The 137,849-nt window shown below is 40.3% G+C and overlaps 8 protein-coding genes across 15 annotated transcripts; 4 read left to right on the top strand and 4 right to left on the bottom strand.

Annotated features, from left to right (window-relative positions):
- Positions 1–10,276: 10,276 nt before the first annotated feature.
- On the bottom strand, positions 10,277–14,800 carry LOC142399131 (spindlin-Z-like). The gene is made up of 5 exons (XM_075483616.1): positions 14,720–14,800; positions 14,020–14,061; positions 12,561–12,820; positions 11,787–12,020; positions 10,277–11,336 (listed from the first exon to the last, which is right to left on the bottom strand). The coding sequence occupies exons 2-5, from the start codon at positions 14,037–14,039 to the stop codon at positions 11,131–11,133; spliced, it is 720 nt and encodes a 239-aa protein (XP_075339731.1). The 5' UTR covers positions 14,040–14,061; positions 14,720–14,800; the 3' UTR covers positions 10,277–11,130.
- A 23,241-nt stretch (positions 14,801–38,041) lies between these two features.
- Positions 38,042–70,433, bottom strand: LOC142399129 (potassium/sodium hyperpolarization-activated cyclic nucleotide-gated channel 2). The gene is made up of 8 exons (XM_075483615.1): positions 69,244–70,433; positions 66,592–67,015; positions 64,390–64,551; positions 52,573–52,791; positions 41,584–41,730; positions 41,119–41,359; positions 40,866–41,030; positions 38,042–40,411 (listed from the first exon to the last, which is right to left on the bottom strand). The coding sequence occupies exons 1-8, from the start codon at positions 70,425–70,427 to the stop codon at positions 39,462–39,464; spliced, it is 3,492 nt and encodes a 1,163-aa protein (XP_075339730.1). The 5' UTR covers positions 70,428–70,433; the 3' UTR covers positions 38,042–39,461.
- Positions 70,434–73,630: 3,197 nt separating this feature from the next.
- On the bottom strand, positions 73,631–79,118 carry rnf126 (ring finger protein 126). 3 transcript variants are annotated; one of them, XM_075483612.1, is made up of 9 exons: positions 79,011–79,118; positions 78,069–78,127; positions 77,922–77,982; positions 77,586–77,824; positions 76,800–76,868; positions 76,629–76,698; positions 76,272–76,365; positions 75,941–76,056; positions 73,631–74,704 (listed from the first exon to the last, which is right to left on the bottom strand). In XM_075483612.1, the coding sequence occupies exons 1-9, from the start codon at positions 79,083–79,085 to the stop codon at positions 74,552–74,554; spliced, it is 936 nt and encodes a 311-aa protein (XP_075339727.1). In that variant the 5' UTR covers positions 79,086–79,118; the 3' UTR covers positions 73,631–74,551. The 3 variants fall into 3 exon arrangements, with proteins under 3 accessions (XP_075339727.1, XP_075339729.1, XP_075339728.1); XM_075483614.1 differs by having other exon boundaries at positions 74,578–74,681; XM_075483613.1 differs by having other exon boundaries at positions 74,612–75,107.
- Positions 79,119–79,463: 345 nt separating this feature from the next.
- On the top strand, positions 79,464–86,797 carry sugp1 (SURP and G patch domain containing 1). Its single transcript, XM_075483610.1, has 14 exons — positions 79,464–79,591; positions 79,909–80,077; positions 80,243–80,337; positions 80,613–80,861; positions 81,019–81,142; positions 81,240–81,340; positions 82,186–82,309; positions 82,449–82,777; positions 83,942–84,048; positions 84,265–84,442; positions 84,572–84,678; positions 85,519–85,664; positions 85,871–86,000; positions 86,261–86,797. The coding sequence occupies exons 1-14, from the start codon at positions 79,573–79,575 to the stop codon at positions 86,285–86,287; spliced, it is 1,905 nt and encodes a 634-aa protein (XP_075339725.1). The 5' UTR covers positions 79,464–79,572; the 3' UTR covers positions 86,288–86,797.
- A 1,414-nt stretch (positions 86,798–88,211) lies between these two features.
- Positions 88,212–101,691, top strand: stk11 (serine/threonine kinase 11). Its single transcript, XM_075483609.1, has 11 exons — positions 88,212–88,413; positions 89,365–90,362; positions 94,346–94,429; positions 94,587–94,676; positions 95,031–95,163; positions 95,527–95,663; positions 95,747–95,874; positions 97,842–97,899; positions 98,012–98,205; positions 99,817–100,067; positions 100,910–101,691. The coding sequence occupies exons 2-10, from the start codon at positions 90,079–90,081 to the stop codon at positions 100,023–100,025; spliced, it is 1,317 nt and encodes a 438-aa protein (XP_075339724.1). The 5' UTR covers positions 88,212–88,413; positions 89,365–90,078; the 3' UTR covers positions 100,026–100,067; positions 100,910–101,691.
- Positions 101,692–102,182: 491 nt separating this feature from the next.
- cbarpa (CACN subunit beta associated regulatory protein a) lies at positions 102,183–117,955 on the bottom strand. Its single transcript, XM_075483608.1, has 11 exons — positions 117,865–117,955; positions 117,436–117,619; positions 114,912–114,983; positions 110,841–110,986; positions 110,615–110,676; positions 110,345–110,507; positions 110,074–110,254; positions 109,830–109,973; positions 106,533–106,731; positions 106,230–106,422; positions 102,183–106,150 (listed from the first exon to the last, which is right to left on the bottom strand). Exons 3-11 carry the CDS (start codon positions 114,957–114,959, stop codon positions 104,281–104,283), a joined length of 3,006 nt encoding a protein of 1,001 aa, XP_075339723.1. The 5' UTR covers positions 114,960–114,983; positions 117,436–117,619; positions 117,865–117,955; the 3' UTR covers positions 102,183–104,280.
- Positions 117,956–122,848: 4,893 nt separating this feature from the next.
- Positions 122,849–129,574, top strand: LOC142399124 (midnolin-A). 3 transcript variants are annotated; one of them, XM_075483607.1, is made up of 8 exons: positions 122,850–123,300; positions 123,423–123,510; positions 123,606–123,665; positions 125,703–125,767; positions 126,122–126,371; positions 126,506–126,599; positions 126,875–127,114; positions 128,218–129,574. In XM_075483607.1, exons 1-8 carry the CDS (start codon positions 123,071–123,073, stop codon positions 128,388–128,390), a joined length of 1,200 nt encoding a protein of 399 aa, XP_075339722.1. In that variant the 5' UTR covers positions 122,850–123,070; the 3' UTR covers positions 128,391–129,574. The 3 variants fall into 3 exon arrangements, with proteins under 3 accessions (XP_075339721.1, XP_075339720.1, XP_075339722.1); XM_075483606.1 differs by having other exon boundaries at positions 122,849–123,300; positions 125,703–126,350; XM_075483605.1 differs by having other exon boundaries at positions 122,849–123,300; positions 125,703–126,371.
- A 2,835-nt stretch (positions 129,575–132,409) lies between these two features.
- On the top strand, positions 132,410–137,025 carry cirbpa (cold inducible RNA binding protein a). Of its 4 annotated transcripts, none has more exons than XR_012772852.1 (8): positions 132,410–132,582; positions 133,283–133,391; positions 133,490–133,596; positions 133,692–133,827; positions 133,911–134,046; positions 134,160–134,218; positions 136,625–136,712; positions 136,803–137,025. XR_012772852.1 is itself a non-coding variant. In XM_075483604.1 (7 exons), exons 1-7 carry the CDS (start codon positions 132,436–132,438, stop codon positions 134,774–134,776), a joined length of 681 nt encoding a protein of 226 aa, XP_075339719.1. In that variant the 5' UTR covers positions 132,410–132,435; the 3' UTR covers positions 134,777–135,632. The 4 variants fall into 4 exon arrangements, 2 of the variants coding, with proteins under 2 accessions (XP_075339719.1, XP_075339717.1); XR_012772851.1 differs by having other exon boundaries at positions 136,790–137,025; XM_075483604.1 differs by lacking the exons at positions 136,625–136,712; positions 136,803–137,025 and adding an exon at positions 134,763–135,632 and having other exon boundaries at positions 133,692–133,800.
- Positions 137,026–137,849: the final 824 nt, after the last annotated feature.

The following is a 137,849-nucleotide window of genomic DNA, read 5'->3' as shown; positions in this document are numbered from 1 at the left end:
AAAATTGCAATCAAAAGCATAATTTAGGCATGGTACTGAATCATGCCATGAAAGCTGCTTAGGGAAATACTGTAATTATGTCATAAAGTGCCTTGTACAAAACAGACTCAGAGAGACTACTGTTGTTTTCTATGTAGGTATACTACATATTGTTCCTCAAAATTTGTATTAATCATTAATCAATCTGTATTGGAGTGTGTGCTGTTATTTATTGTACAATAAAAAGATAAACCTCTTATGTGTATTTCCGCATGTTTCCCAAATCAGCTGCATCATCACAACAGGGTTGAAACACTGAGGTTAGAGGATATCCCACAAAAAAATAAAACCATTTTAAAGTCCTGCTTTGCATTTAGACATCTACGATATGCCTAAATTCCAAAAAAGTGTTACCCTGAAGCTTTATTAAACAAACCCTTATAGGACAAACCAAAAATCTTCAGTCGGTAAGGAGGGTCTTAATCCTATTGTTAGCTTAATACACAGCCTCAGTCACTTGCTTCTACAGTCTATATTAGTGTTCTAAGTGGTCACTTTACCCAAAATTTGGCAATCAGAGGTGCAACCACCCGGAGCGACCATGAGCAAGCCAACAGTACAGTCAGTTATATTTAAAGTATCAAAAGAGGTCTTAAGAGGTTAACCATATTGATTAATCGTGTTTTATAGTCAAGGGTATTCCCCCTTTAGAATCGGAAATAGTTTTGTGATGAATCTAAAGTCCATCTCCATCCATCCATTTTCTATACCCGCTTTATCCGTCGGTCGGGTTGCAGGGGAGCTGGAGCCTATGTACACCCTGGACAGGTCAAAGTCCATCTCTTTTTGTCATTTTTTTTTTTTTACCCTGTAATGTATTCCACAGGCAGTATTTGGTATGCATTTAAGGTGGACGCAGAGTTGGGCCTTTTCTAAGCTTTGCCTACTATCAATAAACACAACTGAAAAAACATAAATGATCTACTGTCACCAAGAAGACTGAGAAGCAGGCTGACACCCCAGGGAGACACAATTTCTGCTCCCTGCTACGCTGCACACGTGGTTGTCTGTGTTCTTTTGTCATGTTCATCATCGTGAGAAAATGTAATCATTAAAAAGAGCAAAATATCGTAGGGGATATTACTAAAATAAATAATGTAAAATTCTATAATGCAGCTACAGTTGATAAAAAGAAAGCAGTGGTAGGGGAGCACAAATGCATTCAGATGTGAGAAATCACAATATATACCAAGGCTTGATGGCGCTGAAATTTAATTGAAAAAAAAAAGCACATATGTACCTTTGTTCTCGTTACCGGGATACGTGCATGATTTACCTGACTGTTTCCACATCTTTGTTATGCATGACAAACATGGCGCCAAGCCCAACCTAATGACAGAAGATCATTTATTTGGACCAATCACTACTAAGTAAGATTTATATTGACTGAAATCCAAATATTAAATGAAACCAACATTCTTGAACGATGAATGCTTTAATCTTCACAGTCCACTTTAATTAGAAATGCATCGTGGCTGCATCTCCTTCACACTGCACCCTGTAAGTCTCAAGATTGGCAGCGTCCTGGTTTTTCATATATAAAAACCAAGGAATGGGTTGTGTTGCTAAGCAACACAAAAGAGTCAAGTGCATTTGTTTATTGGCCAATAAGAATGCAGACAAAGTTTCAAGGTTTTTGAGGAAGGTCCTGTAATACTGATAACATGAAAAAGAAGAGGAGAATTCTCTCATGAGCACCTTTCATATACAGCAATGTCAAGGAGAAATTACACTCTCTGTCAACTAAAGGTTTCATATCATTTTTTAAAAAAGGTAACATGGTCTTAAAGTGAGGTAAAAACAAGCTCAGATGAACAAACAAACATATGACATATTAGATAATGTCATTATTCATTTAACAGAAAGTAAGAATAAGACTAAAAACTAAGTACACCCCATGATTTCATAGCTTGTAAAACCACCTTTAGCAGCAATAACTCAAAGGAATTTTGTGTATGAAATGATCAGTTCCTCACATTACTGCTTCAGTTCACTGAGGTATTTGTTTTTGCACCGCTCTATTAAGGTCCCACCACATCATTTCAGCTAGGTTAAGGTCTAAACTTTGACTGGGCCATTGCAACACCTTGATTCTTTTGTTTTTCAGCCTTTCTGTTGTAGATTTGCTGCTGTGTTTGGGATCATTGTTGTGCTCCATGACACAATTTCAGCCAAGCTTTAGCTGTCAAACAAATCGTCACACATTAGACTCTAGAACACTATGTTATACAGAGGAGTTCATGGCCAACCTGGTGATCTTCACCCCTGTGCATTATGACCAAACATCTACACTTTTGTCTCGTCTGTCTAAGGGACATTCTTCCAGAGGTCAAGTGGTTTGTTCAGATGTAACTTTATCAACTTCAGCTGTGCTGCCATGTTCTTTATAAGGAGAAATGGATTTATCCGGCAACCCTTCCAAACATTTCATGCACCTTCATGAAATTTCCTGTCAGCTGAGGCCTGTTGAGTCTGAGATGTTGCTCATATTTTTTTTTTTACAGTTTTTCTGATGGTCATTGTATGGTCTGAACTCGAGGTAAACTTGCTGGACCATTCAGTCCGGGGAAGATTGCCAGCTGTTTTGAATGTTTTCAGTTTCTGAACAATCTTTCTTACTTGACTCCGAGACGTTTGAAAAAAGCTTTATAATCTTTCCAAGACTGATGGGCAATAGCAATTGCTTCTCTAAGAAGATTGCTGATGTCTTTCCTCCTTGCAATTGTGTTAACACACCCCTGGATGCTCCAGACCAGCTAACTGACACAACTTCTGATTTTATAGAAAGACTCACACCTGCTGATAATCAGTTAATCAAGTACATTTGATTGGCAGCACCTGGCAGCTACTTATCATTTCTATTCCCTTGAAAGAAGTCGTCAGTTTTTCACACGCTGTTTCTGCATTGTGGCTTGGTTTTTGCATTTTAAAAAATGATACAGTATAATGGCTCATGTGTTGTTGTTCATCTAACTTTCAGAACATGTAAAGACAAGAAGACTTTTTAATATTCCTTTTATGTCATTTTTATGCAGGTATGTCCTCATACATGAAATCTTAGAATTGGAAGAATTTAATTGAAATTGTTTCCATTACTGTATTTTCAGTGAATGGATAGAAATTGTGGACGGATTTGCATTAAGAGTTCTAGCTTTTGCACCCTCATTAAAGGCGGGGTAGGGGATCTTTTTCTGGAACATTTTTTTACGTATTGCTTGAAATACTCTTCACACCCTCATTGCAACCAATTAATTAAAAGTTTTGACACAAATATGAAAAGTTTTAGTGGCCTCTAGAACGTACAATCTAGGAAAAACAGTATCCAATCATTGTGAACGGACCGTTCACAATGATTGGATACTGATGCTGTCTATCAAACTGCAATCTGCTCCTCCCTCCCCCTCCCCCTCCTTCCCCCTGTGCGCGTACCCTGCTCCGTGAACGAAGCTTGGCAGGAAGCTAAACTAGAGCCAGCTTGGCTAGCACCTAGCATTATTAAACGTATAGTTAGCATAAACTAAATAGGCTACTAAATACTAAATACGACAACAATCGATGCTTGCTGTCAGAACAGCGCTCGTGCACCTTCGTGCTCGTGCGCGTTCATGTACTCTAGAGGCGTGCCTTCGGGGGGAAAGTGAAGAAAAGGGTTGGGACTTTTTACCTGTGTATTTTCAAAATGCTGTTTCGCTGGACTCAAAATCCAGGATCTCCTACCCTACCTTTAAAGGTAGGGTAGGAGATCTCTAGAGTACATGAGTACATGAACGCGCACGAGCACGAAGGTGCACGAGCGATGTTCTGACAGCAAGCATCGATCGTTGCCGTATTTAGTATTTAGTATTTAGTATATGCTAACTATACGTTTAATAATGCTTGGTGCTAGCCAAGCTGGCTCTAGTTTAGCTTCCTGCCAAACTTCTGGACGCGTAATTCGTTCACGGAGCAGGGTACGCGCACAGAGGAGAGGGGGGGGGGAGGAGCAGATTGCAGTTTGATAGACGGCATCAGAATCCAATCATTGTGAACGGACCGTTCACAATGATTGGATTCTGTTTTTCCTAGATTGTACGTTCTAGAGGCCACTAAAACTTTTCATATTTGTGTCAAAACTTTTAATTAATTGGTTGCAATGGGGGTGTGACGAGTATTTCAAGCAACATGTAAAAAAATGTTCCAGAAAAAGATCCCCTACCCCGCCTTTAAGTAGTCAAACTAAAATAGTACTGATTTACTGTTGGTTTTTAACTTGATACAAATCAAATCAAATCAAATCAAATTTATTTGTATAGCACATTTCATGTACAAACAGTTCAAAGTGCTTTACATAAAATAAAAGCATTGCAGCAGGGAGTGCAAGAAGCATTAAAAATACAAAAAATAATATAAAGAGAAACAAATAAAATCATTTAAATGAATTTAAAATCAGGCAACAGTCTAGATAAGTTAAAAGATATTTCATGCATAGACACATGAGAAAATAAATGTTTTTAACCTGGATTTAAAAATGTCTACATTTGGTGAAAGTTTAATCTCCAGTGGCAGTTTGTTCCACTTATTTGCAGCATAACAGCTAAATGCTGCTTCTCCATGTTTAGTCTGGACTCTGGACTGGACCAGCTGGCCTGAGTCCTTGGATCTAAGAGCTCTGCTGGGTTTATATTCTCTGAACATATCACAGATGTATTTTGGGCCTAAACCGTTCTGGGATTTGTAAACCATCAGCAGGCTTTTAAAATCTATTCTGTGACTGACTGGAAGCCAGAGTAAAGATTTTAAAACTTGTGTGATGTGTTCAGATCTCTTAGTCCGGGTTAAAACTCTAGCAACAGCGTTCTGGATGAGCTGCAGATGTTTAATGCTCTTTTTGGGAAGTCCAGTTAAAAGAGTGTTACAGTAATCGAGTCTACTGGAGATGAATGCATGGATGAGTTTCTCCTGGTCTTTTTGGGAGAGGAAACCTTTAATTCTGTTGATATTTCTGAGGTGGTAAAAAGCTGCCTTGGTGACAGCTTTGATGTGGCTGCTGAAAGTCAGATCTGAGTCTATCAACACTCCGAGGTTACGAACTTGGTCAGTGATTGTAAGGTCCCGAGTCTCAAGATATTTACCAACGCTGACCCTCTTCTCTTTGCTACCAAACAGAATGATCTCAGTTTTGTCTTCATTTAATTGTAGAAAATTCTCTCTCATCCAGGTGTTTACTTCCTCCAGACACTGACACAGTACGTCTGCTGGGCTGCAGTCGTCCGGTGACAGAGACACATAAAGTTGTGTATCGTCTGCATAACTGTGATAATTGATGTTAAAATTCTGCAATATCTGACCCAAAGGGAGCATATACAAGTTAAACAGAAGAGGTCCAAGAATTGACCCCTGGGGCACTCCACAAGTCATGGCCACTCGCTCAGATTCATAGCTGCCAATTGTAACAAAATAACTCCGGCCTTCTAAGTAGGACCTGAACCAGTTAAGGACCGCTCCAGAAAGTCCAACCCAGTTTTCCAGCCTGTGCAACAGGATTCTGTGATCTACAGTATCAAACGCAGCGCTGAGGTCCAACAGAACCAGGACTGAAACATTACCAGAATCAGTATTCAACCTGATGTCGTTTAACACTTTGACCAGAGCTGTTTCAGTGCTGTGATGACGTCTGAAGCCTGATTGAAACTTATCAAGACTTCCACTTTCATTCAGAAAGTCATTGAGCTGGTTAAATACAACTTTCTCAATAATCTTGGATATAAAAGAGAGATTAGAGACAGGTCTGTAGTTGTTCATCATAGAGGCATCTAGAGTTCTCTTCTTTAGGAGTGGCTTAATGGCAGCTGTCTTTAGTGACTTGGGAAAAATACCTGATGCCAGTGAGCTGTTAACTATTTGTAGGAGATCACTTTCTACTGAGGTAAAAACAGTTTTTAAAAAGTCAGATGGTATTATGTCCAGAGAACAAGTTGTTGATTTCAGCTGCCGAACTGTTTCCTCTAGGAAACTTTTAAATTAACAATATTAAATTGTGACATAACGTCAGAGTTATTTCTAGGTTTTAGACACAGATTAGTTTTCTTGTTTGTCTGTGTTGCGTTAATGTTTTGTCTAATTGTTTTGATTTTTTGGCTAAAAAAGTTGGCAAATTCATTGCATTTCTCAGTGGAGAGGAGGTCTGGGTTTGACTGTTTAGGAGGATTTGTGAGTTTTTCAACCATAGCAAACAGAGTTCGAGACTTGTTGACATTCTTATTAATCATTTTGGATAAATGCAGCTGTCTGGCCTTGCACAGCTCACTGTTATAACTATGCAGGCTTTCTTTGTATAGCTCATAGTGAATCTGAAGCTTTGTTTTCCTCCACTTATGTTCAGCTTTCCTGCATTCTCTTTTCAGATTTTTGACCGTAGTGGTGTTTCTCCATGGGGTTTTCTGTTTGATCAAGGTGCTCTTGATTCTTATCGGTGCAACAGCTTCCATTACATTAAAAATTTTCAAGTTAAAATGATCCAGCATTCCTTCAACCGACTCTGCGCTCATTGTTGGTAACATAACTATGGCCTCCCTAAACTGAGCACTTGTTTTCTCATTGATGTACCTCTTCTTAACTGAGAAGCTGGTTGTTTGAACATTCTGAGTAATATGTAAATCAAATAAAATACAAAAATGGTCAGACAAGGCCAAATCAGTAACAACAACAGAAGAAATATCAACACCTTTAGAAATGACCAGGTCCAGAATGTGACCTCAAAGGTGGGTAGGTTCTGTTACATGCTGCCACAAACCAAACATGTCCAGCACAGAAGAAAATTCTTTGGCAGTACCATCCGTCATATTATCTATGTGAATGTTAAAATCCCCGGTCAAGATAAAATGGTTAAAATCAGTCGAAATAACAGACAATAATTCAGAAAAATCATCAATAAAACTTGCACAGTATCCTGGAGATCTGTAAATGATTAAGAACAGGATTTTAGGAACACCCTTTAAAATAAAAGCAGAGCATTAAAACTATACTTTACTGTACAGTATTTTTTGTTTGTTCATAGGACATTATTAGTTTCAATGTACTTCTTAAGAAAAGCTGAAAAGAGTCTGAAAGCTCTTTTACACCCAAAGAATAAGACGCATTAGCTTTTTCAAGACTCTGTTAGTGTGGAGCCTCATGATCTACCAACTAGCTACATATGGTTCTGTCTTTATCCTGCTTAGCTTTCATTTTAAAAGAGAGAGAAGAGCCACGGTCAATGATACTCTAGTGAGTAATTTTGTCGTCTGAACAATAAAAGCTGTTGCCAAAAGCTCAGGCAGATGGTTTCCTGAAGGGAGGCAATGATGGAAAATAGTGATGAATGTGTAAAAGAAAGTGCACAACAGGTGACAAAATTTCATCAGACACAATCTCAAGAGGGTAGACCTTCTATAATGCATGCACTATCGTCTCGTTGTTATTACTATCTGGGCGCCCAGCCTGGTGTGATGGTATGCCAACTGTTCCCTGATGTCTGTACTGGCACCCGACACCTCATCCCTGGCACCTTGGAGAGGCTCCGGGGGTGGGAGAGACAGTCAGTAGTCAGCATGTGGCTACATGTGTGATCAGAAAGATCAGGAATCAGGCGATAACATGTCGACATTAAAGCTGGCATTTGATCAACAGTCACAGAAAAACACCAACATCAAACAGGAGCTTCACAAATTGGCTGATTGTGCACAGGATTAGATTGTTTTTGGGCTGATAAACATTATATGAAATTTATTCACAGATGTCCAAGGGTCCTGACTATTCATATTGTCTTATTATCATTTCCATTTATCAGATACACCCGAAACAAACGGGAGGATGAAGAGCTGCTTCCACTGGGACAATCCACTTTGTGGTTTACAACAGACAATCACAGAGTAATGAGAATTTAAAGCTAAATTCTTACTGGCTAAATTCATCTTACAGCTCTGTAAGATGAATAGAAGTTCATCTAGTTTCACTAATCCAAAGTTAGGTACTGGGTGAGTTGATTTCATTGGTCTGCAGAAGCAGAAGCTCTCCAGGTGTTTGATGAAAATAAGTTTAAGAAATGTAAAGCTACAGCACTATGGAAAAACTCAAAAGTGAGACACACTGTGGTGTTAAGCTTTTCTTTTATTGTCTTACAGCCTGTTTTGGTTGTGCTTTGCCCCAGCTGATAAAATACAACCTACTGAGTCAAATGTATTTTGGACAGGTATTCACTTTTGTCCGATTAATGATTCTCAGTTTTTAAGTGTTCTTGCTTTGATTTGGCAAATTAGACACTTCACTGGCAGTGCTTTTCTTAAAAAAAACTATAAGCTGGTCCACTGACACGAGCAGTCTTTTGTTCTAGAGTTTGTGTTACTCCAGCACCATATTTTTTGGTAGAGATTGTTCGTTGACTGTCAAATTGCAAAGTTAAACACTGGCTTTGAATCAGCACGGGAACTGCCTCTGTAAAAAAAAAAAAAGTGATCAGCTACGTTTCCTCAACAGCTACACCTGCAGCTCACAATTATCACTCAACCTGTGAAATATAACAATTCGGGTTTCAGATTACCACAGTTTGGTGAGGACATTCATCTTTTCCAGAAAATAAATGCACGTGACTCAGGTTTCGCTCAGAATTAGTCTTGGGTGAATTCTGGTGGGGTGCTTGGATTTCAACAAGAAATCGAATGCTCCCCTTGAGATGGCAGCAAGAGCTCTAATTCATTTTATCAAGTGCCATGATAAATAATCTCAATCATACACTGGGATATAAGACAGATTGCCTGGAACACTAATGTTAGGCATTAAATAGATTCTTAATTAAAAGTTACAGCACTACAGTGTAAAATTTCAAAGAACATCAACATCAGTATATGCATGCAGTGCCTAAAGTAAGAATATTCATTGTGTATTGATGACACAAATATATGATATATACCATGCCATTTTATTTCTAAAGCATGTATAATGACATATTGTATATGTATCCTAACTGATTTGTTGTGTACGACACGGTAATGCTGCAGCAAGAACTAATTCTAAAAACTACAGAGAATGTTGTAGAATGACTGAAATCAAATTATTTCTAGATGTATACACTCAACTTGTCTAAAACTAGCCTCGGTGCTCTGCTCATAATCCACAGCTCTCCTTGAATACACAGAAGAAAAAGAAGATGCCAGAAAAAAAAAACCACAAGGTGCAGCGTGCATCTTTTTGTAAAAACATTAAAGCACACGTGTAAATCAATACAGGCAGATTCATACAGTCAAACTATGGCCAAACCATAGATCATCCCAACTGTGCACGAGTAGATTCATACAGTTTAACTTAGGATCCGATTAATATTTTTTAGGTCACATACCTCCCTCTTGTTTAAACAACCAGTCTTCACATTAACTTGTGTACGCAGGTTGACAAAGTCGCTTGTCAGCGGTTGGATATTCTTGCACTTTCCCAGCCCTGCAGTCTGACCTCCTGCGTTCTGAGCGTTTGATAAGAGTAAGCTACAGTGTTGAAAGATGTATATTTGTGAGACATTTCTTCACAATCATAAAAGTTCTTTTAAATAAACGGTTTTCTTTTCTGTATTTTATATGAAACCGGAAAATATTTGGGGGGGATTGGACGCAACATCTAATAATTTCCTAAAATTGATGCCTTCCGAAGGAGTAGAAATGGTTTAACCACGGCAGAGGTAAAAATGAAAAGGGTGTTTTTCAATAAACAGCTCAGAACTGAAGCAACATTCCTGATTAAACGTGCATAGCATCTGAGGTCATTCACTGTCTTTTAGTATTCGGTGAATTCCACAAGTCAAAGAGAGCCGTCTTCCAGCTCATCGAACTGTGGAAAGAGAGGCATGTCAAATTTGCATTAGTTGTGAACATGTTGAAATTCTCACGTTATGCTTTGTTCTACTTTCACTCTCAGTAACGCTCGGCTGAAGACGTGAAACCAAAGACTGGAGGATCACAAACAGCTCTCAATTCTCATTAGGCGAAGAACAGGTGTCAATTTTGACTATTTTCATTGATCAAAGCGTTTTATCAGAATGCATTCGCCATCTATAACGGAACACGCATACATGGAACAACAAGACATCCACTACCACACAAAGACGAGAAAACACTTTTCAAGTAGCTTTGTTTTATGTTCATAAAAATGTCTCATTATATTTACAGAACAAAACATATTTAGGGTCACAATGAACAATATTTCATTCATTTTTTTTTTTTTGGGGGGGGGGGGGGGGGGCAAATAATAAAGACATCAGTCCAAAATACCAAACAATGTTGTTAGCCGATTTCAACTACATAAATAGTGCGTAGCACAAACACAGTTTGAAACAACTTGACGTGAACACCAGTATTTCTGAAACATTATCATAATGTAGAAAACTTACAGCTTACATGGAACAGAACAGAGAAATGATACAAGGTTATTCTCTGTTTGTTTGGTTTTTTTTTTCTATCCACAATGTGAGACGCGGTAATGCCTTTTACACTTCAACGGAAACCGCGTGCACTGTGATGGGAAAAATCAGCACGAGTCAAATGAATATCACTTCTGTATTCAACTAACCGAGGCCTTCCCAGAGAGATATAAAGCACAGCAGACAAGTTCTTGTTTTGTTACTCCTGATGAAATAAATAAATTAAATGAAATTGGAGTAAAACGTAGATGTGAAGGCAACGAAGAAGAAGAGAAAAAAAATAAAATAAAAAATTCTCTTGAATTTGATGAGTTGTTTTAAATAAGAGTGGCTTTTGGAGTTTGAGAGTTGCACTGTCCATCTGCGATTCAACCAAAGCAAACTAGCTCCATTTCATCTGCCGGGCCCTGCTTTATCTAAAAATAAATGGGACTTAAAAGTCATATGGTAAGGAAAATCAAAAATGGAGATGTCTTATAATGCGAGAGTGACGGAGGCCCTTAAGGGAAAGAAAATAAAATAAACCGAAGCGATCAGAAATAAAAGCCGGGGCTCTTGATGGTGGGCACATTTTCCCCCACTGGAGGAAATCTTGAACACTTTAACGGGTAACGACTGGTTGGAGCAAATATGAGCCATCAGCTGAAGTTTAAAGTGGACAGTCAGTACTAGGTGGTCTTCACCAGATCATAGACATGGATGTGGACATCGTCGTCATACTTTATGTAGTATACGGTGGGCTTTGCAGGGACCTGGTAGATGACTAAGCCCGTCCTCTTCAGGCCGTTATCTGTGACGTACTCAACCTGTTTGCCCACAAGACTTTCTGGCTCCTCACCCGGCTTCCTGTCTGCTGGCAGCAGATGTTTGTTCTCTGGATGACCAACAGAAACCATATAACAAGGTAAGATCGGTGTGACTGAGGGACAAAAGTTTTCGAGCGGCTCCATCTTAATATTTGCAACAAATTTCATATTCAAGATAAATTGTGAGCAGTTCCGAGGTGAACCTTAATCACCTCGAAACATGCTTGCTCTGCTTCATACATGTGCCGTGCCTTTCCCTTCTCCGGTTCCTTGGAGACAGCATAGTCTCTTCATTATAGGACACATGCGCCACATTAGAATATACTCTCTGACTGCTCATCCAAGCAGAAGTTCTGGACAAAATGTTCCAAGTGAAAAGGACCAAAGCACTGGAGTGTTTTGCAATGCAGACTATGTAAATTTGTCCTGTTCTCTTCCTCCCACTTCTCTGGGAGCATCTGAAATATAAAACATTGGCGGTTTTATGCTTATTGACACTAAAGCTCTCATTACTGTACCTGACTCAGGCAGGACACGTAGGTCTCCGTCCTTGTAGTCGTCCCACAGCTGGTACATATACAGCACCGGGTCCTTCTCGTAGGTGATGTAATACCAGTGGGTCATGATGGGGGCTCGGGACAGCACCATGCCTCGCCACTCGTTTTTCTCCCCGTCCTCCTTCTCAAACAGATGCTCCACCGCGCGACCCACCAGCTCCTCAGCCCCAGGGGGCACCTTGATTTTATTGTTTACTGCAGGAGAGAAGACACTTGATGAGGCAGTATACTATACTCTCCATTACTGAACACATTAAAATAAATTATGAATCTATTTCAGCCAATGTCAACTTTAAGTCAGCTTGACATGAAAACACCTTTATTTTTCTACTAAATCAGAAATGTATCTTATTAATTTCTTATAAAAAGCCTTCGGAAATAATCTTTGTCGTTATTCGATTATGCTTCCCAGGATTTGATGACAATGCATGCGGTTTGCTCTTCTGGCAAAAAAACAGCAGTTTGTTTCTTAGGTCTGTCAGCAACAACAAAGATGTGTTTGTTCAAATCAGAAAAAAAAAATAAAAGTAGAACGCCAACTCATGGGGGAAGCCAATGAAAACAGAGACAAAGGACTGCGTGATGTCAACCTGAAGTGCAGGGAAACACAATGTGGACATGATAACATCTGTCCAAAGTTAGAGTAAACACTTCAACACTTTACTGTTTACACAACATGCACATCCAGATGGCTTAATTATTTCCATGATCAGAAGCTTATCTGGTCACACTCACAGACTTTCTCTGACAAAATCTGCAGGTTGGACACCCGGTTATCTTTGAAGAGCTCAATGCCGTAGACGCAATCGAAGCCGTCATATTTGACCATGTAGAGGGAGCTGTTCACAATAAGGCGCTCCAGAACGGTGCCTTTCCACTTGGTTACGTTACCCTTCTCCCTCCAGGTGTGTTGAATCCTGCGGCCCAAGAGGTTGTCAGGGTCTGGGCTCAGGGTTGACGCTGAGCTGTCACTCAGCTCTCCACTGCTACGCTTCCTGCAATAACAGTCAGAGGAAATTTATTGTATTAGAACATCTGTAGGAGCAGGATGAACTTTTTTAAAAGCAGACCTTTACACCATCCACAGCTTCTATACTTTCAGGAATCCTCCGAGGTGCAGAGCTTCTACTATTTCCACCGCACAGCGAGGACTACTAAAAGGTCACATAAACACATAAGACCGTAAAACCACCAACAACTGAGTGAGGAACACCCAGGGGATATGTGCACCTCAAAGCCTATTATGTATCACATTTCTTTCATTTGATTTCCTTCCTCACTAATGATGTCTTGCTTAAATGCCTCTAAATGTGTTATTACTATCAAAAAAGTGGCAGGGAATCTCAAAAATATGATCCGCAAATGCGCATAAAGGGGGGGTGGCAAACAATTACTGCAAAGCTTTGTCTAATTTAGCAGTAAAGTAAAATGACAGCATCCATAAAAAAGACCAATATGTCAAGAGTATTGGGGTCTCATTTACAAGCCAGACTTTCAAAGTTTATCTTAAGTACGACTTCAGCAGACTAAAACACACCAAGATGCATATATATATGTATAAAAAAAGTGTAGTTTTATGCGTCTGGTCTTGACATTTACATGAGCTTTAACAGTAGTTTGTGGGAATCAGTTAAAGATGTGAGGAAGGCCAGATCATTTCATTCTCACATCACCCATAGCTGAGACTTTCTGCACCACCTCACTCACTCAAGCAGAGACACAGTCCAAGTCATTGTGCTTGACTTTGTTTGACAATGCACTATTTAGTCCACAAAATAATATGTGTTTTCTGGCTTCAGTCCCCTGTCTCTGCGATGCTGTTTGCCAAAAGGTTTGCTTTTCTTCTAAGGTCCATGACTATTCCTTTGCCGCCGAGACAAGAGGATATCACAGTTAAGTTCATTTCTTCGGTAAGTAGATCCATCGCTAAAACATTAAGTGAAATAATGAATCTATTTAGAAACATGGCTGTGTTTTTTAAATTTTTCCTTTAAAAAAAAAAAAACCCACCAAAACAATACAGTGTAATCCATTTAAAATAAATATCATACAGTTTGGTTAGGCTTATGATGAATATTAGAAATGGTAAATGTTTTTTTTTCCAAGTTCTTTAGCTAAATCTGGAACATTGCATTTTACAAGTCAGACACTAGCTGAGGAGAAAATGAGCTTAATTAAGTTATTTTGGGCCTACCTGCCACGTTTCTTTGACATGTTTCCATAAATTCACACAACCCTGCAAGACACGAGACAGATCGGTTAGTGCATACAGAGGAAAGATAACAGTGTCACTAACGAGACCCCTTAAATCAGAGTAATGAAGTCAAGTCACCAAGTCAAGTCAGCATGTTACCCAGCACATCTGCTGCCCTCAGTAAAATGAACCAAAGCTATGCAAACTAGCCAACAAACTCGTTTACCGGATGTAAACAACAAGCTCGTTCTAATAAGCGACAGTGCTAACTAAGTTAGCTCAAGTGCTAGCACGACTACAGGTTACATATATTTACACAGCTAACTATATGGCTAATAAATGTGTAACTTCACCGAAGAAAGCTGAAAAACACCGGCGTGTCCACTGTCGTCGAAAAAAAATACGAAGCCAAAAAATGAACAAAGTAGGTGTCTTACGTCTAGAAACCACCCCCCAGTCCCTGTTTACAGTAAAATGAGAAACATTTCAGAAGAACTGCCTTCTGCATTTCTACACATAAGCTAGTCGAACAAAAGGAAATGCATCGCCATGTAAGCGCTGATTTTTTTTTCTCACCCTATCTGCGGCTGTTAGAAAAACAGGAAAAAATGAATAATGGACAAAACAAATTAATTAATATTAATCATGTGCTCAACAAGTTCAATAGCTGACAATCAGCAACAAAAGCTGTTTTCCCTACCTGATCAATAATTTCACGTGTTTGTCTTCACAGAGCAGATTCCTCCACCTAACGCAGGCTACACGGAAGCGAACCTGGTTGTAGAACTACAACTACCACGAGGCGCTGACAGCTCGCAAAGCCTTCTGGGACTTAATTACGTTTGTCTCTTAATGATTTAGCTCAAAGCAGAGCCTTGCTCAAAAGCTTTGGCGATGACGCCTGAGCTACACAGTACTTGGTTTTAAGCTCAAGCGGTTTGAAGGGTAGAACATTCTTTATTCTTGCCATTTAGTTCCTATTAAAGTTTATAGAACAAGGGGACGTTGTCCTTCTATAAAGTTTCTTATCATTAACCTAAATTACATCTTCCTTGAGGCTTCAGCACATCTGAACACCAACCAAGCATTACTATGAAATGAAATGAAATGAAATTTATATATATAGCACATTTCATGTACAAACAGTTCAAAGTGCTTTACATAAAATAAAAGCATTGCAGCAGGGAGTGGAAGAAGCATTAAAATACAAAAAAGAATATAAAGAGAAACAAATAAAATCATTTAAATGAATTTAAAACAAGCAACAGTCAAGATAAGTTAAAAGATACCGTGCAGATTTCATGCATAGACACATGAGAAAAGAAATGTTTTTAACCTGGATTTAAAAATGTCTACATTTGGTGAAAGTTTAATCTCCACTGGCAGTTTGTTCCACTTGTTTGCAGCATAACAGCTAAATGCTGCTTCTCCATGTTTAAGAAATCGCAGAGAAAGTTACATCTTGAAAGCTTCTTTTTTTAGAGCATTATCGGCCTTTGTTTTACTATGGAAACAAATGTCTGTCAAAGAAGAAAGGTTATTAAACTAATTTTTTAGTTTAATAACCTTTCTTCTTTGACAGACATTTGTTTCCATAGTAAATGGATTCGTAAAATGTCAAATTTTCTGGAGTTGATATACATTTATTTAATTTAGATTTTGAGATAATTTGTGTTTGATGGAAGCTTGTACTCTGACCTACCTGCTGTGAGTGAAATGTATGATAGAACTTGAATGCATCTAAAACTAAAACTTACAACTTACAACTATAAAATAAAATTTGATTAATTTAACGAAAATGGCTTTGTTATTCATGTTTCCTCTATTCTGACTATTTGCTTCTGTAAAATATGTAAGGATGATTATTCTTTTTTGGTTACTGAAATGCTTGAATTAACCACAAGATGTCATACTAAACACAAAATGTTTACCATTTGCTCTACCAACAGACTGATGAGAAGTGTGGAGACTAACTGATGGAATACCCCTGGTTTCTATCTGAAAGCTTTTGGTTTCATCTCATGCCAGACAACCTGTATGTCTGTGGCACATCTGTGATGTTGAAGTGGATCAAAAACAGAGCACAAACTTTCTTCTGCTGTTGGTTTTCATCCCAAATCAATCAAATCCGATGCACATAATAATGGGTTGTGGCTCAATTCATAAAAGCAAATGATAGTATTGTATTTCCTTTGGCCCAATATTGATGAATTGTTCTAACCTATTTATTTTTTAATTAAGATACTAAAATAGGAATGCTAGATGATGTGTTGATGATTTAAATCATCATGTGTATATTTTCTAGCAATTTTGGAAAAATTACTTTTTAAATTAGGATACTTTCAATAGTAATATTAGTAACCTGCATTAATAATTGGAGCTTTGAAATGAAATAAAATATTCCACTCCCCAAATATATACTACTGGCAGTTTGACATTTTTGGATGTTGATTGAATGGATGTCTGCCTTAAAAGTTGATTCACATATTTCAAAAACAGTTTAATCTGTTTAGATACACTTAAACTCAAATAAACTCCCGAACTTCTCCTCAGTCAAAAGCTGTTTAGCATCCAAACTCCCCCGTGGCATTTAGCTCTCAACCTAGATCTTTTCATTTTTGGCCACAGACTTTCTAGCTGCAGTGGTGGTCTGAGAGGTCACAGACAATCTAGAAATTAAATTCAGTTCTCTGGTTTACAACTGTGTGGTTGAACGCACAACAGTACTCTGGAAAAATTGGAAAGACGTGTGAGTCAGTGTTGGTGCTCTGTAAAGCTTACAGCATTTGTGAGTATTGACACGAAGCTGTCTGCCGTTCAAGGTTGCCTCCTCTTGTCCTTGCTGTTGTCACAGCAACAGAAAAGGCCTGGATGTTGGAGAAATGGTCCTAATTATTTTTTTTCTTTTTTTCTCCCCCCTTCAAAGTGGCTCAACAAGGCATCCAGTTCACCAGTGGAGGTCACTCAGTTTAAAACGAAGTACAGAGTGCAACTGCTCACAGCACCTTTGCCAATCTAGTTGCTACAGTACGTCTCTGCTTTTTTAATTTGTTGATACACAATGAGTGTTTTGCATCTGCAAAGCCCCAAAATGCAAGTCCCTGTGTACTTCTGATCAGGCTGACTGACATCCTCTGTTGCTGGCAGGTTTCTCTGTAGTGCTCCTGTCGGAAGAGGGGAGCCCACAGCGGGCCTCTCTTCTGGGATACCATGAGAACGCCAACTCCAAAAATAGAAGAAGGCTCCTGTCCTTGCATCCCCTCCACTCCTCTACATACTATATCAAAGTGTCTACATACTATATCAAAGTTACTGGAAAGAGGACACGTAGATGCACACTTACACACCGATATGAGTCAAGTATTACATGGAGATTGGACGGCAGAGTCATCAGATGAACACATTGTTAGTATGTGTGTTGGTGTGCGTTCACTGATTAGATATCTCTATTATTAGCACTATCTCTCCAGGAACCGAAGAATGGTAAGGGCACGGTGCATCAAATTAATCTACAGCTGAACTGAATTTCACTCTATTATGTGTGTGTGAGGCAGAGTGTTGGAGGTAAAAAAAAAAGAGTCATGCTGCTGATCACTGTTTTCTACCAGTTCTGCTCCTGTCTGGATCACAGCACGCTCTATCTCTCTGAGGATGAAATGGCAAGCATGAACATGTTGGAGCACGACCATCCAGACCAAATCAAAACACAACGCGATGACACTCGATCATAAGTGTTTTGACTTTGATTTCAATGAGTTTGAAGAAACTGCAAGATCCAGAGATGTAGAACAACACATGTTCATGTGCCTTCAACTGTTTATCTGTTTACACACATCTGATAAAGTTTGCGGTACTTTTGCTTACACGTATGTGAAATGTGTGTATGTGAAAAAAAAAACGTAAAACTTAACAAATGCCTAGATCTTAAAGTCGAGTAGAAACTGTAATATCATAAGTAACTTGTGTTTCAGTCAAAAAACCGCTGATGCTTCTAGGATGTGCTGCTAAGAAGAAACTCAAGGAAAAGTCAGCGAGTAGGATATAGATTTAATTTGGAGGAAGTATTGAGAGAAAGACACAAAAGGGCAGGACTAATGTTTGCAAAAACTTTAATCTAAAAGCCACAGTGCTTCTGGGATAGTGTCCTTCGGACAGAGGAAACCAAAATAGAGTCCTTTGGGAATGCAGTGCATGACTGTGTTTATCACAGATAATACGAAGCCCAAATGGAAAAGAGAAGGCCACTAACAGAAAAACTAGGTGGGGGTTTTATCATGATACAGACCTGCTTTGTTGTCTTTAACAATCGAAGGAATGATGAAATCCAAAGGTCACAAAGGAAAAATGTAGACTGGAAAGTGTGATGCAGTATAAAAAAAATCTGTTTGAGTCGGACTGTTTTAAACTTGCCATACATGAGCTCTGAACTAGTGGAGAAGTGGCAGAAACTAACAGCAGACAGTTTAAATGTTCTGCCAATAAATATGAACAGCTTTACAGAGTTACAGGTATTATAGTTGGGCTTTCTAAGAGAGAAATAATGGTGCCTGGGGTACATTTAGTTTTTTACAAAGATTTTTCACCATTCAGTAATAACGTCATTGCAGTGGTTCCTTTGCATCTACTTCTGAAGATATTCTGACTCTTGTACTTAGGAATCATGGGTCCCAGTGACCAAATTCAAATCCCAAAAGTCAAAATTTGCTGTTTCCAATGAAAGAATAAATCGCCTTTCGATTTCATGTGTATGATTTAATCTCTTGGGCCATGCAATGATGAAGTGCTGAATCGTCAAGCTGACAGTTTTGGTCTCCCTGAGCTGTCATCCACAGCTAATGTGAGCCAACAAGATTTATTGAGCGCTATACATATCCTGGATAGAGTAAAGATTTGTCTTTCTCAGCTTGTGGTGAGGTCCCTCTTATCAGTTTTGGATTTCCTGAAAGCATTGGATATCTGTTTGACTAAAACAGGTTGATGCAGATGTTTATCTAACAAGTATTTCCAAGGGACTAAATAGATCAATAAAGTGCCTCAGATTTATACATACGATTTATAATTGTCCACTCTAAGAGCGAAAGGTAACATCTGCCATCCAGCAGTTAACCATGACACCGAATGATTTGATGTAATTACATCCATTCAGTGTGATAACAAGTAAATCCTCCCATTAATTGGGTCTTAGGAATGTGTAGCTTTTACCGTCACAGCTAATTGACCTTAAGAATGGGGTGGAGTGCATCTGCCTTCATTTAAGCGCAACTCTAATTAACACCACTACAGCCAGAGCAGGATACAAAAGTGTGTGTGTGTGCGTGCGTGCGTGCGTGCGTGGGTGGGTTGGGGGGGTTTATGTGAGTGTGACATGAGATCTTTTGACCACAGTCAAGCAGTCAGACCATATGACCATTTCAATCAATCAGCTTCATTCATGCGGCTCTTTTTCAAAGACGAGCGATACCCAAACAGCTTCAAGGTTTTTCACAGGAACCAAATTGGATGTCATTCAAAGTAAAGAAATGGTTAGAATGGGACCCTTTCAGAAACAAGGATTCATTTGAGATGTTGCTGATTAGAGCTGTTTTAAGATCAACGACCCGGCAGTTTGTGATTGTAGATCAGAAATTATTCAACACTTATATACCGTTTTACTCATCTAACCCACCATGCAATCCTTCTAGATACCTGTTATCGTTATCACAGAAAAAAATTGATATGACATACAGTAAGATCTAAAATACCATTCAGATGTTTTATACTTAATTGCTAATCATGTTGCAATTTTTTGTGGTGTAATATGCATCTTTAAAATAATCTTAATTCACATTTTGATGTTACACTTGGACAAGTTGCAGTGTTATTGATGAACAGTAGCTGCTGTATTGAAGATTCAAACTGACACTATCTGCTGACGGGACAGACTCATTCACTGTGTGGCTGTCACCTCGGAAGACACAGACCTCTGTGCATTTGTTCCTCTGCAGTAGCTGTGATCCAGGCTTTATACCGCCCCTTCCAGAGGTACTTTTGCATATTAAGTTGACTAGATGATATTTTGATGAGTAACTGTTTAGTGTTATACCCTTTAGTCTCTCCTGCAAGATTCGGAACTCTTATAGACTGTCTGTCTGCCCACATTTTCCCTGCCTTGTTCGCCAATCCTTTAATCTCTTCATAAACCCACTCTGACTTCATAGCCCTGAGTCATACTGTATCACATCTGGCTCCTCTCCTCCCCTCTCTCCTCTGTGCTCTTACTGTCACTGTTACACAGACAATAGAGGTTGCTTGTCCATCAATCGATTCCGGATGTTGCTTGCTGATGCCATGGCAGCTCAACTGATAACCAAGCCTTATCTTTGTAGATGTGCATTTTTGAAAAATGTTATTTTCTTTTCTTAGTTTACTTGTTAAGTCATCTGAAACAGGGCCAGCAGTGATCAATCGTAACATTTACAGCCGAATGTTCAAACATTGTAAATGTTTAAAATGTGATGAAATTCATTCAGTGAGAGCAGCTGTTTGGAGCTGATTCCAAGCGTAGGATAGCAGCATATGTTTTCCCAACTCAGTACAGCCTTTAAGTACATATAGAAGGAACAAATCTCAGGAGCAGAGACAATAACTTCCAGTACTTTCTGATGAGGTAATGTGTAGGTAATAATGACATTAGATAACAATTAGGCAGACGGATAGAAACAATCCCATTTGCAAAATTTGAAGTTGATAAAAGCTTTCACTCATATTATCACCTTGTCATCTGTGACATAATACAAGGTATAACTAATACACAAATATAGAGGTTTTGGTGCAACATATATATCATCAAGATGTGATCTTTTTCAATGAAGGTCTTGCTTATTTCAGAATAACAAAGCCAAACTACGTTCTGCATGTAAAACAACAGGATGGCTTCGTATTGAAAAAAGGTCCAGATGTTGCCTGTAGTCCAGTACCATTAGCTCTTGAAAACACTGATCATGTAATAGAAGAAGACATTTGTGACGAAGGAGGCCATGAAATCTTGAGCTTTTGAAATTCTATGGTAAGCAATAATGGAAAAACATTTTGTCTCAAAACTACCACAGCTGGTCTCCTACGTTGCCTACGGAAGGACATGCCTCTGTTCCAAATTTTACAAAACGAGTTGCTGGCATTGATATAAAATATCGATTTTTTTAAAAAAAACACAATATGATGAATAAATATCTGTGAAATTTTCAGTCTATTTTTATTCACATTTCACAGACCATCACAGCTCTTTGGAAACTGTTGCATATTCGCTATTGGCACGTACAATTATTCATCCTGACCAAACAAATTAAAGCACTCTGCCTAATTAGCAGTCTAATGTAATCTAATGTAAAATGGGATAATTAAGCTTTGCTCATTGACGATTCGTACATGGTGATTTCTACTCCGAAGGGCTGTAACTTTCCAGTAAGCAGACCATCTGATGGATTTTATGTGCTGTTGGGAGGTTTGTAAGAACAGCATAATATACTGGAAGACATGAAGATCAGGGGAAGTGTTAAAACATCCTGCTCACAATCCAGAGCCAAAATACTGGCACATGTTGCAAAAGCCATAAGATGCCATCTGTGACCAAAAGCTGCGACCATTAAAATGACGTTTAAAACTAGTCTTTAATTTATTTTACTTTATTTTATTACTCAATGTGTTCAGGATTCATGCCAAATGTACATGTCATCTGACCAAAAGGCTTTTAAAATGTTGCCTTAGCTTTGTATAAATGGATGTTTCATTCATTTTTCTGTGATTTGGTTTGGCGTAATAGATCCATATGACGTCAGCACAGTCGGTACAACAGGGAAGCTGTGAACTAACATGTCTCATCCTCTTTCCTTTTGGGCTCTGTTTTTCTGCGTAAGTGTGCGTTTTGCTGTGGGGTGGGGACAAGCTGTGTGTCTTAGCGTGGGGCTTGTGGGTGAGGAAGAGACAGAAGGAGAAAGAAAGCTGGTGTGCAACTTTTCCCAATCCAGTGACTCAGCAATTTTAGAGATGATATTTGGTAAATAATCTCACTCTTTTCATTTCTGCTCTCTTCATCCCATATCCCCTTTGCCCTTTTCACACTCTTACATCCTCTCTTTCCTCCTCGATTCCAATCATGATTTATGTTTCATTACTTAATTGCTTTTGTACATAAAAATAGCGTCTAATCGTGATAATGACTGTCTGTAACAGCAAAGAGGGACACATCTGAAAGCTCACTTCACACACCCATTGTTCTATTATCACTCCTCTTCCAGAAAAGTGATTGTGGTGGGAAACATGATCTAATAAAATGTAAAGAAAAGGAGTGAGGCGTCATTTTAATTGTTTGCCTCGTGGTGCGATCCTCAGCTGAATACCCATCCCTGACAGCCTTCATCTGTTTAGTGCAGAGAGACGTCAGAGGCACTTCGCTGAGAGCAGAGATGCAAGGACAGAAATAGAACATACTGGGATATTTGAGGAGAGGGGGAGAGGGGAGAGGCCCTGGGTATTCTGCCATCCTAGATAACACCGACTGTCCAGCCTGGTGGGGTGGAGGATAAACACCAGCAGAGACAATGGTGATCCCAAGCGTGCTGTTGTCATGCACTTAACTCTTGCGCATATGTTTCGAGCCATGGGGTGGTTGTAGCAGTGGTGGTCTGATAGAAGACAAAGGAAGGAGAAAGGAAATGAGCCTCCAAGTAAACCTTATTAGATTAGAAACAGAGTCTGCAAAGATCCCGAGGACACTGGAGAACATCTGTAATTTAAGAGCACAAACGTGTCAAGGGCGTAAAATTCAAAGTCAACAGTGGTAGTTTCCCTTGACTGCCTGAGATGTATCAGTTAGCAGCACATTTTGGTCTGAGGTTTAATGTTTGCCTGGTGATCAGCTTTGATCACTTTTATTTAATTTGATCATTAACGTTATGTTGTGCTCATGTAATCGATTTTCTGTCTTAGAGTGATGTAACATCAAATGCAATCGTGGAAATACGGTAATTCTGTAATTTGACTTCTAACAAGACAAATTGTCCACAGCCATTAAAACTGCTGAGTGATGCTTGACATAATTAGGATAACCACGTCATGCAAATCGTAAATAGCAACTACTAATTGCAGTGCATGACAATTTTTGGCTTTTCCAGATGAAAGCTGAAGAAAGTGAAAGAATCGTAACGATTGTGCCTAAAATGGTAGTGCATCAGACCGTGAGAGATTTCAAAGCACCATTGCAGCAGTCTCAGAATGAATGAAAGACAGGGACAATTTTCTGACAGTGTCAGAAATTAGGATGATTGTCCTGTTGAGTGACTACTGCTACAACTTATGTCAGCCTTGTGCATATGATGTATCTTTTATTTTACACCATGACTGCACCAAGAAGGATGCAGTATGGAAGGAAATAAGGGAAACATTGCATTTCCTAGGTGAGTATCGAACAGGTTAAAAAAAATTAACACCCACCATAGCAAAGAGTGCAGTCATTTTTCAGTCTGTCAGCTCCTAGAACTTAATTTACATGAATGTGACCCTTGAAATCTGTACTGCTCTTCACAGTTTCATCTTGCTACAATTCAGCAGGTACCATAATTGTACGGTCTGCAAACATGAAAAAAATATATATATCATGGCCAAGTTTATTAGATATCTGTTGCACAATGTATTTTGCAGTGAACTTACTAGATGTTTTTAAGAATAGGTTCACAACCCATGCCTAATTTTAAAGTATTTTCATTTTGTATATCTGTCAAAAATCCACATATGTAAATGTAATGGTGGCTGTAACACGGTAACAGTCGTACTGTGTGTTTATTGAACACACTGAGCATTCGTTGTGTGTGAATGGCTTCATTAAACTTTTCTCCAAAAGCTACTTGGAGTCAGGTGTTTCAATTTAGGAGATGAAAATGGAAGTGTGGGTTGTGGAGGTGTCTCTTCTTATAAATATATGCATACGAAGCCTGGCGACTGACAGTTTGCCCCTCTCAAGAGAGATTGGTTGGCATTAGCAATTCCTCCATAACAATTCTCACCTTTTGTACCCTTTCCAAGTTTTTTGAAAAGGGTACAAAAGGTGAAACAACACTAAATAAGAGTGTTATTAATGGAGGCACATCATGAAGAAAACTATTACTTAATGGTAGAGAAGATGATTTAACTCTTCGAAACTTTTGGCAAGTCCATACAGTTATCGTGCTTTGAAATTGGCTATCTTGTCAGAGTTGGGAATTTTTGTACATGCACAAATAAGTGAATAAGTAAAGGAAAAACAGAAAAAGCGAAAAATCCAAAAAGCATGATAGGAACTCTTTAAATGAAGCAGAAATTAGATATAAATGGAACATAAAATCATACTGATATATTTACCCGATAATGTGACTTCTTTGTAGGTCAACAGTGAAATACTCAAATAGACTGAACACAATCTTATCAAAACATTTACAAACTTATCAAACACAACCCCAAAATTGTAATGTGGTAGATTGCAGAGGCTCACAGAAATACAGCTGTGTGGCTGTAGGCACTCTTAAAATAGCACTTTTTTTTTTTATGAATAAAGACAGATAGAGTATTTTATTATGTGAAACAAAGTAACCACCCAATATGGGGCACAGCTCAGCCTCATTAAAGCTGAACTCAGAGCCTTGGGTGCATTTTTTGTTGTATTTGTCTTAGGACTTACCCAAGGTCTGTTTGTTCTCAGAGGAAATAGAGAGATGAGGGTGCTGGTAGGACCCAGGGGTGCTCTGTGTGAAGATGATGGATGCTGAAGGGTTTCTCTATCCTCCTGACAATTAGACCCTCACTGCTGTTCTTACCCTCACCCAGAAACAATGTCCTGCTCGGGATGCCTCAGCACACAGTCATCAATCTTTTCTAAGGCCATTTAAAGTCACCACAAAACATTGTGTTTCTGCACAGAGAGCTGGATTCCACAACAAAATGCAAGACCTTACAGCAGTGTATAAGTGATTATGGTCACAAAGCAAAACACAATGACAGGGCAGAAAGTCCCGGCCCCTGGGCTAATGCTCAACAAAAAGCTCAACACAGCCAGAATTAAACCGCTCTGTTAAAGGGTCACAACTACAAATTGTTTATCTTGGTTATAGTTTTCGCTGTTTTCTCTCGCTGCTCCATTCATCCCTATCATCGGAGCTTGAGATTTTAACAGAAGGGAAAACGCAGCAGTGCAGAAGCACGAACAATGACCTTGATGAAGCAGTTTTTGCATTGTGATTTATTTTCCCTCACAAGCTGCATGGAGATTAAAGCTTTTTTGTGTGTGTGTTTGAGGGGGACAGTTTATGTATGCGCTAAAGTATTGATTAATTTATTGATTGATTTATATGAATTGTACCAGTTTGTTCAAAGTTTTTGTTTTCAAAATGAAAAGGACAAGACAAAAAGTAGTACATCACATAGACTATATCAGTATTAAGTATTGTTCAAACAAATAATATAATGAATGTTTCTACACAAAAATAAAGCTTGCAAATTAGCTCATAGATGCATTTTTCCATTAAACATTGAAAGCTTTTGTTTTCTTCAATAAACATGCATTGTTAATAAAATTTATTTCCTTTATTTATTTATTTATTTATTTATTTATTGGCACTTGGTCACCACCTGTATTGAACTTGTTGACATTAACATATTAACATCAGTCCATATGTGCAGAAACTTCTATCACCAGTGACCCATTCGAATGAAAAAACTACAACCCTAAACTGCTTTTTGACCATAAGCTGTACTGACAGCTGCATTAGACTGTTAGAAGTGACTGGCTGAGTGAACAGTGGGTGCTCTAGTATCAAGTTGACCGAATAATACATGCCCTATGACCTCTAAGTAAATTCAGTTACTATTGTGTTAGCCATGTTGCTATAAAAATAAAAAAAAACGTAGCGAGCAAAGCTGTCCTAAGTGGACAATCCTCAACACCAAATCTTTGAGAAGCGGATTTTACAATAGCAAATCTGTGGACTTATGCAAGCTTGCCACCCAAGTGGGGTAGCTAAATACAACAAACGCTCGGAAAAAGAAAACTGCTTCAGTTGGTAACAAGAAAATTCATCAAGTTGATCCAAAATGACGAAGTGTCATTTTCAAGATGAATGCACAAAAGTACCATCACCAAACCAGAGAATGAAATGAGATTTATATGAAGTAGTTCTTTGAATCATCTGAGGCTCATAACTCTTTTTACTGATTATATGTAAGTCAGCGTTCGCTGTTCAAAACTGATACATGACTGTTTTTCAACAGTCAGCTATAGCAGAAAATCTGCACGTAAGAATATCATCTCCAACCAAATTTCAAGATTTATATGCAAAGAAATACTTTCCAAAATTATATGGACCCAAAGCTGCTTCATTTACGCAAAATTCACAGATTCACAACATTTAACCTCGGTATTGAAAGTCGATTTCAAAGACTTGGGATGGATCCTCACAGCAATGAAAACTGAGGGTTGAAAGCATCACAAGAGAATTTGGTAATTTTTTTGCTCTAATGCACCTCCTGTAGTTGTGCAATGTAACGCTACTGTTGTACAATAAGCCTCCATCTGATCCCTGTCCATGCACAGCTACGCTTGGTAATTTGTTGACAAGCTTTAGTGGCTGACAAAAACCATTTCGAGGAGCCTCAGTAATAAAGTCTATGGACTATGATATATGTGATGAACAAACATGCTCACAAAAAACAAAATCAAAAAGGTTCTAGTTTATCCATAACACAGTTTGCTTTTGCTGATTTACATTTTTGAATGGACTGAATGTGGTGGATTTGTATTTTTGGTGTTAAATTTACAAAAGATGATAAGAATTTCTTTACATGAGAAGAACTTATTTTAGAGCAAATCTGGAACAGAACTGAGGTGGCTAACTGAAGCTTCATCTCTGAGACATAGACGATAACTATAACATTATAATTTACGTTTCAACCTCTGATATTGTAACACGGACAAACGTGCAGCTGTTGTAATGTTGTGTATTTCCTGTTAGTCGTGTTACGGAGCACTAAAGTAAATTTCTTAAGTAGAAAAATATGTTTCATTAGTTTAACCACAGGAAATATCCACATCTTCAATCTCCTCTAATTTACAGACCAGACAGAGCAGAGGGTAAAATTAGCATGATCGCATTAATTTCATGAATTTAAGGCTGCACATCAATAGCTGCAGTCAAGCAGAGCAAACGTGACAAAAACAAGGAAGCTGCTTAGTTTTTACTTACCGTTTGCAGCAATGAAGCTTACGCTGCCTCACACAATAACAGCACTCTTATTATGATCGCCTTTCTCTATTTGGGAAAGGGAAAGAAAAATAAAACACAACAATTTTGCGATAATACCATGAGGAAGCAAGATAAAGAAAGAGAGAGACCAGACGAGAGTGAATATTTGATTTTTCGTAATCTCAGAGAGAGCTGAGAGATAAAAAAATAAATAAAAAAATAAGATGCAAGACAGGTGTTATGTTATAGTAATCATGTCACTTGTTGCTAGGAAATAACAGATTAGCTTGTTTGTTCTGTGTCGTGTTGCATTTGCTTTGCTTGGTTCTTTCAGTAAAGCAGTCAACATGTTGGTTTATTTTTATGAGAAGTTAACCATTTCTTTTGGAGGTTATATGGTATAATATGATAAACTTGACACCTAAGATGCAGGAGCTGAACTAGTGTGCCACACTGACTTCAATTGTTCTCTGGGGAATATATCCTTATATATTTTTATGTTTTTGTGAGATGTTTATCAGCATATTGGGTCTGTATCACTTCCTACATCAGCATGTTACTATTCTGCCTAGGTTGTGAATCAGCAAAAGTTGAAGCAGTGGTTGATTCCTGTATTAGAGAAATGAAAACGCAGTGATTTTTTTCCCCCTTATCAGCCATTATAAGCTTTCTTTATGTACTGTGATTGCTGCTGCAGCAAATGATCTCCTGTATTCGTCTGTGTTACATCGTAGCTGTAGAGGCCTCACTGATCACACGCTGTTAACACAATGGTATGTAGAGGGTAGTCAGTTTTGTTCTTTACGTCCATTACCTTAACATAACATTATTTCTATGTAAATGATTCATTGTAGCATGTTTACAAACTCCAGATATTTACTTTAGTGCTATTTAGTGCTTTGTTTTCTTCATTATAGTATGAAAATATACACCCTTGGGTCCTGTAACAATACCCTACCCTGTATATTGGCATATTTGATATTGTCTTTGCCGGCCTCTTTTAACATGATAGCAGTTTCATGTGTTGAGCATGTGCAGTGGTGTTACATCGCAAAACTGTAGGGGGAGCCATAGAGCACAAAACTGCCAGACTCTCTGGTGCTACTTTAATTGACAAATTGTGTGCAATGGCATACCAACACAAAGAGATTGGGTGGAAACTTCACGCTGATTAGTTAATGAAAGCTTTGCAATCACATGATGGATATTTTTGTCTTTCACTGTGAGTGTGTGACAGCGTATGATTGTGTGAGTGTGTCTCCTCGGATGAATAGCCACAGTGTCACTGAGTGCAGACCTTGACAGAGCAGAACAGATGAGATGATTCAGAAGCAAGGCATTGTCCTGGCTCTCATCACTTCAGTTGGCAGCCGAGAGCAAATATTATCGGTGGAAGTGGATGATGGAGCAAAATTACTGAGTAGGATCCTCCGTTTCCTGCCTCAAAACAATCACCACAGAAAGAGCCTAAAGAGTTGAGGAGATTAAATCTTTTGTTAAACAAGACAAAGTGCTTGTGGGGAAAAAAGGCTAACAATATCTGCCGGAGATTGTGTCTTTTCTTTTATATCTTCATGAATCATATTTCCTAGTCTCACTATTTCTACAATATTACTGATATCCTCTTAATGTTTTCCACTTTTTGAGCCTCACCCTCTGTATTGCTTCCGTCTCTTTTGGCCGAGAGGGGGGGGGGGGTTCGTAGACATTTCTGTGTCACATGTAATGGGAAGTGTTTAGCGGGGCAGATACACGGAGAGCTGCTCAGCCCAGCTACTAACAGAGAGCCCAATAGACACACTTTTACCTCCTACTTTCGCCTCTGTCTCCTTTCACTGAATATGTTTATTCATGCAGCAATATTGCAACTATCAACCTTATTCTGAATATGATTATTTGCTGATTATTGTGTTTACATGAGTTGCATATAGTATATTCTGCACTGACTCTGCTTTCAAAAAGCAGAATTATTTGTTAATTGATGCTGTGAAACTCCTGCGGGAGTTGCAACAGTGCAATTCAGGTGTACGTGTACATAATGCGGCTGACGCCTTGCCCACACTAACACTGGTATTTTGACAAACAGAGGTTTTCCCTTTTTACTTGTAAAATAAGAAAACATCAAGACTACACACTACAATTTACAAAAAACAAAAATCCATCCAAACAGAAACACAAAATGTCAATGGATAAGTGATTTTAAAAAATGATCTTATTATTTTCCAAATTACTTTTGTATTCACCAAACAAAAATATTTGCTGTCACATGTGATCTCCCTCAGTTGAATGTGCAACTTTTCTGTCAGCACTGACAGGTGATCTTATTGCAGCTGCCCCCCCTCAATGTGCAGGTGAAAAAGCTCACTCAAAGACAGGTGGGGAAATTCTGTCGCCATTCTGCAGCATTAACCACTTCATTCTCAAAGACTCAGCAAATTAAGGTCTGATTTGGTTTAGTCCAAAAACTGCAACTTTGTTCGCTGGCTCATTTTTGGATTATGCAGCACCTAACATGGCACCGAACCACATATCGCATTCTGGCGCTTCCGCTCTTTAATATAGTCGGGAATTAACCGTACAATTATGTGAAAACAAGTAAAAAATCCTTCTAATGTTATCTTGCTGGTGTCTCAGATTGCCATGTCAACATGAAGATTGGTGCAAATTCTGACATCAAGTCGAGGAGAGAAAGGTGTACAATCTGTGTGGCAATCACTTAATCGGACTAATACTGGAATATAATTTCCATGTAAATTAACCCATTGTTATGACAAATGTTTTTAGTACTCTGTGCCTGAGTACTGGGTCAGTTTGTGTCTCTTGTTGGATAAAACCTCTTGTTAATGTTTAAAAAAATCTGCCACCTGATAATTATTTCACTGAAAGTACAGTTTGATTATTTATGCAAGACATTATATAAAATATTACATAAAATACTGTATCTATGTATTGACTTCTTACTAGAGATGGCCTTGCCTTGTCTTACCAAAGAGGCATGATGCTTATTGCATCATTTGTTGTTGTAAGCAAATATGCAGTAAGAAATACCTTTAGATGCTAACAATAAGACAACGGTAAAATCTAAAGTACTCTTGTCCTATGTACAGTACCCAGCTACATGTGCAATGAAATTCTCACTTGAATGTCTTTTTACAGACTTTAACAGGCAACAGACAATCAACATATAGTTCTGAGAGTATCCGTGCAGACAGTTGTCCACACATGTGAAGGACAATTTTTCTTAAAATGTCTGCATCACAAGAATAACTTCCCCCTTTCTATTAAAAAGATATGCAGGATGTAATTGTAGGATGTTGCATTTTACAACTTGTTAAGCAAAAGAACAAACCCCAAAAGATTACAGGACAAACTATCCCATCGACCTGTCAAATTATTGTAGCTTTTTTAAATCGAATGACACAGCTTCTCAAAGATCCTGTGACCCTTCCCTCCTGTCTCTAGCTACGTGTTTTTCTCCATCATCTCAGCTTGACGCACTTCACGCTTCCTCCTCAGCCCACTGTCCAGAAAACTGTGATGCCACTGAGGCTGCCTGCAGCTAAAAGATGATTTTCTGTATCTTCTCGCTGTCCCGCCCACTGACTCATTCATGGACTTGGAGCTTGGACCAAATGCAAATCCTGGTATTCAGAGTTGAGCCATGTTCTCTCGATGCTCCCCAGAGCAGAGAGTCATGGCTGAAGCAGCTTCAGCAGAGACACAATGTTGAGGCAGGGGACAGAAACTTTGTTGTCATACATACACAAACACAGACTAGGCATGCTCACAAAATTGGCTGTAGATATCACAGGAAAACACACAAACCCCCTCAGGCAGAAAGCCCTGATGGTATTTTCACTGCCTTGCACAGTGCAATTGTTGTTTGTTGTTTCACAGAGCAAAGTGCATCTGCACTACGGAGCTTGGCAAGCTCACTATGTGACCATAGTTGAACTTTGACTCCAGAGCTCTGTGAGAAATACTTGAGCAACCAATAGACATGAGGCATCCATCAATACACAGAGATCAAAATAAAAGAAAAACTAATATAGTGTGTGTGTGAATTCAGAAAACTGTGTTAGACACAACTTTGCAGTGATCAGTGTGCTGAGCACAGCGGCAAATGCAACGCATGTCAAGTTCTGTCTGAAAGGGCCATTGGGAGTTTCTTTTTTTTTTCTAGAAACCAAGATGTCATGTGAAAGTTTCTTTGTTTAAGAGACCGATGTCTCTCCCATCTCATCACATTAAAAGGGGCTATTTAATCTACAGGGAACCAGTTTGGTTTTCAGCAGCAAGGAATTATTTAGATATTTTGACAAAAATAGATCTATTAAGAACCTAAACAATGCAGTCACAACCAAACAGGAATGACGATGACATTACCAGCATGTGTGATCATCTACTAAATTTGTGAAACAAACAAATAGATAATTGAATAAATGTGACTGGGGGAAGAAACGGCTCGTGCATTTACTGGGTGTTTGGCTCCTGAAAAGAAATAGTATACGACTTAGGCCAGGAATATACTTGCTTTTAATTATGGATATGCAGGTTTATCGTGGCTGCCTCACATAAACTGGATTTGTTTAGAATGTCTTTTGTGCATGTCCTCAGAAATTAATGCCACACCGCAATGTGTATTCAATGAATAGTTGACATTTCACAGTGACAAATGTGTTTTTAAAATGGCTGCCGAGAGATCGGTATCATCTTTGCAAGGCGGAAAAGGTTGGACAAACGTAGAGGGGACGGTGCCATTGTTGAGATTTTTCCGCTCTGAATCATCTGGTGTGCCCCCTCGTGGAATAACCCTGTAACTATAACTAATTAGGCCAATTATGGAGCAAGTCACTTACATGAAAAGGTGATAAAAAAATTTTTTTTAAAAAGTACATTCCTGGTCTACGAATCAAATCAATTCTCAAAAAGACCCATTGTGATGCTTTATTAGGAAAGTTTTGAACAGCTCTATGCATCCTTTCCAAAGCTTAACCATGTAATTTTGCTGCCCAATTCTGACAAATGAATAAAAATAAAAGTTTAAAAAAAAAAAAAGTCTCACATACTCAAAAGAAACTGAAACCCAGTGGAGCGACTACTCCTCACTAAAATCATGGCCAAGGATCATTTTGCGCATGCAGGCATGTGCAACCTTTAATTACATTCAAAGAATATGTGACCTCTGGCATCCATGGAAGCAACTGCATGCAAAGTATTAAAAAGCTGTCCGGAGAGCGAGGATTGTGTTGTGAAGAGTGTATTTTAGCCTTAACCATGATCATTTTCTTACACTAACCAAGTAATGTTATAGACTAAACCCAACCAGGAAGGGAGAATATTGTTATTGTAAATTGTTGTTGTGTTATTGACAGAACATAACTCAGAGGTTAAAAACAAACCTTTGGCATGTGTTGGCCTCGTCGGACTTTGTGGCTTCTTGAATGACAGACTTGGGAATGCTGTCTGCTCTGATATAGAAACACTTGAAGGCATGGTACGTTACAGAATGCTGTTATAGACTATATTTAAAGGCATGAACAGTCAACCTATATGCTTGTTATGATTAGAGGACTTGTTGCTTACAGATGTAGGCCCAGCTGTTTATGTAACCATCACCCCTCCAACCTCCTAATTCAGGCTTGTTTACTGATTGATTAAACACAAGCTTGTGTTTGTTGCTGTAATATGTTGTAGCCTAGGTATTCACGGTTTCTAGACCGTGTAAAATGGCATCATTTCATTCTGGTAACTGATCTGCAATCTGCACCTTGGAAGAGTTGACTCACAATTGCTGAAAATGCAGATTTGGCTTTCAGGGAAAATCCAGGGAGACTAATGTTTTTATGTTGAAGAAATGGACGGAATAGGAAGCTGTCAAAGAGCAGGTGTCCCGAGAAGCACGGGCAAAGAGACAGAAACAGACGAGGATACCAGTAAGGAGCTAAATAAGTGAATTGCCCTCTGGAGGTAAACAGCCAGGGGGGTAGTGCGGGTGATGCTGATATGATTAATTGAAGTAGGACAGCCAGGGACAAAGTAGAGGACCAGCACTGCAGAGGAAACGAGGTAGAGGACGATCCTCTGCCATATACAGGATGAAACTATATACTCAGACCCTTATAGCTTCACAACTTGGTGTAGTATCTGCCTGCAGCCACTATCAGTACATTGCTTCCTCATTGAATTACAATGAAATTGAAAGAGAGAGAGGGGGAGTATATGTGTGTGTGTCAATAGAGCGGAAGAGAGAGGACATTATGTCACATCAAGGTAAAAGTACGGACACGCACTGCGGATGGCCTCACCCACATTTGTACCAGCTGCATGTAGACCTGAGGAGGCAACAGGAACAGTGTAAAGCTCAGTGTCGAAATCTCACCTTGCATGTAATTTTAATCTTTTTATCTCAGTGTGCCATGCATAATCAGTGAGGATCCAGACAGCTGTGTATGTGTGTGTGTGTGTGCGCGTGTGGAAGGAAGAAGTAGACAGAGAGGGAATGGGTGGATGTTGCTCCCAGGCTGCCAGAGGAATGTGTCCTTGGACTGCCCTCATCTCTGACGCACACACCCACCCACCCTTATCACACAAAAACACAAACCAAGCACACACATTCCTGCCACCGGTTCATTTACTCTCTCTCTCTTTCAGACAAATACAAACCTCTGACTTGCATGTGCACTCACATCCTCTTAGGTACTGAACAAATTTCACTTCCTGCTGCGCAGTGCTGTGTGTGTTCACACGCACACAAACAGACGAGCAGAAATCTCTTAGTCTGAGCTCAGACATCTCATCAGGGATGCAGTGGAGCCCCTGTCTGCGGAGCGAGATCTCATCTTATGTGGGGTAGGCTGAGGGTGTATGGGGCGGGGGGGATTATTAGCAAGGTTGAAGTCTGTGAGTGCACATCTGTTTGCAGTTGCAAATGCAACTCCAGGAGGCATGTTTAAGGTTTGCACAGACAGACACACTTATGTATTCAAACAACAGAAAACTCAGCTGCCGAACAAAGATATACCGGCAAATAAAGGTCCACACAGAGAGATAAGTATGCCAATGCGCTCATCTTTTTATTGCACAACAATGTATCGTCTGTTTACGAACGCTTGAACAACATTGCCACTGACTGACAGACCAGCTTATTGAGATAGACCAGGGTGTGGCTCTGTGTTCTCGGCCAGCAGAGGTGGTGGACAAGACAGCCTTTTGGACTACGGTTCAAATCAGTCCCATGCCCCCGCTAACAGCTGTGCATCACAGTCTGCAAGGACTGGACACGAACAACGATCACCCTCCTGATCCTTTGAGACTGATTTGGTTGTGCTGTGGCTTGGGCTGGGAGCTGAATTGTCCCTGGATTGTAGACATCAACTTAAGACAGAGCTGGAGTTCTGTGATACTTGAACCCTTTCTTTTTTTTCAAGAGCAGAAGCCGAGCACAGCCTGAGATGGTTGCAGACTGGCCTCCAGAGAGGGAGAACACGTGCTGTGCCAGATATCTGTGCTGTTGTCTACATGGTGCTGGTAAAGTGTGTCTCGATGCCCACACAGAGCAGATCGTGCAGGCTGTGGAATGCCACTAAGTCTAGGGGTGTGCTAGAATCATTTCTATAAAGCATTTCAGTGTTGTTGTTTTCTTCTTTTTTGTTTGTTTTTTCTTTGTCTAACAAATGTAGTTGTGACCGTTTAACACTCTACAGCTTGTGCTGGCATCTTTCTTAGCTTCATGTGGGTTTCAAACCCCTAAATGGCATCATATTCTCAAGTGGGACCAACATTGTAGAAGGAAAGGCACAGGAACACACACGCACACACAAACTCAAGCACACAGAGTCCTGAAGCAGAGAGAAGGCTTAGGTAAGTTAAGCAGGCTACAGTAGCTACGACACAAAAGTTTAACTGTTAGACTAAATAAAATCATTGTACAGGAGTTGGTACACAACAATGACTAGATCTGAAGGTCCCACAAAGAATCATACACAGAACTCTGCTTAGATAATAAAAATACAAACATGCACTCTGTTTTATCTGTCACGTAACTCAACTGAGAGTCGTGCTCGAGACTGCCGAGGCTCAAGAGTCAGATTCTCCACAAGACAGAATGTTATTTTTTTTCTTTAATAGCAAACATCAGATCAGTGTGCAACCAGCATCAGTGTGAAGAACTGTGCAACAGCACAGTTTGACATTTATTTTCCAGCATTTGCACAGCCTATGTTTTGATATTGTGCAAGCATCTCCACAGTTTTAATTATTATTTTCTATCATTTTTGGCTCTTTGCAGCAAGCAGGTCATTTAAGCTAATGTCTAGACTGCCGATATCCACCAGAAGCCAGTCAGAGCTCACCCTCTCACTGTAGAAAATGTTTCTTATACAGCAGGTTGTGGTAAAAACACAACAATGTGCCCCACATTTCTGTGTATACCATATGTACAGAACATGAAAGTACAGAGTACAGCGCGCATGGTGTTGGAAGGCTCAAACCAACAAAAATGTGCAATTTTGTGTTTCCCATATCAGGGAAAATTATATACTGACATTGTCATTGTAATTCAGCAATACTAGTCTTCATCTAATGGTTTTTACATATATTGCAAGTTGAAAAAAAACAAAACACATATTTGCATTTTTACAGGCACATACATACCACAAAAATAGACTATGTGGAAACTAAATGTACCAGGCACAAGGTATGTACAGTCCATTTGCACAGGGCACATTGTAAAAACAAACTGTATAACAACAACCAAATGAAATAGACTGAGAAAATCAAAGATCATTTTACAAACAAAAACAATACCCTGATTTGCTAACATGTTAACACCAAGGCATTCAGTACCTTTAATATCTGGTGCAGCAAGAATGAGAGGTTGGAAATTTTGTTAATCGCAGTAATTGCCATCAGTGTTGCAACAGGTATGAGGGATATCAATCCCTCTTCACAGCAAGGTCCAGAAGACAAATCAAGCAATCACACTTTGAACCCCCCGATCATCAGGCGAATACGTGCCCCACACTCGTGTCATTAGTGGCTTGAAGCCAATGGACTGAACTCATTTGTGACAGACATAAAACAGATAAACTGACAGAAGTATGTGCTTGTCCAGAGCTGTATCTGCCTTATGGCTGAGGGTTCAAACAGAGTGGTACTGATCAAAGTGTCAGGGATGCCATCCTTTGAGTGGGAGTGAATTACAAACTACACGTCTTACCAGATATGGATACAAAGAAACACAGACGGTGCCTGATATCGCCTGAAACATTAGCTCTTTTACTCTTCTTCCATTTTGCTCTTACTTTAGGTGGATTCATTCATCGAATATCAGCACAGTCTTGATAGCAGCTTTATAGGGCAAACTCTGGTATTAGCACAAAGGAATAAGGGAGAGGACCAATTGATTGCACTGTAACTGCACTCTATCGCACAACAGCCATTGATTCAAGTTGACTTCATTCACAATCGTATTGGAATTTTGGCGTGTATCTTTCCCATAGGAAAAAAAACAATACAAAGTTCTCATGCTGTTGACTAAGCGGGGTCACAGCACTGTAACCCAGATATGACAAAGAAAAATGTTTAGTGCATGTTATGATCAAACAGAAAAGGAACACGTGGCCGCTCCACAGTAACAATGAGCCAGAGTTTACAAGCCATACGATGAAGCCCTTGGATGAAAATAATTGCCTTTAACTCATTTTAAGATTTAAACAACTCTCAGAATAAGTGATCAGAACCACTCACGATAGTTAAGCTAATTATAGTCTTAGGGTTGAGACTTCACTTAGTCCTCCATCTTTTTCACGAGCCAATCAGAATTCAATGGGAATCTTTCAGTATGGTGAAATCAAGAACTTCAGAATGGGAGGAAAGATTACTCTACATAAATCAATGGAAAGCCACATTATGGCAATCAATACATCTCTCTGAAAGGTAGCAAACCTGAGTGAAATGTCCATCTCATTGATTTTACAGTTTGGCTCTGGATTGATGTTCAGAGCTGAAAAAGTTGGTCGCTGTGTTTGTTTAACACAACAAATCAGCTGCCTATCTTCTTTCCAAATTGGTTCCCCTTTTTTTGTCCTTAGAGTTTAACCAGATAATGGGTCCAGGAGAAGTACGCAACCATTTTAGGAGAATAGAGCATCGATTTTCTTTTTGATTACAAGGTTGTAGTGCGACACAAGGTGCTTAACTAAATGTCCTCAATGCTCGCTTTGGACAGAAGAGTTCAAAGTGGTCACAACTCGCTCTCATTCACGCCTATTTCAACAGATAAACTCTTAAAAAATGTATCCTCTCATGTTAGATCTGGGTATGGTTGTAGCATAAAGGTTAAATACAGCAACATTCAATCCATAAAAGCATCACCAAATCCCCCCCCCCCCCCCAAAAAAAAAAAAATACAGCTCATACAGCAAAGCCCACACCCCTTGCATCATAAAAGCCTCTTTAAATCTTTGTCCCTTTATTTACATGGCAGTTTGTATCTGATTAGCTGTCTTCCTTCTTATATGGCATACATTCAGCAAGAGAAGGACTTTAGGTTCAATGTTATCAGAATGTTTGGAGTAAAAATAACCAAAGCCTCAAACCAGCCCCAGAATTTGAACTGTAAGATTGTTGTGGATTAAAATTTGAGACATTCACTGGAGTTTTGAGTGATCTGGGCACGTAGAGACTTTTTTTAAAAGTGAGGCATTTGTGCCCCATGTTGCCCACCCACCCCCCACCCCCCGCACCCACCCCATTCATCTAACAATTACAAATTTTAAATGGGCTTTAAAGTGACGTTTTTGAGGATCTGCTGAGCTCCGACACGCATTTTTCCTGTGACTCCAAACCAGTTTCAAGCAGTTTTCCCAGTCTGTTTTTAACAAAAATGACACTGCAACACACCTTTCATTCCCTCAAACATTTTTGGTTAAGGTAACAACATGGTCACTGGATTACAATACCTCAAGTGAAGCCACAATAGCTGCTGGATTCTTTAAGATTTCACATTAAAAAGAAAACATAAAGAAGTTCACTTTTCTGTACAGCATATGTATAGATATTTATATTCATAGATATTTATATATAGGCGGGGTAGAGTATTGCAGAATTATATTGCATGTGTTAATCAATGAACCTAGACAGAAACAAGCAAGTATACAGTATGGATTGTTCACAAATGTCTCCTTTCAGTAAAGCTCAGATTATTCAGTCGTCTTTGCCTACAGTGTTACAATCAGTACACTGAGCAAACAGCCGACCACTTCCCAGATGATTCATGAAAACGGGGCAGTGCCACCGTCAGCATGTCGAACCATGTCATGCTTGACGATGCATTGTAGAGTGTGAGTCCCTTCTCCAAAAATGGAACCAAAACGTGTCAACAAACTCGCGCGCACAAACTTACACCCACATATATACATACACACAAACCAAATATATGGCTTCTAACGTCGAATCAAGGCAGTTAAATAAATGGCATTTTCTTCTATGTTTCTTTTTTAGTTGATACAGACACGACCAGACTTGGTGTTCAAGCTCAACTTTGGTTTGGGTAGATACAATGAATATAATATCCTTCCATCCTTTTTTTTCATCAACTATTTACACATCGATGTAAGATCGACCAGCGGTCTAATACACTAAATCCACGACTATTTTAAACAATATGAAGATGTGTGTTGTTTTGCTACGACAGCTTATACAGAAAAATTTACACTCAAAACACTTTTGAACGCTTAAAATGTCATTGTCATTTGACCTCATGTCCCTGATTTTCATTTTTAAGTCCAGCTCCTGCTAGATTGCATTGCATGGATTCTACACAGTATGCAATAGGTACGTTAATCATACTTTTCTTGATATCTTTACAGTAAAGACAGCGATATACAGTAGGTGTTTGGAAGCAGAGTGAAAGGGGTGATACTAAGACTACAGGTGCTGGCACAGTAAACTACACCAGTTCAACCTTAAGTTATTCTAGTTTAATTGTATAGACTCCTCTTAGTCAAAGTGTCTCTAGACATTTAGTAGCTCTTTTCTTTCTGCTGACACCAGCACACAGTGCATCCAGGTCGAATGACTGGTGGCGCTTGCAGTAGCTGATTGGTCATTTAGCAAGCTGAGAGAACAGCTGGACTGAGCTTAACCAAACAGATTCTCCTACAAAAAAGGCCTCTTTACTGAACTCTACCAGGGTCACAAGTTGGAAGACAGCCGGGATCTGGCAGAGTCTAGCTCTGGAAGGCTGACAATTGAATCTTTCTTGGGAACTCCAGAGTTTGGAGGTCCTGATCCAGCAGCTGCAGCTACTGCCCCCATTCCAGCAGGTCCACCGGGAGGAGGTGTGGAGGCAAAGACCACCCGTTGCGGGCCTACCGCCGATCTCCCCACCCCTGAGGGCCCTGGCAAGCTGTGGTGAGGGGGCTGCGGAGGGCCAATGGAAGAGTTGGAGGTGCGGGTGGAGGGTGGAGGGCTGGGGGCTGCAGAGGCAGCTTGTGGTATTCCCTCCTGAGGGAGTGAAGGCTGGGAGGCAGACAGAGCCCGGGTGTCCTGGCTCAAACTGCCTGTATGAAGGGAGTGGGTGCTCTTGTGTGAGGCAGGCCTCTGCTGGGTCTGTGTGGGGCTGGGTGCATGGTGCTGCACAAGGGACAACTGGGACCCAGAAGGTCCTACACTAGCCATGCACTGGAAAGTCCGACCTGAAGCAGCAAGTGGGCTTTGAACAGGTGGGCTGGAAATTGCAGATCCAAATGCCCCTCCAAGAGTCTGGGGGGGTTGAGACTGAAGAGGAGACATGGAGACTGGACTGGCCAAGTTCTGCATAACCTGGAACCTTCGCACCATTCGTGGAGACTGCAAACTCCCTGGACCCACCAAAGGACTCGCCATCTGAGGGCAGAAGCTCATGGCCACAGCTTGCTGAAGTGTGGCAATTGCAGAGCCAGACTGAGGCTGACCTGGAGGAGCAAAGATCCCACCAATAGAGGGAGTCATAGACATGGCCCGTGGTCGCTGCAGGTCCACCAGTTTCACCATTTCACGGTCGTACTTGACAATCTCCTGGATCATCTCATTCTCTCGGTTGTTGAAAACACCGGAGTTCAGATCATGCTGAACCTTGTGCATCAGGATGGAATTCTTTTTGCCTAAAGAAAGCAATGAAATGATGGAATAATCAAATTCATGGACAAGGTTATAATGCAAAGACAGGAAAGAGAGAGGACAGGAAATGGAAGAGACTGGGGTTCAGAAAGAGAGAATTATTGAAGACAGATATCGCATGATGTCCTTCACACCAGGTGCATCCTCTAAAAGAACAAGTTGTGAGGAAAATTGTGGTGTCACCCTGCACTCTCATCTATTGTTACAGTGTTCTATGTCATTTTGAGAGAACAGACCATCTCATTTTACAGATTATTTCTTCATTTATATACTGGATATGTTCCCTTTTTTTTGCATGGTTTATTTTTTTAATAAATCATCTTTTAATTGTATAAAAACTCAGCTGTTTGTGCTCTGAAAATGTTATTTAACATGTTAAACAGTATAAATGCACCCATATGGACCTATCTTTGGATTTTTTTCTCTCTTCTTTTTTACCTATACGATCCAGACGGTCAATGGCGACAGTCTCGAAGGCTCGTCTCATCATGGGATACTCCTCTAGCACCTCATTGAAGTGGTCAACAGACAGAGAGTAGAGTCGACAGTAAGTCTCTGCTCGCACACTGGCTGTTCGCCGACCCCTCGTCAATAAACAGATCTCTGAAACAAGGAAAGAAGAAGGTTGGAAAAAATATTCAAACACACTATCACCTGGAAAATCATGTGCAAGCTGGAAAACATAACCCACCTCCAAAATAAGAGCCGTCGGACAGTTTCATTGCAAGGGTGCCCTTGGTGATGACGCTGCACACCCCATGCTGGATGAAGTACATTTTCTTTCCAATAGTGCCCTCCCTTATGATGTAGTCGTGTGGTTGAAATACCTCAAAGCGTAGCTTTGTCAACATGGCGGTCACAAAATTTGGCTCTGCGTTGGCAAACAGTGGCATTGATGCCACCAGCTTACGACAGTTGAAGTTTACAATTTCCTGGGAAAAGGCACATTGTTCGGTGCGAACAAGAACGATGAAATATACATAAAACAATGCATGTCTGCATGAATTCAGCAAATTCAGGTTAAAAGATCATCTTGTAAGCACATATTACATATACACAAACACACAGCACTGAACACAGATATATGAAAGACAAATAAACATGGCATTTTCCAACTTTTTTTGGAAAAGTGCCTCACTGTTTACATATGTCTCACCTCTCTGAGAGGCTCGCTGAGTTCTCCCAGGATGCTTTCCTCGTCAAACATCTTGCCCTGGTATCTGTGCTCATAATAGTCATGGATTTTCTGTCTGAAGTCAGCAGGCAGCTTGTGGAAGGACATATACTGCTCCACTTGTTTATACTAAGAGAGTAATGGACAGAGATTATGTTCTGTTAATGCAGTGTATAGAGTATGCAGTAAAAGCAGTTTTTATTGACCAACTCTCAACATTGCATTACAAAAAAAGCTAACCAGCAATAAAGACTGGACATTTGTTTGAGGAAATACATTACATGTCTTGGGAAACAACATATCGTGGAAATATTTCAACATTTTCCTCCGGCCAGAAAAAGAACAAAGGTAGCAATAACTGAATCCTATTAGAAAGTATTACCCATACGCTCAGTCTCCCAAACTCTCTAAAGCGTAAAAAAATATCTTGTACAGCACATTTAGTTTGAGTGAATCCCACATACATTGTCTTGTTGTTGGAAATTCTCACTTACTACAAAATACTACAAAATACTTCCACTCGTAGGATCTTTCCAGAATCTATATATATATTCTTGTTTGCCTTCTAAAAACTGAGCTGTCTAGTTGTTTTTGGACAAGAAAAAAGATCAGCTGTTCATTGCTGATTCTACTCTCCAAGAAATGACATGACTCCCTAAAGCCCTGGCTAAGTTCTCACTTTCCAAAAATGAACCATTTCACAGAACTCAACTAAAAGGAAGGAAAAATGCTTTTTAAATTTGATGTTTTTTGCTGTATTTTCTGAAACTCTGAGATGCTTTGTTTTATGGTCTTGCATGTTTTCAGATATTGTTTTTCCATTTTTTTAATTTTCGATTTCGTTGTTGTGTTTTGTGCCTCAGGGCCACTGTCTTTTGAAAGTGGCAAAAACATGGAGCAAAAATTAACGATATTGCCCCCATGGCCAGGAGAAACTTGGACAAATTTCAAGATACTGTAAGTTCCCTTTCCTTATCACCAACTTGATCTTCGTGTTCAGTCCAATCAAAATTATTTGCCACAGTGTAAAATAGCCAATAAACGTTTTTTAATGGTTTTCAAACAGTTGGTTTTTAACTGCCTGGTTGACACATTTGAATAATTTTTTTTTATTTTGGCATTTACCCAACTCAAAATCCCATTTAGATTGTTGTATTACTTCTGTAATTTTTTCGGTGCTCATTCAGGAAGAAAGAGAGTTACACAGTAAAATGATGCAACAGTATATCATCCATGTCTCTTCTGCGATGGAAATCTCCCCTCGTGCCAGAGGCATGTTCAGGAAACTCAGATGTCTTACAGCAGAAGCATTTATCAAAGCTCAGCATTGACAAGAACAGTATATACAAAACACATTATGCAATGCAAACTCACCCTAAGCCTGAAACCGTTCAGCCCGTCGGGCATATACATACACCAACAAGCCACATATGTGTAGTACACAGTAGTACACATCGCTCTCTGTACATCACTCTGAGAGGATAAGACGTTATGTATGTTTTAGGACTGTCCTTGCCCCGAGACTTGGGACAACTTATCATCACAAGACCGCTTCACAGAGACAGACAATCACTCTGCTGACATCTCATGAGTCAGATGACTGCATTCAACCAAGACCCCTACACACTTCTACTGTAAGTGAATTCCATCACTCCCTCCAGTACATTATAAAACATAGTAAAAACAGCCACAGAACTGAAATAAACACTGGTTCTTTTATTAGTGCTACCTAGAAGCTAATCAATACTAGATCAATTGAAAGTGAGAATCTATTCAAAGCATGAGACAAAAAAAAAAGAGACAAAAGACTACATGGCAGGGCTTCAGAGAAGGGGTGACTGGGCAGTCAATTATTGAGAGGAAAATGTTTCTCCTTGTGCTATGCTGTCAGACTGTGAGCTCTTCAGCCCAGCTCAAATGGAAAGCCCCATAAGACCAGCCCAACCCTGAACCCATAAAGCTGTCCGAAACATAATTTTGAGAGGCCTGCGGCCTGGTACATACTGTGTACTCACAACTTTCGGGGTCTAAGGAAGACATCATCCAATCAACTTCTATCTACTTCTTCCACAATCTGCAGCAGGTATCAAGAAACATCCTCTGACAGTGACTTCAATAGGTCTGCTTCAAAACAACAAGACTGTCCCCATAAATGTAAGGTCCCAGGCTGACCTCTGCTGCAGACATCACTGTGTCAGCAGACGTGTCTTGCTAGAGGCTCCGAGCAAAACAGTGTGGCCCACCTGCTCAAACACAGTTACAAGCTCTGAGCCCTCAAAAGGAACACATAAAGTCTTACAGAGAGAATGACTTAATATGAGCAACAAGACGGTCTCGTTGCTTCTTAAAATAAATAAAAAGAGCCCATTTGGCAAACAAACATTTCAAGTTGTACACAGCTGAATGCATTTGTACACAGAGAGAATCACCGTTTCAAATCCTTTCTCCACAGGGCAGTTAAATGTTCAATTTTTATCCCTTGACTTAATGGCAGCAGCACAACAAGCCATATTCAATATTGAGCAGAAAATGGATTTTTGCACTTTTGAGCCTTTATGGAATAGGGAGACATAGTAAAGTTATTTCTAAAGGTTCTCATATATTTATCATTCATGTCCTCCTCAGGATGATGTGTTGTAAATGTAGAATAATTCTCTATTCAGAACAACTCTTTGTGGTTCTTGAAGACATGTAATCTCTCATCCAAGAGGCTTCTTCAGTTTTAAAGGGCTCCTTTTTTTTCAGAGGAGATTCTCATGATGCTAATGGGCCCTCAAGAATTTAACATTCCGAAACTGGAACAAAAACTATTTAAACGAGTCTTGATTTGAAGACTTGAATAGAAAAACTAAGAGCAAGATCCAGAGAAAGTTATTTTTCTTGCTGTCTTACAAATAGCTGACATGATACTTGCATACCACTGAGGAACAGAAGATACTGATAGCTTAGTCTCAAAAAATATGTGTACATTATTGTGTTAATCTTTAGTAGAGATATGATTACAAAATGAGGCTGTAAATGTACTGAATGAAACTGTACTTAATCAAATTTCATAGCAGTCAGACCAACATGCTAAAGTAAAATAGTTTAGAATCAAATCACTCCTGCATGTCTACCCCCAAGCTGGCCTGGGAGCTCTGCTCCACAGTTCCTTTCTTTAGTAACAAAAGAAGAGGCTGATACACAGAGGAAGAAGCCAGTAATAACAGATAATAAGGGAAGGATTTGATCACCATAAATAAGTCCAGCATACAGCATTCAGGAAACAGAAAGCTCCACCACTCCGTGCTAATACGCAACCAGTTGATTGTTAATTGTTTTATTCCATTATCTAAGTGGTCGCCTGGAAAAAAAATTTAAAAAATAACATGCTGAAATGGTGCATATTGCCAAGCATCACAGATGACTTGGACACACTTTGTTCAATACATCAATTCCCCTTCCTGGTTTGTAAACTGGAACAAGGACAGTAGTCTTATAAAAGAGCATGTTTAGCTATATCCATAGTTTAACTTAACTGTGCTTGTGAACCTACTGACAGTTCTACGTATTTTTCAAATCTACCTAACTGGACTGCAGAGCCACAATGATAAAAATGTGTTTTTATCACCTTTCTAAAGTTGCAGTACATACACATTTTTGCAGCGGAGAAGTTGGTGTACCATGACTGTAGATTTGTTCTGCAGTGGAGGTGGGGAAATATATCGTCACCTTGCCCAGAAAAATTACTGCATATTTCAATGAGAGAGCTTCCTTCATTAACATATCATAAAAAAAAAAGCCAAACATTGCAACATCCGTTTGAATCAAGGACCCATGTGAGGATAACTCTCTTGTGAACGGCTCCTTTGATGGAGCTGCCAAATAGAGAGTCTCACCTGCATGAGTGACTCTGCTTCATGACATCTGCAGATGGAGAGCAGCCTGAAGAAATGACCCGGTGTCACAACTCTTTACCCGATATGTCAACTCTAACTACAGCTCTAAGAGAGTAAAGAGGCTGATTGTGAGAAAAGCATGGCTGTTCGGGAATCTGTACATCAGAGAAAATCTCACGCAGATAGAGACGCAGTGACCACGCAGCTGTGGTCAGACATGAAGCTAATTCCAGCAGCCTGTGACTCAGCTAAGTCTGAACTAATGAGCCAGCTAAAGCCTGATTGGACTTTGATGGTGACATTTAATGACTCGACTTTCAGTGTCATGTCACAGTACAAAGTATCGATCATCACCAGCCGACCCTGAAACCTTTCCAGAATTACAGCGGGGAAAGAGCACACGTTTGGTCTGTGCGTCACAGCATTCAGGGGGGACTGACAAACACCCAAATCCCAGTGAAAGTGGCATCCATTTTCTGGGCCATTTTGACGCAGTATTTGCTGCGTCAAAAGGCTCCACTGATATTTTGTCATTCCAAGCTGCTGTTTGGGATTTCTCATTCAAAAAAAAATTAAGGACAGTTAGTTTGTAACTTTGATTACATTTTTCTACTTTGATGTTTTATGCTCGTTTTCCCAACACAGCCATCAGCCTTTTACTATTCCCTGCTCTGCTCTCCGCTTGCTCATTCCCTCCATAACTTCTCTCCACAGGAGATTCTAATTCGGGTTCACCCCAAATGACCGTGTGGATGTATAATTCATTCACTTCTTTCCCCTGTCAAATTGCCTTGTTACAAATTGAAGCACGTTCACCGGAAGAAAAGAAAATCAGATAGCCGTTAATCAGAGCTTGTCCTGTCTGTCTACCAGTCAGGGATGTGTACAGAGAGAGTAACAACACACTACAAGGTTTCTCACTGCACAGTCTCATTAAATGAAATGAAGCTTCCAAAGAAATACAGGAAATCCTATAGCTCATTCAAAGGGAGCGACGACCAGCGGAGACTGAATGATAAGGGTTTGTTCATTGGACACTTAAAAAAAAAAAACTAGAATAGTGAATATCATCTGGCAGAACTGAAGAGATGCAGGTATTGGCTGCTATCTTTGCAAAGTCAGCCTGCTTCTGGGTAATTGGAGTGATCAGTGACAAGCAGTGCGAATAAATAAAAGGCTGTTGTTGATGGTAGCCGAACAAAGCAGAGGGAGGAGAAAACAGCGTTGAATGCCTTCCTGTGGCATTTCATCACAGAGAGCTTCCAGACAACTGTCTGTTCTCTGTCTTGCCGACAGAGCCCTGTGTCTACAAGAGCAGCTGTGGAGAGCTGATTCAGTGTAAAACCCTGAGGCCATTAGGAGGTGATTATCAATGCAACAGGTGAACCTGTGGAGTTGACTAATCTACTTTATGTCCTGCGCGTCTAAAAAGGCTGAATCCACGAATCTGAATGGGAATTAAAGTGAACTTCAACCAAAAATGCAAAAATGTGAACTGCTGTTTTTTTTCTAATGTCGTCAAGTCTCTCAGCATATTTACAAAACAGATTGAACTTTCTGATTTTCAAATTTTTCTCTTTTACTGTGTATTGTCAAAGATAGTGGAAGTAGTCCAATTATAAATGTTTCTCTCCCTACACATGCTGACACATCACAGTTAAGTGCTAAATGCTATCAATAGCTTGCTCTTCCCTAAATGGTAAGTGAACATGTCTGACTTGAAATGAAGACGTTTGAAAAGCGTTCGAAATGTTCCCGACAAATAATAGTTGCAAAGCAAACTGGAAGTAATGTCTCATCTTCTGAAGCAGCAGCTACAGATCACACACTATGAGCTAAATGTAACTACCACATTTATCAAACAAGAACACTGGTGCAATGCATGAACCAGCTATCCATATCATGAGGTGCATGTCTTTGGGACATGATAGAGATGAGCAAATTATGTAGACTGTAGACCACAGACCCCTTTTGAGAGCTATAACAAATGAACAAATCTGCTGCACTCCAACAGAAGTTGATCCTTCATCTTTCGCACTGGGTCTTTCTTTGCAGTCTATGTTCGATGGTTACATACACTCATGTTGGACATCATGGTTTTCAGTTATTACTTTGAACTGTTCTTTTTCTTATAGTATGAGATACATATTTGATAGGAAAAATCAGGCATTTGATGCACAAGTTTTAATTTATTTTGGGTTTTCTGACACAACACGTGACCAAACAGCTTAAAGTTCACGGTATAGCTGTACCTTGATGGTTCCTTGCTTATTCTTGACCCAAGAGAACCAAGTTTCTCTCAGCTTATGATGATATTTTAGGTCTTTTTCAAGACTTTTCAGACTTTTTTTTAACATGCATGTTAGAACTAATGATCTTGGAACATGGCACCGAATAGAAATAGTTCCAGCAGAAATGGCTTTTTCTTCTAGAGCTGTATTGATAAAAGAAAACCTTGAAATATATGAAACTTGTGCACCATTTAAAAAAAAAATGTACGTTGGACAATGATAGCACCCCGTACATTTACATTTAAAGATTGTCAAAAACAAAAGAGGTTAGCAAATTATGCCTATTAGTTGTGCTGACTCATCTGTCATAGTATGAAAAAAGAAAGGTTGATCTTCAGGATGATAACTGTATTTACATTCAGAATACCAGCAAGTTTTATTTCAGGACATTCCACTATACTTTGAATTCTCTCCTGGCGCTTGGCCCCCATAGTAAAAAAAAAAAGCCTACACCTAAAATTTGGCATGTCTGACTCACATCTGACTCAGAGCTTTTAGCAACTAAAAGGACGACAGAAGTGAAAAAATGGTGTTAATATATGTAATTACATTGTACCTTGAAACTTGTGATATGAATTTAGCCGCTTAAAAAATGCAGAGATAGTTTATGGAATCACAAAATCACAGATTGATGAAGCAAAATGGCAATAATGATGATGAGAAAATATATGCATGTTGTTGTACTTGAGTGTCGGGGACACAGCAGGATTCAAACCATGGATGATAGAATTATGATGTTTTTAACAACTAACTCAACCACTAAGTCATTTTCAGCAGGTTCATAAGCATTTCACTTAGTGCACACATTTAAATGCGTCGCCCTAAGATTGTGTCTCAAAAGTAAAGTTAAAGTTACTTACTTACTGGATTTGAATGAAATTCGGTTCCTATGATCTGGGGTCGTCACTAAGTTGATCCAAAAATCTTTTTGATGATTGCATAAATTCTGTATGGCTTATTTAAAAGAAAAATACATTTCTGAACATTACACTGTCTATAATTGAAAAAATTAGTAACTAAAAATACATCAATTAAATAGATAATGTATGAAATAAAATTATGAAGCTGCAGTGACACCCATTGTCAAACTGTAATCAGTACAGTTTGCACATTTTCAATAATACTAGTAATTTGACCCCAACCTCACCAAGATATTTGCAAATACATGCAAAATCATCAGTATGATGTCATTTATTCTTTTGTGAATTTTTTCACCAATATCTCTCTTGTTAGGCATTTTAAGCATGTCTGACAAACAGTAGGGACAGTAAGGCATCTTTACTCTGAATATAAAGGTCCAGGATTAAAATACCCGACTGAGGTCAAAGAATGTTAATTATTCAAACACTTGCAATTTACTTGTTCCTTGATAATTTCTGCTCTATTTTTGCATTATTTACTTTACTTCATTCACTTTGAATCTGCATTTTGTCAGACTGCTTCCTTCTCTGTAGGTTTGCCTGCCCTTTGTTTTGTGTCACTGCTAGCATGTATAAATTACACATGAGTCCCTGTACCAAAGCCATGTTGCCATGTTTTCCTTTAAATTCAACCTGACATTGCTTGTGGACTGAAATGGAAACCTCCACACAATGCTAGCTCCATTCACACTGGAACTATAGCAGACTGCCAGCAGCCCTGTTTTGCTAACACCCTCCAAAGGATAAAAATGTCACTTGCAGTCCTATCTGTAGGCATGGCAAATCCACCCAGCAGCATCAGCCTCAGTGACATGCCTGGCACTTTTCTGCTCTCTGCAGTTTTTATTTTTTCATTTTTATTTTTTGTAATTCACACATATTTTGCTGTAATACTAATCCTCAAATGAAAAGAAAATCTGACAACTGGCCAGAAAAAGAGCTCTGGGGAAATGCACTTTACAGGCCTCAGCAAAAAAAACTACATTTTCTGCAATGAGAGGAGGTCACATTAAAAGCTGTTTGAATGCATGAGAATACACATAAAGGACAGTGAACATATTCCTCATGTCAGTGCATGAATTGCTTCTCAGTTTATCCTTGAACTGAATAAAAACACAGGCCAATTGGGGATTAAAACACGCTTGTACAACTCATCGCATATCTTAAATATTTCAGGCTTCAGTTTATTGTCACTTCTCAGACTGTAGAATGTCACAAGATATTTGAACCTGACACCAGAACTTAAACTTTCAAGCAATAGAGTAACTGTTCCTCTCTGGGGCAGATTGTCCATTAAAGCAACCACCAATGGGGGATAAAAGACAATAGACTTCTTTTTAGCCTCTTAACTCTCATCATCCAGGACAAACAATAAAAAAAACAAGACTAGTTATCACTCCTCGTGCTGAATTTTTGTCCTCTAAACCATTTGTTAGTCATTATTTACTGTATACTGCAGGAGCTCCGCTCAATGATAGCCCAGACAAAAAACTGAGAAAAACACTAAACTCTCATTTGAAATACACAGTGTTCAAATATCCAGGGCTCTGTCTCCCACAGGTTTCCCCTCCCCCTCGTTTTGCTCCCTGTAGCAGTCGAGTTGCAGTATCGCTGCACCTTTCAAGGGCACTACCACCAGGAAGGATAGAGAGCCCAAAAGAGAGGAAAAACGAGAGAAATTTAGATCAGGAGGTGAGAAGAGAGTGAGATTGAAAAGGCGATAAAACAGAAAAAAAAACAGCTGGAGATACAGAGGAGGTGGAGGTGAAGAAAATGGGGGATGACATCATGTCAAATGGGGATGGTTAAAGATAGGTAGTGCAGGTGGAGTGAGAACCAGTGAGTGAATTATCGGAAAGAGACAGAAGAAAAGGCAGCCATAGTTGCTTACGTCACCTTCAGGATGACATTGGCAGGACACGCTGGTCTGCTGCCTCATCAATTCTATTGCTGCCCTAGGGGACATCGTATCTTACGCACGCGCACACACCGGCCCACACATATGCCCAGCCCCTGGCAACGTGGCTCTACCTGGCCGAACACACCCGCAGTGTCTGATTGGCTGCTGACAGCCAGCAGCACTCCCCCTGCTCCCCAGCCAGCAAGACTCTGCTTGGAAACAGAGTGGCTGAGCAGCTAACACCACAGACCTCTGCTGCAGCTCTGATAGGTACTGCTCTGATCCCCATCTTTGTTTCAAGAGACAAACAACTGTCCACAAAAAATACTTACACAACGCGATATATGTAAATGAGTGGTTTAGAGTGTTAGAGTGACGTTAAGGTCAAAGTCTAAACATATTCTTCTGGGGTCAAAAGACGTTACACTGTGATGTTGCATCAGCTTATTACAAGTTTCCATCATTTATATTCATTATATGAAAATTTTGAATTGTCAAAGAACAAATAAATAGGGCTGGATTAAAACATTTAATAAGCCGCAAATATCTTAAGATGTCAAATAAGAACAGTGTAAAGGCAAACTTTACACCTGCTACAAGCCAAATATGGGTGCATTTTGGGTTTGGCAGATTAGTAAATTGGGGTCAGCAGCCAGGTGGCCAGTAAATAATTGCAAATTGCAGAGCTATGTGAATCAAATCAAATTGAAGCTGTTTGCGACTATTTCATTTTTCCTACTCAACAATACCTCATTGAGTTTTAGGAGAGGAACAGTAGTGAAATACTGAACTAAAAAAAAAAAAAGGTACCAGGTATTGATACTTTTACATACACTGTCAGCATCTTTCTAGGCTTGCATTCATAGGATATCATATCAGTCTCTCTCATTCAGCAAGCTTTGCTAATAAAGAAATTAATTTCATCCAAGTCATTATTTAAAAGATTTTAATCTAAAATCAGATGGGGTTAATCCTTGGAAAAACTTGTAAACCATGAATGTCACAATCAGTACTTTCAGTTTCTCATTTCATAACTCGTGATTGGACCACAACATAAAACTCTCTAAAAACAAAGTCAACACTAAATATGAGTCCGTTGTAGTTTGTTTGTTTCATCTGTAAAAATTGTGGTGTCAAATGATAGAATCCTGACTACTAATTTATTGGGTTTGGTTGCTTGACAGCCCGTGCAAACCCCTGCAACTACTGCTCTTGCCCAAGACATGGCGCAGCACAGAATAACCTATAAATTTTAATACTTCAGTTTTATTTTTTTACACATCAAACAATAGATCTTATTGCATATGTCTAAGGACTTTTCTCTTTTTTTTTTTTTTATTTCTTGTTCATGTCTGTTGTTACGTTTCCTGCTGTGTTGCTGCTGTGGCAAGTGAATTTCCCCATTGTGGGATAAATAAAGTATAATCTAATCTAATCTAATCTTATGTGTAAATTATGAGTTGATGAAGTGATTGATTTAATAACCTTTGAACAAAGTCATTTGTGCTTTCTCACATTGTGTCCAGTTTTCATATTGAGCTACCAGCTATATGTTTCATCTCTGACAATATGTTGGCTATTTTCCTTTATTTTGGCAAAAAAAAATGTAAAGATGTGGTATACTTTTGACTTTAAATGAGTCATTGACAAAACCTTAAGACAGTTTTGGGGTTGTATCTAAGCACTGTGTCACTTTACTGTTGATATGTCTTGATAAAGGTCTTTGGAATAAAAAGGTCTACCCCTTTTGAGTAAATCAATGAAAGGGTGAGAAGTGTTTGAGAGTATACACCAGGTAGCTCGATCTTTACCATATCTAATCTTCTCATCTAATTCTTGGATGCTAAGTAAATAAGCGCATTTCCCAAATGTCAAACCTCTGCTTTAAAGGGGATATCAGAGGGGACACTGGATCATAAGTGTTATTATTAGCGACAGTAAACAGACAGCATTGACAACAGGGGACGGGGTTGTTTCCTCACCTTTTCTTGATACTGCCGTCTGGAGGAGTCCAGGGACTGGATCAGAGCTGTTGCGTGGCCAATAAAAACAGCATAGCAGGTAGCTCCTACAATCATACTCAGCATAGTCAGCCAGATATCTGAAAGACTCTCCGGAGCCTGTCTGCCATAACCGATGCACAGCATGTGGCTCATTGCCTTGAAAACAGCAAAGGAGTACAGCTCTGACCAGGTATCATTCTGTTGAAAGAGAAGAAGGGGAATAAACAATCAGTTATAGAAATCAATGTTAGATGTGAAAATACAAGCATCAGGAGAGAGTGGTGGCAGAGAGTAAGCAACTAGAATAAAGCTTTTTGGGACAGTGGGGTCATAAAATAACACTCAAACAAATAAGAACTTGAGTGACCCTGTCGCATTAGGAGGAAAGAGGGAGGAAGTGGAAACAACATTGTCCTTTGAGGTCTAATCAGTGAGGAAGAGATGGTTTGTAAATTATTTCCTCAGAGAGAAATGATAGTGAGAGGTCATTAACTATGCCCTTTCAAAGCTGAAGGAGAAGAAATCTTCTAGAGGCAGCGACAAACTGCTTCAGTGGAGACACACGAATGGGAAAGACCTACCTCTGTTACCTACAAAGAGGAATCAATGACCTTGTTCAATGACAGTGAGAGCATGTGATGAACACAGTATTCTTTACTAAATGTAAATAAAAGGTCAGTGTCATCCCATTGTATTTCTGTGCCAAAACATACGTATTTATTAAGATGCATGACGACCGAAAAGCTCAACAGAGTTTAAGAAATTAAACAGATTTTTTTAATGTTATTATTTGCTACTTCTTTGCTTGCGTGTTTTAAGAAGAGAAACTTGTCGTCTGCCTGTGTAACAGAAGTTAAAGTTAGAAATAGCTTTCTGAAATCTCCTTAAAGCCTATTTGAGCAAAAGATGAATAAAATAGAAAAATAAAACATTTACATGCACACCTCACTAAAATTTGTATAAGGTCACATAGAGGTCACAGGCTGATTGTGAAGGAAATCAACATCTATTTCTATACATCGCTGCAGTTTATCAATGCATTCAGTGATATAACATCATGAAACATACACACCTTTTCCTTGTTATTTCAAATCATGAAATCCATCCCACTCTAGAGGCTTTACATTTCCAAAAAAAAAATCTCTGTAGTAAACTTTGTGAATGCGAACTTTCTAATATTATCATGCTTTGTCAAATGCTTTACATAAGCCACTGATCAAAGATCACAAGAACCACAAATATGGTTAAACATGGTCTTCCCGGGAAAATTACAAAATATTGAAATGCTAACAGCAATCAATAGCGGAACATGTAGTCAGATTAGTAAAGGACTGTAAGAAGAGTAACTATGAGAATTATAAGGATCCCTAAGAAGTGATGATAAATACACTGTGATATATTACCATGTATAAAATCATTACATTATTGATATTGATGCATAAGTGCAAATTTAGGATGTTACTGTTAAGTTGTACTTTATCACCATTCTTTAAACAGGTGTCATGTATCTATTCTTTGATTATTGGTGACATGTTGGATCATATGAAGATTTAATGAAATGTTTTCTGCTGTTTTAGCCTCTAAGGGTAAAAGTCAATGTTTCCAAGGAACTGGTCAATACTATTTGGACAACAACCCAAAAACAGAATTCCAGAAACATATTATTGTCTCTTACACACATGTCCAAAAACTCCTATATGAATTCAAACTAAATTAAAGTATTTGGGAACATTTAGGAGAGAATATTTGTTGCTTGAGTCCCTGCCATATGATTGTAAGTAAATCTGGAAGCTATAAAGATTTGAAAGGACAATACAAGACATTTGTAGATGTCACCTCTTAATCTGGAAACTTGAGAAAGAAATCTAGTGATTTCTCCTTGGTGTTTATAATCAGAGCTATGACAGAGGGATTAATAATTAGATGTGAAAGGAAAGAATCACAGGTCCGACAGAGAAGTATGTGTCTTCTGCACAAAGGTCTACTATCATCCAAGTAAGCCAACATAACAGGGCCATTAAAGAGCCTCCACAAATGAGTGGAGAAGAACGAAGTCTCCCAAAATAAATGTAGCTCCACCAAGTGGGCTGACACTAAGTAGTGCATGTGAAAACAGAAAGAAAAACAGTGGAGTGAAACAGATTGAATAATAGATGATTGATGATGAGCACTTTGATTCTGAAATAGCACAGGAAAGAGAGCAGCAGAGACTCAATGTCTTCCTTAGTCTCAATCGTTCTCAGAGATTTCAGTTTCATAACTAGCCTTTGCTCTGTTAGCAACCAACATTTCTATTAGCTGAGAGCCTGTTTGAACCGGACATATAACACACGGGCTTTACATTTATCTTGCAACATCTTAAAGTCCATCTTTCTATGCCCTGCTGTAACGTTTCTCTGCATGGGTCCATACAGAAATGCTGTGTTTATCTGTCAAATAGAATGTTGCTGTTAAGTAGGACAAAATGCAGCTTACGTATATGAGAACTCATCAATTAGTCTTCAAGATATTCAGTTCTCAACCACAAATTTCAAGCTGCCATTAGGGGTAAAGGAAAACTTAAATAATGATTGAAATCCTTGGAATACACCCCCTGGGAACCATGAATGTCTGTGTGTAATTTAAATGTCCTTTTGAGTCATTGATTAAAACTTTTTTTTAAATTACAAATTTGTAAGGGTTTTTCCTTAAGTTTATATGTATTTTTTAGATAATCTATAAACTAATCATGTCCTAAAATGGCTTTGGTGTACACAAACTCTTTACCTAGACATAATTTATGCATGGATCTATGAATATGCAAATATATTCCAGCCTTTATCTCCACCAGCTGCTCACCTTTTATTCTGCTTTAACACTGTAACATTACTCCATGTTTAAGGTAAGCCAACAATAGGAGGATTCAACCATAAATGTTTAAAGCTTAAACAAAACCAGAAGAAGAACAACAAATTGTGCAGAATGGAAATATACTTCATATAATGCTCCCTACAACAATAGAAACAAAATAGTAATGAGCAACACAAGGTTTGGACTTAACTACTTTATCAAACAGCTAATAATGTGTTGCAAATGACTGATTAACCTTGTTCCAGATACAACTATGCAAGCTGACTTGTTGGGTTCAGTTGGTTTGTTACATCATCATGTTTTTAGGAGACTTTTGTTGCTGCTCTGCAGTTCTGAGGCAGAGATGAAAAATGTTCATCTGTAGTGTTAACAGTTTGTTTCACTCAAGATATGCCTTCTAGTATATGTAAAGGTGTTCAACCTTGTTAAGTCAAACACTGATAAAGGATGATAACCTTCATGATAACCAATACAATAGTTGTCAGTTGTGAATAAAGGAACTGATGTTTTCCAATCACACCGCCACCACTGCTGAAACTGAGAAAAAAGAGCAGAGATGTAAAAGACAGAGGATTTACAAGAGTGATCAGTACAGGAATAGAATGAATGACAACGAGGTTTGAAGCAGACAAGGGAAAGCAGAGTCACTCATACGAAACAGCATCCTGATAAACTGAACAAATATCAAAAGATAATGGATGTATGTAACAAAGCTTCTGTCCTGGCAAGGTCACACACCCACCAATTCAGTTGACAAAGACTTATCTGAGCAGCCTGCTCTGCTCGCGCCTTCTTTCTGCTCGTCTACCTCAGTGTGTGTGTGGAGTCTTTACAACATGCATCGTGGACAGGGAAATGTCTTTATTCTGATTGTGGAGAAGAACATAACATCTTTATTGTAAGTTTGAGCATTCCATGCAGCACGGACAACATTATAGCTGCCTGGTCTGGTGTACCATCACGTGAGAATTGGTATTTTTGTGACAGTTTCAGAATCCAAGTTACTTTTAGATCACTGTGGTGACTAGCTTTAATGTGGTTGGCAGCAGTTTTTTTTGAGTAGGTGAAAACCACAGACTATAGTTGGTAATGTGTGCCATAAAGAGTTACACATTTGTTCCTAGATACCAGCTCTCCCAGGTTATATTAAAAGTGATATTTACAAAATATAACACTGAATTTTGTCATACATTGTGTTTTATGTTGGTTACACTATACAAATATAATTATATTCAAAGAAATTGCTAAATTAAGGGGGTTGCTAAATAAAGTGTCTTCATTAACATCTTTATTATTTTTTCAGATGCGTCAAAGATTCTACAGACCAACAAAAGACATCATAGAAAAGAATACCAGGAATGAGTAGTCTTCACTCTGCTTTAAATAGACTTTGGATGATGGCGAGAATAAGAATAAGATCTTCACATGTTTTTTCAACACTGTCAGGAAGATATCCCATAAAATTAGCTTTGTATTATATTGTGATCTTTGAGACAATGTTTTTCTTAAATGATGTGATGATGAAGCGTCACTGAATTAGATATAATATGCTGTGTGATCAGGAAACTGTTACAGTCAGGGTGTCTTCACTGGTCCTTTTACTGTGACCATATGTGGCAAAGCAGTTGTCACTTACTGTCTGAGTAATGTTAAAGTTCCCTACAGCCCCCTTTTTTACGTAGGATATCAAAGCATTCAGCTTTTTGAAATTCATTCAGAACAAAAACAGCTGAGTTATCACGGGACACACATGATCACATCTCCTCACAGTCTCTCCTCACCCAGGAAACAAATACCACATTTCCTTCCATTTGCAGACCATTTGCAGGGCTCAGACAGCAGATTTCACTTCACAGGTCTGTAGGCTGTTCTTGGCCCGGCAAGTATGATAAATCAAATCTGCAATGTCCTACAGCAGACCTGTAATGCTGTGCGGTCAAACTAATTGCTGTGAGTAAATAAAGTTATTTAATACCACAGACACATAGTGATTACTGGCTTATCTTCTCCATGCAAGCAGACCACTGTGGTTCAAAGACCCCTCCTGCTGATGGCAGCGGGGGAATAATGGGAAAGAGACATCTCTGTGATGTGGATACAGAAAGGGATGGGTGCACGCACAGTTGTAATTACACTGTTGAGTCTAAACACCCTCTGTCTGTCAGTTAGCGCTGCCGTCACTATTATTACCACGTTGCCTCTGTAATGCAGCAAGGCTCTCTCAGCACTCTATTGTGGAAATTAACTTTGAGGCTGATAAGGCTGTGTAAAGCAGATTCTAGATGTAAGCAAAATTATATGTAAGGATGGAAGTTTGGGTGCACTGCTAAAACAATCCATGTTCCCCGAGGTAGTAAGTTTGACAGAATCCAATTACGTGTTGGTGGATGTCATTCAGAGTTAGAGTGTTTTCAACATCCTCCACGGGTTCTGCCTGTGGGACCCACACCTCCAGAGCCACTGTAGGGTGCTTGATGGATGGCCTGGCCGCAACACAATGGCTAATGTTACAAGTTGTCAGCCACTCAATAGGGGGGTGGTCTCAGGTGGCTGTATACAGGCTGTACCGTGCCAGAGTGGCTCTTTCATTCGAGAGTGACGGCTCTCTGGAGGCTGACTGTCTTTGATTTTCCAGTGAGGAGAGCGCTAGAGGAGTCAGTGACCTGTCAGCCCCAAAATTCATCATACTGGACTTCAAACTCACACAGCAAATGGTTGTATCTTGTGCACCATTTCTAAAAGCAGAAATATTAAACTTTAGTTGAAACTGTTGTTGCATTTATGCATTTTACATTCTTAGACTCTGACATTTTAGTAAATTCCTATTCTACTAATATTTATTTTAATCATATATTTTAATTGTTTGCATGGTGTCCCCGTGTATGCGTGGGTTCTCTCCGGATAATGCGGGTTCCTCCCACTGTCCAAAAACATGCATGCCAGGTTAATCGGTGATTCTAAATTGTGAGCGTGCATGAATGTGTCTCATTTGTCTCTGTGTGGCCCTGTGATGGACTGCCGACCTGTCCAGGGTGTCCAATGACAGCTGGGATAGGCTCCAGCCCTCCCACGACCCAAACTTGGATTAAACGGGTCTAGATAATGGATGGATGGATGGATTTTAATCGTTCGTTGATATTTTCTTTAAATGTGTTGTTACTGTAAGAGCTGTATGATGGACAGTTGAACAATGCATTTAAAGCATGATTTTTAAAGTTTTTAAAGACTTTGAGGTTTTGATAGAGAGGTAGCCTCAGGGTACAATGGCCATGCCTCCACTTATTATAATATTCATATATGTGCATATCTGGTTAAGGTTATATAAACTTAAAATATTATCTTTTATTATTTTATAGGTGTCATTGCCATGACTGCTTTCCAGGCTTTAGCAGCTATTCTAATTGGGTCTGGGTAAGTTTCGCCCAGTTTGAGTAGACTCTTGCTGTGACCAGCAGGAGGGTGGAGTTGGACCATCCAAATCACTTATCATGTTACTTTAAAAGCCACTGTCACAAACTCCTGGGGTCTGAGTCATTTTCGCCACCACAAAACACATCTAATCCTCTTTTTTCTTTTATGATCTTCAGTTAATATTGATCACATAATAGACATCATACCCAGAGGGGGTCCAATTTATCAATTCTGTGATCCCTGGTGAATCTAAAAAAAAAAAAAATTCTCCAGAAATAACGGCCGATGTGAAACAATCATTGATTACCTGTTTATAATCAAACAAAGTTATTGTAGACACATTCCTGTTAAATTCACTTGGATTCAGCAACATTGTGTCACATTTGCTTTGTGGTTGCCCTGCTCTCTGGAAAATCTGCAAACTTGAGTTAATTGTCCACTAAAAATAATCAACAATCAAACTAAAGTATGTAACAGTCTGGCTCATCACACTTAAAGAAATCCATTTTCTTCTCGCCAACATGACAAATAGAAAAGGTCTTGACCAAAATTGCTTTTGTACAAACATATAAATCAGTGGTCTCATCCAAAAATACATCAAATCTGAAATTTACAAGGAGTCATGCCCGAACCAGACAATGTCTGAGGGCAGGACTCAATCTGTTTAAAACCCAATTTGGACTTCTGCCTTGTGTTTTTAGTTGGTGTGCTTTTCCCTCGCTTAGTAAAAGGCTGGGCTCACAGACAAACCTATAAACAACCAGCTTTTATCTCTCTGAGAGAGACATGGCAACAAAGAGCCCAGCTGCCTGGTCATATTCCCCCCATCTCTCTGTTTCCCCCTTTTATCTTTTCTGTCATCATCCCACTGTGCTTAAGAGGAGGCACAGGAGGATCTAGAGGTGTTCTTAAATGTCTTTTTTTCCCCACTGCTTCTTCAATAGAAACCTGTGAATGTTTTCTGTCTGGCACAAAGGCTGAAATCTGGGTATTAGAGGATGGGTATTAGAGTGATTTATTTTACTTAGATTGAGAGAAATGCTTCAGTGAAAGCATATCTGCAATATTGCACTAAATAGTACAGTGCCAGTATACTGCTACAGTTTCTGTCTGTCATGTTTTCTGTGATGAAGACACTTATTCATAATGGCTTACACTTTTAAAAAAATAGTCGCTGTACTCCTACAATATAACATTGTAAAGTTTACAATGAAGAATATAAAAAGCTTCCCCTTTAGTCTATATTACTCAAACTGCAAACAACCATTTGTTTGGAGATTAATGTGTGTTATGCTGACATTGAGCTGTTAGACTCAAGCAGAGCTGAGGAGCAGGCAGCCAATATCTGGTAACTTCAAGTGGCATCACTTGACATTTATCAGAGTTCATACAGCTTCCTCTGTAATGACAAAAGACCTTTTATAACTATCTTTTCCATACACACAAGGATCTATAAACAGACTCTGATTTGTAAATTTGGTGAATTCCCCCTTTAGAATGGAAAAATAATGTCACGCACAAACATCTCATAATCTGAGTATTTTCTTCTTCAAACAACCTTACTCATTCATCAGGATTTCTGTTGTAATGAAAAAGAGTTTAAAAAGAGTTTATCATGATCACTACATACCTACATTGAGCAAATATTTTCTGTTAATGCCACAATGATTCAGTCAATGCAGTTAGCACTTTTGCAGTAAACTCTCAAATCCAGATGCAAATCCAGCTCTGAGGTGATACAGACAGGAGGCAAATTAAAGGAGAACCAGACTGAATCTTTTCAGAAATGCCGATAAATCTAACGCTTCCACAGAAGTGCACCATATGCTGCCATCAGGGCCGCCGATAGGGGGGGACAAACGGGTATTTTGTCCCGGGCCCAGGAATGGGGGGGGCCCAAAAAAAAAAAAAAAAAAAGGAATATGCGCATTAGTCCGTAAATATGTCCAAATGTTTCAGGAACGCACGCCAATCAGGCTGAATTGATTGAGAATCATCCCCGGTCAGCTGAATGACAGCCAGTGTAACGCGGCTCTGGTTGAACCTTATTTTGTTTAAAATAAGCCAGTATAGACATGGCAACGTGTGAAATTGCCATTTAGATAGAGTTGAATGTAACGAATGGGTTATAAACGTGACGTTTTGGGGTAGCTTGTAACTTTCGTTTAGACTGATTTAACTTGACAATCGCCAGATGAATGGGCTCCGCCTTGTTCCCCGAACATTCTCAGAAAGTTCAGCAGACATACACGCGGGTCTGGCGATAAATAAAAGTACACTCAAAGGTGGGGTAGGGGATCTTTTTCTGGAACATTTTTTTACATATTGCTTGAAATACTCTTCACACCCCCATTGCAACCAATTAATTAAAAGTTTTGACACAAATATGAAAAGTTTTAGTGGCCTCTAGAACGTACAATCTAGGAAAAACACTATCCAATCATACTGAACGGACCGTTAACAATGATTGGATTCTGATGCCGTCTATCAAATGCAATCTGCTCCTCCCTCCCCCTCCTTCCCCCTGTGCGCGTTCCCTGCTCCGTGAACGAATTACGCATCCAGAAGCTTGGCAGGAAGCTAAACTAGAGCCAGCTTGGCTAGCACCTAGCATTATTAAACGTATAGTTATCATATACTAAATACTAAATACTAAATACGGCAACGATCGATGCTTGCTGTCAGAACAGTGCTCGTGCACCTTCGTGCTCGTGTGCGTTCATGTATTCTAGAGGCGTGCCTTCGGGGGGAAAGTGAAGAAAAGGGTTGGGACTTTTTACCTGTGTATTTTTAAAATGCAGCTTCGCTGGACTCAAAATCCAGGATCTCCTACCCTACCTTTAACATGATTCCCTTGGTCAAGTGAAAAATGGTTGATGAAATGTGCAGTTTATGAGCTCTAAATGAATAAAATAGCGTGAGTTTTATTGTGGTAGGATTTTGAAAGCCATAACTCCACTCAGTCCATATCCATATCCAGGCAAAGTGGTAAATAATCCTTTTGGTTTATCCGCAATAAATGAGAGACTGGAAAAGTAGAGGTGGGTGTGGGTGGGTTGCTACGGGGGGCATTCAGAGAATTTTGTCCCGGGCCCAGCCAAACCTGTCAGCGGCCCTGGCTGCCATTAAGAAATTAATATCCTATCAAGCTTGATGGCATGTGTAAAAATGTTAAGAAGACCAAATTGATTCTGATTGTGTATCAAAATAGCAAAAATAAAAAGTCTATGTGCACTGAAAGAAGGGTCATTGTTTGGATGGAAGAAGCTTCAGTTAGAAAGACTGTTAAACTGGCCAGAGTTTCAATAATAACAGTAGCTAAGCTGCATTTGTATTTATGGAGGAGACATCAGCATAGGGAGTCAGAAAAGTGTTCAGTGGCTCACATTTAAGGACAGTAATGCATGTGCGGTACATTGGTGAAATGCTTTACCAAAAAAAAAAACAACAGAAGAGGAACTCTTCCACAGATGACTAAGAATGTCAACTCAGGATTAGATTTGTGAGCAAGGACAGTCCATCAACAATCCCATAAAGAATGATATAATAGTAAAGAAGCTGTGTATAAACCCTCATTGTGAAGATGAATGCACATTTGAGAGTTCTGTGGTGCAAGAACCACAAACACTGATCTATGGAGATGTAGAAAAAGTGATAAGGTCAGATGAGTCATCCTTCACTTTTTTCACAGCAAGAGAGCAAGTGCATGTATTGTATACACCATGGGTGCTTTTTCTATGGGCTTACTTATGCTTCCTCGCGTCCTATGAAGTCATTCTCCATTATGCATGATGGAGGTTGTTTCATTTACAACAAGCTCACAATGAGGAAACATATTCTGTATCAGGGGCGTGGCTACGGAGGGCACTGCCCCCCCAAGGAACAAGTCCTGCCCCCCTGAGAAATCCCCTGTCCATCCAAAGAAAACTGGCCAGAAAAAAGGCCACAATTTATTATCTCTGTTTGTGTCTTGTATTGATAGAATAAATGCAGGTGGTGATTTTAAAAAAAGCATATATCTGCAAAGTTTATAGCTTTATTTATTTTTTTGTTATCGTGCCCCCCCCCCTCTGTAACCTTAACACCTTGCTGCTGAATAAAAAAGGTGATTTTTACATTTTCGGATGTTTTTGTTGTATATAATTATCTGAAATGTAGACTTAATGAAGATAATAAAAAGCTGGAGTTGGCTGGATGTCTTGAATTTAAACCCTCAATGGAGAATGTGGAGCATGTTCATTAAAATTAAAAATTAAAATTGACGGTCATGATTTATGCTAGTGTGACCATATTTTAATTACCGAATTGAATTATTACTATTATTATTATTTTTTTTATTATTATTATTATTATTATTATTATGCTTGAAGTTGTAGTAGTGGTTTTCCACCGATTTTTTTCAGGTATTGTTTTTTGCCCCCCCCCAGATGAGCTAACTGCCCACCCACACATGCCATTCTGGTCACACCTCTGCTCTGTATCCTATACCAAAATCTTTCAGCAGATGGCACTATGTACTAATGCCACCTGAGTGACTGGACATTTTAGAAACATGCTCTTCACAAACTATGCTCGAGAAGAAGTGTTCTGCTATATCTGGGACTGAAAACTTTTGGTCACTGTGACAATGATTTCATTGGACAAGTGCAGAGTGCAAGAGTACGGTTACAGTTTCACTTCTCAGAGCACAGTGACAGGGATCAGAAGCTGCAGTCGTAAGGTATAGCAGAATAAGCGTCCACCTTCAGATAATGGTTTGTTTCTAACAGTGAAAAGAGATTTCACACATCTGATACTATGGTTTTAATCCAGTTTACTAACTCATTAGAACCCAGGATTTATCATTTGGTAGCTTTGTCTTTCTTTCTGCTTGATTCAAATCATCACATCTTTAATGGGAGGACAGAAAATGCAAAGAAAAGGTACAAATGAGGACAACATGTTTGCATAATGAAAAGCATCTCAAGAGATTGGAATAGGACTGAACATTTGATTCTTATAAGGGCATTTTGCTGGAATAGTTTGGGTCAACTTGTGTCCTTCAAGGGCCACGGTCAATGCAAAAGTACAAAGTTCTTCTCAGTAACTGCCTTTATTCTGGAGTAAAACATCTACATCTCGATGCAAATTGTCTCTTTCAGGATGACAGCGCCCCTGTCTTTAGGGCATAAGCAATCACTGAATGGCTGATGATTTTGAAAATGATGTGAATCATACAGTATGTTATGGCTTTTAGAGAGACTAGATCTCAACGCAGTTGAACAGCTTTGGGAGATTTTAGACGATTATTTTGAATAGCTCTCTCCACCAACCTCATCAAAACGTCAAAAGAGGCAATATCTTTTGGAGGACTGAAGTACCATCCCTCCAGTAGAGTTGCACAACCTTGCAGTTGATCTAGTGGCAACTGGTGGCTCACCATGTTTCATGGAGCCCCTTTCTCTCACATAGACTTTGTATGAGAATTTTGCCTTTTATTTGTCACCTGTTTGTTTGCACACTTTATCATACAAAGAAATGATTCCTCAAACATACCTCCATCTTGTTAAGGGACACCCAGCAGTCTGAAGGGAAGTCCTGCAGCATGGGAACCAGGAACTGTAGGCAGCCATCCCAGTGACACAGCAGCAACATCATAGCAATCAGGTTAATGATCCGCATCACTGCACTGGCCAGGTCATAGGTCATGTGGAAGATCTGGATTGAGACCATGAAACAGGAAGAAGAGTTAAAACTGAGCTGACACGTGGAGAAGATCATGAGTATGCCTTTCATAAAGACTAAAGACGTAGAGTGCATAACTGGGTAGATGAACTGACATCACACTCAGCTTCTCTATATTACACAAGGTTTGATTAATGAGCAGGGGAAGCGACGTCCCATCAGTCCCAAATCAAACCCAGCAGGAGCAGGCAAGACATTTCTTACACAGAGATACATGACATCAGTCAGAGGCTCCAACACGCATAGGGTCCAGTCATAAACATGTTACACTCACGCAAGCCTGTAGGCACAAAGATACACTAACAACACAAACGGATGTCCTCACATACACATATTTACACACACACACACACACACACACGTGTGTGATAGACAGGGACCATCATGATCTTGAACAACTGATAGTCTGTGTCGTCTCACACATCAATCATTCTCAGTTGCTGGACAGTCACTTAGGCCAATCATCTATCACCTGACTGACCTGAGGAAACCTCGCTGTAATGCTGCTTAACAATTTAATGATAGCTCAAATTCAAATGATCTATGAAAGGTGTAAATGTCTGATAACAGTGTATTTCACAGTGAAACACATATGAAGGTCTGATGAAGTCTACTATGAAGTTCAAGAAGTGGGTCACTACTTACTCAGTGCAGCAGAGGGAGAAGTGATACTCTGCTATGGGAGTGATGAGGAATGAGACTGGACATGAATCACACACGCTGATCTTTCAAAATGCAACTTTAACCTTTATGGGGTTTTCACTGTCAGTTTCTATCAGTCATTAACTGGCAAAATAGAGCATATTATTATAATTTTTCACCGAGGATGGATGAGAGAAAGTATACTGTACGCGGATGTGTTGTTCTGGCTTCTGAGGATGTTCAGCACCATGGACAGCTCTAACAATGAAAACAGCTCACTATGACAGACAACGTTGAAGAAGCAGGAATTTGAAGTGGGCAATTCCACCACATGCCAGTGTCTAACTCTTCATCTTTTCCTCCCTCATTCTCCATGCATGCCAAGTATCACTTCCCATCATGCATCACTGTGTGTGTATGTGTGCATATCACATCATATCTTCAGAAATCCAATTATCCAAAGGTCAAGTGAGCAGCCGAGCCCCACTGCGCTGTTCACTGCTGCAAAATGCCAACGCCAGGCTGCCAATATCAGCATAAGTGAAAAGTCGAGTGATCTCATGGCATCACTGGACTTCTTGTGTCCCGGGTTGTGCTTTGAGTGAGGACATAGTCTGAAAAGATGTGCAAAATCTTCCCTCACGTAAAAAATAAATGTTGAGGTGGCAAGGAGGGCAAAGGGATCTACCCAGCAACAGCACCCATCCTTGATTTGTTTTTAATATCCAAATTGAAAATATAATAGTGGTTTCAGTACAATAGAAGCATCAAAATCCTACAAGAATTATATTCCATCAGCTTAGTTTCTTGCCATGTGTTTCACATGGTCACCCATGCTTTCCAGCAGCTCATAATCAATTACAGACACATATTGTATAATCATAGTCAATTGCCCCCTAATGCTGCATATTATCACTATCCCCCATCTCACCTGCTCCTCCTCTGGTGCTTTAATTGATTAAATATGTTTGCACTGATGATAGGCTGCTTGTTAGACTGCCTGATGCCACCTGTGGGACTGTCAGGTCAGACAGAGGAGGGAGGTGGTGGTGTTACAATAGCAGTAATTAGAATGCAAAGTTTGTTAATGCTCACATGTCATGCTGACATTATAATGTTTGTTTCTCACCAGGTGGCAGGTGAGAACATCAATACCGAGTCTCCAGGTGAAGGAAAGCAGGCCACTTGGAGCAGGCAAAGAGGCAGATTGTTGCTTTGGTCATGAGCCAATTCCAACATATTGGAGGCAAGTCAGTGACCTTTTATCGCCAACTAGATTGGATGTGCCTTTCTGTGTCTGTGAGTTTTATCATTATTAGTAAATACAATTATGTAATTTGCCAGGCATGTCCACAAAATGTGTGATCTTACCTCTTCCCACTGGTGAATGTAACGTATTAATCTGGAGAGCCTCAACAGCCTCAGAAGACTTAGAATCTTAGTAAAGCGAACGATCCTCAGGGCCCGAGCAGTCTTGTACACCTCAGAGTCGATCCCTTTCTCCACTATGAGGAATATATAATCCACTGGGATGGATGAGATAAAGTCTACAATGAACCAAGTTTTTAAGTACTTTTTCTTTATCGTTTTAGGGTCCAAAATGATGTCTGAGTTGTCCTCAATGATGATTCCAGTGCGAAAGTTGAGCACCAGGTCCATGAGGAAGAAGGTATCAGAGACTACATTGAAGATGATCCAGGGTGTAGTGGTCTCCTCCTTAAAGAAGGTGATGCCCACGGGGATGATGATCAGGTTGCCCACCATAAACAGCAGCATTGTAAAATCCCAGTAGAACCTAGCAGTTGTGGTGTGAGCATGGTATAGATGGATGTGTGTGGTGTACAAGAGGGTAAAAGAGGGAGAAAGCAACAAAGACAAAAAACAGAGTCAGATAGGAATAGGAAGTTACTGTGGAAAGCCAATAGGTACAAGAGACATTCTAATTTAAGGTGGAAAAGTGCATCTAAAGTGCGGGAGTTTCAATTTCCCTGACTCAACATGCAGAGATTAATGGGAAAAAGATAAGCTGTTGAAAATCAACATGTACTATAATTAGTGTTTATGAGAAACATCTTAATCAATTTCATAAAGCAGGCAAATTAATCAAATAATGCTCATGTTGGTATACCTCAGGGTAAAAAGGAAAGTGTGGCTCCTTTTCCAGTTCTTAGTCTGGACTGCATTTTCTATGTCTGATTTTGAATTGCTGGCCCATGAAGGAAAGTTATTTTCAGTCTTCTTTAACCTTTTATGTTTCAAACATTTATTATACTAATTGTTTAGGACCCCACCAATCCCACTGCAATGTATGTTTTTATAAATGATGCATTAACAAATGTCTTTATTTTTCACTGTAGCTCAAAACAACCAATAAAAAGAAGTACAAATAATGTTAAATTTCTCTGAAAATGTTGCTTGTTTTCAAGTTGAATTAGACCAAGTGTTAAAAAGTCAAACAACACAAATTTGTTTGGATTAATTTGGGATCTGGGTGGGACAGTGCTGGATAGAAAACACTGTTCAAAGCAGTAACAAAAATGATAAATAATAAATAAAGCATATGAGTACAGCTACTTGACAAAGCCGTGGGGTTCATCTAGGTTTCATTTTGGGCGCTCAACATATTAGAGGAAACATGGGTAGCAGAAAGACGAGTGTCTCACTGCTTGCTGACACTAATGTGACAGTGGTTAGGATGGAAGGTAAAATTACTGAGGTTTGAGTCGTCGTCGGAAGCTCTGCAGGACAGGTGCGGCTCTGAGTCATTACACTGCGACTTACGCAACAAACTCTGACTCCTCCGCTACACGTCAACAACAATAACCAACACGATGATAATTATTGAACAACCTTGCTGCATTAACGGTGCATTAATAAGAATAGGAATCGGGTGAGGGCACCAACAGCTTATTCTCGTGTGGGAGTTTATTTGGCACACAAGGTTCTCTTAAGTGACCTGTCGTTGAAGCTGTGTCTCAAGTTTAGCATTTAGTGGTTTACTGAAAGTGATTTATGTGAGATCAGTGGGCCAAACATGAAGGGCGCTGAGAAAAAAAAAAAAAGGGCGAGGGGGCGGGGTTAAAGGTAACGCTGAAAACGGAGGCGATTCCAAAGAAGAGGGGAACTGTCCACTCCCGATGGTGCTGAAACCAACCGGCCCAGCCGAAACTGAAACCTCCCGGTTTTAAAACCCAAATACAACTCAGTGACTGATACGTGCTAAATAAAATGCTTACAGGCATGCGTTTGTCACGAGAAGCCCTCCTGGTTCGTGGGTTTCCCTAAATGTTTGAATGGCAAAATAGCTGCTGAATGTCCAACTGGGTTATCTGCTTTTAAGCCGTGTCAGACAGAGCGCGTCCGTTTATAAAATGCAAGATCCAAAGAGTCCTACAGGCGGGTATGTCTCCAGTGAGCATGCTTGAGGTTTTTGCACACTTGGCTCAAGGTGACATTCCATTACTGAGTGCATCGGATACACACACACACACACACACACACACACACACATAGCCTACATCCCGTTAGTGCGGCTCTGGTCGCAGAACAAACACTACAACAACCAGATTTTTTTTTTAATTGCATTTGAAATTAAGCATAATCGCTTCGCCGCACTGCCCTCTTTGATGAATGTGAGCGTCACGCAACGAAAAGACGGATGTGATAACAGGCCTGTCTTGTTGAGCGCCCCAGACATGCTACTGTTCCGACGGGAGCAGGATTTGTTTACAACCTTGAAAGGACACTCTTGACTGAAGTCCATTTGCCTGACAACAGGTTGTTTTAGGGAGGGGGGGGTCATGGCAGCCCATTTTAATGCATCATTTCAGTTCTGTGTAGATTTATTAATGTGGGATTTAATGAAAAAATCAGCTGCTAGTAGCCTTGAACATTAACAATGCATGTGTTTCCATAGTCAGAGTGAATGTTCTACTCACTGTAAAGTAAGTTGTAGGTGACAATGGGGACCCTAACGGCCTCTCATGACTCTACCGTGCAATCAATGGCAGCCCCATCCCTTACCTGAAATCGCTATAAGGGTGAATAATCCAATTTCCAGCTGATTTTACCCTCTCTTGTTCCCTTTCCACTGCTTTTTGACTACCATACATGCGTAAGGAGAATTTGTTAACTCCAGGCTGCAGCATACTACTAAACTGCCGCTGCATGAAGCTGGCTTGGCTGCCTCGAGGTTCCGCATCCTCAGCGGGCACAATTGGCGGTCCATCTTCCGGCTTCTGGAAAGTGACAGAGTTCCTGGGCTGCTGGGTCTGAGTCAGAGTTGGGCCGTGTATTGAGGATGAGGCTTTCCGGCTCGGTGCATTGGAGAAGGACACCTTGGAGTCCTTTTTCTCAGGGACACCACTGGACACAGGGGTGGCGCCGGGGTTTGCGCTATCTCCTCCTTGTCCCCCAGTCAAGGACCCACCTGGTGTGATCGAACCGTCCATACTGGCGGTGGTCGAGTTACGGGCTCCTCGTTTGGCACCCCCTCCGTCCTCGGCTTTCCCAGACCCCACAGTCTGCTTCTCCTGTTTGGAGATTATTGAGCGCAGGCTCCCGGTGCCCGAGTCCCTCCTGCATTCTCCGTTTTTGTTGCATTTCATGCTGGAAATTGGAGCGACGCCGTTGCAACCATCACCCGCTGTTGCGTTTAGTACCTCTCCCGCGATCGCAGAATACAATGCCTCCGCCCCAGATGCTCTACTGGTCTCGCCGCGCTGGGCAGCATCGCCCGGATAGGGAGTTTCGGTTGCTCTGGAGGCAGCAGTGGGCCGTGAGGCGGCAGGAACGTCCTCTGTGTGCGTAAGGCAGGGCTCCTTGTTGGAGTTTCTCCTGGAAGCCGAGGACGCGGCTCCCCCTCCTGGCGTAAAGTTCTTCATCCTGATACTGCCACCGCCTCCTCCTCCTCCTCCTCCACCTCCGCCGCTGCCGCTCCCCCCGGCTCGGCGCAACCGCGGATGCTGAAACTTGGACTCCTCTTCACCGTCCTCCGTCTCGTCCATCACGACGTTGCTGGTCACACCGGGCTGCTTACCGCTAGGTGCGCCGGGAGAAGCGGAGTCCAGACAGTTCTGACCGCTCTCGCTTCTTGTGCATTGGGATGCGACAGCATTGGGTGAGCTGATGTGGCTGTACCCACTGCTGCCCACCGCCTTCTTTTTCATGGTGGCAGCAGACACCGGTGAGACCTCATCCCTGTCCATGACATTGGGTATATCAAATTTTGCCTCCAATTATCTTTGAAGAAAGCCAATCAGAGAGAGGGGGGAGATTGAGGAGGGAAGGGACAGGGAGAGAGAAAGGGGGGAAAGGAGAGGGAGAGGTGGACGTGACTTATTTGCAAACCACTGCATATATCCTCTGTTATTGTGACAAAGACATTCAAGCATCAAACCAATTGAGCCCCTTAATTGTGTCATATGTTATTGAAATATTAGTTAATTATGCAACTTTAAACTAAACTCAACTCTCTCCCAAATGAGGCCACTGTCATGACCTCCAGCTTCAATTTGGTTACCATGAGTCATTCTATCCCTACGAACATGTTATGTTATGTCGCTTACATCATATAGGCTACGAATCTCAAAGGTATGATTGCCACGTGTTTAATGAAGATTCAAAGTCATGTGTTTTAAAGAGGTGTCGACAATGACAGTTTACATTGATCCACGTTAACCTCACTAGGTGTTTAGCGCGCTCTGGTGGCCTTACAGATGAAGCACGTGTAACACGAAATCTTTCCCTGCCTCTGACACAAATTCCAGTTTCTGCAGAGGTCCATTTCTCTGTACAAAACACTGTTTCCTTAAAGGTGTTCGGTGGGCTTTCTTGCCGTTTTTATACGGAAATTTTAAGGTACATTTACTTATTCATCAGAATTTGCTTTTGTTAGACAAAGGTGCTCATGACATGAGAATTTTTTTTTCAAAGTATAGTTATAGTATTTTCATGCTGTTCGTTTTGTTTTTGGCCCTTTTGTTTTATGGTGTGTGCACTGTTGTTAGAGTAACACTGAGTAGTAATCAACTGGTGAAGGCTTTTTTTTTTTTTTTTTACCTCAACAGCTGCAAAACAAAAAGGTTTGATATATGAGTATGGATCATGTAGTATCCCACTCCATGACTAAGATGCAGCTGCACTTAAACAGCTGATAACCGTTTATTTGATAGATTAAGGTCATGCTTGACTAATGCAAGACTCATTATGAGTATTTGATGTAGGTATTAATGTAATTATGTTCTGCTGCTCATCTCTTTATGTGATTTCACACTTGGTAAGAAATTTGCAATTAATCCATAGGATACATGTACTGCTTCCAAAGAAAGCTGATAGATATCAGTAATATAATCCTTTATTTCATATTTATGTTTTCAAAATATTGGATTGATTTTCTAGAAAGTGTTACCCGGTTGGTACTTTATAGAATGGCTTGAGCATTGGGAAATTCACTGGTGCATTCTGAATGCCTAATTATGCCAATAACCAAAGAGCCCCATGCTAACACATCTAGGACATGATAATCGAGTGTCCTATCACCAGAGCAGTGATAAAGTGGTTAGCCTGTTTTCTTTGATCTAGTTTTGGTTGAGTCTAATTTTGGCCATGTGTACTGTTCTGTATACCGTAGAAAACATGTGTCACCTAGTTTTTATGACATCTAGGTATTAAGTACAATACCAAATGACACCAAAATATAACCCATCTCAATTGCCCAATTCGCTCTGCAACATCTTTGCGACACATTTTCATGACTTGCTTTCCATCAACTCTTCTGGGAAGTCACAGGCCTAATCTCTCCTCCCCGACCCTGTTCTTACTCGATATCTCTGCCATCCGCCCTTCACTTCATTATTCCAACTTGCGCAAAGGCAACCAGGGTCAGCTTAAATTCTCAGCAGGGTGATGCAGTGCTGTGATGCTCCAATAGTTTAACTAAATTACAGGCGAAAATAACACAGCATCTTTATGTCTGAAAGAAGTTGGGCTACTGGCCCAAAAACATGTTGTGCAGCACACAGGTGGAGAAACCACATCCTAAAAAGATGTATTCATTGATCAAAATGAAGCGAGTTAACCTATATAAAGAAGATGAAGTGATGACCTAATTGGTTTGGCACAGAGTATACACAAATGTCCTGAAAACAAGTGAGAGGGAAATACAGAGTAACATCTGCATTCTTCCCAACAGTTTTACAACAAATTTCACTTCCTGTTAAATATTTGTTGGGCTACATATTCATTCTCCACCAGAGCCCCTGTTCTGTCAGGGTTGTGTAAATTAGCTACTCTAACCAGCCTAACAGCTTTTTATATATTTACAATGGCTGGCAACACCTCATCTATTAGCACTAACAACTTTGAGAGCTTGAGCAATAAAATGAATTTGTTATTTCTGTTTATTCAAATATGAGAAGTTCACAGGTCGCTGCAGTGACTCATCCACCACCTGCTTGTTAATCACAGATAAAGATTTCCAGGCTCATTGCGAATGTCTGATTAACACTGGCACGCTGCCTCCTTTTCTGAAAGGGCAGTGAAGACCTTTTTAGTACTTTCGCCATGATTAATCAAGGTTTTGCAAATGCTACAGCTCCAAATAACAAGACATGTAACAAAATAAACAAAAAGATTCTCAGTGCCAAAAGCAAGTCCCTTTTCATGCACTGTTCATTGATAAGGATTTGTATTTTTTTTTCATTCCCCTGGCATGTTCTTCTTTGCAGACTTGTCGTGACAGTCTTGATTTTGTGTTAATAGCCTTTTAACATGTAGCAAAACTGAAACCACTTCACTGTACACGGGCAATGTCCACTGAGCTTAATCTAACTTCTAATAGCGACTAGATGCACCTGCGACAATTAAAGCGTACCCTGAAACAGTGTTTGAAGTTTTCATTTGCAGATATTTGTGATCACTCTATTATCAAGAGTTTTATGTTGTTTATTGAACCGTCTTTACTAATTCAAATTATAAGATCAAGGAGCATCAATCCATCAATCTTCTTAACCGCTTAGTCCACTTGAGGTCGCGGTGGTCAAGGAGCAACAAGTCTGAAAGGCAGTTTCTTCCATCCAAAATGCCACAGAATGTGTAAAAAGGTCTACAGATATTAAAGCAAATAAACCTCACGAGTCACAGTGCTGACAGAGAGAAAAGCAGGTGAGTTTATGCACCTTCCTCTTTGGGATGTAATTTGACGTTTTTGATTTAAAAAAAAAGTCGGGTTCTCTCTCACTTACAATATATCTAGTCCCTTTCATCTCTCATTAAAATTAAAAAAAAAAAAACAGACTGGTGTAACTGAATCATCTTACAGTTATATTTTAAATCAGTGGACTTCCCACATCACCTCACTCCGCCGCTGTGAATCTGCACATTTATTCACAGAAACTCAGAAATCTGTTGCTTTTAGCACTTTATTGTGACAGTACAAAAAAATTCAGCAAATAAAATAACACTTGTTTAGTGAAATACATTTGGCCACTTCCAAAGAGGTAAGATAATCCCATGCCTTTTTTTTTTGTTTCTTTTAATCTTTTAGGTGACTTAGTTTGTGTTTCATTAGAGGACTAAAAGAAACGTGCCCGTTGTTGAACTGCAACCATTTGTACCTTGGTGACACACAAATACATCAAAACAAGCTCTTTAATAAAAAAAAAGTTAAATCAAATATAAACAAACGTAAACATGTCCTCAAAAATGTATTCAAAGCAAAACGTTTGAAAAAAATAGATATCCTGCTTTTTTTTTTTTTCTTACATTAGTTTACCCAAATTCACATTCTCACTATCACACAGAATCATACGGAAAATAAAAGACGCAAATAAATAGTTTCTTTTCAAGGTCTAGTTTGATTCTTTAGCTGTACAGTGACTGACAGTTCAAAATAAATTCTCTATCTACGCATCTATTGATTTTGCACCACCACAGACAACATTTTTTTTTTGTTTGCTTGTTTCGGTCTTTTCTTTTCTTTTTCTTGATCTAAAAAGAGAATTTTTGTCTTTTAAATATAAAAGGTGTCCCAGCCTTGTGGCAAAGACATGTTTCCATCAAAAAGCAGTGCACAATGGCTCAAACAAAAGCTCCAGGTCGGGTCACAATCCCATTGTTTTTACATTTCACATCCTTCCTGAATTCTCTCTCTACTCAAGTCTAAACTTGTCATAAACTCTGAAACAATAGCAGCAGGAGTTGGACCTGGCGTCCGTTCAGCACGCGGCGAGGAATGACGACAAAAAGTCAAGTTAGTCATGACAGAAAACTGCCTTGGTCTCGATTGTTGGGTCTCAGCAGGGTGTGTTGTTTTCAGACCTCTAAGGACAGTCTATGAGTTGCTGGCAGCATTTTCATTGCTTGGTGAGCTTGGGGAGGAAGAGGAGGAGGAAGAGGGAGAGAAGTTCATTCCTGACAACCCTGGTGGGTCTGTGGCCGTGTTCTGTCCACTAAGACTCTTCCTACACACAGGACACGTATCATGCTGTCAGAAAGGAGGATCAACAGGTTATAAATTAGATCATAATCAACACAGAAATGACTGACATGAATCTACATGAGAATCTGGACGATATGATATTTCTTTTGAAAGCTAGAGTCATCGAGCACCCGTGACATCAGGAGCTGGTAACTGATAACAAGTGGATCACTTCTATTTTTGATGAAAATATCATCACAGAACTATTTTGGATTCCAGACAATCCAAAATTAGTTGTAGAAAGCCTGGACATTTGGAGAAATTCTGATCAGATTTCTGCATGTATTTCAATCTAAACAGTCTTGCTACTCAAATTGGATTTCAGTGTCTTTGGTAAAGCTCCACATGATGATGATGATGATGATGATGATGATGAGGTCAAATCCAGAGCAGTCAATGTATCAGAAGGCTATAGAGGACAAAAGGAAAAACAGCAGTCTGTGGACAGACACGGTAATAAATGATATTCTGGTGCTTCGTCGGGAAACGTCTGTACAGTCTAAGATGGAAACCCGCTGTTGGAAAGCCATTTCACCAGTGTAACTAAATAGTTACTGATGCCTAAGTTGTTACCATAGAAACTCATGTAGGTTGTACTGTCTTACATATAAATCTGATAAGCCTGCAGCCGGGACAAAGCCTGAGACAGATACGAAACCAATAAACAAGGATTGAGAGGGGGATTACGGTGTTCCCTTTTCTGATATAACAAAACCTAAACTACCTGCCTTTTTTTCCCCCACATTCTATCCATTAAATATTTCATTGTGATTCTTTTTTATTTTAGTTGCATTTGTTGTCATATTCTTTTACTTATCCAGACACTTCTCTGTTTTGGTATTTGTTTCTGTTAATGGCAGTTTCAGACTTCCACAGTTTTGTAGCATTGGATGTACTTTGGTCAATAACCCGATTTCACTACAAACAGCCTGACTGGTGCGGTGCTCAAAGCAGAATATTATTACCATGTTGTAATGAATGATCAATGTGGTATTTGGGCCAAAGCAATCTGTGGAAATAAGAGCCTTACGTAAACTTGTTTAAAAAAAAAAAAGAAAAAAAAAGGGGGCACTTTGCAAGGTCCTTTAACAAACCACACAGGCTGATAATACACAAGTGATCAGACACACATTTTGCTTCATAAAGCTACACCGCTTTATGAAACTGACACCAAATACAACAGTCAGTGTCTCATATCAATCCTGCAGTTCTGTCTGAAGGCCTCATATTAGATGTACATACCTGCTCCAGCCACGGAACTATGCAGTCATTGTGAAACAAATGATTGCATGGAAGTTGCCTAACACTCTCTTCAACACTGTAGTCCTCTTTGCACACGGGACACTCTAAACCAGCACCTGCACGAACAAAAAATGACTTACCATCTGTCTGTTTGCATAATCCTGGGTCATACATGTCACAGAAAGCAGTTTTAGCACCAACTCTGTTTATTTTAGGCAAAGCAGTGTTTAGCATTGTGGAATTTGATTCCAAAATGAACAACCACACAATTACAGAATACATATTGTGATGTGAAAGGGACAATGTAAAGACCACTCTTTGAGGAACTTACCGACGTGCTCTCGTGTGATGGAAATGGTCGGTAGGCTCTTTATTCTTTCTCTGTCTGCAGGAGGGGGGCCGGTGTTTTCAAACTGGTTTAATAACTTCAAAGGAAAGATAGCAGAATCAAAAATAAATGACTGTGGGATCATTTGCATGAGGACAAGGGTTCTCTGGTAGTGACAACTTTTAGACATCCTATTTCAATATAAGGGTGACTTAACTAAACATTTCAACAACAAAGAAAATTCTTTGAATGCAGAAATTACTTTGTTATGCAGCTCCAAAAATTATCTTAAATGTCCAGCCAGAGATCATATGAAGCATAAATCTGGTATCAAGTGAAAAGAATTCAAACTTTTTCTACCTGTGTGATGATGGCATCAAGCCCATTGGCACCCCAGGCGTAGTCCATTGGATTGGAATGTAGCATGCCCCTTTACATCAAAAGTAGTGGAAAAAAATGTAGGAGTTAACAAAGTAAAAAGCAATTTCGTAAACAAGTACTCATACGTGTCTCACAGGTTTGTCAACTTACCATGGTCCCATCCCGATATTAGGCATGGCTGTAGGTGCTATGATTCCATTTACTAGCTGCTGGATAATTCTGCATTAAGAAAAAAAAAAAAGATAATTTCAAGTCCACTGGCCTCACAAAAACAGGGTTCCACTTGTGAACAATCTTTCTCACTGTAGAATGATCCTATAACCCTTCTCATGATGACGAGCAGCAACAGTCGCTTCTCTAAGATCATTGCTGATGTCTTTCCTCCTTGGCGTTGTGTGAACACACACCTGAAGGTTCCGGACCACCTAACTGCCAAAACCTTTGCTCTTCTAAAGGTGCTCACACTTCCTGATGATCAATTAATCAAGTGCAATTGATTAGCAATACCTGTTGAATGAATAATGACTCTTTGTAATAAGTTACGTGTTGTATTTACCTAATCATATGACCTGGTAAGGACCAGATGAATTCCTATTATGTTCTTATCTTTAACGTCTTAGAATTCAAAGCAGACTTTCACATGACTATCTATAATTTCATGATTGCAAAAATACAATACTGTTCAACACAACTGATAATGATAAATTTAGCTGCTGCTGGTCACTGGTAATAAAATAATAATGCAGCATTATTTGATGTAAATATTTTTGTAAGGACCAACCTTTTTAGTGTCCTATATAATGCTTGAACATGTAAAAACTCACCATCATATTTTGCACTCAAGAAAAAAAAAAATAGTTTCAATCACGGTCAAACTGTCAGAAGCAGACATTTTTTCTATACTTCACATGTGCATTACTGCTGAAAATATCTCACCCCTCTAACGTGGGAACTCCCTCATGGCGCGCACCCTGCCGACGAGGAACATGTCGACCCCGCGGTTGCCTGGCACTGTATCGTTGCCGTGATGCCATCTCCCTTTCCCTCCTGCTCTCTGTCTCTCTGTTGTCCTCTGTGGGTAGCTGCGTTCGAAGGTCAAAATTTTCATCAAAAATCCCAAGAGTGAATGGTCCGTACCCAGGGGGAAATGTGAATAAGTGCTGGTGGTCCATGTTCTAGCAATAAAGACACATTTAAAAAAAAAAGTCAAATCATGGTCTAGGGTGCTGAAAATGTTTTACCTTATCGGCTCATTCTCATTGTTACACTGACCTCAAAGGCTGGGCGATTCTGATCACTGGCAAAGGAAGTGGATGCAGACCCATTTTCAGAGCTATTCAAGCACAAACAGTAAGACTCAGAAATCCGCATAAACATCAAATTAATAAACTTCACGAGACAGCCAACTATCCTCCTCACCTTCTTTCTTCAGTCAATTCCTCGATAAAACCAGACTCACAGCGTGGACATGTGTAGTCCTACAAAGACAATACAGATGTGAAAGCACCCCATGACTAACAACTGCGCATATGTCTGCTCATCAGATCGAATGTAACAGTAATATACAACAGCGGCACAGAACAAAAACCCCATCCTTAGGTTTACGTTTTTAGTGTTGCCAATTCAACTTTATGGCTACACATTCGTACGGCTGTTGAATTATGTTCTTTTTAAATATAAGTGAGCACTTAATAAGTCATTTTTTTGACAAAAGGCCATCACAGAGGTAAGCAGCTGACTGAGTATAAAGTAAATGTTACTGTAACATTCAAGAATTTTCCCGTGAAAAGCTTGACAACAGACTGCTTTGACAAGCAGGTAAACATTTGTCACTCAGCAATACCAACTGTTTGAAACTGACTTCAATCTGAACTGAAATAGTGACAGTTTTACTTCTTTGGGGGGTGTAACAACTACCATCAACGAACGATAAGCCTTGTGGGTAATAGATGCTCACGTGAGGTTTAAATCTTATTCTGAGTGGAAATAATCGACTGTGAACTTAAAACCTGTGACAGATTCGACCAGAGCGGTGTTCTGTAGTTACCTAGAAAACCTCACATGCCTTTAAAACTGAACCTGTAAGGCTGTAAAGATGGGCACTGTCTAGGTGGTTCAGTATGCTACTATTCCAATAAAATTACACTTGTAAAGCACACGATTATAACACAAATGTAACCGCCAACTTTCTGTCTGACACTTACACCCTGTAGTTACCTATAAGACTAGCCTAACTGGCTTAGCTTAACAGAAGCAAATAGTAGACGTGACTCTTTGAGCTCCTCACACATATGTAACAAGACATGCCAAAACATAATTTCTCCTCCCATACTCGGGCCAATATCTCCTATGTAATCTTACCGGTAAACGTGGAGAAATTTCTGTTGAACACCGGTGACAGAAAAACCGGCAGGGCCGTGGAGTGGCTTCAGCCATTTCCAGCAGATACGGTATGGACGGGTAGCAACAAGGGACAACCAAAGTCGACTTTTGCTTCATCGACAGGAAAGCACGTTAAAAACGGAAACACCAGCGTACGTTACCATGACGTTTTGTAAAAAATAGCAGAGGAGAACTTCCGGCTTATAAAATATCTCCAAATTAAAGCCAGGATATATATATATCTATATATAGATAGATAGATAGATAGATAGATAGATAGATAGATAGATAGATAGATAGATAGATAGATAGATAGATAGATAGACTAAACTGTGTTGTTTTCATCAAAAAGCCTTTTTGCCTTGGTACGCACTGATTTGTAATTGTAGAGCTTTTATTCTGAATAATAGAAACCGGAAATATAGTGCTCAATAATGTTAGCAATTTATTCAAGTCGTTTAGCTTCAACAGTAGCAACTTAAGGCCTTATTGTTGGCTGCGAACGTTGTTTTGAAAATCCAGTCTTATTCTTGCTACAACCATGGAGTCAGGCGATGCGGGTAAATTTTTACCGTCTCCTTAGACCAAAGCTAAATGTATCTTAGCTATGCTTAGTGACCACATAAATTAGCCAGCGCAGCCGTAAACCAGCTAATGTAGCAACTGGAGAAGTCGCTTACTGGCTTTAACAGAGTAGAAAACCATTTTGATCATTTTAATTTGACAATATTAACTTAAGCAGCACTGAGATTTGGCTGCAGTCAGTAATTACCTATTCAGTAATTGTATTACTAAGGGTCTCCAAACTAAACTAAGTCAGACGAAGTGTTCAGGTGTGTAATAACCTTATTGTTGTGTTTTTTTAAATCTGGCAAAGGGCGAGGAGGATGGAGGTCCAAGCCAGTGCAGCCGCAGAAAAACAAGATGAACATGAACATTCTCCGTCAAGAAAAACTCATTGCTCAAAAGAAAAAGGAGATTGAAGCCAGAATGGCAGAGCAAGCAAAAATGAATGCACAGACCACTAGCAAACCCCTGCCTCCAAGGTAATTACTCATTTTGTAATATGATACAGATACATTATAATTTAACACACAGAGAACATGTTATAAGAGTCACAAATTTCACCTGCGTTACCAACAATGATCTAAATCACAGCATGGTAAATTGTAAAATGTTAATGTATTTCCTGATCCCACCATTTCATCTAGTCTGCAGGATGGTACCTCCAATAAATTTGCCAATGATGGAAGCTTCTTACAGCAGTTCATGAAGATGCAGAAGGAGAAAGACAGCGATACACCCAGTTAGTACTCTAATAAGTGTAATATTAATCTATAGATTTTATCAATATTCCACGTCAAGTGAATGTGTCTAGTGAAATAATGTGAGGACACAACCCAAGGAAACTGTCAAGACAATTCGCATAACTTCACTTACTGGTTGTGATTACATACAAAATCTGGCCTTGGAAGAACCATTATTGTGTGATATGTTCCAGTAATAAAACAAACAAAAAAAAGTCTTAAAGCTAGTGCTAGATTTGTTTTAAAAATTCTACCTTTTTCATTCTTATTTTAGGTTCAGCCAATGATTCCAAGACTCCCGCAGCCTCGAGTCCATCTCCAGGAGGAAACACTTTGCAGAAAAAGAGCATTTTTGTGGGCCAGCGGCCCGGCCTTGGAGTTAGTAAAATGCTTAGTCAGTTCAAGAGTTACTCACAGTCCAAGAAGAGTCCTGTTCTCAGCCAGCGGCCAAGTGTATTTTGTTCTCCAGATGATGAAGATGAGGATGAGGAGACCGATTACTCCAAATTCTTAGAAATGAAAGGTAATTCCTGGCCTGCATTTTTCAGTGTAACATGGGAGAACGCCATGACTTGGACATTTCATTGGGTCTTCTGCATACTCCAGTGGCACAGTTGCCTTGTGACTGGCATTTTGTCATTTGTGCCCTTTGAGTAAATGTACTCATAGCCTGCTTAAAGTCTCTCCCCCAGAGGATTCAGACACCAGACTCATTATTGACAAGATGGCCTCTTTTGTGGCGGAAGGAGGACCTGATCTGGAGATGAAAGCAAAGGAGGACTACAAGGACAATCCTGTTTTCTCGTAAGTCTTAACGAACACTGTGACTTGATCAAATGTATTTTAATCTAACTGTGTTTTTAAACTTGTCTGATATCAACTGTTATTCTCGCCTTTTTAGTTTTTTGTATGATAAGAGTAGCCTGGAGTATCTCTACTACAAAAGAAGAGTTGCGGTACTGAAGAGGGGTTTGCAGAGACCTGAGAAGACATCAGATAATGGTAAAATTACATTTATCATTTCACTTATTTTTAGTTGAGCTCTTATATGTATATATCTCTGAATTGTTAAACCATTATTGAACCGGGTTGAGCAGTAATTCAGTAAAGAATTTTTTTAGATTCATGTACAGGTGCCAGGAAATTAAACTACTGAGAAAAGGACAGTACATTTATCATTGTTGTAACTGTGCACATACCTAAGTCAGCATACCATTAGTGTTGGTTCAAGTTAATGAGTCATCATTAGTATTAGTTATTAGTTAGTACCAGAACCTAACTTGAGACATTTATACGTCTGCATTGGAAAAAATTCATTTTTTTCTCAGTTTGTTAGTTAAAATGCAGTTTGGTTTCTCTTGCCACTGTGTTTTTGTCAGAAGTATTGAGTCGAAATTTTAAACTTGCGCATACTGGCTTTCAAGGTTACATAATCACATAGAATTAATTTTGAGTAAATGCCTCAATCTGGCAATAATTGACATGGTTCTGCATGTAATGTGAGCAGCGCCCTATTCCTTCCTTGCTTTGAACAATTAGAGCATAATCTGTGTTTTAAGTTATAGTGAAAATAACTGCATTCTGTATCTGTGCAGAACATTATGCATCCAAATGCAAGACCCCTCGTATGGGGGAGTCTCTCAGGGCTTTGTTTTTCTTCATTTTGTTGCAGTAAAAGCCTCACATCCATACAGTTCCCATTCACCTCCCCTTTTCCCCTTGCTCCTCCTCCCTTTTTCCTCTTCTTATCCCTTATTGGCTCTAGACTGGTGGTGTGTGAGGGCCAGTTGAGTACGGTACAGTAGTAGAGTGTGAATTGAGTCCCAGTACTAATAGGCTGCTTAAAGTCTCCCCCCCAGTGGATGCGGAAACCCGGCAAATGGTTGAAAATATGGCCAAGTTTGTGGCGGAGGGTGGCCCCGAGGTGGAAGCCATTGCTATTGAGCGCAACCGAGACAACCCAGCCTTCAGGTCATTCACCATATCTATGACTGTGTTCTATAATCCTGAAACTTTGTTTTTATTCATTTTTTCTTTTGTTATGCTTTAATTTGCACAATTTTAGCTTTCACTTAGATCTCACGTAGAATATTTAACTTCCCTTTTTCAGTTTTTTGTATGACAAGCAAAGTCCAGCCTACCATCTCTACAAAGAGAAGCTTCGAGAGTATCGTGGCTCAACCTCTGAGAGTTCTTCACCTCCAGCAACAGATTCCAGAGCAGATGTTCAGCGACCAGCTGCTCCTCTATTACCGAGAATCCCTCCAGTGCTGAACAGCATGTCTGTGCCTCCCAGTCAGGAGTCTGAAACACCGCCCATCAAACGGAAGAGAAAGAGTAGATGGGGGTCAGAAGATGACAAAATCCAATTGTCTATTCCTCAGATTGTTATTCCTCAGGAGATGAATGCTCAAGACCCTGACACACCCTCCCTCTCTGGTACATAAACTCGTGATTTACTATAGTGTATTTGTGTCTTTAGTAGCCAATATCATTGTCGACTTTTTTCCCCAATCTGTGCACGTTCGGAGTTTCAGGGTGATGATGAGTTTCAGGTTTCAGATGATGCACGTTTCAAAATGCTGTGACCGTTGGCAATAAACTGAATTTCTTACACGTGCTAATATACATTGAGAGACATTGGCTTTCACTTAAAGTGATAGTTCGGAGTAGATTCACCCTAGGGTCATTTGAACCGTGACATCCAGCCAAGTAGCCCACCCGAAGTTTTTTCGATCTTGGCTGAACATCAGCTGAGTTACTGAGTTATCCCGAATAGCTTCGTACAAGCGCTAATGGAACCTGGCAGTATCTCCAAAATTACCACACTAAAATCACATGCCATGACACCAAACTTCTACAGTAGTACAAATATGGTCTGTACTCACAAAACAATGCATTTTGAAGTTTGTACATAGTCCAGGAGTTTATTATTATCAACACAAGCCTGATAGCTTCTCTGCTGCTAAAGCTGCGTCGACGTCACTTCCTTGATCTGGGGGCTTCAAAGTAAGATAAGGGTTGATCTACTACTGTAGACAACAAAGTATATGCTATATTCTACATGAATTTTTATGTTGTAGAGTTGTGAATTTATTTTATCAATGGAGAAATTGAGCAGCCTTGCTTTGTTGTCCACAGTAGTAGATCAACCCTCATCTTACTTTGAAGTAGATCAAGGAAGTGACGTCGACGCAACTTTAGCAGCAGAGAAGCTATTAGGCTTGTGTTGATAATAATAAACTCCTGGACTATGTACAAACTTCAAAATGCATCGTTTTGTGAGTACAGACCATATTTGTACTACTGTAGAAGTTTGGTGTCATGGCATGTGATTTTAGTGTGGTAATTTTGGAGATACTGCTAGGGTCCATTAGCGCTTGTACTAAGCTATTCGGGATAACTCAGTAACTCAGCTGATGTTCAGCCAAGATCGAAAAAACATCGGGTGGGCTACTTGGCTGGATGTCACGGTTCAAATGACCCTAGGGTGAATCTACTCCGAACTATCACTTTAACTCTTCAATGCACTTTAAAGACACTTATTAGCTTGATCATTTAAAAATGTACAAACGTGTACGTTCATGTTGACATTTGTTTCAGCCCAGGAGCTGAGCGGTCTCGGTTATAAGAAGGGGAAGCCGCTTGGACTGGTCGGAGTGACTGAACTATCTGAGGACCAGAAGAAACAGATCAAAGAACAACAAGAGGTACAAAGTGACAACTGTTACGCTGCTGCCTTTCAATTTCCCATACTTTCATTCCAAAGTGTGTTTTATTTGTCTCACTGTTGGTTGAGTTTTTTTTTGTTTGTTTGTTTTTTACATAAAAATAGAGATGTCATTCAGACTCTGATCAGTTATTGGTTCTCATAAATGTATGCATTGCTTTCTGAGTTTTCAACATGTTTTTTTTCTTTCTCACAGATGCAAGAGATGTATGACATGATCATGAAGCACAAGCGTGCAATGGCAGATATGCAGAGGATGTGGGAGAAAGCCATCAGAGATCACCAACATGAATATGACAGTGATGAAGACGTGGACCAGGAGGCAGGGACCTGGGAGCATCAGCTGAGACAGATGGAAATGGAGAAGACACGAGGTAAGCCTGAGCCCTCAGCTGAAAAATGAACCACATGAACATTAACGCTGGCGGCCGCTGAAGATGCAGCTTTTATGAAGTGACATGCGTTGATCTGTGCCGTATGACTTGTTTTTTCTGCATTTCCAGAGTGGGCAGAATCTCTGACAGAAATGGGCAAAGGGAAACACTTTATCGGTGACTTCCTGCCCCCTGAAGAATTGGAGAAGTTCATGGAGACCTTTAAGGCACTCAAAGTTAGTACTCCTCTGAGTTCTTCGGTCTTTAGCCTGACTAAGAGAGAACAGTTGGAACTGACTTAATGCATCACCTCTTGTCATTTTTTTTTTTGTAAAGATGAACACTTCAAAACTGAGTGTTTTTCAGGTATCTACCTGAAAGTACAATAAAGCAGGTATCATTAGTAAATGCTTTTGCAACAGGGAGGTAGTGCACAATTTAGCCCAAGCTGGGGTTATTTTAAATAGTCTGTAAACAGGATTGTCATCATCCATTCATAAGCTGTTTATCCAGGTCAGGTGCACTTAAGTTATGGCTGGCAGAGCAACCGTTTCCCTGCAGATTCTTTAAGCTCCTCCTGAGCGAGGCCCCAGACAGTGACTATAATTGGCATTTGTTTAGAGCTATTTTAGGAAACTCCACTTGCCATTCCATTTAAAGCTACACATAGCAAAACTCCAGGCACAGTCTGTCAGTAGTAGATGATTAATGAAATTGGAAGTTATTATAGACTTTGTAAGTGCAGGATGAAACTATTAAAATGCCACACAGCATAGCTGAGAATAACTCCAACTAAACAAGAACAAAAGCTTTTCTAGAAAATCTAAAAATAAAAAAAATTGAAAAAAAGGTTACAATAGCTCTTACTTGTGTATGCATGCTTGTTTTAATTCATGACCAGAAGTGTTGGACAAGGTGAACATGCACAGATATTACCAAGCTAAGCAGGACGTGTGTGTTCTTTCTCATTTGAATTGGCTGAACACCAGGGGAAAACTTTGTTTATGTGGCATCTTTTGTCAAATTGTAGTGCCGCCCTGCTTCATGTCTGCACATTTTGTTTTGTGGTTTTTCAGGAAGGTCGAGACCCCGACTACTCCGAGTACAAAGAGTTTAAGTTGACAGTGGAAAATCTTGGTTTCCGAATGCTCATGAAGATGGGCTGGAAGGAAGGGGAAGGCCTTGGCAGTGACGGACAGGGAATCAAAGCTCCTGTTAACAAGTGAGCTCTCCTTCTCCTTCTGTTTCCACTTACACTGACCGCAGTGACTTGTAAATGAAAAAAAGCATGTGTAATAGTTTGCATGTGTGCCTATATGTTCATGTATGTTATAAGAATACACCAGCACAGACTTTTTAGTTGCTTTCCATCTCCAAGACGAACATGAAAAAGAAAAACTGAATTTGAATGGCTCCTTCCGTCTCCAGGGGAACTACAGCTATGAACGGAGCAGGGTTTGGAGTCGACCGTCCAGCCGAGCTGTCTAAAAATGATGACGAATACGATGCTTTTAGAAAGAGAATGATGCTTGCTTACCGCTTCAGGCCCAACCCACTGGTACCATGTTTTATGTTTTCTCTTGTTCTAAAAATAGTCAGTGACTTTACACCGACTTATGCCGATTGTGTTTACCTCTGCTGATTGTAAATATGCATATACAGTTCCATACTAAATGTTAAATAGTAATGAGTTACAATTCTATATTGTAGACATTTCTTAGACCTTTACTGTGTTTCTGTTCTGCACAATATGGTCAAGTATCCTTTGCTAGAATATTAAAATTTTAATCTTTATTTCTTTTTCTTTTCTTTTTGCAGAATAATCCACGGAGACCATATTACTGACTTGGAGGAAAATTTCCATTTATACTTGTTCTCGTTTATCACAACTTTAAAGCTGGCCCCCACAGCTGCCACCACTCGACTTTGTTGTGAGACGGACACTCTGGCAGTCGAAATTTTACCGTTTTAGGTGCAAGTGTGCGAGAGAAGGTGATGAAGTCTGAAAACTGAAAAGAGATTGGTACACGTTGTATGTTTTATTCAGGAAAACGACTGCTTTCGTTGAATATTAAACTCGCATCTTTGTTACATTTCATTTTGATTGTGAAACGAGTAAGAAAAAAGAAAATATTTATATAGAAAGACTGTCATCACCTGACTTCCACAATGATTTCACTCTAGTTTGTGTTGTCATTTTTACCCATACAAGTCACCTTCAACTAATCGTCAGTCCTGTATAGATGCATTTTTCTGTATGATTTTTGCATTGAGTGAGGTCCTCACTGGGTTGTAATGGCCAACTCCATTCAATATATGCTGCATTGTTCACAATAAACATGACCACTCACTGAACTATGGAATCTCACAAGTCTTTACAAAGGGCTGAACAACACCAGATGTTCCTGTTTATTAACTGTGGGGTTAGAGTTAAGATAAATCCACTGCAGTTTAATGGTACGCCCATGTACTGAGTGCAGGTGCTCATGTAACCATGTCGACACTTTATATCACATACTTTCTGCATGGCTCTGGACCACAGTGCCACTAAGCAGGGTTAACTGGGTTCCAACAGTCAGTGTTGGAGGGCGACAGATCCGTGAAATCAGACCTTCAGGTTGCCATTCCCTAAAGAGGTTTGCGCGGGACAAATATAACTCAAGAGAACCCAGCAAAGCGAGACCCACTTGTTGGCCACATCATCAATCGGAAGGCAACACAAGCCATAGTTGAAGGTAATTAAAGTTGGTTGATCAGTGGCATTATTATATACAAATCATTTGGTCTGTAAAAAGGATTAGGACATTGTGAAAAATTATTACAAGTTCCAATGGAATAAAAGATAACCTGTTTTGTCTGAAATTTAATCCAAAATCATGAATTTGACCAATTTTAAGGTGGTCATCTGAGAAGCAGGTTTAACACCAAGTTCTGACTGATACTGTAGAATAAGGCCTACGTGTAAGTGTGAGCTGTTTCAATTGTTATGTCGATTCAATATTTAAAATATTTATTCATACTTAATAATGATAGTTGTTGCCAAAAATGTTACACTCTGTGATATTTAGAAATGGCTGTGGACATTTTTTAAGATTTAGTATGTGACATGCCCTCAATATTTAGGCATTAGTGAGAGAGTAATCAATTCTTCATACCTGTGATTTAAAAAAAATAAAATAAAATTTCTGTACAACACCAACACATCACTTGGTCCACAGTTGATCCTTTTGCTTTTATTTTTATGCTGGCGAATTTTAGTTTTAAGGACCACATAAGAAGTCATTTCTTTCCGTTTTTGTGTGAAATGTGATTACTGGATAATAAACGTTAAAAAGGGAGACACAAGTCAGTAGGAATATTTTGCGTCTCCTTTGTAATTCTTTTGTCATCTATCAAATTTTAAACGATTCGTTGTGGTTTGCCCCTCTTTGTAGGAATTTCCCATGTCTTTACGGTTGTTCGCATTTCTGTTGTTGTCACACTTTATCTCATTTCATGACTATAGTCATTCTTTGGATTCATTTAGTATTTCTTCATGTTTTTTCTGTGCATAACAATAATAATTAATTATTATTATTATTATGCCTTTATTTAATAGTTAAGAGGCAAGTCTATTTTCCTCTTGGAAGTCCCAAATATCTCAAATATCTGTTGGAAAAATTAATTAAATTTAAATGGCCGAGAGAATTGCAGCCGACAGATGTAATTGTCAGCAGTTGTTGACGCTGTCCTCGTCCCTCCAGTGTGCGGGGTAAAACTTTGATTTGACGCATTAACGTGTGGGGCTGATATACTTGAGATCGGGGGGAGGTAAACAAGATGGCGACAACCTGAGAGGCAAAGAGTAACATGAAGAGTCAGTAAATTTCACCGCTGTTGAGTCAAACTCAAAGGAAAAATTTGTTTTATCAAGGACGGACAGGCAAAGGACAAATAAGACCTGCAACGGAGATACATTCATTTGGATTTAGGTGAGAGCCGGTACCGGGAGCCTGTTAGCTTGTTAACTGACCAGCTAGCAATTTACAGTGGAATCTGAGCTAACCATCGATTAGCTTGTGTTAGCTGTAATCATCTGTTGTTTTTTAGTCTGTCTGGGACTACGCTAGATGTCGAATCTATAGTTCGTTTCGCTATTGGGTGACCATAATGCAGGATAGTTGGAAAAAAATGTGCGTCACCGAGTATGCCACCGTTTTACCGGCAAACGAGATGAAGTTAGCCAATCTTAACGTCAGACGAAGTTGGCTAGCTAGTGCTGCTTGTGCTGCACATCCACCGTTAGCTAGAGTTGTGTGACGACGTTTCGGTTGCCCCCCCCAGGCTGCGCACTGTCAGCTCTTATCGAAAGCAGTAGTTAAGTTGTCGTTGTTTTGAAGTTTAAAATGACCGTGGTCGTTGAGGATATGCACATCGAGACACTACAAAGTGTTAGTTCATATTTGGAAAGCTAATTCATTCATCCAGAGTTGCTACACTAGCATAGCAGCTAGCCAAATGTTAATACTTTAAAAACGTGTACAGTTTGGTCGATAGTGCATTTAGACATTGGCCATTTTTTGGTAATTTTCTATTTATGCACTTACACTCTTAAAATTACCCTTTGGTCGTGTTTCATTAAGGAAAATCCCACGCCAGTCTGTGAAGAAGCTTTTGAATCAATTGTCCAATAACATTTGAGCCCATATGAAAGAGCATTCTACTTGTTAATTTAAAGAGCTGCAATTGCTTAACCCTCCCTCAAATTTGGATGCGAGTATAACCCATAAAGTCAAAGCTGCGCTTTAAGACTTTGATACTATAACTGTATTTGTATTTGTACATATATGCTCTTCAAAGATGTTTTTCTACGTGTTCTTTGTACTTGGTTCAAAAGAAAGTGAAAGCCATTGGTATATTTACGTTAATGCCCCCCCCAACAGGTACCAGGCTGTTGAAACTTTTGTGACATGGAGGACACCTGAAGACGGTTCATCACATTGGATGGTTCAGTCCAACTCCTGGAGCCTGACTGAGACCAAAGATTGGATTCATACTGCTGCTTTGGCTGTCGATCTATGCTTGGATCCAGTCCATCTATACACACTTATGTGTCCCGTGGAAACTATGCCATGCGGCATGGACCTTTGACAGAAATGCATTGCTGCAAAGCCTTGAAGCAAGACTGGTTGCCTTTACCTAAAGTTGTATGGTATTAAATGTATAAATAGATAATTGAAACTTACAGAAAGTCGAATAACATTGTAGGATAATCATTTTTCCAATTTCTCGTCAGCTGCACTCATCATTTACTTAATTCATAATGCACAGTATAAAGCGCTAAATTAGCACTGGGGCCAACCGGTTCTGCACCCATTTTCTTTCCTCTTGAGCAAAAAGAGCCCTAATGTTTACAAATTTCAGATTGATCACCCACCTTCTTCCTCTACTCTCAGGCCTCATTACTCCCGTTCCAAATTTCAGTATTTCATCATTTGTCTTGTCAAACTGAAACTCTCGGTTCCATGCTGAAAGATAAGCAGTTGATTAGACCCCAGTAGCAATCATAACTGTTAGCAAAACTTTTTTTAGTTATTAATATTATTATTATCATTTTTGCACATAAGGCTTAAGCTGTCATTGTAGAGCCATCAGTCATGAGTGCCAGGGATCTGCATCATCTTGGCTATCTGAATGAAAATGAACTGATGGAGATGGACACTTTTATTCACCGCATTGACTCTACGGAGGTTATCTACCAGCCACGGAGAAAGAGAGCAAAGCTGATAGGAAAGTACCTTATGGGTGATCTGCTAGGGGAAGGATCTTATGGAAAAGTGAAAGAAATGCTGGACTCGGAGACCCTTTGTCGCAGGGCTGTCAAGATACTGAAGAAGAAGAAGCTTCGGAGGATTCCCAATGGAGAAGCCAATGTGAAAAAGTGAGTTTTATGATTTTGTTATCACGCATTGTCTTGTCATCATTTAAGATGAAGTTAGAATTTCTCAGTCTTTACTTGGAGAGAGTGAGTTGTACTGCAGCGTGGTTGCATTGGCTAGACTGTGATGCTTGATCAAAATATGAGTTAATTAATTTGCGTCACCACACTGACAATTTAATGAATATTCCCAACAGTGATATGGGTTTCTTACAACTGTGAGAATGGCCTTTTGTCTCATTCTCTTGTTATCCATGTCCCTTGCTTCATTTAGTTTTGTGTTTTCTGTTGGAAAAAAAAGTAGCGGCAGCCCCCTACCATTTTTTTGTTTCTCTATTTACCGATTCGGTCAGTCTGTCCAATGTCCCAGCGATGCAGATAGTTTGAAAGAATAATTCTTTCTGCTGTGTCTCCATGCTCTTAACACTTCCAGTAGTCAGGTAAACAAGAAATGTACTTCTCTTAACCATTCAGACTCGAGGAACCCTCGTCACAAGTCTTCAGATACACTCACGCCTCAGATCAAGTATTAATAGGTTAGTCGAGACAAATAAAGTACTTGAATTTTAAAACAATCCAAATCTTCTCTTTTTAAAAGGCTACAGCGGCAGAATGACTGCTCAGATTTCTGTTGATAACTTGTATTTTGATGTTTGAGCTTGTTTGTAGTCCATGCAGCCCAAACTGTTTGATTGAGATGGTAATAAGATGACCATAAAGAACCTCTAACTTTGTTTTACATTAAAATTTCTGTAACTGTAAAATAGCTGTAGGTCTAATAACAACGAGCCCAGAAAATAGGAAGCTACTTCACCATCTTTTCTCTGTCTTAGTGCCATGGTGATATCACTGTGATGCACATCTATCAAAACATTTTTCCACATCACCCATTTCCTGATGAGCATCAGAAGTTTTAATCACAGTAGTGTTGTTAACTATCGGTCCAACATATCGCTGTGGGCCTGTGCTAATTATAAACATATCTCTGAAAAACTGTCACACCGAGTTCACCCAGAGACAAAAAAAAAAAAAAAAAGCGCTGCAAGATGTGTTTTTAGGCCAAAGTCAAAATGGCTGCAGAAGAATGATGGACATTTCAGTTAGAATGATTTAAATCCTATATTATTAGATTTCTTGACTGACTCGATCAAGTTTACCATTTTAAGACGGGCACCTTTTAAGTTAAAAGATACCATATCTCCTCTGGTGGGAGTTAGCTAAATGGGACTAAAATTACCCAGCAGCAGCTGTAGTTCTCCATCAGTGGCTACGCTTGTTCTGCCGTGGCAGCCCAATCCTTCATTTACAAGAGTGCTACAGATCACAACAAATTGTTCAGGGCTTTGCATGAAGCATTACATATTTCAGCTGTTGTCTTGAATTTAAACTGAAGTATATTTATTCCTTGAGATGGACTACTGAACGGAGGAGCTTGACATATTGCGTGCCATTTATACACATGGTAACCAAAGAAGCAGAAAATGAACTGCCTTTTGAAACCTGTACTACACAGCAGCAGATTCTTCACGTAAGATGTATTCTCACAACTGGAAATACACTGAAGTGGCACCAGGGTAAAAGCACAGGGGGCGAGACATGGTGCAAAAGGCAAACCTGAGGAAATTGGAAGTGTTTTGTATACAGCGCATTTAGCTTGATAGGTGAGGCACAATATCAGCATTTCATGTGCTGATGAATCCACAACATTGAGCAGAAAGCAAACATCTAGATAAGCTGAACAAACCGGCTTGCACTGACTCATCCTGCTGGGTACTTTCACGCTTCACCCTCAGGCTCATTCGGACATTTTCAGTCAATTCTTGGGGGCTGACCTACTTGAAAAATTTCAGGGCTGCGCTGCATTTATGAAACCTGTGGGTTTGAAATTGACGGGAGACGGCTTAAACAAGACTTGACGTCATTAGTACGACTGCTTTTGGCAAATGTTAAAACGATATAGCAATTAACTGACAGTCTTAGTGCATAGGACACTATGATTGTGATGTTGAAAAGACAAGTGCAGCCGTCAAACCAAGAATCTCATAACATTTGTCACAGTGCCTATGTAACTTGAAAGATCTTAAACGGTTTGGCAAACAGTCTTTCGAAAGTCCTGTCTATGAGCTTCGTCAGTGCCACAGTAGCCCCCATCCTCTCAATCCAGCGGCTGTTTAACATTCCTGTCTACCAAACACTTCCTGCTTCTGCAGTGTTGCTATCGGGATGGGCCTGCTCATGCTGGTATCGATTGAGCAATGCCACTTCTGTTTCCATGGTAACGACCCAAGAATACCTGTCTGGAATGAGTGGAACGCACACAGACACACCAGCACGGCTTAGATTCAGATTTGAATCAGTTATTTACGATGCTGATTCATGACTACAGTTGCTTCCATATCGGTGTGTTGCAATCCTCTCAGCTCTGCAGCCTGCGGGCTGTCAGCGCACATGGTCCTTCAGTACAATGTTGAACTCAGACTGCAGATGGACTGCAGCAGTCGCTGTGCTTTCAGTGTCAGCACGACTTCTGTTTCATAAGTTGGTGCCGTGGATGTGAGCGGTGTCTTTTTTTTGTTTTGTTTTTTCATCAGTGTACACTGTCTTTAGTATTCTACTGAAAAACCGCTTGACATGAGACTATTGCACCATACTGTATTTTTTTTTTTTTTATCATATTTCTTTTACACACGCACCGTGCACTTTCTACCAATGCAGCATGCAATAGTAACTGTTCGTGAGAAGGCAAGAAGCTTACTAGGCCCAGCATATCCATTTGTCAGTGTTGAAGCTGAGTTAAAGGCAAAGGACTGACGAAGCTCATCAACTCCGTGGTGATAAGGCACAGAAATGCTCCAGTTTTGTGTGAAGGCAGATGCTTCATCATCATCTTATCCTAAAAGCTTTTTTATTATTATTTTAGGTATAGACACACCTCCCTTATTGTTCTGACTTGTTGGAGAGGTGGTGTCTATCACCCCTTCAAGGATTCAAACTTATTGTTTGCATTTTTATACTTCAGTTGTATTGTCCTTTTAATCCTCTTACTCTAACTAAATATGCTGTTGAAATGGTAAAGACATAACGGCGCAGTTAGCGCTTGCAGCCATCATAATCCAGAGAGGAAGCAAATGACTCCTAATGGTAAATAATGATTTAGGAACACGTTTTGCATTAAGCCAGAAGTCTTATTTCTATTTGTTACCCACTGCTCATAATGGTAGTAGGAGTATTGTGCAGCAGTGTTAACGCAGCACACAGTAGGATTTCACAATACTAAGTCAAACATACGAGGATGAAAGATTCACCATTGTATTTGACGCGATAATTATTTAAGAATCAAGTGAAAAGTTTCCCTGTCCCCTGATTATCAAGCAAAATCTTCCTTCCTCTTTTGTGTCTGAATGTTGGCACTATGCTGAGGGGGGAGTCTATGGTTGGTCCTTTCTACTCTTCCCATCCAGATTCATTAGCTTCCACACTCACAGCTCTCTGATGAATGTTGAGTCTCAAGGGGTTTTTCCATGCTGGTGATTTAAACTCCCATCTCCTCGGGTAGCGAAGTGAAGTGTCAGGCTATCTGTCTTTATAATGAAACTCGTGTAACTGACTGCTTCTATGCTTGACCACTTGGCTACAGTGAAAAAAGACTTAAAAAAATGAATAATCAAGTTACAAATACAAGCAAGACACGTATTACTACTGTCAACAGCTCTCTTTCCTGCTCAACATCTAAGTTATAAAACTACTAATGCGCTACACTTGTGCTGTGCAGTGGCATTTGTTGCCAGGGGGCCTGTGTGTGTGTGTGTGTGTGTGTGTGTGTGTGTGTGTGTGTGTGTGTGTGTGTGTGTGTGTGTGTGTGTTTGTGGTAGCTGGTCTTTAGTCTGTATTCACACCAGCACTGAGTCAGTATTAAATGTTGCAACCCTCCTTTGTTTTGTGGATTTTATTTCCTGATCTTTCATTGTTTTCTCTTCCATTTATAGGGAGATTCAGCTGCTAAGAAGACTCCAACACAAGAATGTGATTCAGTTAGTGGATGTGCTCTATAATGAAGAGAAGCAGAAAATATATCCTTTCTTTTTAACAATACTGTTGATGTTGTTAAAGGTTTATTTATTTGCATAAATTCTAATTCTGTATCTGAGTTTTACGGCTTATAACTGGTTCTTGTTATTAAAGTATGTGTTTGTTTGGTTTGGAAACATTCTTTGACTCCTGACTTACGTATATGGTGATGGAGTATTGCGTTTGTGGGATGCAAGAAATGCTGGACAGCGTCCCGGAGAAAAGGTTTCCAGTATTTCAAGCTCACGGGTAAGACTCTTTTTCTTCCCACCCCCTCCTCTCCCTCTTCTCACTCTAGTCTCTCCTTCGCTAAGCCGCTGTGCTATAATTAGTCTGACCCTTTCTGCAGCCGTCTCTCTGGGCCTAAGTTTAGATCTGAATCTGCAGAGCCTCTACTGTTTAAATAACCCAGCAGAAAATGTGTGAATGTTGCTGCTAGAAAGAGGTCGAAGTACTGAATGACGAAGCTCTTTCTGACCGCAGCGATGAATTATGCGATGTGCTCATTGTTAATTTTTTTAGGCTCCCCTTTTCTTTTTCTTTTTTTTTTAATTGTGTGTGGCTAAAACTCCCCCTTGTTTTCTTTGTTGTTGCCTTTTGCAGGTACTTTTGCCAACTCATAGATGGCCTTGAATATTTGCACAGCCAGGGAATTGTTCACAAAGACATTAAACCAGGGAACCTGCTGCTGACCACAGACGGGGCACTTAAAATCTCCGACCTGGGAGTAGCAGAGGTGAACGCAGACCGGCTGTTACCAGCATCATTAAATTTCACCAAATCCAACTAATGTTAAAAGATTTCTTTTATATAGCCATTTTTTTCATTATTTTATTGCATTTTTTTGTTTTTGGTGCTCAAACATGCACAAATGTTTCTACGGTTGAATATTCCCTAAATTTTTTGTGCAGAAACACTTTGTTAGTTTATAATATTTGACATGAATGTTGACTGTGTGGCCTTCGTCTGTCTGTGTCTGCACTTGCCCTTTTCTTAAAAGGGAAACGGCGACACATTTTTCATTTATTTAATTGATAGTGTTTGTAGAAAAATCCATATGAACAAATGTTTTTTTTCCCCCACTTTCCTGTATTTTTAGGCTCTTCACCCATTTGCAGAGGATGACACATGTCGCACCAGTCAGGGCTCGCCGGCCTTCCAGCCCCCAGAGATCGCCAACGGACTGGACACCTTTTCAGGGTTTAAAGTGGACATTTGGTCTGCTGGAGTAACACTGTGAGTAACAGTCTCAACCTTCACGCTGCTCTCATCTTACAGAGTCTCTCTTGCTGTTATTGACCTTCAGTTTTTCCCAACAGATACAACATTACGACAAGTCTTTATCCGTTCGAGGGAGACAATATCTATAAGCTATTTGAGAACATTGGAAAAGGAGACTACACTGTTCCTGAGGAATGTGGACCTCTTCTGTCGGACCTGCTGCGAGGTGAGGGCTCTGAGTTCGAGCAGAATAATAAAAAGTTTGTGGTGACGCATATCTTTGCAGAAATGACTCTCTGTTGGTATATTTTGGCTTTTTTTCTCTTATTTTGTTGTGCTCAGGATGTTTTTGGACAGAGGGGGTGTAGACACCAGCCAGCAAAATTGGCACGTGTGTGTGGGAAGACTACAGACACGAGGCAGTCGCTTCAGATTGTTGTTTTTCCTATTTTCTTTGTACACGTCGTATTACACGCACACACTTCAGCTCAATTGGCAGAACAGGGACAAGCATATTTAAAATGTGATGATGCAGCACATCCTCACAAAAATGTGGACCTTTACAAACTGTAAACATGTTGTGAAACCATGGGTAATATATATATATATATATATATATATATATATATATATATATATATAGTTCTATTTATTCTCTGGTTTTACTGCTTTGTTCTGTCACTGATCGTAGTCTCTCTTCTTCTCGCTGAACACTGCTACTCTGCACTGCAGAGGAGGAAGGGCTCAGTATAAATGTTGCGTTTACAAATAGTGGCTGGTTACTATACCTCTTAAGATGTCAACCGTAGTGTAAGGGTAGATTCATAGTGCAGTGTCGAAATAATTAATTGAATGTCTTAGATCTACGATAACAATAAATGTTTGTGTTCTGTATCATTAGGATCTGTCATGCATTAATTTTAATAGTGGCTTAGAAAGTATTTTTCATTAATATGTTGCTTTAAGTTCATGTGATGGAACAGAAAATGGAACACTGGGTGGAAATGAAACTGCCGAGGCATTTAGCAGCTGTAATAAATCACCAACTGGCTGTCGTGGCGCTTTGATCTTTTCTCTGTGTCCAGTAGGGGGTGCTGTGTCACTATGACTCCTCAGCATTCAAGGCTTTCTCCAAAATGTAGAAATCCCTTCTGCTGTTGACGTGGTTTCCATTGATCTGGAGCCAGCAGCAGAATACTTAATAGTCGGGCGATGCTTTTTGTGAGTTGAATGCTGCAATATTTCTGCCTCTCATAAAACAAGGAAGAGTCCAGAGTCTTGCTGTGAAACAAATGTTTGGTTGTTATAAGCAAACCAGCTTAACCTTAAAATCCTAGAAGACTGTTGGGACGATTATATTCTTGAACTAACTAATGAAACTTTTTAATGAAGGCAGAATGCCAAAGTATTATTCCATCCTCTTATCCAGTTTTACACTCTTTGTCCTCTTTTTTAGGAAATAAATCCACCACACATTGATACTTAAATTCTGAGGATTTTACATTTATGTTGTGCAAAGTGCTTTTTTTTTTTTTTTTTTAAAACAATGTCTTTGTCATTGTAAATCAGGTGTTTAATAATGAATACAGTAAAATACTGTTTTTATTCCTGTTAAAAAAAGAAAAGAAACGGCTCACATCGGGCCTCTATCCCTCATTTTCTGAGTGTGTGACGTCTGTCTGTGATGACGCAGCACCTGAGAGATAGTCAGTCCATAATTACATGGTCTAAAATAAGCCCAGTGCTACAAAAGGTGTCCTTCAGCAGGCGCTGCACTACTATCAGCTCTCTGCATTCTGCCCTTTTCTGCCTGGTGGGAGACCATTACATAATTGGGATAGGCACCACATCACTTCTGCCTTAGCACGCTGACATTCTGCTTTTCCCAGAGATCCGTCCCACATTATTTTAATTAAGGCACAAAATCCTCATTACATCGGTACAGCTGATACACCGTTCACATTGATGGTTTTCTTACGGAGAATAATTGACTCCTTAAAGCTAAGCAGGGTGCTTTGACACGGTGACGAATGAGATTATTATTGGTATTAATGGATGTTCCTTTAAAGGGTTTGTCATCTGTCTTCCGGTAGCCTTCTCCTCTTTGCTGTACCCCTAACCGGTTCGCTAAACCCTCGGTGGGAACTTTTCAGGGTAGTGTGGTTAAATCTACCATTACGATGTGTCTTTCAGGAATGCTTGAGTATGATCCTGAAAAGAGGTTTTCCATACAAAACATAAGGCAACACAAGTAAGTATTTTGATACATATATCTGTAAACAGATATATATTTCTGTAAACAAAACGCTGACCTGTTCTTAATCTGTCTTCCTAATCCATCACCTTTGTCAAAACGTTGCCAGCTGGGTGCGGAAGAAACACCCTCCATCAGAGCCCCCTGTACCTATCCCTGCCAACGCAGAAAATAGGGACCCTTGGCGGAGTATGACAGTGGTGCCCTATCTGGAAGATTTGCACGGCTACACAGAGGATGATGATGACGAGCTCTATGATGGAGAGGATGAGATCATATACACTCAGGACTTCACAGTGCCAGGTAAAAGTGTGTAGAATTGCACTACAGAGCTGTAGGATTTTTTCTGTTTTGCTCCTCTGCATTGTAAGAAAAGAATCTAAAATGTCCTTGGAAATAATTGAAATGTGCCAGTTAGTATTATTTAACCTTATTGCAAGCAAATCTGACCAGGACTGCAAAAGTTTAGGTTACTTTTTGTTTTTTTTGTTTTTTAAACTTGCACATCACAGCATAGTAATCACACCAGTCTACTGTGTCTCGCAGTGATAGTGCTGCATAGCTCAGGAAAACTGTGGAAATTGGGCACTCTGTGAAAATCGCACGCATCCAAAAGAGCTTTAGTACCTGGAGAATTACGTCTCACTTGCATGTAGTGGAAAATCCACCTAAATTGGCAGTTTTAGTGGTTAACTCCATTTATTAGGCAAGTGCCACCCATCCCTCTGGGTAACTCTTCTAAGTAATCCTTGAAGCAAAATCAGATCTTTACACACAATACTGTTTACTTTGTATTAAAATTTGTTTACTCTCATTTTATCCTTCTTTTAGTTTCTTCTCTATTTGTTTTTATTTGTTTTTTGTTTCTATTAATTTCTAAGTCCTTGAAGAACTTTGTGTCAGAAAAGAAACAATGAGCCCATAGTCGCTTTTCACAAATACAGTTTTTTGTCTTGACATTGAAGTTCCTGGAATTTGCCAGTATTATAAAGCAAAACATCTTTGATACCAGTGTAAGTTATTTTTGTTCATGGTCGTTAAACGACTTGTTTCTCGTGCATTGATCCAATTAATTTTCCGTCTGTCTGGGACAAGCTGCACGTTGTCAAATCCTGTTTCGTTCAGTTTCAGAAAATGCAAAGATGTCTCTGTTAATTAACTGTGCTCAAGCTCCCTGTTGAAAGATTTTGGGGTGAATATTTATTAACATAGTCTTTTATATTTGATTTAACTTGTTTGCCGACTCTTCTTTTGTCATATTTCCCACTAGATTTCAGATCCTTTATCTGTTGCTAAGCAACAGTCAGTAATAATACATGCAGTAGTCGGTGTTGGGTATCTAGAAGTGGTGCCCCACATAAAAACCAAACGGAGCTGCACAATGTGAATGAAGCGGTCTAAAAATAGTTCAGTTGAAAGGGTTTTGGTGTGGGAGTATGAATGGTTTTCCAATCTTCAACCCCCCCACACACTGTCCACATGGGATATTTCATAGGAGGGATTGAATAATTTGTATGGTAAACTGAACTGTTTGACCTTGTATTTTACATTATCACTATGCACATATAACTGCTTGTAATGTTAGCTTTTGGTGTGCGGGAGGTAAATTTTGCCAAAAGCCCCGACTGCACATGCTGACACAGACATCTGCACTTAAAATGAGTAAAAATGTATGGTGTGACCTTATGTTTCACCTGGTGGATTTCCTGTTGTTGTAGCTTATTATTATGTTATCACATTGTTATGGTTATGTGACCTGACATTCTCCTGTAAACCGATTAGCTTTTCGATGGTCTTAGAAAACATGTTTACCATTTTTAAACATTTGTATCACTCGGTGTACCAACTCAACTCCGTCAACATTTGTGTGTTGGATATCTTTTGATTGTAAAGTGTGTGTGTGTGTGTCTTTAGGGCAAGTGGCTGAAGAAGGTCAGGATCAGGGGAATGCAGACCACAGCCCAGCCGTAGCCAAGCCAGTTTGTGTGAACGGAACAGAGGGGGGGTCTCTGAACAGCAAGGCCAAAGCCGAACGCAGGTCCTCCTCCTCGTCCAACCCCTCACGCAAAGGAGTCTCCACAGCCAGCAAAATCCGCAAGCTCTCCACCTGCAAACAGCAATGACATCCTTCTCCTCCTCTTTGTCCCACAGCAACAACCTACCTGGTGAGTGTGTGGAGTCTTCAAAAGCAGAAACTGAATGTGTGTTTCTGAAGGACGCTTTTTCAACAGTCGATAGAGGGAGTAGATCAAGGGGGGAGAGAAGTGCTGCAGCTCCAGATTTATGAAAAAAAAAAAAAAAAAAAATTAACAGAACAAAGAATTAGATGAGAATGTCTTGGAACCGAGCAAGACTTGGCGAGAAGGAGATGGTGTAAAAAAGGAAAATGGGTGTAGAGAGAAACTCTGTGTTGATATTCAGTAAGCATTGCTCTGACTCACCACCTGTCCCCATGCAAACACCGGGGCGTTTTCTTATGCACTCACAAAAACTGCCCCATGACAAGCCTGGTGCATCTTATTTTTTTTTAATTTTATTTAACTTTTGTTTTTTTCCTAAATTGAGATGCATCTACGTTTAATCTCTTAAAGGGTTTGTTCGTGGCCTTTGTCCAGATGAAGTGTTGTAGATGCAGAAAAAATGGTACTGGTTGTCGTCCGTTACCAGTTACCACCCACAGCTGCTCTTTCTGTCTTGCACACATACGAAGCACTCACAACACGGCTGTTTGTCTTGGGTGCAGGGCAGAAGAGACGCTGTGTATTCATTTGTTCAGGGGATGACTCACCCCGGATTAGATCAAAGCAGGTTGTGGGATGTTTGTCTCTCTTTGTCATTCTGTGGGTTGACTCTTTCCGTTTCAACAGCAGCAACTAGTACTGTCATAAGATTCTGTCGTACTGTTCGGTTTCATCTCTGGGAAACTTGTGTCGACATAAATATACAACTCAGACTCCACCAGACACCTGTTTTCGATTCTATTCTGTTCTGTCTCTGTCCCTTTCAGGTTGATCTGTCCTCGTCCTTCTGTGTCTGGAGTTGTCACAGTTGTGAGAGAAACCTGCTGACATTATTGTCCCCACACCTCCTTGGACCACTGGCCTGCAGAGTATCTGAAGATGAGGTGCAAGTGATCGGGAGGAGGAGGACAGCATGAAATGTTCTTTTTGCTCTGAGACTAAGGCACTTGCCGTGAAGATGCTGTTTATTTTCTCCTATAATTTTTTTTGGCTCCTTTCAGCTTGTGTCATCCAGTTAATTTCCCCCTCCTCATTCTGTCATCTGTCAGAGGGTCAAAGTGTTCCTACGGACGTTACAGACACCATCACCCCAGCTCCTGCCCATCCCCCCCTCCCCCCACCACCTTCTGTTTCTTTGATTACATTTGTTTTTACAGAACCCTAATGGCAGTTTTTAAATACACATTGTGATGTGTAAAAAATTAAAGAGGAAAAAAAACAAAACAACAACTTATGAATAATTCTATATTTAAATCTCTGATGGGTTATCATGATACTACCAACACAAAAAATGCATGCTGTACAGAGCTGGAAGTAAGGGAATATGTTTGGGTGTGGACAGACTTGACAGACTGAAGCTCTGAGATCCACGTCTGACCTTTTAGGATATTTGATCTTCATTTAGGTTTTATTTTTAATTTTCCAATGAATATTTTTTTAATTATTATTTATATAAAATTTGTCCCAAACAGGCTATTTTGTTGGATTATCCTTTCTGTTTGCATTTTAGTAGAGCATATTTTTATTTTTGCAATACAGCCCAGTGGTTTATGCCTGTTCAATTGTTATTTTTTTCTTATTTTACTCGTCCTTTATAAGGGTCTTACTGACTCAAACACTACATCATCGGTTTCTCTCTGCGACCATTTTGTAGTCGGCGCCGGTGTCGCTCAGTTGCAGGCAGTGAGCCCTGACAATTGCCCAGTCCCCTGTTTTTCTAATGACGCTTTGTTGCGCCGATCACATCAGCAAGAGCCCTGCCCGCTCTTACGCAGCCGGGTCCATCATCAGCTTCTCACTGGGAATAGATCAAAGAGCAGGTGAGTCACAGCTGTGAGGGAGGGAGGGAGGGAGGGAGGAAGGGAGGTAGGGAGGGAGGGAGGAGTGACTCTACCCACGTCAGCAAGGCTGACACAGAGGCTCCCCATTCAGCGAGACACACAGAGAGCAGTGCAGAGGGGATGGACTGATGCCTCGATTTAACACGCTGAGGAACATTGCAGCAGTATGATTAGTATGTGAAAACACACTTCAGGTTCTTGTTCTCGTGGTTATGATTGTGCTGTTTCCACATTTTCACAGTGCATCAGCTCACATGAGTCACATTACAACAGTAAAAAAAGAAACGCTGTACTTGCCGCACTCGGTTCCATAAGGGCTGGCTTTTGTCAAGGCTGCAAGAAATCCAAATTTCCTGTGCTCTTTATTTTATAATAATCAAGCAGTTGGTGCTACATGAATAAGGACTAGGGCATGGATTCCCTAAGATACACACAGTAATCTAGAAGTATTTTTGCGTTTGTGCTGGGTTTACCATCACATTGACCCCAGTGACAATCTCCTTCATGAATTACAACAATAGGCAGTGACTCTTGACTTGAAAACCTAATATCAACTGCATATTAGAGATGCAGCAGTAAATAGTCAGAACCTATAAGAGGAACTCATTCTGTAGTTGCTGCTTGTCCAACATGAGGCAGCATCAGTTATCCAAATAAGTAGCATACCTAGGTGTAAACTGAGGGGTGCAAAACAATCTGTCAGCGGCTGCTGAAGGCATCGATTTAACTATTTATTTTAAATTAATCCTGTATTTACATACCTCAAAATTGACATTTTAGTCTGAGGCAACTTTTTCAGTCAGTATGAATATGTATTTATCCCTATTCACAGAATTCGACTTGGATGCGTGACTCCTGGGATATTTTGTAAACCTGGGCTAATTCAGAGCTTTTTATTGAGCATTTAGTCATGCAGCAGATTGTGAAATGCAATTTAAACCTCTTAAAAAGAATGCTTGTTTAAAGAAAACAACAACAAACAAAAAAGCACCACGCTTCTGTAAGTGGTGACGGACATTTTTAAACAAGTTTAAGTAAAAAGATTGAGAAAGTATTCTAAGCTGTCACTTTTCCAAACATCTAACCAGGCTGTTGAAATTCTGTTGAAGGGAAATGCCACTTTGTCAGCAGCAAAAGATTAACACACATTTGGTGCTCAAGCGGATATTTATGGCGATAGGATGATATCTGCAGGACCAAACAGAAATAAATGTCACCGGCTGTAATAATGACACATTTTTTGCGCAGTCCAAAAATGTGTCAGCTATTTTTGGAGCCAAACAATGGAGCTTTAGACTGAAAAGTATTAGCTTTATCGAGCTTTGGCTACACGTCTCACCAGGATCAGTTCAATGTTGGTTTTAGTCTTTTTCAGGGGATTTGTTGACAGGATCAATACAAAACATCTTTGTACTTCTATTTAAGACACCGTTTTTCACTTTCTGCAGCGAACGATGGATGTCGTCTCTAATCAGTTTCAACCCTTCCGTGTCACAGCATCAACTCTTTGTCAGTAGACCAACTGTGTAAACGCCTGAGAGGATCCCGCGTCAGTCACTTTAACCGTCATCTGTCAGCCTCAGACGAGTCCCGGCAACGCTCCACTCAAGTCCACGGAAGCTCCTGGAAACCACCACCTCAGTTGTGATGCGTATGGATGAAATATCTGTACAAAAATGCTAAATGCCCGCATTTCCACAGCTGTTTCCCATCATATTTTATTTTGACGTGGTCTGTTATCTCCAGACCTGCTGATACAGTGTTCATAAAGGAGAGGACTAAACACTGAAGCATTGTTCTTTATATTGCTGAATGCAGACACAACAGATCTGACACACATTTACTCTCAAAACGACTGAGACGAGAAGGACACTTGAGGAGGACGGGGATTTAAATGAGAGAAATGGGTGACCAACACCATTATCTTTCTTCCCATCAAAGTGCTTTTTGTTTTGAAGATAAAACTATTAACATACACATTGTCTGGACCTACAGTAGCATGCTCAAAACTCATTGTCTGAAAATATGATGGTCTGCATCTTCAAAACTATGGGATGAGTGCGTTTGATTTTGAAGAATGATTACTGGTAGAAAGGGGCATCGCATGTCACATGGTGTCACAGTGGCCGCTAAGATCCGAATGGATATGTGGGAATAGACTGGCCATCAAGAGGGAGGTTCTGTCCTGTAGAGGACATCTGATGCAGTATTTAACACATGATGATGCTGATTTGCTGTGGGTCTTTCGGTCTGTAGACCATGAATATGAAAAAAAGTGATGAAGAATTGCTAACAGGTTATATGGGATTGAATCCAGGTGAGGCTGTGTGAGACGCAGTGAGCGCACGATCTGATCCTCCCTGTTCGGGTTTTTCTGCACTCCTCAGGCCGCCGTAAAGCCTCTCTTCTACTGACACCATCAGCTTGTCTGTCAGACTGCTCTCTGCCTGCAGGGAAACCTCTGATAGGATAGCCTGACTGCTGTTGTTGTTCTTGTTGTCAACTCTTGGATCCATGTGGCTCATTTGTGCAGTCACAGTGCTCATAGACTGACTGGTTGTGCTTTCTGTGTCCTTGTTCGGAGAGACTTTGCAGCCGTCTGTGTCACCACTGTAGTCTGCACAGCTTGAACCGTTTGTTGGTGCGTCGACCCCCTCGCATGTTTTGATGGCCGCTCCTTCGCTTGACTGATCTTCCCCCTCTGCTCTCTCTTTAGCTGCCTCCTCAGAGGCGGCAACCTCACTGGCTTCTTCATCTGCAGCACTCGCTATGCGTGAGAGGGTGCTGTGATATCTGGTGTCCAGAGGATAACCGGCACTGTCACCCCTCTTTAATGGAGTAAACCTCTGCCTCTCCAAAGATGGAGAGTACCTTCCCCCAGAGACTGACCCGGGGTCGCTGTATTGCTTATGTCTTTGCCACTGTTTCCGGAGGTGAACTCTGGATCTGTGCCTGGAGCGCAGCGGAGAGTCCTGCTGGTCGAAGCGCGGGTCGTGACGAAGGAACTCATTAAAAAGAGCATCTGTCTTTTCATCGATGCTGTAGTCACGGCGGCGGAGACGAGGTCGGTGAGGACTGGAGGGCTGGGCGATTGGTTTCATTAGTGGAGACATGAGAGACTGGGATTCCAGGGGTTTCTGAGGATGGAGGGATTTCAGTAATTGATAGGGTTCTTGGAGGGTGTGAGATAAGCTGCCACTCTGAGATTTCTGCTTTAGTTTTCCCACTGTCTCTGTGCTGTCCGCCATTTGGTCCTCCAGCTCCTCTTGAAACAGCCTGGCCTCGACACTCTCACACACTGAACCTTTTCTTCCAGAGCTGGTGAAAAACAGCCTTCTCTCAGATGCTGTCTTCCCCCGAGGTGCTCCGGGAGTCCCAAAGAGCCGCATCTCTTCAGGGGCCTTTGATGGCGCTTCGATGGAGGCATAGCCGCTGTCCATTTGAAGAAGCTTCCTGTTTCCTCCCTCCCCCTCTCCTCCAGCTCCACTTCCCACCTCACTATCCACACCTGAGGCCCCTCTGGTTCCCCCCTCCAACCCATCCCCGTCCCCTTCTCCTTCAGGCTCATCATCCAGGTCTTGTGACAGGCAGCTGTCAAGGGCAGAACGAGCCCCTACACCCCCAACGGATGAGACGCTGTCTGCATCACTGCGGATGGACTCTCGATCGGTGCTGCTCTGGTCTGAGGAGGCATATTGCTCCAGAGAAGCTCGCAAGCTCCAAATGTCTCTGTACAGGGAAGGCGGGGCCTCCAAGCTCTCCTGGCGTGTCATGAAGGACAGAGATGAGCCTGAATCAGTCCTTTGTCTTGCCTCAGCTCCCAACACCACCTCATCTCCATCATCCACCTCTGCTTCATTCTTTTTCTCCACATCTGCTGTGCCTCTGTCTATTTTTGTGCCTGTGGTCTTCTTTAATGTGTCCTCAAACTTTTCCTGCATGTCAGCTTCTTGTTCTGTCCCAAACAAGTCATCGTTCTCTGAAGATTCTCGCTCGTCTCGCGCTGCTTCTCTTCTTATAACTGTTCCGAACATGGTCTCTTCTTCCACTCCTGTTCCTTTGACTGTGGCCTCATCTTGGCTTTGCTTGGGATCTGATGGCAAGCAGAGTTCCTCTTTCCTGGAGCTGATGCTACCACCTATCTCCACCATGGCTTCCAGATTTGGCCTACACAGATGGAGAGCACTCAGTTAGTGATTTAGAAAATGACATGATGTATGTAATTGAGTTAAGGGCAGGGATATACCTTCTGAGGAAGACAGAGGATGCAGGATGAGAGAGAGACTCCGCAGAGAGGGACTGGAGGCCGCTGGTCTGGATGGGAGTGTGTGGGAAAGATTTAAAGGCGTCATCTGGGAGAGGAGAGGAGTCATCTTCAGTGTGCTCGGTGGTTTCACTTGCTGCTCTCTGTCTCTGGAAGGGTCTCCTCTTCGGGGACCCTGGTGGAAATTCATACACATCTTCATGTTACTCTATTGCTCTTTTTTTCTAAGCTAGACATTTTCCATGTATCAAAAAGGACTCATTGATTCATGGCATCTATACGAACCTTTGGCATCCAGACTGGCAGCCCGGTGACTGCTATCAAACTTCCACCTTTTAAAGTAAGGCCCAGCCCCCTCCAGACTGGCGTGCCGCCGCAGTTTAGAGAAGAAATGTAGGACTGAAGTCTGCGCCTGAGTTTGTGTGGGCTGTCCTCTTAGTCCCCTTTCACTCTCAGCCTCTCCCCTGTCCCCGAGAGCCTCCATCTGACAGAGGAGATGAAGGGAGAGAAAGGATGGAAGGAAGCGATGACACATTAAGGAAGGAGAAACACTGAGATGAATCGTGACGGGTAGAGGCAAAGCCCACGGGGGACAGCAGTTTGTCATTTTGTCACTCAGTTCCAGCAATGACTGATGTCACTGTGCATCAGTAGGTTTTAGCCTGTGGCAGCTGCTTCTCGCTGGTTACGTATGATACAAGAGGATGAATCTGCACCACAGAAATTGCCTGTGTAAATATTTTTCTGGCTAAATGGCATGAATACTAAGATTTCAGTTTGACAGCATTTTTGAGAAAGTATCAACACTTTATCATAATTAGAATGTTATTTTATACAGAAATATGACAACAACAACAACAACAAAAGAATACAACAGAGCAAGTGTTTGCTGAAATGTTTAGTCACAAAAAAGAAAGTACACTGTCTTAATTCTAAGGTTTTACATATCAGGGCATAGCAAAAGATCATCTGGTGCTTACTAGGTCTTGAAATTAGGTAAATTCAACCTAAGATTAACAACACTTCATGACATATTACAAAAACTAAGCCAAAAAGCAGTGGCAGTATATGAAAAACTAGGTACACCTTTAGTGTTTCCATCGGAGTTAACAAGGTGTTGCTAAACAGTTGTCCTTTATTAAATGACCATCAAAAAATGTGAGCACTTCCACAAAAGCAGAAATTTTGGCAGTTAAATTACAGGTGTGGTTTGTAATGATGCAAAGGGGGAAAGACATCAGCAATGAAACGTCCTGCTTTGCTCCGGTACCCAAAAAAAGATCTCATCCGTCTGCCCTTAACTATTACAGACCAGTTACCATAACATCCCACATCATGAAAGTCCTGCTGAGACTGTTATTGGCTCACCTAAGTAATGGAGCGCCTTTCAAGACTCACTACAGTTTGCTTATCATCCTGGGGTTGGTGTTGAAGATGCCATCATCTACCTGCTTCTGTGAGCCCACTCTCATCTGGACAAAGCACACATCACCGTGAGGATCATGTTCTTTGATTTCTCCAATGCTTTTGATACACTTCAGCCTATACTGTTTGCAAAAAAATACAAATTACATCTCAGACTCTACAGGCTTCATTAAGCATATTTAATGTTAAAGTTCATAATAATGCAATTAAAACATTGAGCACGCATGGCTTTTTTTGCAGTGTTTGGTTTTAAAACATCTTGGCAGCGCAGTTTGGGTTTTTATCCGAACAAACCACAAGACTTCTGGAACAGACGAGACCAAAGTGTACTTGTGTGGTCATAATGCACAGCAGCAGGTTTATTTCAAACCAAACACAGTATATCAGTACAAACATCTCATACCAACTGCTAATTTCTCTCATTGACGCACAGTGGTGGTGCGTCAATGAGACTGACAGCTAAAGCTTGGCTGAAATTGGGTCATGAAACTGAAGAATGATCTCAAATCAGCAGCAAATCTACGACAGAATGGCTGAAAAAGAATCAAGTTGTTGGAGCGACCCATTCAAAGTCCAGACCTCGATCTGATTGAAATGCTGGGGGGGGACTTTAATAAAGCCATGCATAAACTAATGCTGCAAGCCGAATGGACTGACACAACATTCTAAAGAAGAGATTGAAAACATCATCCATCCATCAGGGTCAGGGAGGGGCCAGAGCCTATCCTGCCTGTGATTGGGCGAGAGGCAGGGGCAGGCACACCCGGGACAGGTCACCAGTCCATTACAGGGATTGAAAACATCATACAGAAAACAACTACTTCAAGTTACTGCTGAAGGTGGTTCTTCAGGCTATCAAATCACGGGATGTATTCAGGTCTTCACACGCTGCTCCTGCATATTGGTTTAGTTATTCTATATAAATGACACCTGGTGATTTGTCTATATATGTTGTTGTTGTTCATCCTAGGTTGTATTGTTTTAAATTCTAAAGTATTATGAAGCTGGTTCTCCTTTTATCAGGTGGTATGACTGTGGCAACCTCCACTGGAAACCCAACCTGCTTCAGGGCATGTTAGGGTTTGAGATTAAAGCTCAACGCACATAAAAGCACTGCTTCTCAACCAATAACTTCTCTTTGAAAATGAAAACAAAAAATAGATGGAGAGAGAGTCTTTTTCTCATTCCTACAAGAGTCAAAGACCAAATAGGCTTTATTAGAGATGTTTCAGGCAAAAGCAAGATATCCATTTATAAGGTTTGTGAAGCCAGAACACCTAAAGATGCCCTGGCTATGTTGACCCTGCTTTGTAGAACAGGCTCCTGGTGTTTGTGAGGGTGAATTTTTTTTTTTGTTTCATATGTGTTTGCATTTTGTTTTAATCATAGTGTATTTTTGGTTTTAAGTTTTTTTTAATATTTATATATATATCTTTTGTAATAATGTTTTTTCAGTTTTGTTGTGTTTTCTAAAATTATGGATTTCTGAAATGTTTCTCCTTTTGTTCTTGCTTTCTGTAATATTGTCGCTTTTTGTCTGTTACTTTTTTGTTGTGATGTTTAATTCATTAATTTCTTCTCTGAACAGTTGTGTTTTGTGTTATCCTCATTTGCTCTGAAGTGTTATTGCTGTTGTGTGTGTGTGTGTGTGTGTGTGTGTGTGTGTGTGTCTGTGTCTCTGCATTTCTGACATTTTGATGTCTTTTTAGCTTTGTTGTTGTGTTTTGTCCAGCCGTGTGGTGTTTTGCATCTCAAGGCCACAGTAAGAAGTAAAGCATTGTAAAAAATGTCAGATATTATTCACAACTATTTTGAAAAAGTACGTCAGTGGAAATTATGTCTGAGAACAAAACAAAGAGAATGAGTAAACAAAAAAAAGGACGACATCTGCTACATGCTGACGAGGTTATGAAACTGTCTCTGACGCTTCCCAGAATGCAGACGTTCAGCAGGTGCAGCGCTCACTGTTCTTTGTCTGTTATCAAACTTAAGATTCATCCTCTTGAAGCTTTAATGTGAGCATTAAAGAATTCAAAGGGAATTAATTTGGTAAAGCTCTGATTAACTAAACAACTAACTGACTGACATTGCCATCTGTTATTGTTGTTATTGCTACATAAAATCATATAAAATCAAAGAAAGGAAGGCCAGACTTACTGTCTGGGACCATGTGTGCTGTGTTTTTAAGGCTGGTGAAGACTGCCTGCATCCATGGTCCAGGACGATGGAGTGGTGTGGGTCTCCTGGAAGTCCCCCGCTCAGACTCTGTCCCATCCAGTCGGGGACTCTTCTCTCCAAAGGCTGGAGATGAATGGAACCAGTTTTGTTTCAGACTCACTCAGACTGCAACAGTGGTTGAATGCACCACATTTCTGATATAAATTCCATGTTGTTAAGTTACCTGATAGATGGTGAGGGGCAGTTTGGATGCTGCTGTCTCACTGATGTTGATGGTGCTGCTCTCTGTTGAGTCACACTCCATGATGGTGAGTATTTTCAAGTCACATGGGGCTGGAGGCAGGTTAAGGTGGGTCAGTCGGGCCTTTTTCAGGTGGTGGAAGTCTCCTTCGGTCAGAGTGTACCTGAGGCCAAAGAGTAATCATCTGATCTGAGTCCATCAAACTCAGGCAAAAGATAATGTGAAAATTTTCCTTAGCTCGATGGAACTATACCTGCGTCCTTTGTCCTGAGTCGTTTTCTCCTGTTCGTAAAGTGCAGATTCATTGAAGGAGACTCTTCGTCCAGTAGACCCAGTGGAGACAAATCGCTCTGACTCTCCATCGTGACAGCTTGACGCTGAGAGAGCGTCTGATTCATCCAGACGAATTGTGATTTCTGAGCGACAAAGATGACAAGGACACATCAACAGAGAGAAATAATTGAGATGGTGATGATACTAGACCAGACTATATTATGAACTTGAAAAGAAAAACAGTTCTGACCTTGTGTGGGCTGAGAATCCTCAGCATAGGTGGTGTTCGTCTTCTCAGGGTCATCGCTCGCTCTGAAAATAAGAAATTATTGATACTCTTTCTGCTCTTTCAAAAGTGCCCTGTAACATTGCAGCTTTTCATTCCCTGTCCCACACACTTTAAACCTGGAGCAGTCTTCATTCCAGTGGCCCCTGCACTCCCATGTCTTTCCATGCAAACCTGGACCTGCACCCACCTGGAGTAGCGTCGTCCACCCAAGCAGCAGCGGTGACAGAAGAGGAGCAGCAGGGAGAGCAAGACCAGCGTCCCCCCAGCGAAAACACTCAGTAGCACCAAAAGCAGCACATAGTTCTCCACCTGGCCGGCCGACACGGGCACATCCTGAGGGCATGAAAGAAGGGTCATTTGAAGCTCTTGTACTGTATGGTAAAATATTTGTTTTATGTTGCAAAACTAAAGCATTGTAGACAAGTCCAACAATCAGATATGACCACATGCATTGTAAAGTCTGACAAGGGTCACTCTGCATATCTCTACATTTGGATCCTAATTTCTGTCCTTTAGCGTAAAAGCTGCATTTTTTTTCGGACCACATGGGGGCACTACAATTAATCAATAAGAAGAAGACAGACATATTGACACATACAAATTCGTAATATAAGTGCAAACAGCCAGGCGGCAAGAGGTTTCCATGTTTTGACATTTTGATAAGCTGCATTTCTTGATCAAATGAAACACTGTTTCTAAAATTTAGATGCTTTCTATCTATTTAAATGTTTTCCCATTCTTGGTTGATACAAGATTTCAGGTACAGTTCAGGGCCTTTCTTGTTGAATGTCTTTGTTTGGTAGCTGTTGTTTAATGGGGAACGGTTCTGGACTACATGTAGGCTGATTTAGCGCCCAGACTCTTTTACTGTGGAGCCATACTGTTGCACACGTGCGGTTTGTGGTTTGGCACCACCTTGCTGAAATTAGTATAACTTATCTAAAAAAAGAAGTAATCTGGAAGGCTGCATATGTTGCTCCAAGAGAAAAAAACAGATGTTGCACCTATATGTTGCATCATTCAGCATGATTGATCCCTTCATTTATGCAGAGTTTACTCCCAAACCATCAAGGATGCTGGCTTTTCAACTCTGTGCTGATAAACAGATGGGTGGTTTGTCTCCTCTTTGATTCGGAGGATGCAGTATCTATGATTTCCCAATGGAATTCCAAATTCATATATTATATTATATTATATTATATTATATTATGTTTGAATTTTGTTAGCTTTTTCTATGCAGAGTTTGAACTTGGATTTGTGGATGCAAAAGTTAAGTCTGTTCACTGACAGCTGTTTACAGAAGTGTCCTGAACCTGTGCTTGGACTTACAGAATATCTTCTTCTGTATTATAACAATATTTACTGTAGATGACAAAATTCTTTCCAGTTTCACTGTTTGTCCACACAGAGTGAGGAACCCCTGTTCATCTTCATGTCCTCTCTGGAATGCTCTGTTTGTACCCAGTCATGATACTGACCTGTTGCCTATTTGCTAATTAATCTAATTAACTGTGACACATTCAACTTTTGTTGCCTTTATCCCAATGACAAAATGTAGATCTATATATTTTACAACATCAGTTCAGAGTTAGATGCTTTGCACATCCTTGAATTCAGTTCTCATTTATATTTTACACAAGATCCCAACCTTTCTGTAAATATGATTGTATTCCAGTTATGTAGAGCAAAACTGATACGTTGTAAAGTGTCACCTAAGGGATCAAAACAATTTAAGGGTGAGAGTGATTTTATTATCTATGTATGTTCATGTGCAAACCAAAGATTTTTGTTTTAAAGAAAGATGAGAAGTATTCGTGTGAATAATCTCTGTATCGATTGTGCGCTTCCTGTTTTGAGTGAACCTTAACATTTACCGTGAGCTGTTGATTTTCAAACTAACTCTAAAAGAGAGAAGAAAATAGTTGCCCATGAGAAGTAAATATGTGCCAGGAAGTCACCGCTCAAATCTTTAACGGGGGCGACACTGAACGCTGGAGTCGCTGGACTCCCAGTCTATCCGCACAATGAGTGAACTACACTTGAGTCTGTCAGGGCAGAGGTTTTACTAAATTACACATTGTAATCCTGTTACCAGCTGTGCGTGGGATGGGGCAGAGCTCTGGTTTTCTGTTTCTGACCTGCTTTCTTTTTCTGTGGATATTTTTGATAAAACAGTTACGTTAAACAACCAAATATGCTGCCAAACCTTTATTCCCAGCAGCAAGTAAAAAAAATCTACACTCAAACACTGATTGATGGATCATGAAAAATTGTAAAAGTTGGAAAAATTACACAAAATATGGAAAAAGCCCTATCTTTTTATCTGAATATCAACTATTTCAGCACAAACACCAGCTTTCTCAATCTAACCCTGATCCTGTCTGTGCCCTCTTATGCTTGGCTTGCAGAGCATCAATTTAATTTCCTTTCCTTGTATTCGCATGGCATTGGTGCAGCTCATAACTCTCTCCTTTAACAAGGCACAAGCCGACATATCTCTGTCGTCATGTTTTGCTGCTGAGAACGCAGTGGCTGCATTTCATTCTGCTGGGACTGTTTTTTCTCTCTCTCTCTCCGAGCTTCGCAGTGGGCAGAGAAGAATCTCTTGGTGGCATTACACTGATAGCTAAGTGCTGTAATATTTAATGAGTGGAATTAACGCTCAAACACTCTCTTAAGTCCCTGCATCCTCACAGGGACTTTTACCCAGATGCACAGTCATTTACGTCCTGTCTGCTCACTCACACACTCGCATTGACAACTACGACTGCTCTCTTCTGATAAATACTCTCAGTCTGGGCTGAGCGCGGCTGGGGATGCTAATCGAAACGTCATCGAGACCCTTAATTCAATTTCTCAGCTCTTCTCAATGAGAGGGAAATGAGGCCTCCACAGGCTAAAAATGGAAATCGGAGGAGGAGGAGGAGGAGGATGCCGATGCACATGAGCAATCCCCACATAAGACTTTCCTGGCTCCTCTTCCGATGCCAGTTTCAGAACGGGGTGGTCAAATAATTGGAATATTTACACCATCACAGATGGAATATTTATTAATTGGATTTGGTGTTATGAAGATGTTAATGAGAATCTTTGCAAAAAAAGCTTTAGAGCAGAAGCAAAAGTGCAGAAGCTCCCCCTGGAGCACAAACCAACTTTTTTTTATATAATGACTTCAATAGGAGCTGCAAAGACCAGAAGCATACTGGAGCCCGTCTGTCTGTTTGTATGCCCCGAAAATGCCAAACTCCTAAAATATCCTTTTTAATCCAACATACAGCAGAGAAAAGCAAGAATAAAAAGAGTTGCAACTGTAGACAGCCCTCAATCAGTTCATAGGGAAGAATCAAAAACTGCAGATTTCATGGTGACTCTGCTTTTAGAGTTAATCAAAAGCATCTTCTGAAAGGCCACCAACTTTGTGACATCAATCAGTCTGTGTCAGCTTCAATCACACGTTACATTTAAGTGCAGCAAGTCACTACATGGAGGTGAGCGTGCTGCTGAACAGAAAAGGCTGTCGTTTCCTGCTTGTAAAATCAGACAAGTCTGAAAATGAGTGTTTTCACATAGCTGAAAAGAGGCTTTTTTTTTTCACTCAGCCTCAAACCCGCTTCAGGCCTGAATGAGTCAAACTGAGCACCCTGTCGAACAGAAATCGTATATATTTCATATTCATAGATGCCGCAGTAGCGGCTACATTAAGCTGAAGCCACTTGAGACACAAAGTAGATCTTGGAGGCTGTATGTATGTGTGTCTGATATACCACAGTAACACATGTATGAGCATCAGAGCGTTTGGGACTTAAAAAAAAAATCCGCTGTTTTTACAAGCTCAGCCAAACAAGAAGAACAGCACCATCAATCAGCCGGAGCAGCGAAGCCTCTCACTGATCTTCAGGCCATGTTTCCAACACAGTCTGTAGAGGCAAACGGCACAGACAGCTTTAACTGACTGATAATCACAACCAGCCGCACAATCAGTCCTTTTTTTGTTTTTAAAATCAGCCCTTCTTTGGCTACTGATCATGCTGATTACCATCATCTCTCAATCTATAACGCTTACGACTGGCACATTGTGTTGTTATCTCAACATGCATTTTCTTGGGCTTCCCATTTTGGTTGAACAGTATCATTCACAGTCATCATTCAGAGTTGTGAAACATTCTTCAAGCAGAGCCGGCATGAACCAGACTACAGACACCAGCTGAAGGTGTGGACAGTATGTGTTGATAGAGTGAGGATTCATATCACTACTCACAGTGGAGTTCTCAGTCAGACTTGTCAGAACAGGCAGATCATTGCTCATGGTCCAGGTCAATGTGAGTGAGCCCTGCAGAGGATGAGGAAAGTGAAGAGTCAGACAGCTCGGCATCAATAGCACTTCTGTGTTGGATCCAGCAAATTCAAAGTGAAAATGATTTGGTGAATAACATGGAACTCAGTTTCTCTCTTAGTCAACAAATGCAATCAAAAGACCGCAACTGAACTCACTAATTCGTTTTTTAAGACATGGTCACTGCTCTGTTCCTGACAACAATGTGAACACATCCAATTTTACTGGGTAACATGTTCCTGCACAATGATAAACAGGGGTACTGTAGTGTATTTTTGATATTCCATCAGGTGCTGTAAATACTAACCATCTCATTAAATGTGTAATGTTCCACAACAGAAATAAGAGCTCAAACCAAAACACTAGTTCTCAGCTGTTTTAAAGATCCCATATTATTTTCATTTGAAAAATGATCATTTTTTCCAGTGTACAAAAATGGGTTTACATATTTGAATGTGCAAAAATTCAAATAAAAACAACCCTTGCTTTTCTAAATTAATAGATTAATGCAGCACCTTTTATCCCTTTTAGTCTGAAATTCTCTGTTTTAGTTCCTTTAAGGCAACCCCCCAATAGGCACAGTCTGCTCTGTTTGGTAAAAATTGCCGTAAAGGACTCAGCTGCTCATTCAGTGTTGGATGTTTGCTTGATGTGCTAAACTAAGCACTTGGCAGAAGTTATTTAGATAAATTACAGACAAGTAGCAGTATAGGTGTGAGTATAGGTGTCAAACACAGCAAGTGATTTGTCTGGCACAGACCCTGAAATCTTATGTTTCTGGGTTTTAACATCCTCAGCAGCAGCTTATTTTGCTTAACTGCTAAGAAATGACTCATGAAAGAAAAAAAAAAAGGTAGATGAAACATAATATATGGCTTTAAGAGTTCAATATATATTTAAAATCCCAGCTGCAGTGTTTGATGCTGCCAAGGCTAAGATATCCAGAATTTTAGCTTTGACTTTCACATGTGTTAAAACTCCACACACGTCAAATGCCCAGTTTATGATGCAAGCTCTCTTATGCAGTTTTGACATCAGATTATACATCTCTGGCTTTTGAGGCTGTAAAAAGCTCCCATCGGCGCTAAAGAAAAGATTATAAAAATGTTGTTAAAGCCTATACAACCACTGAGTGATCAGCTGGTCTTCTTATGTCAGTTAGGTGTAATGCCCCTTTAACATACCCAAAACCTCACTTTAACTGTTCTCTGGGTTGATTCCTGTGCATTAGACTCCTCTTTGTACAAAGATTTTTGGCACTATTATGGCACTATAATCTCCCAGCTCCATCTCTAAAGTGAGCATTCTGCAGTAACGCATATGAAACAGCAGAGCAGCTTGTGTAACATCAGTCCATGATTGTATTCCTCTCTCATGCTGCTAACGCCGCTGCACATTCCCTCGCTGTGAGAGTCATATTTTATGTAATATCTCAGACAAACCAGCAGCTCAAGGTAATGATGATGCGGCCGAAGCTCTGAATAGAAAGAAAAATCACACACACCACTGCACATGCATGTGAATCCTTGTTCTGTTGAATCATCTTCATTGAAGCTTTACACACAGTCAGTGCCAGTGGGTCATTTTGTCCCAACATTTGTTTGTGTGCAGGGGTTTCACTCTTCCTCTGATTACAAAGTAACAGAACAGATTGTCAATGAAAATACTGGGATTTTAGAGCCTGTCTGCTTTTATTTGATTTGTATGCGCTCTCTAACACATTAGCAGACACAATTTTAGTCAAAAGCAGTCCGGAATAACATTATCACAGAATTGCATTCATAAATGTCTATTGATGAATTCCATGATTTATTGAGCTTTTTGGGATTTTTTTTTTATCTATTTTTTTTTTTTATCAGAACAGACAGTGAACCTCAGCTAGACTTAATCGTGACAGTCAAACCAAGTTTCTTAGAGCATCGAAGTTAAATCCACTAACGTAAAAATAAATGTCCAAACCCGGTGATTTGCAGAATGCATGACATTTGCAGAGATTAAAATATGTCCCACAGTATGTTAGTCCTATCTTTTTTCTTTTATCTAAGATATTCCAAATATTCCACAATTGCTATTGATATAACAGCAGCAATAATGGTACTGTATAATAATATCACATTTTTTGTCATTATTTTATGGGCATTAAATCAAATTAAAAATTCAAAGCACAGGTCGGAAAATATTTCAAGTGTGCATGCCTGCTCCTGTTGGTGTCCATGGGTTTAATGGCATGTTATATTTGCACATCAGTTTATCACTTAGAAAAATGACTGAGGCGTCTCAAACAGACACACTTTCAACATAAGTTCATGGCACTTCATTGATGCTGATGGTGTCTTCATCGTTTTAAATATCATCAGTAGGAGATGGAGGAAGGTGGTGAGGGGGATTACTGCATATCACCCAGACGTGTGAGTGTGTGACGAAGTGCCCCAGATGTGCTGTGTCTTACGGTCTATACGGGCGGTGTTGAAGGAGCTTCTATCCTCTCTGTGCAGAGTGACTACAGCGATCCGCTGCAGCCGGCGGCGCTCGGCAGCGGCAGCCTCAGCCTCAGCATCAGCAGCATCTTCTTGTCTCCTTCGAAAGTCCGCCGATCAGGGCTGCCCCATGTCTCTGCGTCGCCTGCTCTCACCCTGCGAGGTTATAAATCACGACTGGTCACACAGGAGCCTTCATGTGCCGGACCGAGGGGTGCTCCGGTCCCTGAGCGTCAAACACTTCCCAATAAATCCCATGCTGCGATTTTCTAGACTCTGCTCTGTCACCTATCCCATACCTTACATAATAAATAGTACCACAGTAAGCTGTGCCGTGAGCACGCTTGAAGACCCGTGCGAACTACTCAGGTTATCCACTCGGGTTAAAAAATGTGACTCACCCGGTTGTAGACTCAGTTTGAAGCGGTCCACAGGCAGCCTGCCCCGTCTGCATACTTTAATTTGGGCTTCAAATAAAGACTGTAGTTATGAATGAACTACACGCGATTAGACACACCCACCGCCCGCTCCCAATGTGCCACGTGACCAGTGCTGATGATGATGATGGTGGTGGTGGTGGTGGTGGTGGTGGTTGTGATGATGTGAGATGGAGGAGAAAATCCGCCTTCATTCAGTCGCTCATGAATGACAGAAGCTGACAGAAAAGGTGGATCAGTTATCAAACTGTTATTGGCATCGGCTTAGAAATGTAGGCCAACATAACCAATACAGATATGTTTGAATATTTTCAGTTTACTGTGATCTGCCTTTTTATCCTTGTAGGGAGATTGATGCACGGACAGACGGGCGGGTGCGGTAAACGCTTTTGTAATCTCAGACTTATCCACGTGGTGGCAGCATTGCTCTGTTGTTCTCCAGCTAAAGACAGCCCAGAGGTTCTGCATGGAGGTTTCCCAAGTCAGATCCAGTCTGTTTTGCTATTCTTCATCAAAGTTACAACATAATAAGAAGAATTTACAGCTGCTGTGAGAGCATTTCACATGCTGCTCTGACCCTGTTTTTCTTGATGAATGATCATGTCAGTGTGTGTGAACACACGGATATGATCATGAACACACACTCCAGACACACCACCAGGTTTGTTCATTGGTCTCACTGATTGTTGATAAACACACTAACGTAACAAACTTTAGGATTGTAAATGGTAATTACAGTTTGAATGGTTTTATTGTCCCATTTAGATTATTTTGTTTGCGCCCTATGAATTTGCATCATACAATTTTTCAGCTTCATTTGTATCCAGAAACATAATTTGCAGTCTCAGCCTCTGCGCTGTGCACTCTGAGTGATGTACTGAGCTGCACAAGCAGCACCGTTTATATCAAAGAGGCTCAAGTGTCACTTCCAGGATGCAGCCTTGAACGTTCTGATCTAATTTAACCTCCTGTTATTATGTTTTATGATCCATCTATAATGACATCTTTGTGGAAACGTTTTTAGCACTGACTGTAAATATGTTACCTCCGTAGCACTGTTGTTGTTAATAGTGACTAAAGATTTTTCCTAAAAAAGTACAAACAAGATTTCTACAGGTTATCTTTCCCTGTCTCACTTACCTTTTGTTTGCCTGACTCCATCGGTGCTGCAGGTTTTCAGATGCAAGCGGATGATACTGAAATAGATGCACATCATAGAATAGTAAGTCAACTCCCTCAGCGGAGCGACTTCAGAATATGGAAAGTGGACTCCTCTGTGTCTACATGATACTTAATTTATAATGATAATTCAACATCTGAACAAACTATTTTCAGCTTCTGTGCAAAAATGTCAAGTGAAAACTTTGGGACAGACTGACTGACAGAAATAGCAACACATGGGAATTAGTTCAGAGCAACTAAATGACCTAAATCTAGTTATTCACTAGATAATTTAATACAGTAAAATGCAGCACCAAGTTTGTTGATTCATCTTATTTCTTCTCTAAAAAGGTTTTGGTCATCATGTCTTCTGAGGAAATCAATCTTACATTACAGCTCATTTCTGGAACACTTTTGATCACTCGCTACATGTCTATGAGGCCCAGATAAAAGGATCACTTCTCCCGGATCATTCTATTTTTATTTGCCAGACTCCCTCAGTGCTGCAGGTTTTCAGATGCAAGCTGATGATACTGAGTTAGATGCACAGAAGAGTTTGGGCCAGCTCCTGTTTGCAATCTGGTGAGCAATCAACTCCTGCCAGCGGACACCTTTAGAGGCTCAAATATATGCTGAGGACAAAAAAAAAGGGGGGAAAAAAGCATGTTTCATAGTGCAATGTATTCCCAATCCTAACAGCACTCCTCCCTTTGGTGAATATTTAAGTGTCACGTTTTGTCTTGTTTAGGTGTAAACCCGATGGCTGGACTGCACCACAGAAAGGAGAGCAGTGTTTGGTTATCTTACATGGGCAGACTCTAAAAAGATTCACTTTATTTCATTCCGTAATCTTTTCCTCATGAAGTAGTTTTGCTGAGAGTGAGAGAACACAAGTCTAATGCTTATAAAAGTTGTTTCGAACCAATGCATGTGGCAAACCGAGATACTGACAGACTCCCCTGTTATGACCCGCTAAGCTGTTCCAAAATTTTCTGGGATATTTGGCCAGAGCCTATTTATGCACACTGAAGCCACATGTGTATTGTACATTCCTCTGTATACGTCACTGTCTGAGGACAAGATGCTCCATATGTGGCAGTCTCTCTCCTAAAATTAGACTAGAGGAATTCTTGTTCTTGGTATCAGAGACAGACAGTCATTAAATTCTTGTGAGGCGCCACATGTAAGTGACCTTTGCAAAACTGTAATATGGGGAAGTCTCGAGCTTGAGAAGAAAGAAAAACGTCTGTTTGCTTCTCTCCAAAGGCTCATCAGTAAAAAAGAAGTTCAGTGTAAGCCTTAACATATGTGTGCATAAGTTTCAAATCAATTCCAAAAAAGTTTGGACACTGTAAAATGCTAATCTAAACAGAATGCAATCATTTCAAAATCTCATCCAATCTAATCTCATTACAGATGGTAGAAAACATATCAAATGCTGAAAGTGAGGCATTCTACTATTTAATCTTCAACCATCATTGTGACATCTAATGTATGTTCTCATATGAAGTGATTGGGGTCCCACCCCTTCTGTATTTTTAACAAACTAAATGTGTCAGACTTGATCATTTTTTTCCAATTTGTTCATATGATATTCATACGATGAATGAATGAAAATACCTCAGGTGCTGATGGCTTGCCTGGCTGTGTAACTGTGGGTGCATCTATAAGGAACTCTAAAGCACACGTTTCTTTGTGTGGCTTTCTCTGTTCGAGAATTCAGTGAGTGGATGAACTCTGAAAATCCGCTTTTGAAATGAGATCATTCATGTGACCCTGAATGAGTTAATCTGGTGTCCCTCAGGGAGATTTTAATAGCTTTGTTTTATTGCTGTTGATATGATGTCTTTTAAATGTATTTCCAAGTGAAATCTAATGAGTTGCAAAAGCTGTAGCTGAAACAATCTAATCTTATCAATAAATTTGAGATCAGAAGGAGACATGACTCATTTCTCATTTAATGAGAATCTACATTAAATAATCATGACTGAATTCCACACATACAATATCTTTCTCCTGGAATTTTCAGGATGTCTAAGGTGCCACATACCACAGAATTGAAACATCTGGGAAATGATGCCAGGAGGGGCTGTGCAGGGGTGGGAGGAATGTGAAGGAGAAGATGAGTGCAGTGTGTTTGTGTGTTGCTGGGTGGTTGACGTCAGAGCTGCGTCTGTGCATGCTCCGGAGAGCAGGACATCCTGTGGAATTGTTCTCGCTGAGGCTCGAAGAATGTAAAGCAGCGAAAAGCTCAGGGAGGAAAGGATTTCCATCAAAGTATCGCCGGGCAACTCGCTGCGTTGAGTCATTTATAAAGAGGAAAGACTGAGGAAAGGTCAGGGAGGGATTCCTTGTGAATTCCAGTAGAGTTCAACAAACATTGAAAGATATTTGGGATTTAGATGATTAGATGTTCATGTTATCAAGGTTTCAAAGAGATCCCTCGTATTTCTGCTGCACTGACCTTTATGGGATGTTAGCTCTCAGAGAAAATAAAGAAAATAGGGCAGGAAAGAAATGAAACAGCCAAACAAAGGAACGACAGAGAAGAACCATAAAGCAGAATCTCACACACTGCAGAGGTTTTCAGACAGAGGGGACACAATGAGACAAACACAACCAGTCTGCATTCGGGAGTGAGGGGAACGAGGGTGTGGGGTGAGGTGGGTCACGTGACAGTGGAGTGACGCAGGCTACAAAGTGGGGGTGTTGTTGGTCCAGCTATTTTTAGCCACCGTGAGGAGACACATATTAGCTGCATCTCTCTGCCCTCGCCAGCTTCCTACGTCATGTTTTACTCCAAGCCGTTCCCCTGCACTGTGCGTCATGTGACAGGTGGAGCCCGAGATCCTGCTGTGGACCAGAGGCTGGACAAGAATACCAAGCAGCCGAAGATGTGATGGGCCGCAGAATGAAAGGATAGGTGCTCTCTGTGAGCATCTCCTGCCAAAGACTGAAATGTGAAATCGTACAGAAATCATAGATGAATGTGAGCATCCACAAGGTGACTCCTTTCTATGAGCCCAATGCACACGGGGTCAGGCCTATGTGACCGTGTAAATGAAAGAAAGAATTGATTGACTTATAATTCAAACTTTTCAACACACACTCGGGAAATGCCACAGTTTGGTATTATTATAGCTTTCTGTACATGTTGGCAATAAGGACTTCCAGATACTCAAATGTTTTGTATAATATGACGTGCAAAGATTTGGTCAGCCAAAATTTCGGTTACTGTGCGTAGTTCACCAAAGAGACGTGGAACTGATCTCTACAAGGTATAGTGTCAAAGATCAAAGTCCTTTTTACCTTGCAGAGCAATATTAGTGCGTGATTTTTGTCTTTGTCCATTTATAGAGTGACAAAAAAAATGAAGGCACTAAAATAAGATTCCAGATCCTTTAAAACCCTTTAAAAGTATTATAGAAGAGATCCTCTTGGTGTACAGAAGGGGAATCAGAACCGTCATAGGAGGTCCCATCTCAAAATAAGAGTGTTTGTTTGTTGTTAACGCTGAACAACTTGAATTATCCCCTGTGAGACATTACGGACTGTAATTTCAATGAAATACACACGGTGACATGATGACACCCTGCACATACACATGTTGTGCTGTGTGGATTGCATCACTTGTGAATGGTGAGCCCAGCACAAACATGGGTGGAGCCATATGGCAAGGGGAGCCTTCCGATTGGACAACCAAGGCTCACAGTCTTGTGGCTCTCGCTGATTGGCCGCGTGTGCCGGTGGGCGGGTCTTTCCCTGACAGTGCTGGGGTGTTTTTACGCTTGGAGTAAAGCTGCCTCTGGTACAGACACAGAGATTTGACATACTGTGTTGTGCTCGAGTCACCCGTTTCTCTTAGTTTTAAAGACGCTTGGGATGACGTCGAGGATGAAAAGGGAGGAAGATTAAAAAGGAAAACACTGTAGCAACTCGCCTCAATCGAGTCTCGTGACGAATCTGATTTTCTAGAAAAAAAGAAAAAAAAGATCACCAGTGATTGTGAATGGAGCGGCAGCAGCATCGTGGTCTCTGTAGCCTCAGCCCTCCGCAGTCTACAGGCGGAGCTGGGGTGTCCACCGGTCAGCTCACAATGCGTTTGTCCATCACCTCGACAACCGGCAGCCCGGTGGAGCTCTCTGTCCCCCGAGGAGAGACCGCGGAGGGCCTGCGGGCACGCATCTCCCAAAAACTCAGACTGCAGACAGACAGAATCGTACTCCTACATAAAGACAGGCGAGTTGTGTCCCACTGCATCCTAGATTGAATCAGAGTATGTAATGTATGTGCTCCTATTTCATGCAATGACTTGGCAATCAGGTAATCGGTTACTCTCACACGTGGATGAAACATTGTAGGCACCTGACTGCAGGGAAACTTTTGGAGCAGGGAGTGACAGATGGCAGCAAACTGACACTGGTCCCTGTCATTGAGGCTGGCTTAGCTGTGAGTAAGCCACTGCACATCCTATATTTACCAACAATGAAAGAATGTGAATGAAATCAGACTTGTTGATAGCTCTTCTACCTTCTCTGCCACAGTGCTCAGCTGCCAGAGAGAGGACGATGATGGAGATGTTGGAGAGCTTAACAGATGCCCAAGTAAGTGTTGAGTTGAATGTCTTTCCCATTTGCATGCTGTAAGTAAGCGGAAACTGTTTTCCCTGAAAAGTGCAAAGTTTCTTTCCTTCTTTGGCATATTTGTTGTTTGGTTCTCCTGGGAGCTCAGAAAAATTGAGCTCAGCTGAGTGCATTACTTAGACAGTCGTAGGGTCCTTAAATTGTATATTTTACTCCAGAGTTTTCTCAACTCAAGGATCTGCTTAGCTTATGTGAATGATTCAAAATCTCCTAATATGGACATTCTTTGAGGTTTTAATCAGAGGTGTGATTCTGTTGAAGAAAGTTGTTTTGATTTTCTACACAGGCGTGTACACACATGTAAGCATTACTGCATCATGCCATTAGCAGAGACAATTACAGCGAATCTGATTACTAACAGTCATACGGCTACACACTCTGACCCTGATCGGTCATAACTTTATATTGAGTTGCTGCTTCTCATGCTGCCAAACAGCTCTGACCAGTCACGGCTCAGATAAGGACCAAGTGTCCTGAAGTGTCTGGTACAGAGACATGAGCAATAAGCTCTTTGGGCCCTGTGTGTTGTGGGGTGGGGTCTTTTCAGACTGGGTTTGTTTCCCACAGATGCCATGAGATCTCATCAGGTTGGTATCTGAGGAATTTAAAGGCCGGGTGAAGACCTCACACTCTGTATCGTGTTCTTTGAGCCCCTCTTTTAGCACTTTTTGTGTGGCCCACTGCTGTCTTGTTGGGCGAAGCTGCTGCTGTAGGGGAATGCTGTTGCCATATGAGGAACATAACTGGTCGGCAAAAATGTTAAGATCAGTGGCGAGAGTCAAAGTAAAGGGACTGCCAGCTTTGTAACAATATGTGCAGTGTCACTCGTTTTACCCGTCAGTGGTTTTAATGCTGTGGCTGATAGGTGGACAGGTACATTTCAATAGATGTGCATTGCAGTGCATTTTGACACATAGTTCATTTATAGTTATCATGCCCATCAAATCAAACCCACGTTTGAAACGGTTCATGGCACGTCGTTCATTAATATCTCTGTGTAACGCAGTTTTCATTGTTGAACCACTTGCGACAAAATGCAGGATTCAATACATGTTTATAATCTACTATAGCAATGATGACTTTCCTCTTTAACAGTCATCTCCTTCGTGAACACCACCCACTCCTCTGTACTTCCACCAACCACATCTAGTAACTAGAACTGAAACCTGTTGTGCGAAGTCTTTAGCTACCCTTTATTTCGCTATAGTTTACTTTTAAGGTGCCAAAATCTCTTCCAAGCTAATAAAACTGGTCTTGAGCAATAGTTTTCCAGGCATTTTGAGTTCTTTCTATGATTTTCTTTGAACTTTGGCTGATATTTTTTTTTTTTTTTTACTCATTTTCTGTCCAGTCCTGGTACTGAACCATTTTCAGAGGAATGGGTCCTTTTTTTTTTGTTTTGTTTAAGCCATTAAACTCTGACAAATGAATTGTTCAAGCTAAAGCTCCTAGCTCAAGGAATGGTCCAGTGTTGTCTACACTTTTAAATTTTAAATGGTATCTTTAGGCGTTTTGTTACTGGCACCCTTTTGCAAAGGCACATCATTTGTTAGTTTTTGTTTTGTTTTGCTGTGTCTTCAGAAAATGTTGAAGATAACACTTATCTTTACTGGCAAGGTGATTCCCAGAGCTATTAGCCGAAAACTCGTCATACCTCAGCACAGTGCGTCCTTAAAAAGCTGAGAAAAGTGGAGGACAAAAGAAGAATGGTATCTGAGAGTGAAATCCTCAGGAAATAAGAAAATATGCAGCAAAGGCCTGACACAGGACCTGGGAGATGCATCTGGCCCTCAAGTTGATCCGTCTACTACATTAAAACTACAAACTCTGTTTTTGCCCTGTGTATTTACACATATGTTTTCCCATGTTTTCTGTGGAATAAATCACTGTGCCTGTCTCCAGTTTTCCTGGCAGTATATAAAGAAATGATAGAATTTTGTGCAGTACTCTAAATGATTGTTAAAACCCTCATGTGCTTCTTTTTGTACTGTGTTGCAGATTAATGACTTCCTGTCTGGGCGCTCACCTCTGACCCTCAACACAAGGACTGGTGCCCACATGATGTATGTGCAGCTTCAGCTGTCCGCACAGGATGTGAAGCAGCTGCAGCAGGACAGAGACTCGAGGGCTCAGAGTAGTTGCCAGCTTCAAACTGGCCTGCAGATGTCCGGCAGTGTGAGCCACTCTGCCTCTGCCTCTGCCTCTGCCTCTGCCTCTGCCTCTGCCTCTGCCTCTGCCTCTGCCTCTGCCTCTGCCTCTGCCTCTGCCTCTGCCTCTGCCTCTGCCTCTGCCTCTGCCTCTGCCTCTGCCTCTGCCTCTGCCTCTGCCTCTGCCTCTGCCTCTGCCTCTGCCTCTGCATGGTCCTCCACAGGATCCCCTACCTCGCTGACCTCCTCTGCTTCCCACGTCCATTGCAGTGCTCAGAGACCCAAAACTTCCTTGAACTCATCGAGTCGTCTCCCACTTGTGAGCTGCCACAATCCCTCTTCCCTGCTTATTTCACACCCTGCTGACAAGCCCCCGCCACCCTCGGGTTTACCACATTGCAACTTCCCATTAGAAGCGGCCACACCGGTCTGGTCAGCCGGGCCCTCCGGCTCCAGCACGAGGCCCCCGAGTCCAGCGGCTGCCTCAACCTTCTCAGAGGTTAGCCACTCTACCGCAGAGGTTAATGCAAAACACACTGCTGTCACTGCTATGTACTGGCAACGTCTAACAGAACTTAAATAATACATTTCAAATTTTGGATTTGAAATATTGTTACAATTTTGAGATGTTTTCCTTCTGTCTTTTCTTCACAGAGGGATGTAACTGTAGAGCTGACAAAGCAGCCAGGAGCAGTCATAGAAAGTTTTGTGAGTCACTCACCTGGTGTCTTCTCTGGGACTTTTTCTGGTAAGTCCTCAATGACTGAGACAAACCAAGAGTTCACCAGTTTTGTAGAACTCTGGTTAAGATAAACCAGTAGATGCTTTAAATGCAGCAAAACAGAAAAATACAGGGTGTCTTACAGTATCATAACATAATTAATTTGTATGGGGTTGGTAGCAGTTTGGTGATGTTTTCTAGTAATGTGACCTAATTTTCATATAAACGTAAAAAAATAGAGGATCATTGTCGTGATCATTTTCATTTGAACAAATTGAACATCAGACTTCTTATCCTATCAGGGACACTGGCCCCTTGCCTTCAGAGTGGCATCCGTCGCCGTGGCATTGCCATCATCCTTCAAATCCTCAACGACCTCCTCAGAGCCGCATCCCACCACCAGGGGGCTCTAACTCCTCCTCCTGCTCGTCCTCTTCCTCACTTCTGTTCTGCCTCAGATCCTCCAGTCACACAACTCACTACAGAGGAGCCCTGCAAAGCACGAGGCAGACCACCGCTGACCCACAGGACAGAGCACAGTGGTAAAAAATCAGTTCATTTGTAACAGTCAGAATGTGTAAATGTGCACTGCCACAATGCTGAAATAATTCTGTGAGTTCCAGTCGGCCTACAGGTGATTGAATCCATCATGCAAATCATTTGTCAGGGATGAGTGCAGGAGAATTAAAGGACGAAATTTGTCCTCCGCTTTTAACCCATCCAGGTTGGCACCTGTTGACACACTCATGCTGATGCACAGGGTCACACACTCACAGCCATTCACAGCGCCCGGGGAGCAAGGGGGTACGGTGCCTTGCTCAAGGGCACCTCCCATCTGTGTGCATATTGGGATCACTTTCATTAAAAATGTTAAATACAGCACTGGTTTTGGCTGAGGATAACGCACTGTAACCTCAGAAAACTCATTCATGGTCATAAATTGTGTGGTAGCATACCTTCCACTCTTCTCTGATATTTTTTTGTCATTCATTCAGAAACATCAGACATGTTGAAAATGTGTGACTATAAGTACAAACATGTGTTCCTGTACTGTACTTGCATAGCTACGATTCTGAGGGGCATGTATTTTCCTTGAACTTTTCATGTATATTCATACATCTACATCACAAAATCTCAGTGGCTCATCTTATATTTCCACTTTTTGTCCAATATTTTGTCTTTACTCACTAGTCACTTTTGACTAGTTTTCTTGAGAACTTACCAATCTTACATTTCGCAAACTCATGGTTTTGACAAGACAAATTGTTAAAAATTGTATGATGATGTTTTAAGATGGTATTCAGTGCTGTAGATTCAACGGTATGTAAAGCAATTTAAACTGTTCTAGCAGTAACATTTATCCAAGAACATCATATTTGATAGAAGAATTACTGACAAACCATTTTGCTTCTAAATAGCTTATTTTGCTTTGCACATTGAAGGGATTTTCACAATTGGTATCAGTACTTTCCCTTAAGTAAAGGGGTTGAATGTTTTTTTTCCACCTTTTGTTGGATTTATACCTACTTTGAACCTCTATAGTGAACAACATTCAAAACAGAAAACACCAAAATAGTCGCTACAATGAGTTGTATTCTATCCTTTTGTTTTATATCTAATATGTTATTTCTGGTCTCTCCTGCAGGTGATGAGAGTCAGCTGCTGCACACATCCGCAGAGGAAAATAAGACACTGCAAGCTAAGCTAGAGCGCCTCCAGCTTTTGATGCATCAGAGGCGTCTTCGCAGACGGACGCGCAGGAGCTCACACCTCCATCAAACCACTCGTCCAAACCGTCACCGTCAACATCGCTCCTAGTTGCCTTCGTGGGGAAAAACAAAATCCCGTTTCTGAGCAGGGGTGACCATTGAATCCACAGCTGACCTTTGACTTCATGGAGAGAAATCTGTGGAGCACACAGGGTCATAAAACAAGGTGATGCTTTTATTTTTGATGTGATTTACACTGTGGACGTTTCAGAAATATAAAAGTACTGAGCATGACTCTGAGTCTGTCCTCCAGTGACAACCGAGGTCAATGTAGCACCGTGTCGCAGAGAAGCTTTCTGTTTTTGTGTCATACATCTCTGGGATTGGTCAAAGAACTCTTTTGGTGTGTTTCTTTGTGTAATCCAAAGTGTCTGCAGAAGGCAACTGACCTATCTTCTGGTTCTTGTAAAGGTTTCACCTCATGAAAGAGGCTCCATCTCCTTTAACTGCTAACAGTTTCAGGATATTTCTTCAGAATGTCTTGGGTGTTTCCTCACCCGAAACTCACAAAGATCATGGTGTGAATGGTGGCTGAAACAGCTTGGAGAGGAATGTAAGAACTGCATTGTATGTAGCTTATAGATGGTGCTGTAGGCCATCACCCCTCCAAAGACATTGTCCATTGTCTTTTTTTCTTTTTTTTTTACCTTTCCTTTACTTTTCCTTAGACATTTATTCTCAGCCCTGTGATGTAGGGTCACGTTCCAGCCGGCTAGTGAGTAAAAGAGCAGGGTTTGGTCTGTATGTAAAGGTTAGGTTTCTGATTTAAGCGCCAAGACTTCTAAATGTTTTAAATGTCGAGACTTCTATCTTAAATGTGCACGATACAGTCTAAAAACACGTCTTGTTTTCTCCGACTTTCTCTCTTGTGAACTTGGTGTTGCTGTCCAACAAGTTTATATGTTCTGTGCAAACTCTCTTTTCTTGAGCCTTGTTTTTGGCCAAGATGTCATTCAAATATTTGGACCAGTTGCAGGGTGCTGCCCACCCCCTGTGTGTAATAACTGTATCTATTTGTCCTCATTGAAAAAATTCTATTTGTATGTGTTTAATGTGGCTTCTTATTTCTATTTGAATTTAGATGCCTTAACAGTTCTTGTCTTGAATGTACAACATAAAGAGGGTGTGATCTCTGCAGACGTGTCCCCTCTAAATGATCTGCTGTTCCAGTATTAAAAAGTTAAAAAAGGAAGGAAAATATGCAAAGAATAAATAAAAAAATTAAAACTTGAACATATTGGTGAGTCCAGCCTTTTTTATGCATCTAATACATAGTGTTAATGTCGGTTTTGTAATCCAAATCTTTCTGTTGCTTCACTCAGTCATGATGGGACACGAATGGAAACAACAGTAATGCTTGTTTAACATTTGTCCCTTTTGAAGAGAGATCTGATAGCACACGGCTGATATATTCACGACTAAAATTTGCAAAAGTGTCTGTGCTGCAGGTCCAGTGTTGGAGATCTCATCGTGCTCAGATTCATTCATCATGATGCAGATGCATTTGCTGAATGTATCCTAACAAGCCAACTGTCTTGTCAAAGCAGAGTGAGAAGTACAATGTTCCTGTTTCTGCTACACTGATTGCTTTGTCAGACCAAAGATGCATACAGAAGTAAGGACAAAGTCTTTTATAAGCATGCTGCAAGCTGATAAAGGGCATATGAGAGAGGCCACTAGTAAGTAGTGACTTTTAGTACTTTGCACATTGATGCAAAGTGCTTTGCTGAAAACTAGTTATTCAGCTTTTGATGCATTTTTTTAGAGGGTCAACAACTGGCTGATGACTCTCGTCTGTTTTATTGTTAAACTGAAAAGCCCATTCTCATGCTTTACAGTCACTCTGAGCTTCTCTCCTAACAACCAATCAACTATTCCTGCAACCCCCACCCCTCAAGCCTTCCCCCCTGCATTCAGGAACTGATAAATGCAAACTACCATTACTATTGTTCCAGCTGAGTTCAATCAAAATCTGCACAAGAATTCAAGAGCCAGGCCCAAACAATGTCTCATCCCACTGTGTGCAGCCTATCTTCATGCAACAGATCAGAGGATAGGAATGAAGTATATTCTTGCTTCAAACGATACACCATCAAGTCTGAATGAGAACTTATTGTCTTGTGATCTGTTGTTGTCTGAGAGGCTGGTGTTGGTCTAATTGAAAGGCTACCTGCCTCCCTCTGTACATTCAACTCTTCACACTGACATTCCTCAGGAATGTGAGGTTTTCCCTGCTACTCCTTATAGTCTGAGATGATATCTGCACTGCCTCGCACTCCATTTTTTAATCTCACATACTTGTCAAAAGACTCCACGTTCATCTGCCTTAGATGGCAATGAGTCTTGCGATGGTGCGTAAACATACCGAACATGCACGTGTTCAGAGATTCATTAATGACAACAGACTTTGTCATTAAGCAAAGACTACCAGTATAGCTGAGCATAAGAGTACCATTATCCCGTAAGCAATCTCTTCCACATGAGCATTTGAACAGCCTAACAAAGTCTCTCCAAGTCCAAATGTTCTTACTGTGTACAATAATCCTGTATTCATGTCTGATATAAACGCATTGGTATATGCTTGTTTTACCACATCTTGAGCACAATACATTAAGTGATACACATAGTTGCACATCTTTAAATGTGGGCATTATTTGCAGCGTTATTACTGAAATATTTCAGTCTTTCTCTGATAGTATTTATATGTGAAGCCTATATTTTAGTCCTCATTCGTCAGCAAAAAAATGTGAATGTGAGGTCCCTCTGCAGTAAAGTTTGTCATGATTCTGACTGTTTTTTAGAACAGTATTAACTGTCTCATTTGAGTTAAAGCAAATAAATGACTAAAAAAAAACAAAAACATACGTCTTTGCTTTCACTGACACATTTACTTCCTACATATCCACTTTGGGCCATGTTCTCACACAGCTCTCATCATAAACGACTCACAAACTATTTCACACAAACAAAACACTTTAAAACAGATTAAGTAAGGCTGGATTCCTATTTTCCAGTTAATTAACTTGATGGACAACGACATACACAAAACTAAAATACATGTATGATGTTCATACCTATCTGAGATATTGTCCTTTATATTGCAAAAACATCTATTCTATTGCTCATTGCCTTACATAACTCTATAACTGGAAATGATTTGATCACGAAAACTGATCTAAAAGAGAGCTCTTCATGGCATTTCAGTCATCTCTATGCTTTCTATTTATGATGCACAGCTACATGGACAAAAAAAGACCACTTTAGCTTTAATTGGGAAGCCAGTAGTGGTGATATGTTTAATGTGAACAAGCATAATGACCTCCGCTTTTTTCCCAAAGTAGATATTTCAGTCCTGGTCTCAACCTCGTACTTGCAGATTTATAGATTTATTATGACAAGCAGCAGGGGGTATAATTTTACTAAAAAGGGTAAAACAAGTTTTATACTTTGTTAAAAACCAGATTATTGATTCGATGTTGATAGGTAGGCCTACTGGTTAAATCCATGAAGAGAGCGAGAGACAACAAAGAGATAAAGCAATGTCCAAAAATGTTGTTAAAATTAATCACAAAGAGATAATAACTACAAAATGACATAGAATATAAAATAATCCGAATTTCAAACAGGGAACAGGGAAAAATCGCCTTAGAATGGTGCAAAAAACATCAAGGTGACCAAAAACAACCAAAAAATGGGGATAAGTTGGAAATGATCAGAAAGACACACAAAGCAGCCATGATTAATAGTGAAACAAAATAATCAACAATGGATCACCCATTAACCAAAAGGAAAGGTGAAATGATGAGTCAGAACCAGGAAATGTACAATGATAAAAGAAATCACGTGGCCTAGAGGCCTCGTTGGAGAGACCAAACAGCCATAAGTAAAAACTGAACGGTTTGTGGCTGTTTTGAATCATCTTCGGTATTGTTATCTTCCCTTTTCGATGAAGGGCAGTGTAGCTTATTGAGTTGTTGTTTATTAATTAATCAGAGTGTAGTAACAAATACTGGTGATGCATTGTTTCACAGGTCTTCTTGATGTTACATTTGTACTGAACAGTAGGTGGCAGTCATAGACTGTAAGGTGGCGGTATGGACCTAAGATCCCCTAAACACCAGAAGAAGAAGTGGTTGGCAGCAGATATAACTGACAAATGCCCCTCCTCCTCTTTCTCATTCGACCTGCATTGCGGCACGGTGCAACACTCTACTCAACTCTCCAAAAAAAAAAAAAAACAGGTAACTGCATTTTCCCGATTTAATGTTGCACTTTTTTTTCCAAAAGGTGTAGTACGTGTATATATATACATTGATAAGGCATGAAAGATGTAATTCATATCGTTCAATTAGGAAAATTGTTTGGTATAAAGCGAGTTATATAATGTTATAATTTGTCGTTAGGAGACCAAGACTGAGTTAAAATTGTTTTTGGTTTTATGCAGCTGAACTGGGTAAGTGCCCCCCCAAAAAACAAAAAAACTAGTCGAGGGATCTTGCATTTGTCGTTTAGTTGAATCCCTTTGTGTATCATCGAAAGTAGGCCATAGAGCCGCATTGCGAGCTCATTGCTAAGTGGGTCACCGAGACAAAGAAACACGAGTCGATGCTATAAAATGGCGCCGAAAGAAAAAAAAATCGCAGTCGTTTGTCGACGAAATGCTATCACTTTCAAATGTCTGGCTTTCATTGTCTCTTTTATCGGTTAAACTATTTTCAATCATAACCAGTAAGAGTCGGCAAGCTAGAGTTGTTTGCTTTTTCAACCCGGGGAAGAACCCTGCGCGAAAGTGCGCAACGCGCGGTCGCCATTTTGTGTAAGCTGCATGGTGACCCAGTTTCGCGCTTCATGTGATGCAATTCGGTCCTAGATTATGCAGTGGATGAGTTGTTTTGACAATAACTATATATATATAACAATTTTTCCCTTGCAATTTTTTAGCAACATAAAATGTCGGACGAGGGCAAATTGTTCATTGGAGGTCTGAGCTTCGAGACCAACGAAGACTCTTTGGCTGCTGCCTTCGGCAAATACGGAACCATCGAAAAAGGTAAATTAATCCAAATACCTCTGTTGGTTTAGTGTTTAATAATAAAAAAAAGCTGTGAAGTTTAATGTTTTAATTTTATTTTTTTTCTTCATCATTAGTCGATGTTATCAGAGACAAAGAAACTGGCAGATCGCGTGGATTTGGCTTTGTGAAATACGACAACGTTGAGGATGCAAAAGACGCATTGGATGCCATGAATGGAAAGGTAATTACTGAGCAGAAGCTCATGAAATTGTATGCATTATATGCATATGTAAATTAAGCCGAAAGTAAATCGCCGACTTTTGTGCGTTCTTGAAGACCCTAGATGGCCGGGCTATCAGAGTGGATGAGGCAGGAAAGGGCGGGCGCTCCAGAGGAGGGTTCTCCGGTCCACGAGGCGGCAGATTCAGTGGATCCAGGGGAAGAGGTGGGCGAGGCTTCTCCAGGGGCGAAAGTACGTTGTCAATTTTTTTTCTTCTACAAGAAGAAAAAAAATTTATGCGGCCCCCTTATTAATAATTTTACTTTGCTTGATAGGTGGCTACAACGACAGAGGCTATGGAGACAGGAGCTACGGCGACAGGAGCTTTGGTGGTGGCGACAGGAGCTTTGGTGGTAGTGGATACAGGAGTGGTGGATACTCCTCAGGTGGTGGAGGCTACAGAGAGAATAGGTCCGTACTTGAACAAATGTGTTCCTTTTTTTTTTTTTTTTTAAATTTTTGCTTAAGATTAATGCAGCACAATAATTGACACTAAAGGTATTTGTCCCTTTTGTCCCCTACAGGGGACAGGGTGCATATGGCGACCGTTCTGGATCATATCGTGATGGATATGACAGCTATGGTAAGCATTAATGATTAGTTTCTTTTGAGTGATGTATGTAGGCTATTGTTGGGGCTGTGACTTGAATATCTTAAATGGCACTAACGTGTGTGTGTGCGTGCGTATATACACTGATTATGCTTCTATAACGGTTTCTGATATTGTAGCACTACACAAGTTGAATTTGTAAACAATTACTTGCTTCGTTCCTTTATATACATATAATTTCGCCAGGCATCCTCAACCTTGGTTTTAGTAGAACAGCCCTAACCTTTCGAGACTCAAATGAACTGTCCCTCAGTTTTGTACCTGAGCCCAAGTTGATGCATATAGTTGCCAAACTTTGCTGGCCTGTTCCCACTCTGATAAAGAAGTTGGCAAAACGATTGAAGCACTAAAGCAAATGCTGAAGGTTGCCTGCTCAAAAGATGCTCATTTCTCAACCTTAAGCAAAGACCATGGGAGGGATTTTAAACTGTCTTGTGGGTTGAGGGGGGTTGTAATGAAACTCGGGTGTCGGAAACTTTCAGTGTCTTTACCTGTGTGCCCACTTCTTATCCTCCAGCTACACACGAGTAAACATCTCCCTGATTCAAGATCATCACTTGGCTGGCTGTATTTGAAAGATGCTCCCTCAAGAAAAATGTCCACGTGTTTTTTGCTGACCTTAGTTCTGTTGTAGTAGCTTGGCATCTTCAAAACAATGTAGCCATGAGTTTTGGTCCTCAACAAACCATGTTACAAAATACAGTTCAAGAATCTTACATTGCATAATTGGGCATCTTTATTTAAGTCATCTTAAGATTTTTGTGTAATGTGACTACTTCAACTCCCAATCTGGGATCAAACAGATCTTCACATGGCTTTTCATTGATCAGCCACTACATTGCTGTAGACCATTTGTCCAGCACTTTGTTTCCTGATTGAATTCTATAGCTTTTTATAAACTGAAGTATCTGGGGCTTTTTTGTTTTATCTTTCTCAGTCACTGACTGACCCTACCTCCTGCCAAGTGTTAAGAGTGAGGAAAGAGCTATACAATTAAACTTTGGGGGATTTAATGCTAAAGACCTTTAGCTATTAAAAGAGAACCTTAGTTTAGCCGAAGCTCCTTTGTGTTCAATTTCCCAAAAGAGTGAATTCCTTTCAGACTGGTGAACTACACATCCGAAGTGGCCGGCTGTTCATGAAGTTGCAAAATGCAGCATGCTACAGTCTGTCCAAGGTATCTTCTGTGCTCTGCTCAACATCTGCATTTTAAATGTGCTGTAAAAATGGACTAATCTTGTTGAAAGTGATCGAAAATGTAACGTCGTTTACCCAGAGTAAATTTAAACCGGGAACAGTTTTGTACTTTATGTTTGTATGATCCAATATTTTTTTTTCTTTGTCAGTTTGGCTTCATGGAGCCTATTAAACAAATTGTGGAAAATGATCCTGATTCTGTTGCCTGTTCAAAATGACCGCATGGGGGAGTTTAGCTGGGAGCTGTGGCTCAGGTACTGCAGTGTGAGACTGGTCACCTGCTCTTAAGCCTTGAAATGGATGTCTCTGAGGGCTAGTGATTGGCTTTTTCTTAAAATTGAGGGATATGCTATGAAGTCCACTTTATAATTTGCTACCTGTTAAAATTGTTCAGAGCTAAATTTTAAACCTGTTGTTAGTCCAATGACTCGGATTTTTTTTTTTCTTCAAAAGATCTAGTAGCAATGTTTTTCCCGTTGTATTGAAGTCAAACTTCTAGTGAAGTTTGAAAAAGTCCCTGAAGTGGCAGAAGAAAATGGTGGTAAAATGTCAGCTGGTGTCATGTCAATGCTTCAGTACGTTCAAGAACTCCGCAACTTCAAAAACCTACAAGTCCTTGGAGAGTGAGGTGTTGCGACTACCAACAAGTGCTCAACAGAGAGGAAAGCTGCTCTCTTGCCTAATTCAAATGTGGAGAGTAGGCCAATGCACGTGAGGTAAAAATCTCCTTTTGCTTTGCTCACATCCTTCAAACTCAGTCTCATTGTTTCCATGAATACCTTCAAGTTAGTCGCTGTTTTAAGTCCTCTGCTTCAGATGTCCACCACAAATAAGCCAAAGCCTCGCCCTGATTGAGATTCTTAAGACCAGTGGGACTCTAAAGGGGGCTGTTTCTAAGAAGCTCCTCTGGATTGTAGTGCTCCACCTAAAGTCTGCCTTAAAAGCATTTGCCTCTTAAATCATGGGTAGCATTGTGCTCAGTCCACTTCTGTTCACTGCATCACTCTTCAAAATTTGCTCCAGTAAAGCCCCACAGCAGTCCTAATTGATGTGATGGTACCTAGACTGTATTATCATGCCTTTCTGTACCCTTAATTATCAATGTGGTGAGTTAATAGTATGGCATGCATTTGCTTGTTTGAGATGAACATGTTTCCAGGCTTAACATTAATCTCTCTTTAGGGTGAACTGACCAGCTGAGGCTTTACTGGATCTCCTCGCAGCTTAAGTAGCCGACTGATGGCAGTCTCATGCACTGATGTTGGTTCAGGTAAAAACTTTTATCCATTCAAAACATTGAGCCATATTTAAATGAATTTGTTGTAAAGTCTTGCTCATATGTTTCAGGTCCAACATGCAGCAGGAGTGGGACAGCAGCAAGCAGCATCAATACGGAGGAACCTTTCGACTCGTATGTGACGCGGCAGCTTGATGTTAAAACATCTATTCTGTGTCCGTGGTGGTCAGTGACAATTGGACAGGAAAGATGATGGAATTGGGTTTGGTTTTTTTTTAAATTTTATATGGTTGAAGCTTTTCTGTAACTGATTCTGAATTTCTAAATAAAGATTTTTGGACTGAAATGCCTCCATGTTATCACTCACAATTTATCTGTTTTACAAATCCAACATTAAAGGTGTGATTGGTAATCCTGTTCAGAAACACATTTTGTAATACTGGGTGAAATGGTCAGTCAATCCTGATCATGATGTATTTAGAAAAAGGATAAAAAAAAATAATCAAACCTCTGTGGCAGGACTGACAAAGCTGACCAATCCAAACTCCTAGGCCAAGGACAAAAACCGATGCCTTGTCTAGTTCTGCCTGAGCGGAGGTGCCACTTTCAAATCTTGCTAGCTGTCCAGGATTGCCAACCATGCCTTTAAGACATGCTGTCTACTAAATAGTAAGAACAGGTGTTTTTAAAACTTAACCACTGTAGTTTCCTTTATTGGATCAGACCAAAGTTACACAATGTTTTGCAAACAAAACTGCAGCAGGAACTCTTTTTTTTTCCTTTTAAAAGTAAATATTTTTCCTATCAAGGTTTGGTGTAGCATACCATTTTGCATCACACGGGAAACTGCTTGTTTTTACATTATATTTAATACTAAATAAACGTAAACAAACCATAGTCCTTTAAAATCATACGTCGCCATTTTAGGCATTGGTGGTGGATTGGATCATCCAGAAGAAACGCCCTCGTGTGATTGGTTGTTAAAGATTAGAAAAACAGTCTGAATAACGTATCAACCAATAAGCATCGAAGGGCGTCCCTCCGGTTGATCCAATGTCTTTGTAGGTCGAGATGACATGCAAAAATGGTTGTGCTGTGCACGCCGGCGAAGATTGCTTATCATGCCGATTTCAATACTATATATATATATATATATACATATAGTATTGA

This window comes from Odontesthes bonariensis, chromosome 14 (genome assembly GCF_027942865.1).
Source record: "Odontesthes bonariensis isolate fOdoBon6 chromosome 14, fOdoBon6.hap1, whole genome shotgun sequence".
Lineage (NCBI taxonomy): Eukaryota > Metazoa > Chordata > Actinopteri > Atheriniformes > Atherinopsidae > Odontesthes > Odontesthes bonariensis.
This window is presented reverse-complemented; position numbering and strand designations above follow the sequence as displayed.

Excerpts from the sequence above, each read along its gene's own strand:
- LOC142399131 (XM_075483616.1), bottom strand. The coding sequence starts at position 14,039 with ATGTCAAAGAAACGTGGCAG. Across the intron at positions 12,821-14,019 it reads ATGTCAAAGAAACGTGGCAG|GAAGCGTAGCAGTGGAGAGC; the intron begins GTAGGCCCAAAA and ends CTGTTATTGCAG. Across the intron at positions 12,021-12,560 it reads GATTTTGTCAGAGAAAGTCT|TAAACAATAAAATCAAGGTG; the intron begins GTGAGTGTGACC and ends TCTCTCCTGCAG.
- LOC142399129 (XM_075483615.1), bottom strand. The coding sequence starts at position 70,427 with ATGGACAGGGATGAGGTCTCACCGGTGTCTGCTGCCACCATGAAAAAG. Across the intron at positions 64,552-66,591 it reads ACATTCACCAGTGGGAAGAG|ATCTTCCACATGACCTATGA; the intron begins GTAAGATCACAC and ends GTCTCAATCCAG. Across the intron at positions 41,031-41,118 it reads CGACGGCTCTTATTTTGGAG|AGATCTGTTTATTGACGAGG; the intron begins GTGGGTTATGTT and ends TCCTTGTTTCAG.
- rnf126 (XM_075483612.1), bottom strand. The coding sequence starts at position 79,085 with ATGGCTGAAGCCACTCCACGGCCCTGCCGGTTTTTCTGTCACCGGTGT. Across the intron at positions 77,983-78,068 it reads GAATTGACTGAAGAAAGAAG|CTCTGAAAATGGGTCTGCAT; the intron begins GTGAGGAGGATA and ends GTGCTTGAATAG. Across the intron at positions 76,699-76,799 it reads AATATCGGGATGGGACCATG|GGGCATGCTACATTCCAATC; the intron begins GTAAGTTGACAA and ends TTTGATGTAAAG.
- sugp1 (XM_075483610.1), top strand. Across the intron at positions 80,862-81,018 it reads CAAATTCTTAGAAATGAAAG|TCTCTCCCCCAGAGGATTCA; the intron begins GTAATTCCTGGC and ends GCCTGCTTAAAG. Across the intron at positions 82,778-83,941 it reads TGACACACCCTCCCTCTCTG|CCCAGGAGCTGAGCGGTCTC; the intron begins GTACATAAACTC and ends CATTTGTTTCAG.
- stk11 (XM_075483609.1), top strand. The coding sequence starts at position 90,079 with ATGAGTGCCAGGGATCTGCATCATCTTGGCTATCTGAATGAAAATGAA. Across the intron at positions 90,363-94,345 it reads GGAGAAGCCAATGTGAAAAA|GGAGATTCAGCTGCTAAGAA; the intron begins GTGAGTTTTATG and ends TTCCATTTATAG. Across the intron at positions 95,875-97,841 it reads TCTGTCGGACCTGCTGCGAG|GAATGCTTGAGTATGATCCT; the intron begins GTGAGGGCTCTG and ends TGTGTCTTTCAG.
- cbarpa (XM_075483608.1), bottom strand. The coding sequence starts at position 114,959 with ATGAGCAATGATCTGCCTGTTCTGACAAGTCTGACTGAGAACTCCACT. Across the intron at positions 109,974-110,073 it reads TGCCCCTCACCATCTATCAG|CCTTTGGAGAGAAGAGTCCC; the intron begins GTAACTTAACAA and ends ATTCATCTCCAG. Across the intron at positions 106,732-109,829 it reads AGCACACATGGTCCCAGACA|ATGGAGGCTCTCGGGGACAG; the intron begins GTAAGTCTGGCC and ends CTCCTCTGTCAG.
- LOC142399124 (XM_075483605.1), top strand. The coding sequence starts at position 123,071 with ATGGAGCGGCAGCAGCATCGTGGTCTCTGTAGCCTCAGCCCTCCGCAG. Across the intron at positions 123,301-123,422 it reads GTACTCCTACATAAAGACAG|GCACCTGACTGCAGGGAAAC; the intron begins GCGAGTTGTGTC and ends GAAACATTGTAG. Across the intron at positions 126,600-126,874 it reads CTTCTCTGGGACTTTTTCTG|GGACACTGGCCCCTTGCCTT; the intron begins GTAAGTCCTCAA and ends TTATCCTATCAG.
- cirbpa (XM_075483602.1), top strand. The coding sequence starts at position 132,436 with ATGGACCTAAGATCCCCTAAACACCAGAAGAAGAAGTGGTTGGCAGCA. Across the intron at positions 133,392-133,489 it reads ATACGGAACCATCGAAAAAG|TCGATGTTATCAGAGACAAA; the intron begins GTAAATTAATCC and ends CTTCATCATTAG. Across the intron at positions 133,828-133,910 it reads AGGCTTCTCCAGGGGCGAAA|GTGGCTACAACGACAGAGGC; the intron begins GTACGTTGTCAA and ends TTTGCTTGATAG.